Source organism: Rhinopithecus roxellana, chromosome 1, assembly GCF_007565055.1.
Source record: "Rhinopithecus roxellana isolate Shanxi Qingling chromosome 1, ASM756505v1, whole genome shotgun sequence".
In the NCBI taxonomy this organism is placed as follows: Eukaryota; Metazoa; Chordata; class Mammalia; order Primates; family Cercopithecidae; genus Rhinopithecus; species Rhinopithecus roxellana.
Genome location: NC_044549.1, coordinates 14,715,766 through 14,859,944, shown reverse-complemented (window position 1 = coordinate 14,859,944; position 144,179 = coordinate 14,715,766). Strand labels below are relative to the sequence as shown.

Sequence of the window (144,179 nt, the reverse complement as noted above, 5' to 3'; positions counted from 1 at the left end):
GTTGATATAATGGGTACATAAAATATAGGCCCCCAAAATCCTAAAAATTATGTAGTATACTATACAAAATATTTTACTATTATTATTTTGCTGTTTTGGCTCAAAACATGGTACCCCAAAATAGGGCAACTTAGCATGAATAGAAACATCACTCTGTGACCTTCCCCTGCATTTATTCCCTGAGGCCATGTGCTACGTCATTCTTGCCTTGCTATATAGACATCCACGGCCCTATGTGAGCACCCCAGTGTGTCCTGCTGAGGCAGAGACTGGGTAATTTATAAAGAACAGAGGTTTAATTGGCTCATGGTTCTGCAGGCTTTACAGGAAGCATGGTGCTGGCATTTGCTTGGCTTTTGATGAGACCTCAGGAAGCTTTCAATCATGGCAGAAGGCAAAGGGGAATTCAGCAGCAACTCACACGGTGAAAACAGGAGCAAGAAAGAGAGTGGGGGAGAGGGGTAACACACACTTTTAAACAGCCAGGTCTTGTGAGAACTCACTATCATGAGGACAGGACCAAACCATGAGAGATCCACCCCCATACCCAGATATCTCCCACCAGGCCCCACCTTCAACACTGGGAATTACAATTTAACAGGAGATTTGTCAGGCACACTAGAACATAAAAAGAAGGCTTCCCTTCTTCCCTAAAGATCCTCACATGACAGGGGTTGTGCCCTATACCAAGAGGAAAGATATAAACACAGAGGTACAGAAATGAATCTTAACAAACAGGCCTTGCTAAGTTCCCCCGGTTTATTACCATTAGATCATACCCTTTTTGTCCAATCGTACTGCTACATGACTGGCTATTCTTAACTGAACCTCAGCAGCAAAAGAGTTTTCACTGGGTCTTTGGCTCTTCATTTTTGAAGGCTCCCATGTCACACAAAACTTTGGGTAAAGAGATGTGCTACGCTTTTCTCTTGTTAATGTGTCTTTTCTTAGAGGGGTATCGGCCATAAACTTTGTCATGGTGAAGGAAAAGATACTGTTTTATCTTCCCTACACCAGCATATCAGCAAGAACTCTGGTCCCAAACCTACCAACATGCAGGTGTGTGTTCTTGAGGTTTGTCACATCATTTCTATAGCTGTCACTTCTCTGTGGACAGGTAGGAGCAGGGAGACTCCTTGATCCCATTCCAGAGTAAATTCTAAGTGCAAATGACTTTCTTAGAATCTTGTCCCAGCTTCTCAGGAAGCTGAGGTGGGAGGATTGCTTGAGCTTAGGAGGTTGAGGCTGCAGTGAGCTGTGTTCACATCACTGCACTCCAGCCTGGGTGACAGAGTAAGAGCAAGAGCAAGAGCCAAACCCTGTCTCAGAAAAAAAACAAAAAACAAACCAACCAAACAACAACCAAAAACAAACTTAAGACTAGGATGCAGCCTTTGGGGAGCTCATAAGATCACACCTCACCCATCCTAACACTCTACATTTATTAATTTATAAATTCATTAGTTTATAAAGACCATGAGAGAAAAAAATTCTAAAACCTCATCTTCAAGAGCATAGTTGAGGGTTTAAAAGCCTTCATGTAAGAACATTGTTGCTTAGAATTAAATTTACAATTTTTACCCTAATTTAAGTCTCATGCTCTCTTGTGCATACTTTGATAGCAAAAATTTGGTACAGTTTGCTCAATATTCACCCTTTACGTGTGTGTAGATATTTCCTAAAACAACCTTCTGAAATTGTGTCTGTAACTCACATTTCCCATGGCAATTGTTATTTCTATATTTTGAAAAAATCATATGAGATATCCACCTCACTGATGAAGACTTTCATGAATATAATAGAACTACTTAACTTCAAAATCTATGGATGTTAAGAAATCTATTTATAAGGAAAAGAGACTGAGTAACAAATTTACAAATCAAAACATGCTTTAAAGCTAAAATTATCATTTCTAAACTAAGTAGCTAGAAAAATAAGACTATTAGTTAAAATAGGTACATACATTATTCAAATGATACAGCTAACATTTTAAGCTTAATATAAATGAAAAGCAAATGCCTAATTGATAGTCATTTATTCTTGTCACTATACAACTAGAATAGGGCAAGCTAGTTTTGTATGTCATCATTCAAAGAAAGAGTGTTCCAACATCCTTTACAAAATTAAAATAATGAATAATATTAATTTTGTTTGTTTTCAGTTTCTAGGACATGTCTGACATATAATACTGGATATGTTCAGTCTCAATTTGTTATTTTTATTGTAAATCCTGATGAAGGGTGTTAGCATTGCATTCAACAAGATTCATCAAGTGATTAATTTTCTTGAAGCAATATGAAATTAACCCAGTAAAATGGAGTTACTTAAAAACACTAATTAGATGTCAGTGTTTGCTTTTCAACCATGATCCCTATGCACTATTTAACTGCGTAATCTACAGAACTGGTAATCTCCATTTGTCTCTATTGACAAACTTACCTTTATGAAGTCTGAACTGCAAGGAAAGCAGTTGAAGTTAAAAGTAAGAACAAAATGGGCCGTATAAAAAGAGTGCCTCTTTGGTAGCCATTAAAGGTCAATTTTCATATGAAAATACATTGTGGAGAATAAGAATGAGTTTTCTTACAGGTAGAGAAAGGAATTACAAACAATGAAAGAAAGTTAGAATAAAACCTGTGGTGGTGAACTGGAATCTGAGGTAACTATATCAGTTTTTAATATAAATATGAGTGGATATAAAAATAAATACAGATGGCTGGGCGTGGTGGCTGACACCTGTAATCCCAGGACTTTGGGGGTGGCTCACGAGGTCAGGAGATCAAGACCATCCTGGCTAACACGGTGAAACCCCGTCTCCACTAAAAATACAAAAAAATTAGCCGGGCGAGGTGGCGGCGCCTGTGGTCCCAGCTACTCGGGAGGCTGAGGCAGGAGAATGGCGGGAACCCGGGAGGCGGAGCTTGCAGTGAGCCGAGATCGCGCCACTCACTCCAGCCTGGGCGACAGAGCGAGACTCCGTTTCAAAAAAATAAATAAATAAAAATAAAATAAATAAATAAAATAAAATAAAAATAAATACAGATATGTATATATGCATAGGTTAGTTTACATACACATATTTCCTACCTGTGTCCACTGAGAGAGCCTAGGAGCAAAGCTATTTCCGCAGTAATGAGAATACCAGGGTCTTCATGTCTTAATATCGTCCTTCAGTAAAAGGAACCAGAGTTCTTGAAGGATGGTAGATTCCAGGTCTGAGGCAGGGAAGGTACAAGACCATCCTGGAATATCTTGTGGTTTTAGAAATAACGAAAATGCGGCCGGGCGCCGGTGGCTCACTCCTGTAATCCCAGCACTTTGGGAGGCCGAGGCGGGTGGATCACGAGGTCAGGAAATCGAGACCATCCTGGCTAACACGGTGAAACCCCATCTCCACTAAAAATACAAAAAATTAGCCGGGCGGAGTGGCGGGCGCCTGTAGCCCCAGCTACTCCGGAGGCTGAGGCAGGAGAATCGCGGGAACCCGGGAGGCGGAGCTTACGCTGAGCCGAGATGGCGCCACTCACTCCAGCCTGGGGGACAGAGCGAGACTCCCTCTCAAAAAAAAAAAAAGAAAGAAAGAAAGATAGAAAGAAAGAAAATGCTAAAAATTGATGGGAGCACATTGAAGAACAACTTAAAGAAACTCAGTGACCAAATCAGGGTTAATTTGAGAACCAAAATAAACAAGGACTTATTAGATTAAAACCCATAGTCCATAGTGATATAAATAATTGAATAAATTTAAAAATGAATGACAAGGATAAGATTTTGCTGGCATCAAATTCTAACTAATAAATGTAGGAATGATGACTGTAGAAAATCACCATTAGGACAAAAATAGTAACTATTACAGGTTAGAGTCACAGATGAATGCTAAAATTAGTATAAAGATAGGAGAAGAAGCAGAGTATTTGCATGGCTTTAAACTATCTCCTCTCCAGATACTTACTAATGACAAAAGAAAAAATAATAACTTCACAGTGGAGAAACCTAGCAGACACCACCTTAACCGAGGGATCAACATTAAAATTATGTAATAAGACATAATGTATTAATACATATCAACATCCTGTATGTCCTGATGCGATGCTCGGAGAAGGTCACAATATTACTACCATGGAATTCTTGCCAAAAATGCATAGCTTGAATTTAATCATGGGAAAACATCAGACAAACTCAAATTCAGTGACATTCTACAGAATAATGGTCCACGCTCTTCAAAATGTCAAAGTCATAAAAGACAAACAAAAACAGGAATTGTAATAGATTGGAGAAGACTAACAAATTATAACACTTAAGGCAAGATAGGATTATGGATTGCATCTTGGATTAGAAAAAGTGTATTGGTGGTACAACTGGCAAAATTCAAATAAAGTCTCTATATTAGTTAATAGTATTATTGTATCCATGGTCACTTCTTGATGTCATTAATTTTAGTGTGGTTATGCCAGATGTTAATATTAGGAGAAGTTAGGCGAATGGTATGTAAGAGTTTTCTGTGTTATATTTTAAAACTTTTGGTAAGTGTAAGAGGATTTCAAATTTAAAATATTTCATCTTCACCCTCATTTTCATGAATTTCAGCTGAAAACACTTAATCTTTGTGTTGAGGTTGTCTATTGCTATGAAATAAACCACTTCAGAGATAGTGGCTTAAAGCGACAGTCTGTTATTATTATGTGTCATGTTTCTAGGGGTTGAATTTGAAATCATAGGAACAGGACAAATTGCTTTTTTTTTTTTTTTTTTTTTTTGAGATAGAGTATTGGTCTGTCACCCAGGCTGGAGTGCAGTGGCATGATCTTGGCTCACTGCAACCTCTGCCTCCTGGATTCAAGCGATTCTCCTGCCTCAGCCTCCTGAGTAGCTGGGATTACAGGCACCCACTACCATACCTGGCTAATCTGTGTGTTTTTAGTAGAGGCAGGGTTTTTTCATGTTGGCCAGACTGGTCTTAAACACCTGGCCTCAAGGTGTTTAAACACGTTGGCATCCCAAAGTGCTGGAATTACAGGCCAGTTCCACAAATTTGATAACAGATGAAATGGACCAATTTCTTGCAGACACAACATGCCAAAACTCACACAAGAGGAAATGGACAATGTGAGTAGGCTTATATCTATAAAGGAAATTGAACCAATAGTTAATAATCTTCCAACACAGATAGCACCTGGCCCAGATGTGTTCACTGTTGAATTCTACCAACATTTAAGAAAGAAATGATACCAATTCTCTATAGACTTTCAGAAAATAGAAACAAAGGAAACACTTTCTAATTCATTCCATAAGGCCAGCATCATCATAATACCAAAACCAGACAAGACTTTACAAGAAAATAAAACTACAGAACAATATTTCTCATAATCACAGATGCAGATGTAATAAATAAAATATTATAAAATCAAACCAACAAAGTATAAAAGGAATTATATATCACAACCAAGTGAGATTTATCCAAGATTTGAAAGGCTGGTTTAACATTTGAAATATATCTATGTAATCCTTCACATCATCAGGCTAAAGAAGAAAACTCACATGATAAATCAATAGACACAGACACAAATTCATAAAAAAAAATCTAGGAATAGAGTTGAACTTCCTCAACTTGATCAAAAAACATCAACAAAAAACCAATTGCCAACACATTTTATAGTAAGAAACCTGAAGCTCTCTCACTAAGATCAGGAACAAGGCAAGGATGTCCACTCTCATTACTGCTTTTCAGCATCATACTGGAAGTCCTAATAAATGCAATAAGGTGAGAAAGAGAAATAAAAAGTACAAAGATGAGGAAGGAAGAAAAAAAAACTATCTGTTCACAGATGACACGACCATCTATGCAGAAAATCTGAAAGAATCAACAAAAAATTCCCAGAACTAACAAGGTTGCAGGATACAAGGTTAATGCACAAAAGTCAATCACTTTCCTAATACCAACAATAAACAAGTGGAATTTGAAATTAAAAGGACATTGTCATTTACATTAGCACCCCCAAAAGTGAAATACTTAGGTATAAATCTAACAAAATATGTTCAAGAACTATGAGGAAAACTACAAAACTAATGAAAGCTATCAAAAAAGAACTAAATAAATGGGAAGATATTCCATGTTTATGGATAGAAAGACTCAATGTTGTCATGATGTCATTTCTTCCCAACTTGGTCTATGGATCAACACAATCCCGGTCAAAATTCCAGCAAGTTATTTTGTGAGGGGAAAAAGCTGATTCTAAAGTTTAAAAGAGAGGTAAAAGGCTCAAAATAGCCAGCTCATTATTGAAGAAGAAAAAAAGTCTGAGTACTGATGCCACCTGACTTCAAGACTTACTATAAAGCTATAATAATCAAGACAGTGCGAACTGTCCAAAAAATAGAAAATAACTCTATGAAATAGAATAGAGGGCCTGGAAATAGACACACATAAATATAATTAATCGTTGACAATAATATTTGAAAATAAATATAATCTTTGACAAACGGAGCAAAGATGGTCTTTCCAACAAATGGTGCTCATACCACTGGACAACAATCATGCAATAAATAATGATAAATCTAGACACAAACCTCCCATCCTTCATTTAAATTAACTCAAAATGGATCATAGACCTAAATGTAAAACACAAAGCTATAAAACTCTTAGAAGATAACATAGAAAAATGACTTGAAGGCCTTGGCTATGGCAATGACTTTTTAGAAACAATACCAAATGTACAATTCACGAAAGGAGTTGATAAACTGGACTTCACTAAAATTAAAAATTTATTCTCTGCACGACATGGTGTCAAAAAAAATGAGAAGACAAGCCATAGACTGGGAGAAAGTATTTGCAAAAGATACAACTGATAAAAGATTATCTAAAATATAAAAAGAACTCTTAAAACTCAACAATAAGAAAATGAACAACTTTATTTAAAAAATGAGCAAAAGACCTGAACAGACACCTTCCCAAAGAAGACATACAGATAGTGAGCAAGCATATGAAAAGATGTTTAACATCATATATCTTGAAGATGTGACGCATCTATCACAACATCATATATCGTGAAGATGTGATGCAATAGATATGCTCATTCATTGCTGGTGAGAATGCGAAACGGTACATCTACTTTGTAAGACTGTTTGACAATTTCTCAGAAAAGTAAATATTCTCTAACCATATAGGCCGGCAATCACACTGCTTGATATCCTTTGTATTTATCCAAATGAATGGAAAACATATGTCCTCACAAAAACCTGCACATAGTTGTTTACAGAAACTTTTATCATGATGGTTAAAACTTGAAAGCAACCAAGCTTTCCTTCAGTAGATGAATGGATAAATTAACTGTGGTACATCCAGACAATGGAATATTATTCAGTGCTTAGAAGAAATGAATTATCAAGCCATGAAAAGACATGAAGGAATAGAAGCAACTTAAATGCATATTACCAAGTGAAAGAAGCCAACCTGGATAGGCTGCACACTGTCTGATTTCAACTATAGTATGTTATAGAAAAGACAAAATGATAGAGACAGTAAAAAGATAGTGGTTTCCAGGATTGAGGGAAGGGAGGCATGAAGAGAGGATTTTTAAGACAGCGAAATTATTCTATATAATACTACAATGGTGGCTACATGTCACTATGCATTTGTCAAAACCCATAGAATATACAACACCAAGAGTGAACCCTAATGTACACTTTGAACTTCGAACGAGAATGATGAGTCAAGCAGGTTCGTCAGTTGTAGCACATGTAGCACCATGGTACAGGATGTCAACATTAGGGGAAGTTGTGAGTTTCTGGAAAGTGATATATATATGGGAACTCTGTACTTTCTCCTCCATTTTGCTGTGAATCTAAAAAAATTAAGTTTGTTAATTTCTTAAAAACTTTTTTGTATCAAAATGATCAATTTGGCATTTGCTGGAAATACTTATTAAGCAAAACATAGTAAGTGCCAATCACAAAGGAAAAGATTGACAATTCCTAATGCATTAAAATTGGAAACTTCTGTCAATAAGAGATAACATAAAAAAGTTTTTAAAAAGCTACAGTCTGGGAAAAGACTCACAAATGTCCAGAACAACTCTAAAAAATTCAAACAAGCTACCAAAAAAGTAGTAAAGGAAATGAAGAGGCAATTCACAAAGGGGACCCTAAGTGACCCATAGAAATAAAACAAATGCATAACCTCAGTAGCAATCAGGAGAATTTAAATTTAAACCTAAGATATTATTTCACATCTATCAAGTCAGCAGACATTTTTAGAAGCCTGAAATTACTAATATTTGGTGTGGATGTGGAGAAATACAAAATTTTTACAAAGTGATAGGAGAATAAATCACTCTCTACCACTTTAGAGAGGAATTTAGCAATATCTTGTAAAGATAAAAATATTCAGCCCTAGAAAAACTTTATCCCACATGAACAAAAAGGCATATACATAAAATGTTTGCTACAACATTGTTTGTAACCTAAATGTCCGTCGGCAGGAACTGATTAAGTATGTTTTGATATATTTGTTCAATGAAGCACTACACAGCCATTAAAATAAGTGAACTAAAATTACATGTATTATCATGGACCAATTTCAAAACCATAGAGTGGTGTGAAAAAGTAAATAATCGAATGGTATGTGTAGTGCAATAGTATTTTTGTAAAGCTAGAAAAGATGCAGATCAGTTCCACGTGTTTTTTTATAGATACACACAGTTTTAGAGTGTAAAAACTTGCAAGGGAGTGATAAAAATGAACTTGGGCCTATCTCAGTTATTGTTTCAGAGGAAGGTATACAGAGTAGCTTCAACTTTTTGTAAAATTTCATTCTATTTTTAAAAATTGTAAAGCAAGTAGAACAAAACTGTTATATTTTATATAACATTCTCTTAAATTTTCTATGTGTTGGAAATATTTCTTATTTATAGATAAATATGATAAATTCAAACAATTTAAAAGTTCACTGTCTTATTAGTACTTATTCCTGGCTTTGGCAGGACAATCTTCCTGAATCTCATAGCTGTAATAGGAGAAATTCTTTAATAACCTAGTAACTTTGACTACAGGAAATGAAAACAGGAACTAAAATCAGGGCACGAATTTGTAAGACAAATCCATAGCCACAAATCCCCTAAATCATGAAAATGAAAGGACACTTCAAGGTATCACCTTTCACTGCTCAGTAAGAGATGAAAACTGACAGAAATTGAATATTCTGAACATGATATTTTGTTTGGTTCTCTTACTCCAACTAGTTATTAGACAAAATTTCACTCAGGAAACAAAAAGCCAAATCATGCAGAGATGCCATCTGAAAGTGTATGAGTCACTACAGCAAATGGAAGGCTAGTCTTTCATCCTGAATTGGGAAGTTAAAAAATCAAACCTAGGTGAGAGTCTGAATGAACATGCAATAATTTCGCATCTTGTGTTTGATTTTAGACGTTCTCTGCAGAAGTGGAAATGATAGGTCAAACAGTTTCGTCTCTAGACCATCGTTGCTTTGAAATGCCACCAAGGAAAAATCAGTTATACTCCAGAGAAATGCATTTTAAAAAAATTGGCAAATGCTTTGATTAGCTTCTCTATTTCTTCTATACCTATACTGTTTTTTGTTTCTCATAGATTGGTTTTTAGATATCCCAATGCTGAACAAGCTTCACGCATCTTTGTGCTGGAATGAAAAGGTGCAAAGGCAACAATGCCCTCAAATGCTGTCCTCTCAACATGCACAGCCCCACTCCCTAGAGAGTAAAGCCTAAGGAAGGACAAGGTTTTTTGCATTCCCAAAATTTTGCATAATTTTATCCAAATTATATTTGTCTTTACATTTCACGAAAGCACTAAAAAGTCAGCATCATTATCAACTTTCAATACTAGGCATAAAAGAAAAAAATATATAAACTACTAACCTCTTTACCCTTTAAAATTTGGCCCTTACTTATGGGGGCCTTTCGTTGCTGTATACTGATTCTCGGGTAGAATCTAGTGCAATCCCAGGCATCCAAATAAAAATGTAGTTTCATGAAAATCTAACAATTGCATTTTTCAATCATGGAAAATATTATATATTAGGGAGGTCTTCTAGATAAGTAATTTAATTTATTTTTAATTTCTATATCTGATGTTCTTTGACCTTCACCTAACATCAGATACCTTTTTGCAAGAGGAAAACGAATAACATGGCAGAGAGCAAGTTATTAACTACTCACGAGATTATGAGCAGTTAATTTTCCCAATGACTCATTTCTTGAGAATTCTATTATGATCTCAAAGCATAACAAAATTCATGAGAAAAAAATGAAAAGCCCTTATATTTGAAACAATGGAGCATCTACAGGGCATTATTTTATATTGTTGACTATTTTATGGATTTCATTAGAAGATGCGGTGAAAAGCCTGTGCATTGCTGATGCTTTGAGTACTTGAGTCCTTTCCCGTTCACTTGAGCCCCTCACAGCAACCCTCAGTGATGGACTAAAGAGATGCAATTCTTCTCCCCATACTCTCTACCTCATGCTGCCGTCTGTCTCAGTCACATTTCTTAAGGACAAATAACTTCTCATTGTATTCATCTTCTTTCCTATGCTCACCAGATTGTCTGGTATACAGTGGGGCTCAATAAATATGAAAGAAATAAATTCTTACATTTCACAGACATGGAAGCTGAGGCTCAGAGAGGTAGAGAGACTTGTCCAAGCTGGAAAGGCAAATCCCGAGCCCCGTGACTTTGGCAGTCCACTTGGCCTTGCCCATGTTAAGAGATGGAGGGTCACTAACTCCAGACTCTCTTGTTAGGCAGTTTACAATGAAAACTGCAGATTTCTCATGTTCTTCAAAAGGAAGGTGGCCCAAAGAGAGTGAAACCTAATTAAGAGGATATAATGTGATAAAGTATTCATTTACTGATAGTGATAACATCCTGCTCAAGTCAACTAGTGATGACATTTCTGACTGCTACCTTACTTCTCAAAGCTGCTAAAAAGGGTAATCTTCCGCTCCTACGTGATTTAAATCCCTTGAGATCCATTCATACTTAATGTAATCTAACAACGAAAATGAACGTTGTTTCCCACCATGTGTACCTTGAAGCATTTGCTCCTCAGCAGAATTGTATAACAGACACCTTTCAAGTGATTCCATGTCAATGAAGAGAAAGCAACTTTAGTTGTGATTGTGGATATTTAAACCAGGTGTGATTTCCTGCCTCTGTTTAGCCAAATCTCCCCAGGTCCCATTGCATATAGCAGCTCTTGGTTTGGTCTGGTCTAGGTAGATTGGGTGTACATTCCTGTTTATTGTGGCACAGCAAGTTTCCAATAGAATTTCACACAATGGCTGGGCAGGTGTGTTCTGCATAGGAGAAAAGGTTTTTCATCTTTGCCAGTGCAATGAGTTTTTCATTCTGAATTCATGTAAAGCTTCAAATGAGGTTACAATGGTAAACATCATAGGAGAAGAAGTTAACAATGACAGTCACGGTTCTCAAAATATTTTGGCTTTTTTCACCAAATTATTTATGGAGGAAACTTGTTATTCTGTGCTTTACTTCTGTGGCTTGTTGTCAGGAGAGTGAGTTAGAGTAGAAGAGTGTGATTATTTTTACTAATGAACTTTTTTAATCATTACTTTTTACTGTTTATAAATGAAATGCATGGAGGAAGTGGAATGAAGTCTCATTTCATATTTTATACATTTAATATTGTTTGAATTTTCAGTGTGGGCTATCTTAGTAATTTTACATATTAATGAAATTTTTAAATGATGGACATCTTCCCAAATATGCTCATTTTTACACAATGCTCATTTTTAAAAACTCTGACAATAACAAAATGTAGCAAATAGCAAGAAATATATAGATACATAAAGCAACCACATTACCCAATGAGAGATGTCAATTGAGAATATTCATATATACGTATTTCTTCAAATTAAATTAGAAAAATATGTTTAACATGGATAACATAGTTTTGTTATATATTTCCTTCTCTTAATAATATATAACAATTATTTTTTCACATAAATTTGAGTGTCTACAGCATTATTTTTAATGTCTTCAAAATATTCCATGATGAGCGTGTTTTAAATATTTGTTAACCAATCCCTAAATAACATATATTTAGTTTGCCTCCAAATATTATAATATTTCTCAATATTATAGATAATGCTATATAAGCATTTGTATGCTTCTCCAATTAACGAGTTAGGATAAGGATGCTGAAGATATGCAGATTTTAGGGCTCTTATTACCTAGCAGACTATCTTGCAAAAATTTTAACAAATAGGTATTCCTACCCACTGTATAGTAAAGATCCCACCAATTTATTATTGATAATGGGTATCTTAATTATCATAAAAACAAAATGAAAAATATTTTTAAAATTTTTATTAATGAAAACAAGCTAGAGAAGCAAGAACATTAATACCAGTAGCTTGTTCAAATTCCTTTCCTGGGGAGAAAGGAAGGAAGGAGCTACAATTTGTTGGGTACCTATCGTTGGCCTAAAAGGAAGAAGCTAAAGCTAAATTAATGCAAGCAGAGTTTATTTGGGCCAAGCTTGAGAACTGCAACCCGGAAGCAGACATTTAAGTTGCCCTGAATATACACTCTGATTAGCAGCAGTTACAAATGGATTCTTAAAGGCAAAATAAGGGAAACAGGGAATAGGCTGACACAAAGTTGTTATCAGTAATTCCCACTGGTTTACAGAAATAACATTGATTAGTGATTGGCTATACATTGTTAAACTATAGGGTGTGGGTTAGAGTGTCTGCTGTGGCATTATTAGGGTAATGTATAACTACTTGTGACAGTAGCAAGCAATTTTAAGAGATGAATACATAGCTCAAAGGGGGAAGCAGAAAATAATTGCTGTCTCATTCTACTGTCTCTCGGGGCCTGAGCATTAAAGAGACGTGAATTCTTCAGATAAAATTCTTTTATTTTCTCGCTATAATGGACCAGTCACCAAGAAAACTGCTTGATATGAGGCATTTCATTCAGTCTTCGATAACAACCCTGGGGAAGTAGACACATATTATTATTCTTATGTTACAGATAAGGCAGTCAAGGTTCAGAAAGGTTGAGTATCTTGAGCAAGGTTACCTAGATAACCTTGACATGTGAAGGCAGATTTGTCTGACATTATATTTAGGCTGGATGTTCACCAAATTTCCAACTATTTACGATGTTAGCAACACATGACCTTGCTGAGTTCCACATAATTCAAGGCACTCCTGGTCTTAGATCTGGAAGAAATATCTGAATATTTACATCTTTTATAGGGAAATATGTAAAGCAAATAGGGAGGAAATGAGAATACTAGTTTGAAACATTTTCACAAAACTTTCAATTCAGGGATTATTTATATTCTGTAAAACTCAATGTTTCAATGATAGAACTTTTAAAATGGGCTTAAGGAAAAGATATTTTCAGCTACACACTTTTGCCTTAAATTAAAATTAAAAAAAAAAAAACAAGTTTAACTTACTAATGAGTATGTACCTGAGAAATAAATGGCAGATAAAAAATGAAAAGGCAAAATGAGAACTAAGAAAGCAACGACGTACATCAGGGAATATGCACTTAAGAACAATAGTGACAACTTCTAATGCATAACTCACATCCCACACGCCCATATGAAAGGCACAATCTTGAGTAATAGATGTAGCTGTCACTTATAATATCTGTTCTCATACTTGGCGTTAATGAAAGTGGAGCTGCAGGAGGGAAATGCACATGTTTTTTGTTAGCAATACACGGGTAACTTCACCTGTTCCAACTTTTTACATTCCTTTTGTTGACTACATGTTTATAGAGTTTTTCATGTCGGAATTTAATCATAAAGCCATCATTTAAAAAGACAATTGCACCCTATTTTACTTAGTGTTGTATCATGTTAAACTGTATAGCTTTAGTTAAGTTTCCTATATAAATGATTACTCCTTAATAAGGCATTTTAAAGAAGTGGAGCAATACAAAAATTCTGAACATTTTTTCTAGACTTTCCCCCTACAGTAAGGCAGCACAAACTGACAAATCCCAAATTTTAAATCAGCTGATTATAAAATCTCATAGTTCTCTTTATTTTAATGTTATATTTCCCACTTTTCTTCCAACAATGCAACCTGCTTTTGAAATATGTGTAATGGCCCATATACACTGTGGAATATTATGCAGCCAAGAAAAAGGATGAGTTCCTGACCTTTGCAGGGATAGGGATGAAGCTGGAAACATCATTCTAAGCAAACTATCACAAGGACAGAAAACCAAACACTGCATGTTCTCACTCATAGGTGGGAGTTGAACAATGAGAACACTTGGACACAGGGTGGGGAACATCACACACCGGAGCCTGTCAGGGGGGCTGGGTGAAGGATAGCATTAGGAGAAATACCTAATGTAAATGACGAGTTAATGGGTGCAGCAAACCAACGTGGCACATGTATACCTATGTAACAAACCTGCATGTTGTGCACATGTACCCTAGAACTTAAAAGTATCTTAAAAAAAAAAAAAAAAAAAAAAAAGAGGGCCGGGCGCGGTGGCTCAGCCTGTAGTCCCAGCACTTCGGGAGGCAGAGGCGAGCGGATCACGAGGTCAGGAGATCGAGACCATCCTGGCTAACACCGTGAAACCCCATCTCTACTAAAAATATGAAAAATTAGCTAGGCATGGTGGCGGGCGCCTGTAGTCCCAGTTACTCAGGAGGTTGAGGCAGGAGAATGGCGTGAACCCGGGAGGAGGAGCTTACAGTGAGCCGAGGTCGCGCCACTGCACTCCAGCCTGGGCCACAGAGCGAGACTCCGTCTAAAAAAAAAAAAAAAAAAAGTGCAGTGCCCTGGTTCCTGTAGGAAATCGGATGCTAATCTTGTTTTTTATTTCACAACTTAAATTTACAAAATCACAAAACTAAAATCAGAAGACAAGGAAACTAGGAAAATCCTAGCTGACTTAAGCTTGGGAGAGAGAAAACTTTTCTTTCTTTTTCTGTTTGCAAATATACACCCAAAGAGAAAAATTTAGGAGTGGGAGTGATGCTGGCATTCCCATCTAATCTGATAGATATTTGAAAAACGAACCTTTACTCCAATTTATGCTGTGGGAAATCAGTTTTAACCATGTGTTGACAAAAGGCATCTCCCAGAATCCTGACATTGATGCACATAGGGTGGTTATCTTTAATCTGAGACTGGGCTAAAAAAGTCTTCCTTCCCCCACCCCAAACACACACACACTCACAAAGGGTACTGCCTTCCTAACAGAAAGATCTCCAAAATGCCCCCAAGGCATTCATCCTGTGTTAAGGCAGCGCTAATCTCAATCGAAGCACTTCTGATATAAAATCAATTGTTTCAATCCCCTAAAAGAAATCTCCCTAAATAAACAAACGCATGAATAGTATGGTATTGTTTTTACCAAGGAGTTTTACATTTGGCAATATTCCGACTTCCCTACAGATACAAGACACTGGCATTTGTCATGCACACTATTAAGAGAATAAATAAAAGTTTGATTAAACTATATCTAATTAATATCAAAAAGCCACAGACAAGTTTTGTTTCACGTTATTGGTATTGGCCAGAAAGCATCCTTCAATTCTCTTGGACATATTGGGAACATAGCCTCATTCGGCTCCCTTGCCCTGGCCTCTGCAGAAGTAATGTTTCAAAGAATAAGAATTCTGTCATTAGAAGAACAACACGTGAGAGACAAAGACGCCCAAGCTCTCATGGGCAGACAGCGTTCATTAGAACTGAGAGCTGAGGTATCTCACCAACTCAATTTAGACAACTTTTATTTACTCAACACTTAGAAAATCTGTAAAGAAAGAATAGATAGCCTTCAGGCTATTCCTAAATTACCTCAGGAGTAACACAACTCTTCTTTCCTGCTGGGTAGGGAATCCGCTGACTTCTCCACAGAGGGAGTCTACTTTCTACTTCACTTTTTCGACAGCAGCCTGGGTCTCCTCCTACTGAGAGTCAGGCCTAGGGGGCATTTTCAATTAGAGCAGAAGGAAGCTTCTTAGTCTTTTCACATCTTGATCCAAATGCCCTAATGCCCTGAGTGGGATAGCACGTAGACTGTAAACTGATGTTCCTACAAAATCCATATATGCATCCTTGCTGCATAACTAAAACATAAGACTGGTACATTGAAAATCACAGAGAAGGGACATTTAAAATCATTTAGTTGACTTCCAGACCATAAAACCTCTATCTGTGGGCCAGACCTGATATTAACCTTCAAAACTCATGTTAAGTGTTTTTAAAATTTTTTTTTTAAATTTTGTGATGGAGTTTTACTCTTGTTGCCCGGGCTGGAATGCAATGGCGCGATCTCAGCTCACTGCAATCTCTACCTCCCGAGTTCAAGCGATTCTCTTGCCTCAGTCTCCCGAGTAGCTGGGATTACAGGCAAGCGCCACCACACCCAGCTAATTTTGTATTTTTTTAATAGAGATGGTGTTTCTCCATGTTGGTCAGGTTGGTCTCGAACTCTCGACCTCAGATAATCTGCCTGTCTCGGCCTCCCCAAAGTGCTGGGATTACAGGCGTGAGCCATCACGCCCGGCGATGTTAAGTCTTAAAAAGGGAAAGGAACAGAGAGGAAGACTCAGGGGCTTGCAGATTGGGGAAGGGAAGGAGACCCAAAGTTTACACCACTGTGAATAGTTGTAACTTCTTGTTAGTAAGAAGTATTTGAGGTACTTTAAAGTTTACATTTAATGTTTTAGATGTTTTAGAGAAGATCATTTCGAAGTGTCTCCAGTTTATGTATGTTAATGAACAAATATGAAGAGCAAACACACAATGCTTACATAGTACCAGGCACTCGAAATGCTTAATGTCTATTAAACTTCCTTAATCCCCACAACAACCCTATAAAGAGGCACTATTGTTATCATCACTATTTACAGGTTAGGGAACTGAGAGGTTCATTAACTTTCCCAAGGTCACACAGCTAGTAAGTATTACGGCTGGGCACATATCAGGAATTCTGGCTCCAGAGTTCATGCTGTCAACTCCCACATGATAACAATCTCTTTCAGTTTGGGGAGATAATTAAATTTTATTTTTCTTTTAAACGTCATACAAAGGCATCAACTGGATTGACTCTCAGGCAATATACCTAATCCCTTCCTCCTCCTCCAAGTTCCCTGACTAGGTTTATTTTAAAGGTGTGTGCATTTAAGTTTTTATATTCTCAGAAATTATTTTGTAAATAGCATAAAATTCTTTGGAATTCCCAGATACATGCAGATAAAATTTGGAACTGATATTTGATGCTTTAGCAAGCTGTGCCAAAGTCATTTTTCACACTACAAAAGATAAGTTTCAATAGCCAAATGATTGGTTTATTTATTTATTCAATTATTCACAATATGTAGAGCATGAGATCTTTTGGGTTAATTTTACAGATGAAAAATTTCATAGAGAGTGGAGAAATGAACGGATGGCATAGTGCCAGGAAAAGCCAGGAAACTTAGTAGTTTTCTGCATAGTAATTTAAAGTAAAATTCACGTCAAAACCAAAGCATATGACTAGTTTAAGCAGGCAATCTGTTGTCTGGGTTAGAGTTTACAGAAAAAAGCATAAATATCACCAATAAGTGTATCATCTCTGACTCCAGAGACATTCCTACACCCTCTAATTGGTGCCATTCTGTACTAATCAATATATTACAAGCACCTAATAGGCACTTCTGCAAATCCTGGAGAAACAACTCACACCACCAAAATCACAGTAGCCCTGAATATTCATACCGAAGTGCAAATGTTAATTCATGCAGTGCTTGCGTTAAACTGGTCTAATTATCTACTGAAGGAATCTATTAAAGGCATGCTGTCAATCCTACAGATTGGGTTCAGCAAAGTGAAACTGAATTGCGTGCCTTTTCAGCTAATTGCAAAATTCTGCCTGACATGCTTTAAGAATGGTCAAAAAAAGTACACACAGCCAGCATACAGCTCCCAATGAACACTGCTGCTTCTCCTCTTGTCAATCAAGGAAATACAGGACACAATGACAGGAAGAGAGAAGCACAGCCTAGGAGAAGGGTGTCCTTTCATTACATCTCATATGCTCTCATGAGGAATGTGGCATGCTGCAAACCACCTAATTTTTTTTTTTTTTTTTTAAATCTCAAGCTGCATATACCCCGGTTTTCATTGCATAGTTAGAAACAAGAGCCAATAACTTTTAAACCTTAATGATGTTTCTCAATGGCTATATTTAGTATTCCTATTGATTTGGGGGGGGAGAAAAGTCTGTTTATAGAAGTCTTTTCCCCTTTGTCTCTAACATTAGAATAAAAAATAAAAGTAAGATCTTTCCCCTCCTGCCACCCTCACTTTCTCTAGCTTCGCTGCATCACAGGTTTCAACTAGCTTCTCCCATATTCAGATAATGCTGAGTAAACTCTGTTAGGAGGACAGAGGAACCACGTTACAACAGACCCTCTCTATTATTTTCCAAAATATTTTGTGGGATGTGGCTGCTGTGCTGTCCAATCAGATCATCTTTTCTTCTGTCTAGGAAATGTTCATTATCATATTTCCTTGGCCAGTCAGATTTCTCACACACTTTTAATATATTCATACCTATATTCAAAACAGACACAAAAACTCAAGTTCAAAATAGTAACCCTGAGCCATCAAATAGCTGATTTAGCGTTTGCATGCTCTTTTAGAAGACAAGCAGAATTTAATCAGATTTATAAAGATTACTCTCAATAATGAATAAGGGATTGACGATTAAGTTATTTGGGAAATTCACTATATAATGATTCACATCCTATTTCTCTTTGTCTCACATTATGTGTCCAAAATAGCACCCAGTCTAAGTAAGTTTACCTTCAAAATCTATCCAGATTCTATTCACTTGCTACCACCTCAACTGCTACAGCCTAGTCCAAGGTATTGTCATCTTTTGCCTGTAGCATTGCAATAACACAAAAATTTGGATCTCTGCTTTCATCTTTGCCCCTCCTTTAGTCTTATACCTCCTCCACACAGAAGCTATAGCATAAAGATGATATAATGAAGTAAAAAAAAACCAAAAATATCAAAGTGAAATAAGGCAGTCTCAAAAAGACAAATACCATATTATTCCACTTATATGAGTTATCTAAAATTGCCAAACTCATAGAAACAGAAAGTAAAATTATGGTTGCCAGGGCTGAGGGTAGGAGTGGGGAGACGTGGGGAGTGGTCCCATGAGTCTACAGTTTCAGTTTTGCAAGATGAGAAGTGCTAGAGAGCTGTAGCACAGCAATGTGCATATAGTTGACACTACTGAATTGTACACTTAAAAATGATTATGATGGTAAAAAGGGTTTTTTAAATGTCAGATCTTATCTTTTTTTCTGCTCAAAACCCTCTAATGATTTCACATATTACTCAGTAACATTCTGAACCTTTTCCTTGGCCCACAAGGCTAAGCATGAATGCCCCCAGTCTCCTCTATAGGGTCTGCACCAACCCCCACACCTACCTATGGAAACTCACCTCCTCTGTACTGGCTCTTCACTCATCTCTCTGGCCAAACTGGTTTTCCCTCCGCTTCCTGAAACACCAAGCACACGTCTTTCAAAGCACAATCCTTCAGAGTTCCAGCTCTCTAAAATTATACCTGATTTACTGCTCATCCTAGCATTCGTCAGCACCTGATCAATATTCTATTTATTTCTTTTCTGTCTCCCCCAATTAAAAATATAAACTCCAACAGATCAAAACTTTGGTTTTGTTCACTGCCTTATCCCCAATGCTTGGGATAGCGCCTGGGGACATTGTAGATGCTCAACATTTATTAACTAAATAAATAAACAAATGGCATGAATCAACGTGATTATGGATAGCTGAACAATAAAAGAAAATACATTGTATTACTTAGTCTTATTTTACTTATTTATTTTTTATTTTTTATTTTATCTTACTTTTTTGTTTTTTGTTTTTTGATTTTTTTTTTTGAGGGAGTCTCGCTCTGTCTTTCAGGCTGGACTGCAGTGGTGCAATCTTGGCTCACTGCAGCCTCTACCTCCTGGGATCAAGCGATTCTCCCCACCTCAGCCTCCTGAGCAGCTGGGATTACAGGTGTCCATCACCACGCCGGGCTAATTTTTGCTTTTTTTTAGTAGAGACGGGGTTTCACCATGTTGCCCAGGCTGGTCTCAAACTCCTAAACTCAAGTGATCCGCCTGCCTTGGCCTCCCAAAGTACTGGGATTACAGGCATGAGCCACTGTGCCTCATTACTTATTTTAGATCTTTACTCTAATTCTGGACACAATTTCCTAGGGCTGCTCAGCTTAACTCAAATTTATCTTACTAAAGTGGAAATATTATTTATAGGGTCTAAGAAATATATTAATGTATGAAGTATAAAAAGTAATGTTGTCAGCTGGGCGCGGTGGCTCACGCCTGTAATTACAGAACTTTGAGAAGCTGAGGCGGGCGGATCACGAGGTCAAGAGATTGAGACCACCCTGGCCAACATGGTGAAACCCCATCTCTACTAAAAACACAAAAACTAGCCGGGCGAGGTGGCAGCGCCTGTAGTCCCAGCTACTCGGGAGGCTGAGGCAGGAGAATGGCGGGAACCCGGGAGGCGGAGCTTGCAGTGAGATCGCGGCACTGCACTCCAGCCTGGGTGACAGAGCGAGACTCCGTCTCAGAAAAAGAAAAAAGTAATTTTGTCTAGTTTTTGATGTTGTATTTTTTTCATTCTTCTGAGGTCACAATGTACACAAAGGATCTCGTGTGATATGGGCAACACTGCTTAACAAAGCTGTCCCGTAGCAGAAATATTTAGTGTTGCATTTCTGCGGGTGGATAACACACTGTGAGGTAGTCATAAATTATAGGCTGATTAAACACACACACACACATTATGTGTGTGTTGTCTAAAGTTAAGCTTATTAACTTTAGCCTGCATTCCTGACTGCTGATACGAATTGGTGCCAAGAGGCCTGTAAGGATGGAGAAAAAAAGTAATAAGACAGTAAATGAAGAGAGAAACACAGTTAAGAAAACTGGAACAAAAGGTAGAAACGAAAGAACACAAAATCTGTAGCTGGGAGGTAAATTACAACACTTTTAAATTATAATAAAAAATGCAGAAATGCAGTATCAGAAGTTAAATAAGGTCATTCATAAGAGAATATCCATAGCATATTTCCAACCTACTGTGGAGTAAAATTCATGAATAATATTAAAGATATTTACATGATCCACTTTTCTCCTGAATAGTGTTTGCCTAATGTAATAAGATCTGGATTGCTTAAGCAAAATACAAATTTGGGGTTATAAGACCTAAACCTGGCTGCCCATGTTATTTTAAAAAGAAGAATAACTTTTATGAATACAATAGTTTACAACAATATTATCATTTTATTCCACTAATGTTATGGATTATTGTGATTGAATTCATACCCTGTAATAATTATGTTATTCGTGATAGAGATACTACTCTTCTTTTTCAGTATACATTGGTGTTGGTTTCATTTAAAACAAAGTCTTAAAATTCAAATTTAATTTAAATAATTTTAGTTTTCCTTTGTAACTAGCATATGAGAAAATACAGTATCTCCTAAAGAAATTAGAATATCTTTAATGAGCTAAAATCTAACTAAAAATTATTTCTCTCCAGTTTTTCTAAAGTCACTTTTTTTAAACATACATCTATGTCATTTCTTTCCAACTCTTAAAAGTTGACAGAAATACATTTGCAAATGTAAAAAGCAAACAACCCTTAGCTAAGAAGCTTTCCTCTTTCTTTTCCTTTTGTAAAAATATCATTCTCTCTGTGCATATATTTATATAAAACATCCTTGGAGAAAAATGAAAAAAAGCTCCTTTAATAATATCAGAGTTTTCCAGCAGTTAAGTGTCTCACAAATTTATTTATTTTACAGGGACCTTATCTCCAGATAGTTAGGCACTTCTGGAAGTAATTTACATGCTTCTGTGGAAAGGCTTATTTAACCCTTTATTCACATCATTATCTTGGCACAATTAAGGAAAATGTTTGATGAGTGACAGGTTTTGTGTTTCTGTAGCATAGACAGATCTCTGGCTCCTCTGCTTCCTTCCATGGTTGGTTTGTATTGTTTTGTGTTTTTTTTTTTTGCTTGTGGCCAGCATTTTAACTATCTGAAGAAATCAATCCTTATCTCTTTCCACGAAGCACCAGATGACTGTTAGCAAGCCACATAAATTTAATGTGTCTCAGATCTTTACCCCATCAAATAGGGAAGTATATTAGCTACCTAAATAATATTGGGGAAGTATGTTGAAAGAGTGTTTTCATGCTCTTCTTAAGCCAAACAGATGGGAAGGGACATTGAAACATGACACTCCATGTGCTTTTAATTGCAGGTTCATATAATTGGTTCAGTCAATATTTTGAGAGATTATTTGGAGCAATGCACTGTGTGCCATGGCAGATAAGGAGATGAATGAGGTATGTACTTTTTCTTCAAGGAACTTACAAAAATCTAAGAGTTTACATTTTAGTTTTATGTATCACAATAAGTTATGAAACACAAACAGAAGTCAGATAATTGTGTAAAATGACCGGCAAGCAAAATCTCTGTAGAAGCATTCTATCAGTTATTGAGGCTAAGAAGAAGGAACTTGTGGTAGATCGATTGCCAAAATGTCCCCCAATTCCTCACTTTCTATTCATGTCCTTTGCAATGTAACCAGCTCCTCCCTTTCCACTGGTAGAATCCATTATTTTCCCCTTAAATCCAGACTAGCGTGGTAACTTGCTTTGGTCAACAGAAAGCACCAGAGGAGTTAATTTGCCAGTTCTGAGTTTAGGTCTGAAGAGGCTTTGATCTCTTCTGTTCTTTCCCTTGGAATCCACCACCAGTATGTGAACAAGCCCAGACAGATGGTGGGATATGTCTGGTCCAATTATCTCTATCACCCCAACTAGTAACCAGCACGCAGGAAGAAATAAGCAACTTACTCTAGGCCAGGCAGCTTCTAGTTGATATGTCAGATTTCTACAGATGCATGAGTGAGTCCAGCTGAGATGAGCTAAGCATGGTCTGGATTAGTAAAACTGTCCAGCAGATTCATAGGCTCATATAAATAATATAAGCTTATTCATTTGAGCCACAGAGTTTTAAATGGTTTTACACAGTATAACCATCAGTTTGTAATACATAACTGACCTAGGAAAGTGGACATAGCATTTGCAATTGTATGACTTTGTCTACTAGCCATATATGATTGCGTCTATACAATTTGAGCTACTGTATATACATTTCAGTGTAACAAATAAATTCCATGAACAGAATTGTAATAAAAGAAATACCATTTGCAACAACATGGATAAATGGAGGATGTTATACTAAGTAAAATAAGCCAAACACAAAAAGACAAATACTATATGACCTCATTTACATGTGGAATCTAAAAAAGTAAAACTCACAGACACATAGAGGAGAATGGTGGTTGACAGGGGTTGGTAGTGGGGAAATAGGGACATTTTGATCAAAGGATACAAATGTTCAGTTATGAGATGAACAAGCTCTGGGGAACTAATATACAGCATGGGGGAAATGTATGTTTCATAAGAACATGGATTTTTTTTCTATATTGTTCGCTAGTATGGTCCAAGCACCAAGAAAAATGGCTGGCATAGAGTGGGTGCTCCAAAAAATGTGTTGAAAAATAAATGCATTTAACTAATTTTTTTTTTTTTTAATTTCTGAATGTTGAGTTAAAGCCTCAGAAAAGGCATTTGAGTGGACACTAAGGAAGTTTGTGGATGCCAAGGGGAAATTAGAAGGCTATAGTGATACTTGATATATGCTGTGATGAGATCTTAAACTGGGGCTGAGATAGCAAGAGAAGGAGGACAAGTCATTTTTGACCCCATTCAGTTGGCTAAGCTTGCCCCCCAAATGTGTATCATAACCCATTCTCTAGAATACCCTCATCTTTCCCTTTCAAAATATTAACAAAAATGTAATAGAGTTTCTAATTTCAAGCATTCACAGTCTAGTGATGGAAACATACTGGTAATTTCCTTTTTGTAGTAGCACCCAATGTGGCAGTGCTATGATGAGGGTAGAATACAGAAAGGAAAAAGGAATGAAGCAGAGAAGTTTTTCTGGAAAAAAAAGCTGATCCAGCACTGAAACCAAAAGAAATACTCAGATAAAGGATCAGGAGAAAGATGTGTCAAGGAGGAGAAGCAGTAACACGAAGACCCTGAGACGAGAGAGAGCATGGAAAGTCCTAAGAACTGCAAATAATTCAGTATGGCTAGAGCAAAGAGCTTCTGAGGAGACATGAGGCAAGAGAAGAAAGTGGGAATTTATCCATAAAGGAAATTGTATACCTTGATACATGGTTAGGTTCGTGGTTAAGCTATGAAGAACCACTGAGGAGTTTTAAGCAAGGCAGTGATATAATGAGGTTTAGCGTTTAGAAAGATTCTCCCAAATGTACCATGATCGCTGAATGAAGAGAAGCAAGAATGATGTCAAGGAGAACATTATCTAACCACTGACATGGTCCTAGTGAGAAATGGTGGATGTTTGAACCAATGTAGTGGCCCTCGGGATGCATATAAATAAACGTGGTATTTTGGAAAGAAAGTATAAAAAAGTGAGAAATGGATAAGTAACATGTGACTTTGGCAACTGGTGGTAAGAGGTGCCACACATAAACTAAAGGATGCAGCAGGGGTGGCAGGCTGGAGAAAACATATATTCACTCTTTGACAGGCTGTGTTTGAGATCATTTGAACACTGAGGTTAAGATGTGCAGATAAGCCTTCAATTTATGTAGCATTTTATCTAGTCCAGCATCCAACATGGTACCTGACCAACAGGAGGTACTCAATAATTCATTTGTGAATGAATGAACAAAAGAAGTTCAGAAAAGAGGATCTGAACGTCAATCTAGAAAAAGGAATTATTATCATATACCTGGGAGAATTCATGCTGTAGGAGTGAATTAGATCAGTTCTGCTCAAAGTATGGCCAGTAGGGAATGCTGGTCCTCAAACTGTCACCTGTCCTCAATGAGATAAGTACAGGTATTAAAAGTAAGTATTTGAAAACTTTCATAACAAGGACAGAGTAACTTTATGTCTGTTTTATCTGATATAAGGAAATCAGACTTACATTTTGTAAGCTCTTGATTTCTTTTTTATGTCATATTTCAGTAACTCCTTTTCGTGTTTTACTTTTGCAAAAGTTTGGGTTGGCGATAGATTGGATGTATTAAAAACAAACAATAACAACAGTGAAAATCCTGGTCCACGACCACAGGTTGTTTAAGCGCTGAGTTAGGCCATTTTAGGAAAATGTTGATGGCAGCTCCTCTTTGAGCCAGCCTCACCTCCTACTCTTCCTTCTTGTCTGTTTTTCCAAATTTAATGTTATTCTCTCCCTAGGATCCCAAGAGTAAACTAAAGCCCCTTTTGTGCATGTTTGTGTTTATTTAATTTAGCTCCAAAATCATTCCTATAGCATGAGTAAAAGGCACTTCTTTCCCTTGCCTGAGTCCTGTAGAAAGAACAACGTGGCTGGCAAAATTCTAAGATAGCCCTTGGGGATATGCCTGTATATCTCTTGAGAGTGGGCAGGACCTTTGACTTGCCTCCAGCCAATGGAATATGGCAAGGGTGATTGAATGTCACTTTCTTGATTCATATAGATGATAGATAGATAGATAGATAGATAGATAGATAGATAGATAGATAGACAGATAGATAGATAGATAGACAGATCGATAGATATAGATTTCCTAGAAGATTCAGTCTCACACTAGCCTTGAAGAAGGAAGCCACTATTAGTTCTAAAGCTAAAAAACAATCAAAAAATTATATGAACAACCTATGGTAGCTGAGAAGTGGATCCCTTCCCAGTGGAGCATTCAGATGAGACTTCACACACAGCCAACATCTTTGGTGCAGCCTTATGCAACCCCAAGCAGAGGATTCAGTTAAGCCATGCTTGGAATCCTGGCCGAGAAAAAAAAAAAATGAGATAACAGTTTTTTATTTTAAGCTGCTAAATTTGTGGTAATTTGTTATGCAACATAGAACACTAATATAATTGTCAAATTATATTATTGAATTAGATTGAATTTAGATGAAGAGGAATTTAGTGAAATGGAGCCCTGGTAGTGCTGTTTCTATAATACAAGACATGAGGAAAAGAGAAAACGTATGGGGAAAATAAAATTTTCTTGGGATACAGTGTATTTGGGGCATTGAAACTATTAGAACATTTTAATAACTTACAATTAAAACTTAGAAAAGACACAACTTTGTTGTGAAATCTTTGAGTCGCTTCTTATAAAATGCAATACCAAATAACAGAAGAACATAGAGATGTCGAAAAGAAAACCCACAAAAGAGCGGAGGAGTCATGAAAATGTCTTGGGAATGAGGGAAAAAGTTACGAAAAAGGAAAGTAACAAGCAAGTCAAGTGCTTAAGAGATGTCAAAAAGAGTAAGAACTATAAAAGATCATCATATCTCATTAGAAAATGAAAAACAGTCCCTGAGGCCTTTTGAGAGAGTAGCTTCAATAGACTATGAAGCATCAAAATCAATACTGTGAGAAGCTAAAGAAGAATGGATGTTGCAAATTTGTAGATTTTTGAATATGGACAAATACAACAATTTTTGGAAGATAAAGGAGAAATGTCTAATGGAAGCTGGGGGAAGCAGAGTGCAGAGTCAAGGAATGTATAGAAAAGAGACTAATGATGCTGGGAAGAGAGAAGTGATTAAGGCACGACATCTGGGGCTCAAGTGGAAGCATTAGCCCTAGAGAAAGATGCTTTTTACTCATCAATTGTTTAAAAAAAAAAAAAAGACAAAAGGACATATAGAGGAGAGTAGGTTAAGAAAAATAGCTTACAGTCTCCAACTTCATGATAAAGAAAGGAAACTATCCATTTCATAATGAGAGGGAAGGATGGGACCAGGAATTGGAAGTGAATGAAGGTTTGGAATAGCTCTTGTGCAGACTGTGTTAGAGGATCAACAAGAGATTAATGAAAGGATTAAGAAGCAATTAAAGTCAGGCAGCATGAATTGGTGGTAGGCCAAGTCTGCAGAGTTTTACTTGAAATCTGCTACTGATGCTAGGCAGCAGCTAGAAGAGAATCTGGATTGATGGCGATCAGCGGCACCTAGAAAGCACAGCACATATCACTGATCATGAGACCTGCACATACTACTTGATTCAAAACGGACGGCCAGGAGATGGAGATTTTAACAGCCGATGGCAAAAGTTCTTTTAGGCAGCTATGACGTTGGTAAATGTTAAAATTTAACCACTAGAAACCAGAAAGTACCTTAAAGTATTTTAATCATGATCTCTCTTAACATTGTTCCTTAGACAAGTCCTTTGTATTCCCTAGTTCCTCATATTGGATTTTAAAACACTTACAAGGAATTGTCATTTTCTTAAGACAGTTTAAGCAGAAGCGGCATGATCTGCTAGGAATTTGTATGTAGAGCTTAATGCCCTGGTTCTGGAATTTACCAGTTGTATTTAGAAAGTTCTTTTAGCTCTCTTTGCCTTCGGTTCCTCGTTCTAAGTGAGATAATATTCTCCAACTCCCAGTGTAGATGTGATAATTCAATAAGATAATTTATGTGATGATGTTGGTATCAATGGCATCTATACTAGATATTTAAATAATGTTATTTTTTTTCAGAGAAACAATGTAATTCCATATATTATTATGTTGTTTCCTAGAACAAGCCTGTAAAAAATACTAAGAACAATTGGAAATACAGAAAAGTAGAAAAGGAAAAAATAAAGTGATCAAGAATCTATCATTCATTAAAAACCTTTAATATATTGTTATATTATACAATTATGTAGCTAGAGAGAGGATTTTACAGCCATAAATTCAACCCCTGCATTTTACAAAGGAGAAAACTGAAACCCAGAGAATACAGCTGGCTTTGCTAAGAGCACCTAGCCTATTAGCTGTAGAAGTCAGGGCTGAAATGAGGTCTTCTATCTTCAATATTTTTCTCCCACTGTGATGAGAGAGGTAAAAACACTGCACTGCCAACACCAGCATTGATTAGATCCATACACATACAGGGCAGTCACTGCTCTGGTTGCATAGTCATTATTTGTTATAATTTCACACCTATTAAGAAACCAGTCAAAAGTATACATGTAGAACAGCAAAAAGATAACCTCTCTAAATAAAATGGGAAAAAAATACCTTACATGCACGGCTGTAGCACAAACTGTATAAAATTCATTTCCTCCAGTATCATCTTTTGCAAAAGTGTATTTTTGCAAGAGAAAAACATCAATTTTTTTAACTCTCCTTGGTATCAAGGAAAGCATGATTGCTGTAAGTCATCTGCTTAGTAAGCTCTAAAACTCAGTCCCTAGGGCTCTTGTGCTTTACCAACAGGTCTAAAGAGTGTATATCCATCCTTTGAAAATTTAAAAAAATATATTTTTGCAGATTGTTAAAGCTCTCAAGACTAGTCTGCCAACTCCACACTTAGTCTGCAGTGTGGGAAGGCTCTGACTAGCTTTTCGATGTGACTGAGAAAAAACAAACAGGAGATATAGAGCGACCTCAAATGATATTCCCTGGAGGTCAATTTTGAATTCAATTTTCAGATGGTAATTTAGCAAAAAAACAACTGCTGCATATTCTTTTGGAATGACTTCAGACACTAGCCCCCGCCCCCCCGATTCTATTTGCACAATTAACAAAAAGAATTTGTAAAAAGAATACCTTGCCTGATTCCTTTAAAACAAGAAGTTGAAGACTAATTGGACAGTGCAACAAGTATTGTCTAGGTCACCAACCTAGGGATATCCCTCCAGGTCAAAGTATATTTATGAAGCGTGTTAAATGTTCACAGTGAAGACAGAGAAAATTCTGGTCAGTGTAAGATAATTTTCATTATTGGTTTAATAAACCCTTATTATCTCCCTAATGTGTGCGAGTTACTTTAGGTACTTGAGAATTCCAAACTAAGTAAGTCCTGGGCCTTGCCATTGAGAATTCTTTAGTCATCTGAGAGAAGAAGATACAGAAGCAGATAATTTCAACATGTTACCATTAGAAAGATAATGAGGGTTCTGGTTTTAGCACAGAAGAAAGGGAGAGTGGGCAGCACTCAGCCTCATCTCCTGTTCATGAATTCTGAAGACGACGACTGATATACTGGAGAGGATGACTAAAGTGCTAGCGAGGTAGTGAAAGACGAGAAAGGCATGCAAGCATCAACAAAGACGAAGGCATTAACCAATATGGTGTGTTCTGAGAACTAGAAGCTGTTAGGTATTGCTAAATAATAACATGCAAAGTGGTGTAGGAAGAGATAAGGGTTAAAAAGTACTTAAGGCCAGTTATTGGAGAGACTCATGTACTATGCAGAAAAGGTAATGAACTTAAGCTTGATTCTGTGGATCATGAACTACTGATCAAAGTAAGAGTGTGTGGTAGAAAGTTCACTCTGGACAGTGTGTGGGGTGGACTTAAAAGGTACAAGGCTAGAAGGAAGGGACTAGCTGGAAGGGTCCAGATTAACTATGGTAAGGATCTGACACAGGGCAGTGACTGTGAACATGAAGGAGTTAATACATGAGAGAACGGCTAAAGAGATAAGCTTGGAGGGAATGGTCTTATGTTAGAGAGGAGAGAAAAGAGTCAAGTCCAGGACGATGCCATGGTTTCTGGCATGCATGTCTTCATGTCACTACCTATGGATAGGAAGATAAGAGAGATCAGGAAAAGGGGAAAGAAAATGAGTTCAGTTTGGAACATATTGAATGTAAGGTGTGTGCAAAACATCCAAGCTAAATGGTCGGGCAGATAGAGGTCATACGGGACTGAGGTTCTGGGGTTTCTCCTCATCACCATCTGCCTTCTGCTCCGGTAGCATATGGCAACACCTCTTGGCTGGTTGCCTGCCCCAGAAAGAACTAACCCAGCAAATGTGGGCAGAAGCATACTCCCTTTGCACTTGGGATATGTTATCTTGTGGGAAGTTTCTTCCACCCTGGACAGAAAGCTCAGCTCTAGACAGGGACCAAGAGAATCCAACAGGTCTGTGTTGCGGGTATAAAAATGGTGGTGCCTCACAGAAGCACCACTCAGCCAGGTACTTTTCTCTCTCCCTCTTCCTACTGATCATGTGGGACAACCTCAGGCATCAAGTTACTGGTGCGGCTGATGATGCTCCCATGCCCTCAATCCAAGAACATCTTTCAGCCTCTGCCATTTTTCTGTCTCCTGTCTCATAGCAGAGCCCCTTCCAATGAATTTGAATTACTCAAGACCACATTCGTATTCCATGTGCGTCTCCCAAAAACCCATCTTCCTTTCCCTTTGCCTCATGCCAGACACTTCCCCTTCCCACCTTTATGGCACTCACTGTGCCAGATCGGTCTGCTGGTTTGGTCTCTTGTTTCACATACAGCTTAAAGGATTCTAGAAAAAGGTTTTATTTAGTAACAGATTTTATCGTTCTCCTGTCTTCCTGACTTTGCAGCCCACTTTCTATACTCAAAGATGTTTTATTTGTGGTAGTGTGACAGAGTGAACCTGGATTTCAATTCCATTCCTATCACTTAAATGGGCAAGTCATATAAACTGAGACTTAGTTTCTTAATCTATAAAAAAGATTAAAATATTTTCTTTTCAGGATTGTTATGAAAAGTAAATAAGGAAGCATGTTAAAGTGCCTGGCCAGGGATAGGCAGCCAATAAATATTATTTTCCTTTTTGCCCACTCTTCTTAATTCTCTCTCTCATGTCTTTCTACTAGTTTATTTCGTTCTTGTTCTTCAGCTTCCCTATTTTCTAGTGTTTTACTTCCCATATCCAGTGTTCTAGCTTCCCTTCCCTCCCCTTAGTAACTCCTCCTTGATTTCATAATCCTACTCAGAGACGGGATAGAACCATGGAGAGAAAAGCAGATTGTAAAACATGTGCAATTATAATATCATGGTTTTCTTCTCATATCTCAAGTTCCTTTTAAAAATAAAGTCTCTGTGATCAGGGCATGTCTTTTCTTGATTTATTTCTATAAGCAAAGTATCCATTGAGTAGGTACTTAGTACGCTGTTCTAAATCATTGATGATGTGTATCTCAGTTAAATCAAGTAAGGCTTCCTTTTCTCAATTTTCTGTGTTGCTCCTCTTTTTCTCATACTATTGAAACAGAGGTCTTCTGCTTATTGGTACCTGCGTCTCTCACCCTGGTGTCCAAAGATGGCTTCTGTATAACAAAAGGTTGCAGGTTCCTTTTTGCATTCATTAATATCAAGCCTGTGGCTGTGCAGTTCACCCCAGAAATTAAATTACGTAGATTCATAAGATCTCCAGTCTCAGAAGTTGTTTGTTGTTTCTTTAACCATGCTTGAAATGAAAGGGGCTCTATTTTATGCCATTTAATTAAAGTGTTAAGGAAGTGGCAGTCTCTCCCACAGGCAAAACTTTTTCTGCAAACTCCGAGGACTGTGTTGCATCACCGTTTAAGACACTTTCAGCTTCAATTAACAGAAACTTGACTAAAAGTGGCTTAAAAATTTTATTTCACATTATATAAAATCCAAAGGGAGTGCTCATCTGTGGTTAATTCAGCAGGTCAGCCAAGTCATTAAGGACCCAGGTGCTAATGTACCATCTCCAGCATGTCAGCAATCCATTCCTCATGGTTGCAAATGGTTTCACAGGGATAGGCATCATTTGCAAACAGGAGTATGCTTAGCTAAAAACAGGAACTTCCCTCCTGTGTGTTCCCTTTGATTAGTGAGGACACCTTTCCCAGGAGCACCCTAGCAGAATTCCTCTATCACCCACTCATCAGGATTGGATCACATGACCATGGGAACCAATCGCTGGCAAGGAGGTGAGGCACCATGCTTGACTCAGACTTACTCTGACTCAGAATAAACATGACTCACCCTGCTAGGGCAAGGCAGGAACTCGTTAGTGAACACATAGCTCTGTGGAGGCACCTGAACAAAACCCAGGCTGTATCAGTAAGAAAAAAAGAAGAGAAATGGCTGTTGGGATTGCAACCAACAATGTCTTGCTAGAGTCCTAGCAAATATTGGTAAGTACAATGCCCTGCATAGTAGTGGGACCAGCAGTAAGATTATGGCAGCTGAGGCACAAAGCGTTACCTTCTCTTTGCTATGCATTTTCCCACAGTCAAATGCCTCTAAAGAGGGAATTTACTATACTATCACGTTCCTTCCTCATAACAGAAGAGATACATTTTAGAATTAAGCTGCTAGGTTATTTGGACACAATATCTGTGTAAGGTTTGTGACGCTTGAGGCAACTTTTCTGGGCTCTCAGTCAGGGAATTTAAGTAATACTGAGAGATGCTGGGCAAAGTTTGGGAAGGAATTTTGTATTTAAGGAAACTGCCTTCAGAGCACAATGATATCTCCATAAACTTGGGAGGCAGTATCACTGGAAAGACATGGATCAGGAGAATAAAGAGAGTGGTATTGTAAGCAGTTAGTCTTTGCTGCAGAACAAACCATCACACAACATAAAGGCTTAAAACAACAGACATTTACTGTTACTCTGGAGCCTGAGCAACAGTTGGGAGGCTCACTGATTTGATGCAGGTTCAGCTGACGTCTGTTGGGCTCAATTATTGTGTGGCTTGGCCAGTAGCTGCATGGTTTAGGATGGTCTCATGGTAACAGGCTATATGCCTCCTATCATCCAACAGGCAAACTTTTACTTGCCCATGTGAGGTTCCCCAGGTTTCCAGAAGAACAGGGAAGCAAAACCCAAAATGCAAGGGCTTTGTAAGGCCCTGCTTGTGTCATGTTTGTTCATGTCCTATTGGCCAAAGCAAATCACATAGCCAATAAAGAATCAATGTGTATGAGCAGGGGTGGGGGGGTGGGCACTAATAGTGCATAAATAGGTGTGTGTGTGTGTGCGCGTGTGTGTGCGCATGTGTGTGCATACATATTTATGGTCACTTTTGCCATGTAACACAGGAAGGGGGCTCTTGTTTGGGAGCAACTGTTAGGTACCTACAGAAGGATTCCAGAAACTGTTGGGAGGCTTGCTATAGATGTGGATGAACCAAAGGGAAATTGTTATGGAAAGAAAAAAATTGTGTCACTCAGAGTAGCTGCTTCCGAAAAAGAATAGAACAAAAGCTATCACAGCAGAAAATACTGGCAGTGTCCATCCAAATACTGCCTAGTGAAGAGGACACCTGGAAAATCAAAGCAGATCTTGTGTCTAGTTGTCTCCACCTGTGGAGATAAAGGAATTTGCTTATTTGAAGCATGTAAGCAACCACCTTTGCTTACTTTCTTGTAAAGAACTCCCCATGCTCTAGCTTCACATGTATTTGATCTGCAGAAAAAACCATGCAGTAAAGATAATATGAAGATGACTTGTGTTTGATATTTATATTTCTCATTGAGAATTAATGCGTTAGGATCCTGGTTTATATACTTCACTATTGTATGAGAATTTCACAGTACCTGAGACTTTTTTACAAAACAAATCACAAATAGTGTCATATCACATTGTGACATAATACATTATTTACAAAATATTTATATTTATCACTATTTCCCTAGATTCTATTACTTACAGGGTTAATAAAGAAACATATATTACCATAGCACAAATTGTTTATAGCTTTCTAATTGTATTTTAACTTAATAAACAATCACTAGCAAGTGCATTTTATGCCTTTAAAAAATTATCCTGAGAAGAGATTTTCAGACTTCTTAAGACTATGAAGGGGAAAATGACTTCAAAAAAGTTACAATTTTGAGTCACAATGAGTCAACCTTACCTAACAAAAGCAATGATAAGCATTAATGGACTCACAAAGTTAAGAAACAGATCCTAAACAGAGCGAAATCACCGAAGATATGCCATTCTTTCCACTGGACTATCGCATACATGTTCTACCATAAGTAGTGAACCAAAAGTGCTGGTGATGATTATTATAGTAAGGATATTTGACCGGGAAACCTCTAAAGGCCATTTCAACCTAACATTCTACAATTTTGTAAATCTCCATCCTAACCTCAAGTCCTGGACATAGTTATCCCATAACTAAATGGAGAAATATATATTCAGCTTTCTAGAGAAAGATCTCAAACTACCACCCACAGGTCCACTGACTGTTTTTGTCCTGCTCATGAGCTAAGAATGTTTTTTACTTTTTTTTTTCTTTTTTCTTTTTTTTTTTTTTGAGACGGAGTCTCACTGTCACCCAGGCTGGAGTGCATCAGTGGCATGATCCCGGCTCACTGCAACCTCCACCTACCATGTTCAAGTGATTCTCGTGCCTCAGCATCCTGAGTAGCTGGGATTACAGATGTGTGCCAGTATGCTCGGCTACTTTTTGTATTTTTAGTAGAGATAGTTTGTCACCATGTTGGCCAGGCTGGTCTCGAACTCCTGACTTTAGATGATCCACCCTGCCTCGGCCTGCCAAAGTGCTGGGATTACAGGCATGAGCCATCACACCCGGCCTGTTTTCTACATTTTTAAGTAGTTGAAAAAGTTAGATGAAGACAAGGGTTTGTGACGCATCCACACTATATGAAACTCAATATAAATCCTCATAAATTGCATTCTGTTGCAGCATAGCCACACCCATTCAGTTACCTATGTCTACAGCTGCTTTCCTGTCAGAGCTGAGTAGAGGCAACAGAGACCACTGAGCCTGCAAAGCCTAAAATATTAGCTATCTGGTACTTTACAGAAAAAGGTTGCCAGCCCTGCTCTGTAGGAAGAAAATTGAGTATCTGATCCACTGCTTCTCCATTCCTTTTAACGTCTGATTCTCCTACTAAATGTTCCTTCCCAGATTAACGAGAACTAAAATAACTTACTCTCCTCCCCACCTCTACTGGAGAGATTTTACTGTGTGTTCCACTTCACAAGTTGCATGTCAGGCAAATCATGCATATAATTCACACTTTAAATGAGTTAATTATTTAAGTGTTCAATCTTTTAGTCGGTCTATCAGCCAGCATTACAAGGAAGAAATGAATAAACATGAGGGCGTTTCATACTCCTCCCCCCATCATTCATTAGAAACGTTTCAGAGCCTCATTAGTCAGGAGCTTAAGCAGCCTTTATAGTAGGTTGATAAGATGCCAGACATTACTTTCCAAACTACATGAGTCTCACCTAAATGGAGGGAGTGAAATTTCTATCAACTCAGTAGAAATTAACTGTGACTCAGCCTCTCATTGCCTTTCTCTAGCTCTTCAGGAAAATCTAATTCCATCTCTGTGATTTATTTAAATTGCTGGAAAAAAAACAGTTAAGCGAATAAAGCACTTAGATGCATAAAATGATGTGTCAGTTGCATGCCACGGAGTGCTTTCTGTTTTATCACCAGGAAAAAAAGGAATAAGGAAAAATGGGCAGTCTTTAAAAGGATTTTGCATCAGACACTGCACACTCCAACCCTCTCCTGGTTCCTAAAAGCCTGGGGTGTTGTACTTTTTTTCTTTTTATGGCATTAAGATAGCAAACATATTCTCCTGCTTTGAATCCACTTTCCAAAACATGCTGTTGCTTTTGCACCAGCCGCACCTCTTGAATGACTCATGTTGCAAGGCACACAATATCCACAAGTCTTATCCGCCTATGGGTTTCCCTCCATTCTCACAATGCATGTGTTGTGAGAGTGTGGTGGGCAGTGACTTTAAAAAAAGTCCCCTGGGTCCTGAAGCTTTGGATGGCATTTATCATAATGCATTTTTATGGTGCCTCTTGCAGTTTTTCTGGTCACATCTGGTTGTTGTGCTCATTTAGGACTTACTGAAAAGAGCATTGTGCTCGGAAAAAGGAAAAATCACTTGAGAAGGGTAATGAGAAAGGGTTTTGTGCTTCCATTTTTTTTTCATAAAATGCCAAGATCTGTCAGTTAAATAAAATGAGTGTCTTTTGAATGCTTGTAGTTTTTGCACTTACTCTTAATGTTGTAAATCCCAAGAGTTCGGATGAAGTGCCCAGCGCCAGCGTGGCATCTGTTAGTGGAGGCGGAACAGATTAATTTGTAGCCTCCTGATAGCTGCTTTGAGTTCCAAGGGTTGAGAGTGTATGTATGCCTATTGGGGAGAAATGTTTATTCTGGCAGCAGGGGGAAAGGGCAGAGAATTTGGGCCAATATGAACAGAAAAACATAATGGAGCCCTGTGCTGCTGCTGAAATTAAAGTCTGCCCACCTCCTATGAAATGGTAGTGCTTGGCAATGAAGTACTGCCAATGGAAAATAATGAGCTCCCTCATTAAAAAGTAATAGTTTGTAAAGTAAAATTTCAAAGCATAATTAAGGAGCCTGTGAAAAGTGCTGGGAAAACGGTAGCCTAAATGTCAGTTTTGGGAGTTAGACAAGTTTATATATGGCTAGCAATATTTGCTGGCAAGGTTTGAAGGCTCACCTAAAATTTCCAACTATTTTTTCTTTATAATTCTGTTTTCCTACTTTCTTTATCACCTATTGTTGATCATGTTCCTCTTGAATTTATGCACTAGTACATCTTAATTAAAAATTTAAGAAATATGTAGATTAAGTCATGTAAAAACTATAAAAATATGCTTATGTGAAAGCCAATCACTGCAAGCCTTAGGACAGAGTGATTTCATTTCTAACACAAAATTTTGATTACGTGGTCACTCAGTGGGATAGCATATTTGAAATCAGGATTGCTCCAGAAAATCTAGGGTGGTTGGCTACCATAATGAAAAGTTAAATATAATATTGTATATGCCTTTATTCTCAGATAGTATAGTACGCCACAGTAGCTACTGTTTGTATGCTAATATGCAAGCATCCTTTTCTCCTTTTCTGTTGACAAATACTGCCTAATCCCCCATCCTCTGCCAAAAGAATGACCAAGGTTTAGTCATGGGAACACACCATCCCATTTTGGCTTCTATGATTGGTTGACTGGTGGGTAAGTGATCAACCAGGGCCCAACAGAGCACTTTCCTTGGATTGCAATACGAACATTGAAAGGAAAGGACTGGCTCCCTTTTCTTTGGAGATGCTAAGCTAGTATCCTGCAGGATGGGGTGGTTACCAGCTGTCTTGCCTGCTAGTAGAAGAAAGCTCAAAAGCAATAGGGGGGATTGAGGTTAACACAAAATCAGAGGAAGTGCTGAGCAGTGGAGAGAAAGCAATCTGAAGACACCATATGTGTCCTGGATCTGGTCATACCTGGTGCCATTTACTCTTCTTTTCTACAAGGTGGTGGATCAACAGAGGCTAGTGTTTTTCTTAGGCTAGTCTGAGCCAAGTTTCTGTCCCATGTAACTTAAAAAGAGCTGACCAGCTATCTTGCCTGCTAGTACAAGAAAGCTCAAAAGCAATAGGGGGGATTGAGGCTAACACAAAATGAGAGGAATAGCTGAGCAGTGGAGAGAAAGCAGTGGAGAGAAATCCGAAGATACCATTTGTGTCCTGGATCTGGTCATACCTGGTGCCATTTACTCTTCTTTTCTACAAGGTGGTGGATCAATAGAGGCTAATGTTTTTCTTAGGCTAGTTCAAGTCAAGTTTCTGTCTCATATAACTTAAAAAGATCTGACAATCTGTCAACAGGCAAGACAGTTTCTCATAAAAACTGCAAGGTCTACCTACAATGAGAAAGTTATTGAAACTGTATTTAATCAATTCTATAGCAACTGTATACCAAGGGATAATATAATTTTCTTTTTCCTAGTTAAAATAAAGAGGATATTGAGCAGGAAGAAAGGTATGATTAATGATATCTATCTTCAGAATAGAAACACCATAGAATAATGTTAGGTGTACAGACCACCCCAGAGAGTCTACAGAATTCATATAAAATAAGGAGTTTAGAACTATAAGCCAGACAATAGCTAGCATATTTAGCTGGGTTTTTGGAATTTAGGGCTTTTGTGATTTCCCAATATTTACTATTTCAGCACCCCATATACATTTCTTCCCATTGATTTTTTAAAAATCCTTTAACATTTTCCAGTCAGCATCATATATGTAAAAACTGAGGATACATATGTAAAAGCAAAGCAGCATCTAGGGCTGGGTAACTAAAATTCAGAGAAGGAAAACTTTTTAAATAATGATTTTAAGGTTGTTGTTCAATCTTAAAACTTGGTGTATATATACGTGCTGACAGCACAGGCACTTCCTCAGCAGCATAGACCATAACTGAGCCTAGTTAGCAAGACAAATTAGTCAAAAAAAGGAAGCTGCCAGATGGTGTACATTGTCAATAACGCCCATCTGTGAATTATGAAGCTGATTTGCGGGTGCATTTGGTGCTTCTTTTCTTGGACAGCAAAGTAGCTGGTAACATCTTTGTAGAGGTGCCTGGGTATGCTAGTGACTTCATAGGTAACTTTAATTTCTTCCCAGCCTGAGATTTTGAAGAAAAGTTACTTCTTCTGGCCCAAAAGGATCTTGTACTGCAGTAAAGGAGCAAAATGTGGCATCATTTCTTGGGCGTTATAGAGAATTGCTCTCCTCTTTCAAAAACCAGGAAAATCATAAAATAATAAGGACTTTAGAGCATTCAACTGCAACCTGGACAAGGAGATTGATATGCTGAGTCACCCAAAGGGACCAATCTTCTAGAGAAAAAAGAAGTTTGGGTCCAGCCAGAAAGCAAAGAGAAAGGAGAGGCACAGGGCTCTCAGCTTTGGCAGAGCCCAGCTTTGGCAGTGTGCAAAAAAGAGGGAGCCTTCCACCCTTAACAGATTTCAAGCATTCTTAGTTCCACCAGTAAGGTTATGCCTAAGGTGGAAATGGCATGTGGAGGTTATAGGCAACAGATTTTGAATCTCCAGGTAGGTATGTAGATGTTTCAGGCTACCTTATTCTGACACCTTTAGGTAGCTTGATTGTGCTGATGCCTCTTACTCTGATTCCAAACTCAACAAGCATACTTTTGACTCCAAAGCTGGTCAATCCATACTGTAGAATTTTCTAATGATTTGAATGTCATGTATTTTTACATACATGATAGTAATTTCAAAATTAACCAATAAAGTACACAGGAATTATTACTGTCTTTTCATGTATTAAGTTAAACCTTACGAATTGATAATATTTAACTATTTTTTTAATCTACAAAACAGTACGTTCATTGCTTGGCTGGCTTAAGAAAATGAATAAATAACACAGGCTTCAAGGATTTTTGTCCATATGTCACTCAGTTTTTGTTGCAAGCTAATAAACTGGTATTCCACTGTCTACCTCAGAATCACTTGCCTTTTAGTTAGAATAATATGATAAAACTTCCACAGAATTAGGGAAAGTCAGAGATAGAAGAAACCAGATAGCAAATGTCCAGTTCTCTAGTTTCACAAAAGAGTAAACTGAAGGCTAGGCTAGTTAAGCAGCTCATTGAAAGATGCAGAGTTTGTTGGAGTCAGAAGGAGGACTGGGGAACTTTGCTCTGGAAGAGCGGTCTTGCCACTGTATTGATCAAATACACTATGTATCCAGAAACAGCTAAGAGGAGGGGTGGGAGGCAGGGGACAAAAAAAGACTGTAAGGGAAACTAAGTCCTGTTCCAGCTCTCCCTTCAAGTTTTAACAGTTTATACTTCTGTTATTATAAGCACTATAAAAGGCACTGTACTATTAAAAATATATATGATAGTAGTTACAATGTTAAATATATTTACTGTTAAAAATTTTCAAAATGTGGCTGGGCACAGTGGCTCACACCTGTAATCCCAGCACTTTGAGAGGCTGAAGTGGGTGGATCACTTGAGGTCAGGAGTTCAAGACCAGCCTGGCAACATGGTGAAACCCAGTCTCTACTAAACATACAAAAATCAGCCGGGCATGGTGGAGGGAGCCTGTAATCCCAGCTACTCAGGAGGCTGAGGCAGGAGAATCACTTGAACCCAGGAGGCAGAGTATGCAGTGATCCGAGATCACACCACTGCACTCCAGCCTGGGGGACAGAGGGAGATTCCATGTCAAAAAAAAAAAAAAAAAAAAAAAAAAAATTGCAAAATGCACAAATGTATGCAAAACAGTGAATATTATCTCTATAATTCATTCAAAAAATCAATATTGATATTTGACAAATTTCTTTTCAGAATTTTTTTTTTTTTTTTTTGAGACAGTGTCTCACTCTGTCATCAGGCTGGAGTGTAGTGGGGCTATCCCAGCTCACTGCAACCTCTGCCTCCCAGGTCCAAGTGATTCTCCTGCCTCAGCCTCCCAAGTAGCTTGGATTACAGGTGTGCACCACCACACCCAGCTAATTTTTGTATTTTTAGTACAGACGGGGGTTTCACCATGTTGGCCAGGATGGTCTTGATCTTTTGACCTTGTGATCCACTCGCCTCGGCCTCCCAAAATGCTGGGATGACAGGTGTGAGCCACCGTTTCTAGGCATACATTTGTGATTTTTCTCTCCCCAGTAGCTTAACAATGTTCTTCAAAGAGGAGACAGAATCCAGGGGGGTGAAAAGCACAGAAGAAAGCCATTCTCTGCTTTTACTAATCATGTGACCTTGGACCATTAATTAACATCTCTTCCACTCACGAGGTCAAAATAGAGTCTACTTCTTCACAAAGTCAGTGAGGATTTAATGGCATTAATATTTAAAAATGCTTAGAATAGTGCCTGGAATATAAGTGCTACATAAATGTTTATAAAATAAATAGGTGCTCAATAAATATGTATGGAGTAAATGAATATATATGTATGTATATAATTATAAACTATAATAATTTATATAGACTTTAGATTCTGCTTGGTTCATTGAATAATACATTGTTAGCATTTTCCTATGTTAATCAGATAAATCAGGCCAGCCACAGCAGCTCACATCTGTAATCCCAGCACTTTGGGAGGCTGAGGTGGGAGGATTGCCTAGAGTTTGAGACAAGCCTGGTCAACATAGCAAAGCCCTGTCTCTACTAAGAAATTAAAAAATTAGCTAGATATGGTGGTACATACCTGTAGTCCTAGTTACTCTATCACCTGAGCCCAGGAATTTGAGGCTGTCGTGAGCTATGACCATGCTACTGTACTCCAGCCTCAAGGGCAGAATTAGATCCTGCCTCAAAAAAAAAAAAAAAAAAAAAAAAAAAAAGGACTCCTATTTCATCAATTGTTCATTTTCTACTGAATGATTCCTACCAATGTCCATACTGCTAATATCTGCATGGCTAACGTCCTAAGTCTTTGATCATGTTACCTCCTCAATGAGCCCTACCCTAGCCCTCTGCAGCCGACAACCCTAATCCTTATTACTTTGCTCTGTTTTTTTATTTTCTTCCATAGCACTTATCACCTTCTAATATAATGCATTGCATCATTATTTGTGATATTTATATTTACATTCATCCTTCCTGCTAGACTGTAATCTCTGTAAGAGCAAGAAAATTATTTTTTTATTGATGTACCCAAGCCTCCTAGAAGATTACCTGTTACAGAGTAGATGCTCAGAAAATATTTGCTAAAGGGAAAAGGTTTCCTCCTCTTATTTTTCACTATTATAAATAATTCTGTGATGACTATTTCTGTAAGTAAAGTTCTCTTACAGCACCTATTTATTTCTTTTATACCTCTTGAAGTGAAATTGTTGGGTCAAATGATGTGAACATCCTTAAATATCCTACTATTTATTGCCGAATAGTTTTCCAGTTCTCCCTTATCCAATCCGATTCACAAATTGTGGGGAGGAGAGACGATGTAGCAACCAGCCTTCTCTGTGTTTCCGCCGCCCTGGCCAACATTGAGACAACTCCTTCCCCCAGGAATAAGAACTTGCCAATTTGATTGATCCAAGTCCTGGACATTGATAGGGCAAAACATATTAGTGAATGAGGTGAATGTGCGTTAAAGCATGATGCATCCATGTGCATTCCCTCTCAAGTAGTTTTCTATATTTGAAAACAACCCATAACTGCAAACGCACACCTCTTGAAGCAGCTAATTATCTCCTTATTTTTCCCTTTGATTCAACCTATTTTTTTCCTATGCATAGGTTCTAGGTCTATATTCTGAAAATGTAATTAAAAATGTGAACCTGAATGCACAGAGCTCATTAAATATTTGAATACGCTTCTCGTGTGACATAGATTTTAAATACTCTGTTATCTTAAATTCTGTTATCTGAATATAGCTTCATTTGTTTCTATTCCTTTAAAATTTTGCATTTAGAATTATAATGCAATATTCTAGCAAATGTCTGAGCAGAGTATGGCTATCACCCTCCTCTAGATAGCATTCTTGTGTTAATGCCCATTAACTTTATTGGCTGCCACAACACCCTGTTGGTATATTAAATTTCCTGCTGAATACATCTCCCATTTGGCTATTTGTGCTGACACCTAATCTTTGGTTCTCTATACTGGTGTCCTTCTTTTTTGAATTTAGGTTCAAGGTCTTATATAATGCCAGTGACCATGGAAAAGAGTCTATTATATACCCCATAACAACCATTTGTTCATCTCTAGATAGTTTTGCTACCTCAATTGTAATTTCATGTTTATAAGAAGAATTGTTCAGAAAGAAAATGAGATATGGTATATTTTATGTGAGGTACGTGCCATACACAATCAGCAAGGGATTTTTCAGCATTTTCTGTAGCAAAATTCTAAGCCAATTCTAAAGGATGCTGACTGTGGAAAACTGACACAGGAAATAAGTCAGCAAAAGAATTTAAAACACAAAGGACAATGGGAGTATTGAGCACAAAAATGGCAAATAAGGTGGCTTATAAATTTGGGGAAATTAAGCTGTCATCTTCAGCACGCATCGGTTAGATTTTAATTTTGCACCTGTTTTGCAGACAGAAGTTTTGTGTCTAATTCTCATGTAAACATTTTAAGCAATCAGGATATATATCTACATTGCTTTCATGGGGTACTGCTGGGAGAATTACTTTAATTACATTTAATCCTATTTAGGACTTAATGAGAGGTATTCTAACACAATAGGAGAGTGGAAGTGGATAAAGTTCAGGTCAGGAATTTACTAAGTTTTAATGGATTTCTTAGGTTCTGTCCTCCATTATGTGATATAACCATTTTATAGATAAAATACTAACGTAGCAAACCCAAGAAAATAGGAGAAAGACACTATTAGTCACCTACTCTTGAAGAAATGTGCCTTCTTTGAAGGCTAGACTTGGTGAAGAAGTTGTGAAATGACAAAGATTTTTTTTTTAACTTTTTTTTTTCTTTTTCTTTTTTAGAGACAGGATCTCTCTCTCTCTCTCTCTCTCTCTGTTGCCCAGGCTGGAGTGCAGTGGCCCAAATATGGCTCACTGAAGTCTCAACCTCCTGGGCTCAAGTGATCCTGGCACCCCAGCCTCCCAAGCAGCTGGGACGACAAGCACATGCCACACATACAACTAATTTTTTTATTTTTTGTAGAGAGGGGATTTTGCTATATTGCTTAGGCTGGTCTCAAACTTCTAGGCTCAAGTGATCCTCCCATCTCAGCCTCCAAAAGCCATGAGATTACGAGTGTGAGCCACCATGCCTAGTGGTTTCTCTCTTTTCTTGCAATGCCATCACATTAGGAACCAGCTATCTTACAAGCTAGCTATTTAAAAACTTAGCATGAACCATGGATTTTCATTATAGAATACCTGTGCATTTATCTTATGGGACTTGGAGAAGCTTTTGATAATTCCTGAAACTCAAAGTACCTATGTGTTCGCATGTTGTACCTGAAAAGGGACATTATTGAAAGTGATTTGTGGTTGCCAAGTTTCTCAGGTACCATGGAAAGATTCTGCCAGAAGTAGCCTTATACTCCAAAGATTACTCTACTCACAATAGCATAGTCATTAAAAATGAAATCTGTGATCACATTCTCTCTCTTCCACTCCCTGGAAGTGTAAACTAACACCTTTGACCCTCCACTTTCTCATCTGTATAATGAGGATATAACTACTGCTGTGGTTTGAATGTGCCCCCTAAAGTTCATGTGTTCTAACTTAATCCTCAATGCCACAGTATTGAGAAATGAACTTTTAAGAGGTGATTAGTCCATAAGGGCTCTGCAATAATAAATGGATTAATGCCATTATAATGGGAGTGGGTTAGTTATCTTGGGAGTGGGCTCATGATAAAAGGATAAGTTCGGCCCCTTTCCTCTCTGTCTTGCATGCTCACTTGCTCTTTCACCTTCTGCTATGGAATGATGCAGCACAAAGACCCTTTCCAGATGCCAGCACCATGCTTTTGGACTTCCCAGTCTTCAGAAACATGAGACAAATAAATTCGTGTTCATTATAAATTATGTAGTTTCAGCTATTCTATTATGGCAGCACAAAATGGGCTAAGACAACTACCAATAATAGACGTTTGCTTTAAGAATGAAATCATATACTTGCTTGTACATGAAGGCACTCAAGAAGTGCAGTGATGATTACGTGCGTTATCTACTGCTATGTAACAGTTACATCAAAACTTAATAGCTTCAAACAACAATAATCTTTTATTAGCTTGCAATTCCTATGTGTCAGGAGCTTGGGAGCAGTTTAGCTGGATGGTTCTGGCTCACAGTTTCTCACAAGACTATAAACAAAATGTTGGCCAGGGTTTCGGTCATCTAAGTCATGACTAGGGCTAGAAAATCCACTTCCAAAATGGCTCATTCATAGGACTTTTGGCAGAAGGCCTTAGTTCCCTGATCCTCGGACCTATCCAGAGGACTGTTTTATTGTCCTCATGGCATGACGCCTGTTTTCCCTAAAGGAAATAATCTAAGAGAAAGGCTGTAGCTGTAATATTTTTTATGACCTAGCCTTAGAAATTACACATAATCATCTCTTATTGGTTACACACATCATCCCTATTCAATATGGGAGAGGACTACATGCTTATGTAAAGACCACTGGCAAAGACCATTGGAAACCATCTAGCAGACTAGCTAACATGATGATGATAACTGTGATGATGAGGAGGAGGAAGAGGATGAAGGCACAGACCACAGGAGATCAACAGCTTACCTGGAGTTCAGAGAAAATATGTGATGTTACCTTTGCATTAGTGTACAGAAGAAAGAAGCTGGATACGCAATGTGAAACTTTAATAATTCTAAAGAACACCAAGAAAGTTTCTGAATGAACTGTTCTCTGGAAGAGCAATATAGCTTAGCAGTTCCCATGTTCCTAAAACATAATATATTCTAAACTCATTCAACAAATATTTGATATGTGTTGTGAATTACTGTATTTGCTTGGGATGCATCAGTGAATAAATATCCCTGTCCCAACGGAGCTTGCATTATAGTGGAGCAAGAGGCAATAAAAAAGAATAAGTTGCATGGTATGCTAATGATACATTAAAAAAATAGAAGATGCACAGTGTAAAGAGGATCTAGAAATGTTGGCGTGGCATATGGGGTTGGTTAAAGGACTAAATATTTGTTGAATGGATGAATGAACAAATTATAGGCCTGCCTTTGGAGTCTCTGGGAGACAGAACTTCAAAAGTTATATGTTCACCAACAACAACAAAAAAAAAAACAGCTTAAAACATGAATTGAAAACAGTAGCTTAGAAAGCCTAGAACACATTGGCTCAAAGAGGTTCTGGGCCTCAGAACACCAGTGAGAGTAGCTGTTAGACTGGACACATTAGGAGCCACACACAAAAACCACAGTACTGGACACTGCATGTGAATAGTGACTAGGATTATCCAGGACAACAGGATTACTGTGAATAATGCTCAGCCAAAGGAAAATGTGGTAGACTCAGATTCGGAAGAGTCTGCCTCCCTGAACGCCTGTGATTTCTAGACCATACAGTAAGCCTCCATGACAGTATTACCATCTCCATTCCATAGAAGAGTAAACAAGTATTCAGAAGCCAAATGATTTACTAAGCATCTGACTCGTTACAAAGACATTGTTCTTTCCATATGGCATATCTCTTCCTCCAAGATCTTCTTGAACATGTGATGGGAGAAAAATAGCATTGGTAAAATATCTAAATGTACAAAGGCATGATTTGTGATTTTTACATGTGGGACTCAAGAAGGGGCCACAAACTTAAATTTTGTAAGTGTTGTATGGTATGTAGTGTTTGTGCAGATCTCCTCTTCACATCTTGAAACAAGATTTCTTATGCTTCACAAGGTACAATGCGAAATATGACTCAGAACCGTTGTTCTCTCCTGAGGGGTCTGTATATATAATGAAAATGACAAGAAGCAACAGAACACAGAGATTACACTGTAGACACGGAACTTCAATATTTTCCTTCCTGTATTAGTGGGAAGGTGGGGATTATACTCTTCAGGACACCCTGCACTCAACATGGCAGCGGACTTATTTTTGACACACAAATAGCTTGACTGCTAAAATAACATGCCAGTGAGAAAGAGAGAGGGAGAAACCAAATATACGTTTCCAAAGAAAGCTAGTGGTAGTTAGACCAATTTTTCTACTTGCAAAAGTTATAGACCTCTCTTTGTAACAATAGAAAAGAGAAAGAAACAGATAAAACAGCTAAAGAAATCATGCTCAAAATGAATGGCTTAGAATATCTGTCACAACACAAAGAGACAGCTCTCATTTCCTAGAATAGTTTGGAGACTTCCTGCGTGGTCCAGTAGAGGAGTGCCTAGCCTAGTTTTGAACATGAACACATATGTCCTTGCTACCCGATATTAAGTAAGTGCATATGACATACTAAATGTATAGGAATGGCTTAAAAGTAGAAGAAGCCAGTTTTGGCTTGCCAAATAAACACAATTTCAACCTCATCTTGCTCTTTGTCAAAAAACGATGTATTCCTATACATAAATCATAAGCCCACTAAGCACAGCCTCATAATTTGACACCAATCTTTTCTCTTGAGAGTCATTACTCAGGTTATCATCTTTGAAAGAGAATGGTGACATTTTTGCTTAAAAAAGAACTCATTTTAATTTTAATTTCTACGCACCGTGCATTTTAAATAAGGCAATGCAAGCTGTGGAATGCTTACATCTGCCCCTAGCAAGCCCAGGAAGCCAGTCCAGGGAAAGGAAGGGGGAAGAAGGGAAACACCTGTCAAGGCCCTGAGAGCCCAAGGGGGCACAAGGTAGGCAGAGAGGCCTCCGCTGATCAACACTTTTTGACAGATGTCACATCACTGTTGCCATCTCTCTTTTGCCAAGTTTTAGCTCTTATCATATTCAAGAATTTAATTCTCAACTTTGAGAGGAAAAAAAGAACAGAGTCAATGTTTATTCCCCATCCTCTTAGCTCTGGTTTGCCAAGCTGATTTCTGAATATGTAAATACTTTTCTCATGGAGACGCAAAAGACCGTCTTCTTGGTCTCGTTAAAGAGAGAAATTAAGCCAGAATGTTCTCAGGGTAGGCTGGCAGGGAAGCCAGGGAGGTATATTTCCACTCATGTAGCTGTTTAAGTTAATTTAGACAGAAATCCTGATAAAATCACTAGGTGTACTTTGTGATTGCTGCTCTAGAAATACGGCTATACCTAGTTGGGGGAGAGGAGTGAATAAAGGGCTTTAAGGAAAAAACTGACTGTTCCACTGATGACAACATTTCTGTCTCAAGGTAACTCACCAGCGAGGCAGCCTGCCAGCATAATACGTGACTCCTGAGCAGCATGGAAATTGTTTAGCCATACCGAGATGATGATGGTAAGACACTCAGGAGTCATTAGGCCTTTGAGGCATTCTAATCTGGCAGTGCTGGAAATTTGTGACATTAGATGCTAAATAGTTGAGAGCACATCACACTCGGGAAAGAGAAAAATACATTATTATAATACAGGGTAAAATACATGATTACTGCTTTGCAAATTTCCTGAAATAAGGCATACTTGTGTAGGACATGTGGAAAAGCGCTAAGGATGGATGAGCCGCTTTCTACAGAGCCCTTCCAAATAAGGCTGGAATTTCTGGTACATCTTTTTGCCCTCTAGGCTGCATTTCAAACAAAATAAAAAGCCCCAAAAGAAACTGACTGAGCAGCAAAGAAACATATAATCAGAATATTAGAGGGCCAGGGTCAACATTCCCCTACCACCTCCGTGACCTCTTTCCGAAGTCCCAATTCTTTAGTAAGGGTCACTGGCACCCAAATAAGTAAAACCTGTTAGCAATAACTGAGAGATAATCCAAGTGTTTTCCCTTTGATTGAGGGATACTATTGTGCTTGCAAATATGCTGAGGGCTACTTCTGTTGGAGATGAGTGGGAAAAGCAAGCACAAGCTAACTAGGTCAGGGGATTGAGCCAAATACCTTATCTTACCACTGTTCCTCAAGGAGGTTTACTGAACATTCCACTAATTCATTCATTCACCTATTTGTTCATTCAACAAGCATTTATTGAACATATACTATGTTGTTGACATCATTTTAGGGTGCCAGACATCCGAAGATAAGATAAAATCCCTGCCTCTAAGGAGTTTACTATCCTGTGGAGATCTGCTTGAGCTGTTAAGACTCTGCAAGTTATACAGATCAAGACTAAGAGAGGCCAGGCACAGTGGTTCACACCTGTAATCCCAGCACTTTGGGAGAACGAGGCGGGCGGATCACCTGAGGTCTGGAGTTCTAGACCAGTCTGACCAACATGGAGAAACCCCATCTCTATGAAAAATACAAAATTAGCCGGGTGTGGAGGTGCTTGCCTGTAATCCCAGCTACTCAGGAGGCTGAGGCAGGAGGATTGCTTGAACCCAGGAGGCAGAGGTTGTGGTGAGCCGAGATTGTGCCATTGCAATCCAGCCTGGGCAACAAGAGCAAAACTCCATCTCAAAAAAAAAAGACTAAGAGAAATTAAACTACTGAAAGGGTCCGGGCGCGGTGGCTCACGCCTGTAATCCCAGTACTTTGGAAGGCCGAGGCGGGTGGATCACAAGGTCAGGAGATCGAGACTATCCTGGCTAACATGGTGAAACCCCGTCTTCGCTAAAAATACAAAAAAATAGCCGGGCGTGGTGGTGGGCACCTGTAGTCCCAGCTACTCGGGAGGCTGAGGCAGGAGAATGGAGTGAACCTGGGAGGCAGAGCTTGCAGTGAGCCGAGATCAGGCCACTGCACTCCAACCTGGGTGGCAAAGCGAGACTCCGTCTAATAAATAAATAAATAAACAAACTACTGAAAGAGTTTCTGGACAGAATCATGGATATTGATACAAAGGAACATTTTATTGGGTTTACTGAAAGTTATAATATATGGATGTGTAAAGTTTTCAATTCCTTATAAAATATTTATGTTGTAAAGGGCAAATTCATGTAAAGAAAAGGCTTTTTAATAAGCCTTTTATTCTTGAACGGGTGGAGGAGTATTTTGCTTCTGTACTAAGGGAGTGCTGCAGTAATACCTAAAGGTGTCATTCAAACAGAACCCTTAGATGAGTGCACTGCTTTGATGCCTAGTACAGAGAAGAAACAGCACGTAATTGGGAATGTCAGTATTCATGTTCTAGTCTTAACTCTGCCATGAACTCATTATGTGACTATTACCAGAATCTTAACCACTTTGGAGGCATCAGCCGTCTTAACTACAAACAGGAGGGATAGAATATATGATTAGATTTAGCTATAAGTTCTGTGATTCTCTGACTCTTGTGTTCTCGAATCAACCAGGAATGAGAATACTCAAGAAGTAATGAAATCCAGTTAGGCTGCTATGGTTCTCTGCTTAAGTCCTCTGTTCTTACCTCTCTGAGAGCATCTCATTACCATTGAGCCTCCAAAATTAACAAATCCAATCTGTTTGCTGCTATGATTGTTCTCCTTTTCTCTGACCTCTCTGTAGCCCTTGGTTCTAGTAATCGACTGCTCCTTCTTAAAGTTAGTTCTTTCCTTGGCAAGTATGGCACTCTCCTGCTTCTTTTCCATCTCAACCTATTCTTACAGACTCAGCTTCAACCGTACTAAACATCAGCGTTGTGAGCGCTTAGCCAGGGCTTTTCGTTACATGGGGTGCATACATATACCTTGTTTCAATAATCCCCTTACAGCTTTCTTCCCATTGCCTTCCCGTTGTCTTTCTAGATTTCATTCCTACTCACGACTTGAAATTTCACTTCTGTGTGTATCCCGCTTGTTTGCTTGAAAATCCAATCAGGTATCGCCAATTGCCTAGAAAATAGTTTCACTTCTGTGCTCTCGTAACCTCAAACTCAACATACCTCTCATCAACTATTCGTCTCCTCAAAGTAGTTCTATTTTCCTTTTTCAATCAACAGTAATACGGTCCACCACCTTTTTTTTTTTTGACAGAGTCTCGCCCAGGCTGGAGTGCAGTGGCACGATCTGGGCTCACTGCAAGCTCCGTCTCCCGGGTTTACGCCATTCTCCTGCCTCAGCCTCCCGAGTAGAGTAGCTGGGACTACAGGCGCCGCCACCGCGCCCGGCTTTTTTGTGTTTTTAGTAGAGACGGGGTTTCACCGTGTTAGCCAGGATGGTCTCCACCTCCTGACCTCGTGATCTACCCGCTTCGACCTCCCAAAGTGCTGGGATTACAGGCGTGAACCACCGCACCCGGCCCCCACCTTTTATCCAAAACTCTCAAGCTGGATGTAATTTGAAATTAGATGTTTTCAAATATTAGAAGAGTAACATGTTATATATACCATATGTTTTTAACACTCCCAAGAGAATCTCAGTCTGCATCCAAATTTGTCCCTTTGATTGAGTTACTGTCATACTGACAAATATAATATGCCAAGGAGTTGAGACACAGAAATAGGCAAATATAGGTCAGAAGGTTGAACCAAATATCTTTTCATAAATATGTTAATATTTGGAGAGAAAAACATATGGTTATTTACACAGTAAATATTCTCAGTCAGTTTGAGTAAGATTTTGCTACCAAAAGACTTCAGGTCAGATCACTGCATGTGTTATCCAAAAAAACAAACAAACAAAACAAACAAACAAACAAACAAAAGACTTTCAGAATTGTTTGGATCTAAGGATTGTGAATTAATACTAATGATAAAAATAACAATATTAAAATAACAATTATTTATTGGAATTTAATAATCATTCAAGTACCATGTTAGACATTTTATGCAATAACAATAATAATAGAGACATGCTTACTATGAAAGACTGTTATTTTCCTCATTTTGAATACAGGAAAACTGTAAATTGCTACCATTATTTATAAATTATCCAGGCTGGAAATGCAGAGTCATTTTTGGTTCCTCTCTCTTTCTGTCCTCCATATCTAATTAGTCTTCAAATCCTGTTAATTCTTCCTTTCTATCAATCTCTCCTTTTGGAGTCCCACTGCTATCATGTGACCTAACTCAGCTCCTATGACCCTCTCTCAGACTCTTAATACTGTACAGCCAAAACCAGTAGCCTACCTCCTCCTATTCAAACTTACCCAAACTATTACTCTTCTTAAAGTAGTATATTTATTATGTATTAATTCATCTTTTCACAAATACTCAATATCTACTCTATGTGGCATTCCTCTTTTGAAAAAGCTTCAATGGGTTATTATTGCCTTTTGGATTAAGCCCACACTCCTTGGATTCATATTTGAGGCTCCAAATAATATCTACACTTTCAAGTTTATCTCTTCCTGTTCACTTAGTTGAACTCTGGACTCTAGCCACTGCACCATTCATACATTATGTTGCATGTGCTTCGGTGTTTCTGCTGAAACCACTCCACCCTCCTATTATATCCTCTTCCCTTCTCTTCATTTGGTGATACCTTGCCCATTTCTGTGGATTTAGCTATGCTCTCCTACTTCCTTTTGCCATCTTTGACCTCTCCTCTCCAGTTTATAATTATGACTCCATCCTTTCTGACTCCATTCATTATTAATTTGTCTTATAATTATATACTGCCTTCTAGTGCTATTTAACTTTTCACATTTGTGAAATGTGAAAACATGTCTTACCTTTGCAAGTGAATTGAAGATTCATTGAAGATAGAGATAATTTTATATTTCTCTGTACTCCTCTCATAGCTGAATATAACTCATAAAACTGAAAGTTGTAACATATTTTATGTTTCAACCACTTGTGACAGGAGGAATGAGAGAGAACCAATGTCTTCCTAACTCTATATCTATTTAAACATTTTTCCCTCTTTGTCAGTGTCCTAGATCATGATAATAATAGGAAAACAATATAGTAGAGTTATCTCTAGAAACAATATAGAGGGCAAACAGTGCGTTGATATAGTTTGGATGTTTGTCCCCTCCAAGTCTCATGTAGAAATGTGATTGTCACTATTGGAGGGGGCCTAGTGGGTGACATTTAGGTCATGAGAACACATCCCTCATGAATGATTTGGTGCCCTTTCTACAGTAATGGGTAAATTCTTGCTCTGTATTTACAATTCCAATGGTTAAAAGGAGCCTGGCACCTCCTCTCTCTCTTACTTCCTTTCTCATCATGTGACACCTGCTCCTGTTTGCCTTCTCTTATGACTGAAAGCTTCCTGAGGCCTCACCAGAAGCAGATGCTGGTGCCATACTTCTTGTACAGCCTGCAGAACCATGAGCCAAATAAACCTCTTTTGTTTGTAAATTATCCAGCCTCGGGTATTCCTTTATAGCAACATGAAATGGAATAACACACATACAACCAAATTACCTTTGAAAACCTCTTAGGAAAGTGTTATAGTAGAGACCACCAGCTGTCAATAAGTCCAACACACCTAGTTTCTCCTCTAATCTTAGAAAAAAATGTTTTTCCAACTTAGCACCTGATTATATAGTTAAGAGCCATACTATATAAATAATATGTGTATGTAAATGATAGAATCATAGAGCGGCGGGATGCTCACAGTAACAAAGATGTACAGTGAGGGAACATCAGCTAAAAATCTCTCATCTGTTACTCAAAGAAAGATTGTTCTTGGCATAGCTGATTCAGATGAGCACTTAAAAGGACTGGCGGTCTTCCCTGAAGGAAGAAATTAAGAGATTCAGAGCGAGAGGCTTATGCATGAGGCCATGTGATAAGGACTTGCGAGTGGCCATGTGACAAGGACTTGCGAGTGGCCATGTGACAAGGACTTGCGAGTGGCCTCTAGTTGTCGAGAGAGGTTCCTAGTATGAACACTGAACCTGTCATGTACCTGCAAAGAAATTAATTTTGCCAAAAGTTTGAGCGAGCTTGAAAAGAGATCTTTTTCCAGGAAAGCTTCTAGATAGGGGCATACCCAATTTGCACCTTGATTTTAGCCTTCTGAGATCCTGAGCAGAGAACCCAACTAAAATATTCTGAACTGTTGACTCATGGGAACTGTAAGATAATAAATTTGTGTTCTTTTAAGTTGATAAGTTTTATAATTTGTGATGCAGCAATAGAAAATCTAATACATCATCTGCTTTCTATACATCAGGTGTATACTAAACACTTTATATCTATGATCTTTTTAAAATTGTTTAAATTGACATATAATAATTGTATGTATTTATGGGGTCCATAGGAATGTTTCAACATGTACAATATATAGTGATGAGATCAGAGTAATTAGCATAGCCATCATCTCAAACATTTATCATTTCTTTATGTTGGGAATATTCAATATTCTCTCTTCTAGCTATTTAAAAATATATATTATTGTTAACTATAGTCATCCCATGGTGCTATGAAACACTAGAACTTGGGCCTTCAGGATCTTTTAATTATCCTTATTGTAGAGCTGAGAGACATGAAGTTTCAAGAGGTTACACGATTTGCCCACATTTGCATAACTAGGAAGTAACAGAGACAAAAGTGTATACCCAGACTTACTAACAAAGTCCATTTTCTTAACCACCTCTGATGGGGAAGTTGACCATTCTACTCTAGCCTTACTGCCTCAGTTAATGTTCTGAATATCAAACTCTTTGTGCTTTCATCAACCTCTGTTTGAATTTTTACTCCTTTCTGCTGAGAACTTTCTTCCTTTGTTGATATTCAAAAGAACCTGTTAAATTAATGTATTTCATTAAACATTTATGAAACATGCACTATAGGAAAGCAGGGAATGAAGAGCTAGGGGAACTCAAAGATTCATAAAACAGCTTCTGACCCTCAAAGTTCTTACATACTGTTGGGAAAACAAGCTCATACACAAATATCACAAATGAGTAAGTATGGCCTGAAGATTCCGAAAGAAAACATTCTGTGAATTCACCTGACAAAGGGGCTTCTGTAGAGAAGATGCAAAGACAAATTTATACAACTATTTTCGATGAGACTATATTAATGGGAGTTTCCGAGTTCCACAAGATTAAAAACTAAAGAAACCCTCAATAAAAAATAAATAAAAAGAATAAAAAGAAAAAAAAAGGAGAAACAGAAACCCTCAACTAATTGTAATGTCTACTTCTAAAATTGATGATGAAACTAGCAATAGCTTCATTTATTGTCTGCTTACTATGGCTAAGCAATGTGCTAAGTAACTAAAGGTATTACCTCTTTTAGATCTCACAAAATGCCTGTGATATAAGTATCATCATTGTTCTTTTCATTGCTGTTATTCTAATTTTACTGATGAGGAAACTAAGATATAAAGAGGTTAAGTAACTTGCCTAACATCACACAGCTAGAAAGTGGCATAGAACTCAAACTCAGGCAGATTGACTCTGGCACATATACCGTTAACCAGTATATCTTCTACAACATGATCATTTTATTAAAGAGGAAGGATAATGAGAGAATAAAAGCCACATGAAGAATGGGGTAGGTGAAGGGAGATACACAGAGATAACTGCTGCAGTTGATCACAGAATTTAGCTGTGTTTCTCAGCACACAAGGCAAAATGGAAAATAATATAATTAATATAGGCCAAGTAATCTGAAAACATTCACTGAAAGCTAACAGAAATTAATAATCACAAGCCTACACGGGGTAGGGTTGGAGGGGAAGGCAGAAGGGAGGCTTTGAATGACATGGCATACAACACCTTATATAGGATATTTTTAATGTGCTAAAATCAACTCTTACTTAAACCAAGAATAAACTAGTAAAATGAATTTTTGTAAAGACACGTGGAAATGAATTTACATTGTCCATTTATGTACCTTTTTTACTTAACTGAATGCAAAAGGGAGGGGCTAGTTAGCAGTGGTTTTCAAATTGCAGATTCCAAATCATTAATGGGTCATGAAATCAATTAAGTGGGGGTCAAGGTCAGTTAAGTGGAATAGTCTTCAAAAAAATTATACATATATATGTACATGTATATGTGTGTGTGTGTGTGTAATACATAACAAGTTTAAGGATAAATATTGTGTAATAAAACTTTCTGTATGTCTATGGGCTTACATTGGTATGTCATCTTGTAAACATGATTCAAATTCCCTAAAAAGTCTGAAAGCCACTGCCTTAGCTTTGACTATTCATCTTGCCCATCACTTATCTCAGCTGGGCTCTTGTCAAAAGCTACATTAAGAATAATATCAGATTGAAGTCATTAGAGAGTGCTTGTAATGTATTTTGATTTGTTGATTAAAAGGAGACCTTCATGCTTTAGATTTCAGGCAGAGTGGAAAGGAAGTTGTTTTGTAATTAAGGAGGGTTTTATTTGCACAGAAAGGGGAAGTATCTCATTTCTGCAAAAGGGAATCGCAAGAAAGTGTGCAGGATGAAAAAAAAAAAGCATTTCCGTCTCTCTCTCTCTCTCTCTCTCTTTTTTTCCTTGAGACTTGGCCTCATGCTTCGTTGCCTACCAGGCTAGTCTCAAAACTCCCGAGTTCAAGCGATCCTCCTGCCTCAATCCAAGTAGCTCAGATTAAAGGCATGAGCTCATGTCTGGCTTCAAAAACATTTATCATGAAGCGTGAGATCTATTTGATCTCTTCAAATGCATGAGTGCCTCCCTCACTCTTCTCTTAGGGTGTCCTGGTCACATAGTTGTCCTGGTGTAATTATTAATAGCTTGCTTTTCTACTCTCAAAAATGTCTTAGTTGGATGATAAATTACATGGTCCCCTTTTCATAGCAAGGAGCAAATGTCCCTGCCCTGGAAAGATATATTTGTAGGGAACGGCTATACCAAAAATATTCTGTCCTTTTATTTAAATTATAACTTCCCTGTGCTTTTCTTTCTCCTGGCAAATCTTCTAAGATATACTTGTCAGAGGAGATTCCTTGTTTTCTCACTTAGCAGTATCAATAAAGACCATAGCACCATTTCTCAAACTGAAGCTCAAGGACTTGGGGATTCTCAGATGACTCTCTGCTAACTGAGCTCCCAGTGAGAACGTGAGTAATTGTATGTTTCATATTGAAGCTATTCTGAATTTTTAAAGATATAATATAGGTATATTCTGTATCATCTGGAGGGTCACTATGAGATTCTAGTGCTTAAGAAGGTGTTTATGTTATTATCAAGTTAACCCCAAGCAGTACTATTTTAATATTTGTGAAATAATTTGAAAACACCAAAGCTGTTTTTAATATATAAATTCTGTATTTATGGAAAGTTGGAGAGAAAACAGCCTCATAAGACACTACCAAAAAATCAAGGTTTTTTGGTAATTCAAACAGAGAAACTTGGTGGAAGAATTGAAAAATCATGTGATATACAATAGCTAAGACACACTGAACACTAAAATCCTACAGCTTAATAGTAAGTACAGTGCTTTGATTTAATGAGGCAATATAGTTTGAACAGAACAGCATCATCTGAGGTATTAAATTAATGCTCTTTATTTTAATTTTAGTTTCCAATTGTTAACAATGTTTTAGAGCTTTGTGGATTTTTAAATTGTATAAAACTATACGTATATTTTTTACACTGTTACATTTGTTCGTTTAAAATAAATATTTTAATAAAACACTGGGGTCTTAGAGAATGTTTTCGCTCCTTTATTATACATGGTACTTACATTACCAAACTTTGAGATGCAGAAGAGTGAAAAACACCATGCTTGGAAACAGACTGGTCTGCTGTGAAAGAGAAACAGAAACAACCACGCTTTCTGTCATGTTGGCTTAATAGAAATGCCAGTTTAGCAAAATGAACGTATTGCCAAGAATGTGAACATAGCTAGTGGTATTCTTCAACAAGGTTCTTTCACCTGTTTCTCCCTTGTAATTCCCATCACCTTCTCATGCTTTATTTACTCCTGTATTTATCACTCCTCTTAGATCTATTTTGGTTTTCCGCTATTTTTTTTCTTTCTCCCTTGACTTTTGTGTACAGTTTTAATCCTTTGCCTCAGCTGCAGTTACAGGTCAGAGGACTTTTACAAAGAGAAGAGACACGAGAAATAAAACACCAGTCATGTAAATGCCTGGAATATAGTAATGGCTCAAAATATATTCACTTTTCTTAGAGATAACCTATTTTTACTTTAAAAATTAGACAGCCAAAGTTTAGAAAGTTTTAGGCCTATTTAATGTCACAAATTCAGTTAAAGGCAGAAGTAGTTCCAGAACACACTAATTTTTCACATTAAAAAAATACTCTGGAGTAACTGATAAGATTATGAAGATTAAGATTTTTCTATCGTTTCTGTGCTACCTCAACAATCTATTTTTTGACTGTCCTTGATGTGAAGTACAACTTCTTTTTCTATTTTACGATATTCTCATTTGCTGTTCTGCCCTTGGATATTCCTCGTAGGTTTGAAGCATCCTCCAGAAGACAATTATGGATTTATCCATTGACATTCCAACCTTATTATTGAGCCTATTTCATTTTGAAATTTTCCCACACTGTATGCATGCTTCAGCATGTTCGTAATGTAGTGGATTCTCTATTTAATTTACATCTCTCAGTTCAATGCATAAGGTTTTGAAAGTGGTTTGACTATTTCTTCAATTCACTGTGGAAAAACTAAGCATTGCAGCCTACAATACAGATACATTGTTACCAGATAGAAGTATGAGAACAAAAAGATAGTATTTTCAAATTTCTCGTTCACTGCAAAAATACCACCAGGTGCCCTAGTAGAATTAGCAAATTACTTAAAGGGTATCCTAAGCAATGAGCTGGAGTTGAGACACTTTAACCATTGTGATAATTAGGTTTCCTCAATAGGATTACTCAAATTTCTATGAAAAAAGTAAAAGAGAATGTAACTTGTGTGTGTGAAAGAGAGAGAGAGAGAGAGAGAGAGAGAGAGAGAGATCCAGCTTTCAAAGAAGACAGCTTAGTATAACATAAGGGCTCAGACTTCATCATGTAGTTAAGTGGGAGTCACTGACATATTTTAATCACAATAATGACATGATGGAATTTTGTTGTAAGAAGAGCACTTTGGCAGCAATAGAGAGTGTAGATTGTGAGGTATGAGGCAGTAGGTAAGAAGATGAGTTTGGAAGAAAATTCAATAGCTCAGTGATCTTAACTAAGGCAATGTCAATGGTATTAAGAGAAAAATAATAAGAAAGACAGGTCTTGGTTATTATCTAGAGGTGAGAATGAGGAAAGGCAAAGAGAAAAATGGAACATTACTTCCAAGTTTCTAACTTAGAAGGCCGGCTGGCTGGTGGTGTTTCTAAATAAACTGAGGAGAAGAGGAGTGTGAGTCAAGAAAGTTAGAGTCAAGGACATTCACTGTGATAGCCACAATTTTCTCAAGCAACGAGGAGGCAGGGGCATCTTCTAAAGAAAACAGGAGAGGGTTTATGTGGGAGAGACGTAGAAAATAGTCAAAGTTTCGAAAAGTCACTAATGAAAACAGAAAAGAAAGCCGGCCAAGGAATAGTCAAAGTTTTTGAGCAGTGTAAAAATCTTAGGTGAGCATGAATTTGTGGTAAAATAAATCTGCACAGTTGTGTAAATTTGTAGTGACATCAATCTGCACTGTCTACTGTATGATTTTCTTTTTTTCCAAACAATGCTCAGCGATGTAGGATCTATCAGTAGAGGTATGGACTACGGACTGACACAGAATTGCAAGTTTCAATATCAAGTGCAATGGGAATGTAAGACAATGACGGAGATGAGAGCTCTGTGTTGTAAGTTGTAAGGCATTAACCTTAGGGTCCAGGATGAATAAAGAAAGAAAACCAGAAGGGAAAAGGATAGTCTTCAAGGGAATTAAGTTTTAAAAACTACAGGTATCAAGAAAACTGAATTGCAGTTTAATAAAAATGAGAGAATAATAAAGCTGGAAGAACAGGAGGTACTGAGATTAAATACTCTTAGGTGGAGAAATTTTAGATCTGTGTTGTTCAATATGGTAGCCAAGAGCCACACGTGACTATTTACATTTACATTAATTAAAATTTAAAAATTCTTCTTCAGGGCTGGGCACCGTGGCTCATGCCTGTAATCCCAGCACTTTGGGAGGCCAAGGTGGGTGGATCACTTGAGGTCAGGAGTTCAAGACCAGCCTGGCCAACATGGTGAAATCCAGTCTCTACTAAAAATACAAAAATTAGCCGGGCTTGGTGGCAGGCGCCTGTAATCTCAGTTTCTTGGGAGGCTGAGGCAGAAGAATCTCTTGAACCTGGGAGGCAGAGGTTGCAGTGAGCTGAGATCTCATGACTGCACTCCAGACTGGGCAACAGAGTGAGACTCTGTCTCAAACAAATAAACAAAAAAATTGTTCCTCAGTCACGCTGGATTGCAGTGGCACATTCTCAGCTCACTGCAACCTCCACCTCCCGGGTTCAGGCAATCCTCCCAATTCAGCCTCCCAAGTAGCTGGGACTAGGGGCACGTGCCACCACTCCCAGCTAATTTTCTCTCTCTCTCTATATATATATATAAAATATAATATATATTATATTATATATAATCTATAATCTATATTATATATTATATATCTCTCTATATAAAAATCTATATTATATATTATATATATTCTATAATATATATAAAATAATATATTATATATATTTCATATATATATATTATATATATATATACATATATATATATATTTAAAGATATGGGGTTTTGCCATGTTGCCCAGGCTGATCCCGAACTCCTGGGCTCAAATGATCTGCCCACCTCAGCCTCCCAAAGTGTTGGGATTACAGGTGTGAGCCACTACACCCAACCACACTAGGCATATTTTAAGTGATGAATAGACACATATGGCTGGTACTGTCCACATGTGTTAGAGCAGATAAAACAATGCAGAAAGATTCATTGGAGAGTGTGACTCTAGACAATGCCAGCCTCTAGAAAATGCTCAGGAGTGTCAGTTACTGAATGAAGAACATGGAGACAAAAGCTGTTGGAGAAGAGGCAATCAAGGAGCCAGGAAGGTAGGATATTGGATAGGTTTTCCACAGACACGATGAATTCACCCAGGATGGTGGCAAAAGTTCTGATGGGGAAGACATGAACTAGATACTGTAGTCCTCAGTGGATGTATTAATAGAAGATGCGACCAGATAGATGAACACCTACACTTTGTTGGGAGTAGTAATATGCTTCCTGGTGGTGCATCCTAAACCCTTCATGCCTTACCACACTGTCCCTTGCTCTTGAAACATGCCTGACTGACTCAATCTAGGCTCTGACACAGATATCACTTAAACTTCTCGTGGTTCAAAAATCACCTTTTCTAAAATTGTATCAAATTGCTTCTGCCAACCCAATACTGTTGGGTGTAAGAAGAATCTATTGAATTCTATATGGCCAAGTTGACTAGGTAGCTGAAAATAATGCATTAATGAGCAGAGGTACAGCTTCATATAGAAGATTTACAGAGATTATCTTTACTATCACAAAGCAGTCTTTTAAGGAAGAAACAACATAGGTAGTTTGATTTGTGTTATGTCTGCTGTAAACAATAGAGTAAAGAAGACGTTTTAAAATTGACCTATAATTCAGTGCTAAGCTTTTTAAAAAATGGGTTATACTAAATCTAAGGAAGAAGAAAGTGTGGTAGAGCTTGTATCTCTTTAAAATTTAATTTGCTAACTCAAAGATTAACTTTGTGTTTATAAACACATTTATTACAATATAGGACTTAACCTGAAGCTTTTATGATCAATATAAGATAAATGATTACCAGGTGAAAATGTGGTATAACTAGTTATCTTGGCTATTCACGACTAAAAATACCACACAAAACAATTTCCAGTGGCATCAGAGCTAGTTGTCACTATCATAACCTCCCTTCCCTTTTGAGAGTTGGCAGCTATAAGCTATGAGCCCACAGTAATCCTTCCCTAGTAACATTAATTCACAAGTCAACACAAGTTCTCCAGTTCTCTCCCCACTGCCCCTCACCCTAGCAATTACTGTAAATACCTTGACGAAAAAAGGTTTACCATTTTGAAAAGGTTGTTAACACTTTGTGTGGATAAATAGGTGGAGAATCTTTCTCTCTGTAACTTAAAAATTGTAAGCTGGTATAAGCTCTGTCCCTCTCCTTTCCTTTCACCATTGCCAATCTCTCTGAACTTTGTCCATTCTTGTCAATAATTGCAATTCTATTTCCACTGGCTTTTAAGAAATAGAAGGAGCTGGATGCTATGCGTTAGTGTTTTATTTTTCAATGAACTATATACATTTTTAGTCTGTTGGTTCTGTTAGGTTTTATAGTTATTTGTGTGTAATAGGCTATTCCATAGCAATATGCAGTGGAAAATTCCTTTTCACAAGCCATAGCAAGCTTAATTGAGCCATGATGTATACCATTAAATAGCTTCCAGTGGGGCAAACATCCTCTTTCCTAAGGTAGCATATGCTTTCCCTGGGTTTCAACATGACAATATGTCCTCACGTGACTAAGGAAATTACTTTTTTCATTTGGGAAAAGTTTCAGAAAGGTATGTAGTTAATCTTTGAGTTAAATTAAATTTTAAAGAGATATAAGCTCTACCACACTTTCTTCCTCCTTAGATTTAGTATAACCCATTTTTTAAAAAGTTTAGCACTGAATTACAGGTCAATTTTAAAATGTCTTCTTTCCTCTATTGTTTAATCATTCCCTAATGAGAATCCCCTATCAATTCTTTTAAAATTTTTGTTTTATTTTAAATATCACACAATAATATTAATAGAAACTCTTCTGTCAAGATAATATTTCTGGTTCTCTCCTGTTGACTTTGCCTGAAGCCACTCCAAATTCTGACATTACTCTTCATGTTTTCAGGACAGATGCTGTTAGAGCTTTCAGCAAAAGTAGTAGATTATCAGCATACATTAGTTAACTTGTGAACCTCCATCTGAATATTCTTCAGCTACCAATGGGATCTGTGTGATTTTCTAGCTTCAACGTCAGTCTGAAGAGTAACATCAGAAATGGGCATCAGCCTTACTTCCCTCCCCAGTGCAGCAATGAGGCAGGGAAAGGGAGATTGTAAACCGTTGATTCAAACCATATTAATGGATTGAAAATAAATTGTGCTATCTGCTCTATTTATCCCCAAAGCCAAATTTACCTAACACATAATACAAGTAGTCTCATTCAATTGCATCAAATGACTTTTTGGCATCTAATAAAATTATTGCTATTGGTTCTAATTTTCTCTTTGTATTCCAGATGAGTTGAATTCATCTATGCAGATTATCTCCCAGGCATAAAGGCTTCTTGGATACGGGTCTATTTGATTTGTGATTATTTGGTCACATAGCCAGGTGTGCAGGTAGCTATTATTTTCTACCTACCCACATTGTATGAAAGAATATTTTTCACAGTACTGCTAAGGGTGTAATATGCAATCTAAGTATAAGGTTATAGGAATATACATAATAAGGTAAAGAACTGCAGGACACCTCGATTTCCAACCACAGATAATATCTGATGCTTAAAAAAATTCAGTACAAACCATTTCAATGTATACTCACAGTCTATTTCTGAAACTAGTGGCTGTTGAGCGTGCGGATGGCAGGGAGAAGTTAATGCGTTGTTAAGCAACCTAAATTTTTATAAAGCTATTTTGAAAGTAACTCAGTGTCACAGAAACGAATATCAATTACTCTTTGCTTTACAACCGACACTGTAAGTCTGCTCCAAATTTCCATTCTTCAGCTCAGCATCTGCAAAGAAAAGGCAGGCAGAGAATACCTTCCACTGGAGATTTCCGGGTATCAAAATCACAAGACACACTTCTTTAGACTATGGCCTGAAACAGTTCAAAGGTTGTTTTTTCCCCAAGTATTGATTAATCCTTTCATTCCCTGGGAATAGGGTATTACACAAAAGGAGGAAACTGAACAATGGAAAATAGGGGTAAAGTCAGTTAGTAATCTTAGAGGGTTCAAATAACCTACACTCTGTGAGACAGCATAGTGTTGGGAAAAGGGCCTGAGTGTTGGAACCGGTTTTGATCATGGTTCTACCCTTTAACTATGACATATGAAGTTTAATGATTTATAATTAGCCAAAGAGAAGAGAAGGTGAGGGAAAACATGCATCCTTTTTTACCAATAATAATGCATGAGGTCAAGCACAATGGCTCACACATGTAATCCCACTACTTTGGGAGGCTGAAGTAGGAGGATTGCTTGAGGCCAGGGGTTTGAAACCAGCCTGGTGAGGTCATATCTCTACAATAATAATAATAAAATTAGCCAGGCATGATAGTGTGGACCTGTAGTCCAGGCTACTTAGGAGACTAAGGCAAAAAGGTAACTTGAGCCCAGGAAGTTGAGGCTGCGGCGAGCCATGATGACAGCACCGCACTCTAGCTGGGTTGGGAGCAGTGGGAGGAACTAAATTCCATTTGATTCAAAGTGAAAAAAAAAGGGTTTAAATGAAAATGAAACTCTTCTAGCTTTGCAGGACTGGCCTAGCACCTGACCAGGAAAGGTTAAAAAAGGTCAAACCAGCCTCCCACTGCATGGCCAGGAAGTGGTTTGTGGAGAAATGGGTTTGGAAGATTTATCTGGTAAGTTCTCAATCATTCAGCTGTGGCCAAACTGAAAGACTGTGAGCTGTACCCCTGACACCCAGAGTGCGGACGCCCCAGAGGGTGACATCCCCCAGAAAATTCATGTTCTCCCCTGGGATGGGGGTGAGGAGGCCATGTAGAAAGATGTTCTGAGAAACCAGTGCTCTAAGAAAGTAACATGTTACTAGACCATGTTTTTTCTAGTTTTAGAACATTTTATATAACTCAGAAAACAGTGTTTGTATAAAAATTCACACAAAGTTCCTAGAGAGCATACAATTTCCAAAAATGTCCTGGGTTTTTGTTACATTCAGTTTTCTAAGGATGCATTCCAATCAATGGAAAAATGCAGACATTATGCAAGATTTCATTAACTTTGGTAAAACTATTCTAATCATTTTGTCTCTTCACAGTATTAACTCTGACAACCACTTTGTGCAGGGTCTGCTATTACTAGGATGTCAGAAAAATGTTAAAGCTGGATCTACGAGAGGCAAGTATTTCCAAACAGCAGTAATAGCTCCTTGGCCCCCACCCCCACTTCATATATCTATACAGTCTATCTTCATATATCTATACAGTCTATCTTCATATATCTATACAGTCTATTGGCTGTACCCTTTACTTACCAGTGTAGACTTGGCAAACTGCAAACAGAGCTGAGCTTTGGTTTTCTCATTCACAAAAAGGGGTTATAGTATTTATTCCTGAGTTTGTTTTAAACATCAATAAAGACAACATATACAGAGGGCGTAGTGGCTCACACTGTAATCTCAGCACTTTGGGAGGCCAAGGTAGGTGGATCACAAGGTCAGGAGTTCAAGACCAACCTGGCCAACATGGTGAAACCCCATCTCTACTAAAAATACAAAAAAAATTAGCCAGGCGTGGTGGTGGGTGCCTGCAATCTCAGCTACTTGGGAGACTGAGGCAGAAAATTGCTTGAACCTGGGAGGCAGAGGTTGCAGTGAGCTGAGATCACGCCACTGCCCTCCATCCAGCCTGTGTGACAGAGTGAGACTCTGCCTCAAAAAAAAAAAAAAAAAAAAAAGACAACATATATAAACAATTTATAGAATATTCAATGCTCAATAAATGTTATCTATTTCATTATAATTATTATGGTTTTTTATCTTCTCATTTAAAAAAATAATTTCAACTTTTTAGATTCAGGGGATACATGAACAGGTGTGTTACATGGGTATACTGGATGATGCTGAGGTTTGGGGTACAGATGATCCTGTCACCCAGGTAGGGAGTGCAGTACCCAATAGGTAGTTTTTCAGCCCACACCTCCCTCCTTCCCTCCCCACTCTAGTATCACCAGTGTCTACTGTTCCCTTCTTTATGTCCATGTATACTCGATGTTTAGCTCCCATTTATAAGTGAGAACATGTATTAATATTTAGTTTTCTGTTCCTGAATTTGCTTAGGATAAAAGCATCCAGCTGCATCCATGTTGTTGCAGAAGACATGATTTCATTCTTTTTTATCACTGTGTAATATTACACGGGGTATATGTACCACATTTCCTGTATTCATTTCACTGTTGATGGGCAGTTAGGGTGATTCCATATCTTTGCTATTGTGAATATTACTGTGATGAACACACAAGCGTATATGTCTTTTTTTGGTAGGACAATTTATTTTCCTGTGGGTATACACCCACTAATGGGATTGCTCGGTCAAATGTCAATTCTGTTTTAAGTTCTTCGAGAAATCTCCAAACTGCTTTCCATGGAGGCTGAAGTAATTTACATTTCCACCAACAGTGTATAAGCAGGTTCTTTTCTCCACAGTCTCACCAGCATCTGTTTTTTTTTATTTTATTGACTTTTTAATAATAGCCATTCTGACTGGTGTAAAATATCATCTCAGTGTGTTCTGATTTGCATTTCTCTGATGATTAGTGATGAAGAGCACTTTTTCAAATGTTTGTTGGCCATTTGGATGTCTTCTTTTGAGAAATGTCTGTTCATGTCCTTTGCTCAGTTTTTAATAAGGTTATTTGTTTTTTGCTTGCTGATTTAAGTTCCTTATAGATTCTGGATATTAGACCTTTGGCAGATGCACAATTTGCAAATATTTCTCCCATCCTGTAAGTTGTCTGTTACTCTGTTGATAGTTTCTTTTGCTGTATAGAAGCTCTTTAGTTTAATTAGATCCCACTTGTCAATTTTTGGTTTTGGTGCAATTGCTTTAAGTAACAAAATTATATATATACACACACAAACATAGACGCATGCATTTTTCAGTAATCACAGGAAAGTATAATTCAGTAGCACACCAAGTATTCAGATTAAGCTTCATCGCATTATACTGGGTATACTGGGAAAATAATGACATCCAACAAAGTACAGTATGCAGATTTACTCTGTGATTAACCTACACAAAAGAAACCTATTTTTAAAACCTATCGTGTCTGAAGATAAAAAAACAAATAATGACAACTTAAAAAAGAAAACATCATTTCCACCATCATTGCCCTTCTGTATTTCCCCAATATGCTTGATTTGGTTCAAGAGTTCTAGCTTTACTTTATTTCTATTTAATTATTATTATTATTATTTGCTACAGAGTTTCACTCTTGTCGCCCAGGCTGGAGTGCAATGGTGAGATCTTGGCTCACTGCAACCTCTGCCTCCTGGGTTCAAGTGATTCTCCTGCCTTGGCTTCCTAAGTAGCTGAGATTACAGGTGCCCGCCTGTAATTAGCCACCACTCCTGGCTAATTTTTTTGTATTTTTAGTAGAGTCGGGGTTTTACCATGTTGGGCAGGCTAGTCTCGAACTTCTGACCTCAGGAGATCCCCCTGCCTCGGCCTGACAAAGTGCTCAGATTACAGGTGTACGCAACCGCGCCTGGCCTTTAGCTTTACTTTAAACATATCAGTTGGATAAAGAAAAACAAATGATTAACACATTTAAGGTACAGAAAAAAAAATTCTTCCTGAGACTTTCTGATGATATGAACTCGGTTACATATGCTTGCAAAACAAAAAATATTAATAAGCAAATAGTCTCTAGTTTAAATGCACAGAATGTAATGAACAATTCAAAAGTATTCAGCTCTAGCAGAATTTTGTATTTCTATAATCAGATGAAGTTTTTTTTTTTTTTTTTTTTTTAAAAAAAGGCCAGTTTCCAAAGAGATGCTATCTTTTGAGATGTGCTGCATAATTTTTCTTAATAGTTGGAAAAATATGTTTGGACTCTAAGTGAAGTAATTTCTGGAGAAAACGTGTGATTCTAACCAAAGCTAAAACCCTAAGTACATAGAAAGAAATGTATACAGTATTCCCAGGATTTATGTAAACATAGAGAGCCACTCAGTAAATGGCATTGGGTTCTGGTAATCACATAATCCACTCTCATTAGGCATCTCCCTCTTATGCATTAGTATGTGACATCATATTCTCATAGAACATTTTATAACAAAGTGAAATAAAAAGCCCTTCCAGATTGTGAATGTAAGATAATCAGATTCTGTAGTGCTCATTATGACTGCAATTATGTAACAAAAGCCTTCAAATATAGCTCAGTTATTGCAGTTATTAATCATTCTGGTTTTGTCTCAAGCACTTGCTTTATAGCCTGCTGGATAGACTCCATAATTCTATAAGCTGAATGTCGAAAGTCAAACATGTGCATGTGAATCTGCTGTTTTAAAGGCCTTTCAACGTAATTTACCCTTTCAATTTGTATTTGTGAATGCAAAAAAAGTGGGGGAAATAAAGCTGGTGTCAATAGAGTCACTGACCTTTGCAGTAAACATAAGATAGTCTTTAACAGAAAACAACTTTGCAAATAAAAAACCTATTTTGCTAGAATTAGAAATAGTGCTGCTTAAAAAGTTAGTCTCAGAATACCAATCAGTTCTGAGACAATCAGTTACAAAAGTTGGGGGGGGAACCTTGAACAAATCTGTACATTTGATATGGGGGAAAATGGTCAGAGCGCTGGCAACTGTGCATTTTTGAAGGTTCAAAGCACTATCGTACAGAGACTACAGATCTAAACATGTTATGCATAAAACCACATATTCTGATTAATTTAACTATAAAATGCCAAGCAAAGACAGATTTATTATATAGAACAAACACCATCTGCACCACCTTAAATCATTGCTGCAGATATATTTCTAGGAAAAAAATACACCTGAACGATTCTCAAGCCTAGATTCTAAGATGCTAAAGTATTAACTAAAAAGGATTCCAAACAGACCCAGAGAAAGTTATTGCATAATTATTTAAATATTTATTTAAATGTACTGAGTTCAGAAAAATAAATATAATAACACATAAACATGGTTTACAAATTCATGTCACCATTTTCCTGTGCTCCATGATTTCTTCAATTTGGCTACATACATTGGGCCCCAGGCTTTGCCCTTATCTGGAATCACTAAGAGCCCACATTCCTGGCCAGTGGGAGCAAATGTGAAGTCGTGGGAGCAAGTCCTTGCTATTCCTTTAATGTCCATAGGCATGATGTTACTGTGGGAGTTTAAAATTTCACTGATCACATCTTGATTTTCTGCCTTGGAAAGTGTGCATGTGGAGTATACAAGTATCCCTCCAGGACGTAAGGCCTTAATTGCAGACCTGTGTACAATCCGAAAAATGTGAAAGATCAGTTAAGTGTATTAGAAAGAAACCTGGGGGTCTGAGAGAAAAGATTACATAGTTAAAACTAAGTAACTTTACTCTGACTTACACTGCAATTACTTTGGATGTTTTCTAGTCTTTTTTCTAGTCTTTTGTTTTTTTTTGAGACAGAGTCGAACTTTGTCACTCAGGCTGGAGTGCAATGGCACGATCTTGGCTCATTGTAATGACCGCCTCCCAGGTTCAAGAGATTCTTCTGCCTCAGCCTCCCAAGTAGCTGGGATTACAGGTGGCCGCCACCATGCCCAGCTAATTTTTGTATTTTTTGTAGAGACAGGGTTTCACCATGTTGGTCAGGCTGGTCTTGAACTCCTGATCTAAAGTGATCGCCCGCTTTGGTTTCCCAAAGTGTTGGGATTACAGGCGTGAGTCACTGTGCCCAACCTCTGATCTTACACCTATTTCCTTCTAACTTATCGCTGAATGACTTGGAAAATGATAATCAGACCAATCAACATGGAAAAGATAGAGTAGGTTAGACTGGTTGTTTTGTTATTCAAAAGGTAGGAAAATGAGGGTAGAGAACAGAATAATGAGTTTGTCTTTAAATCGATGGGAGTAAAAGTAAAAACAAAGCATACATACAAAAGCATACATAAGAAGTCATTGATTCCATACTTCCATATATTGCAATTTGGGCAACCAGGTAAAATGTTGGAAGGTTTTTATCTAAGAAAACTGAATAAACTATTTGGGAAGACTTCTAAGGCAGCCACTGTGAGTTTTAGAACCCAAATCAGGCCGGGGGCGGTGGCTCAAGCCTGTAATCCCAGCACTTCGGGAGGCCGAGGCGGGCGGATCACGAGGTCAGGAGATCAAGGCCATCCTAGCTAACACGGTGAAACCCCGTCTCTACTAAAAAAAATACAAAAAACTAGCCGGGCGAGGTGGCGGCGCCTGTAGTCCCAGCTACTCGGGAGGCTGAGGCAGGAGAATGGCGTAAACCCTGGAGGCGGAGCTTGCAGTGAGCTGAGATCCGGCCACTGCACTCCAGTCCGGGCGACAGAGCGAGACTCCGCCTCAAAAAAAAAACAAACAAACAAAAAAAAAAGAGAACCCAAATCAAAGATCTCTGCATTCTACCATGAAGAGAGCCTACAGAGTAACAGTCAGCTCTTCAGAAGTTATGTCACCAGAAAATAGGTCTCATCCTTAAAATACACTTCTAGGACTTTTATTGTCTCATTATTAAACAAAAATGCATAACCAAGGATTGCTAGATAATTAAGGATCAGAAATGCTTAAGCAATATGTAAGAGAAAGAACAAAATAAACAATAATGACACAGGAAGAAACAAAAAATTCAGGGAACAAAAGAGAAATATGATCTATTAAACGCAGATAGATCAGCAAAGATACAATATCCATAAAACAATAACAGAATGCCATGAAAAAGAATCAAGAAGAGAGCTCTCAGAAACTAAATATATGGTTACCAAAATAAAGAATATTCTGTAGAAGTATTTGGAAGTTAAGATTGAAGAAATCTCTCCACCAAAAGTAGAACAGTAACAGACTGACTGAAAATGAGACAAGGTGGATCAATTACATAGGTTCAAAATCCAACTAATAGGATTACTAGAAAGACAATATATTCATTATTATTTATTGACCATCTATTATATGCTGAGCATTGTTCTAGGTAGTAAGTATATCTCAATACACAGAACAACAGTAAAAAATCTTTCACATCATGAAACTTACATTCTAGCTGGGGGAGATAGAGTATAAAAAATTAAATATGTTTTGAATTAAACTGTGTCTCGGCAAAATTCCTTTGTCGAAATCCTAACCCCTAGTGCCTTAGAAGGTGACTGTATTTACAGACAGGGTCTATAAAGAAGTAATTAAGTTCATTAAAGTGGGCCCTAATGGAATATGACTGGGATCCTTCAAGAAGAGGACATTTGGTCACAGAATGACAGGGAGGGACCATATAAAGAAGACAGAGGCAGAAGACAGCCATCTACCAGCCATAAAGAAAATCTCAGACTAAACAAATCTTGCTGACGTCTTCATCTCAAACTTCTGGCGTCCAAAACTGTGATAAAATAAACTTCTAGGCCAGGTGCAGTGGCTCACGCCTGTAATCCTAGCACTTTGGGAGGCCGAGGCAGGTGGATCACCTGAGGTCAGGAGTTCGAGACCAGCCTGGACAACATGGCGAAACCAGCCAGGTGTGGTAGTGGATGACTGTAATCCCACCTACTTGGGAGGATGAGATAGGAGAATCACTTGAACTCAGGAGGCAGAGGTTACAGTGAGCCGAGATCGTAACACTTCACTCCAGCCTGGGTGAAAGAGTGAGACTCCATCTCAAAAAAAAAAAAAAAAGAAAAGAAAAAAATAAATAAAATACAAAATAAACTTCTACTGTTTAAGCCACACAGTCTGTGGTATTTTGCTATGGCAACTCTAGCAAACTAATATAAATATATGCATACATACATAAACATACACATATACAAAGATAAATATATACACATATACATACATACACACATATATGTACGGTTTTACACATATTTTTTACTTAGTATGCGATTTAGTGATAGATAACTATGAAGAAAATAAAAGCAGGATAAAAGAATTAGGGGTGCTTGGATGAGAGGAATTACAATTTTAAATGGGACGGTTAGAACAGGTTGCCATTTTAGAAAGTGACATTTGAACAAAGTTCTGAGGAGGTAAGGGAGTGAGCCAAGCAGATATCTGAGAGAAGAGCTTTCCATATCAAAGGAATAGCCAGTGAAAAGACCTTCAGGCATGTTCAAGGAAAGAGGACGTCAGGCCGAGACGGGCGGATCATGAGGTCAGGAGATCGAGACCATCCTGGCTAACACGGTGAAACCCCATCTCCACTAAAAAAAAAAAAAAAAAAATACAAACAAAAACTAGCCGGGCGAGGTGGCGGGCGCCTGTAGTCCCAGCTACTCGGGAGGCTGAGGCAGGAGAATGGCGTGAACCCGGGAGGCGGAGCTTGCAGTGAGCTGAGATCCGGCCACTGCACTCCAGCCTGGGCGACAGAGCGAGACTCCGTCTCGAAAAAAAAAAAAGAGGACGTCAGTGTGGCTGGGGCATGGTGAGCCAGGGGTGGTAATCTGAGATGAGATTACAGAGTTAAGAGGAGGGGATGGAGAGGGTCTTGATGAAAACTGTCAAAACTTCACCTTTATAATGAATAAAAAAACCCACACTCAGATCCATCATTGTTAAATTTTTGAATTTCAAGAACAAAGAGAAGGTGTTTAATGCCTCCAAAGAGAAAAACAGGCCACCTATTAAGAGCCCAGGAATCAGACTGGCATCAGTGGAGAAACACATTCCAAATCCTAGGAAAAAGCAATTTAAAGTGAATCCTATTTGCAGCCAACTCATAAAATAAATATGTAGCAACAATACAGAAACTTGCAGATATCTGATGACTTGGAAATTTTAATTCTAGCAAAATGAGGAGATAAAGCAAGAAAGAGGAGAAATGTAATTCAGAAAAGAGTGGATGCAACACAGAAGAGCAGTGAAGGGAGTGGAGCCTCGGAGTAAGAGCTGTGTGGGAGTCTGGAAAAACAGGGAGCTCTCCAGAAGGAAGGGAGAATGGAGAGAAGAAAAAGATGAAATTACTGAAAACTGAGAAAAACTTGAAGATTTAGTATATATAATTGGGAGGGAAAGGGAGAGATCAATTTTCTCATCTATTTGATTCTAGAAAAATGTTTCAGTAGTATTCTGCTCATGAGATCGAACCAAGAGAGAAGGAATTTTAATTCTAACATATTATTCCATTATGCAGTATATAATATTTACAGAATTAAACAATATACACCATATATGGGTCTTTTCAATGTTCAGAATTACTGCAAAGATCAATCTTAGTAATGTTACAGAATAGATTTTAAGGTCTCAGAAGGAATATGATCAACCTTGACAATATGAAAGCACAGCTGTAAGATACTGAGAAGTAGAAGGGAGGGAGAAATGGAAGGCAGGGTAGGTGTGTAAGTGTTCTTATTTTATAAAAAGAAAAGCCAAAAGATATTTGCCTCTAATTATTATTTTTTAAAGAATAAAGATAAAGAAAAAAAGATAATGAAGGTGTGATGTGTATTTAAGAGAACTTTCCCCCACTAATAGAATAAGAAATGTAGGTCTAAGTGTACCGTACTAAGTTTCAGAGCCAACAGGGAGAAACTGAGTATAGCGTGAGATTGCAGGGTGCAGGGTAGTGTGAGGAGGGAAGGGTGGTATAAGTGACATAAATCCTTGCAATAGGGCAGTAGTTAATGTCTAATTTTTTGATAATTTTAGAAAATGAATAAACATATTATTTAGAGATTTGGGGGTGACCTGAAAAATGAATTAGGAACAGAAATCATCAGAAGTAATTGCCTCTGAAGAGTAAGACTGGAGGAAGAGAGGAAGGAGTTGTAGGGGAACATTCCTTTTCACTAGGAGCCCATTTGTAGTTTAATTTTTTACCCATCTGATTTATTTCTGTAATACAAATTAAAGTAGAGATTTGACAAAAGAATAAATATCAGAACTTTTGCCATGGAGGTCACTTATATGTTTTTTTGTTTTTGTTTTTTGAGATGGAGTCTCGCTCTTGTTGCCAAGGCTGGAGTGCAGTGGTGTGATCTTGGCTCACTGCAACCTCCTCCTCTCCAGTTCAAGCGATTCTCCTGCCTCAGTCTCCTGAGTAGCTGGGATTACAGGCACCCGCCACCACGCCCGGCTAATTTTTGTACTTTTAGTAGAGATGGGGTTTCACCATGTTGGCCAGGCTGGTCTCGAACTTCTGACCTCAGGTGATCCGCCTGCCTTGGCCTCCCAAAGTGCTGGGACTACAGGCATGAGCCATCACACCTGGCCAGTTATATGTATTTTTAAAAATTTTGACTGTTAAGGGATAACTTCTCTAGAAAAGGTATTCCCTGAGGTTCCAGATAACTAAAATTTTATGGTATCCAGGATTTCTATACCTCTCATGTATTCATTTATTGATTAAAGAGATATTTTGGGGGTTCCTACCACTGAGGGTCTTCTCACACTTTGGTGCTTGTTATTAGTCTCTAAAAAAACTTTTTCTATGTTTCTTCTCCTTATGATTCACTGCCCCCTAAATACTCCCCATGGAAACAAAAAAGGCCCCTATCTAGATGCTGGAGATGTGAACTGCTAAAGGGATAATAAATATCCTGTGGTAGGAAGAATGATAACCCCTCAAAGATATCCACATCCTAATCCCCAGAACCTGTAAGCAAGCCATTTTACATGGCAAAACGCTATGTGCAGATATGACTAAATTAAGGATCCCGAAATGAGGAGAATATCCTGGATTATCCGAGTAGGCCCGATGTAATCACAAAGGTCCTTATCATTGAAAGAGGGAGGCAGAGCGTTGGTGAAGATGTGACTACCGAAGTCCAGGTTGAACTGACAGGATTGCTGGCCTAGGGCAAAGAGCCCAGGTATGTGGGCTGCTTCTGAAGGCTGGAAAAGGTAAGCACCTCCAGGAGGAACACATCTCTGCCAGCACCTTGATATTAGTCCCACATGGCTCATTTTGGACTTCTGACCTCCAGAAGCACAAAGGTAACAAATCTGTGCTATTTTAAGCCACTGTATGTGTGGTAAATTGTTACAGCAGCAATAGGAAACAAGTAACACACATCTAATGATGGCGTTGTTTTCTTTTTTTTGTTTTTACAGCAACACACTAAGGCAAAGGCCAATTTGCTAAGTAAAGTTGTAACTACACTCATTTTGGATCATTTTCTACTAACTATAGCAATACGTATAAGACTTTCTTTAAAAATGTTAGATTATTAAAAGGGTATAACCACTATGGAAAACAATATGATGGCTCCTCAAAAACTTGAAAATAAAGTTATTATGTGCTCCAGCAATTCCACTTCTGGGTATATTCCCAAAACAAATGAAAGCAGGGTCTTAAAGAGATATTTACACCCATGTTCAAAGCAGCATTATTCACAATGGCCAAATAGAAGCAACCCAAGTGTCCGTCAGTGGATGAACCGCCAAGCAAAATGTGTAGACAGATACACAGATATGATGAAATATTACTCAGCACTAAGAAGGCAGAGAACTCTGACAGAAGCTATAACATGGGTTAACCCTGAGAACACTATGCTAAGTGAAATAAGCCAGTCACAATAAATAAATATCACATGATTCCACTTACATGAGGTATCTACAATAGTCAAATTCATAGAGACAGAAAGTAGAACGGTGGTTGCCAGGGGCTAAGAAGTGAAGGGAATGAAGAGTTAGTGCTTAATGGATATCGACTTTCAGTTTTGAAAGATGAAAACAGTTCTGGAGATTGGTAGTGCGACAGTGTGAATGCACTTAACACTATTGAACTGTACACTCACAAACGGTTAAGACAGCACATTTTATGTTATGTATTTTACAACAATTAAAAATAAAGAAATATGCAATAAAAATGTTAGATTATTGTGGATATAGGCATTATTTGAATTCAGATATTTCCAACCTCCCATTAAAATGACTATTTTGGTCTTAGTTCCACAATTAGCAAAGCCAATGCTTAATCAAGTAAGTATGATTCTTTCTCATTAAAGCTATACAAAAGTACATAGAAGCCTCATAATTTACAAACAATATGTTCCTGGCTTAACGCAAATTTAAATTAATTTCTATAATGTTGCCAATGTTGACTGATTCTTCTGCTTAGCTTTCTTTTCGACATTCATAATTTATCTTTCTAAAATTAGGTTGGTGTAACTTAACTGCCTGCATTAATTTCTAAGTGAGAAAATTGTATGTGGTAACACAAAGGCTTTTTAAAACAAATTGGGTTAATCTCAAAGCCATAAGGAAAATGTTAGGGATTCCTGTCAAATGGTCTTACTGTTTCGGTCTTACTGTTTTGCTACTGCTGCTCGTTGTTTAAATATTATTTTAATCCTTTTGCTTTTAGTAGTCATGTATCTTAAAACTATCAGAAATTTGTATTCAAAGATAAAGGAAGGCAGGCAATCTGTAAGAACTCACTCCCAGGGTTTATAGCTAAGAGTTTTCTACTCTGAGAATTATCTTGTATTATAGATCGGGGTCCCCAATCCCTGCGCCTACAGACAATTCCCAGTCTGTGACCTACTAGGAACCCAGCTACACAGCAGGAGGTGAGTGGTGGATGAGCGGGAATTACCGCCTGAGCACTGGAATCTAACTAAGGCCTGATGATCTGAGGTGGAACAGTTTAATCCTGAAACCATCTCCCTGTTTTTCTGCCCCAGAGACATATATGCCATTTTTCTCATGAACTGAACCAGACCATGTTGTGGCCTCCCACTGCTTTTGCAGAAAGTATAAAACTATCTCTATAATTACAATTTATCATTACACACTATAGTTTCTGTTAAGGCAAGAATATACAACAACTTTATAATCAGACAAATTCAATGATTTAAAAAGCAATATTTCTGGTCTTTGTTTTCCAATCAAAATTAAACGATGTATTTTACAATATACTAAGCAAAACTTAACACGCTCCTAAAATGTAAGTACCTTAAATATACAGGGCCCTGTCCATTAAAATAATGTCTGGGATAAATCATCTGCTTCCATAACAATTTACACACATTTTGAAGTAGTGTACAAGAAACAAGTAATTATTATCACAGGTTTCATCCAAATCATAAACAGAAGACTGTATGTGTATTTTTACAACAGTTAGATGGTAGGATGTGAGAAGGGCTGTTTGGGGGAGAAAAATGATTCACTCAAAACAAAAGAAAGATATTGCTTAATAGGTCTTAACAAGCCCACTAACAAATTTTAAATTCTGGAGGTGGCAAAACATTTAGAAACCAGAAAGACTTGAATAATACTAACAAACTTTGGCAAAGCTGTGGTACTGACCACATAAAAAGACAAGTAAGGATTACAGAATAAAGAAGAAAAAAAAAGACAGGTTGGGTTTGGGATCTGGTAAAAGGCAAAAGCGTTCTCTATGCTTGTGTAAATGTCTTTAGCATGCAAGTTATTATTATTATTATTTTTTAAATAAGAAGAAGGAAAACTAAACAGCCAGCCAAGCAACATCCATTTTTGCATAATGGTATAGTATCCTCTATTAACCTCTCTAAATGAGCCACGGCCCCTCAGCTCCTCAGTGATCCTGTATCATGGTTTAACAAGATCTTGAGTAATGTCATATTATTCACTCATGCTAACCACTAACTATAATGCATGAAATTATTACAAACTCAGGTGTATTAAGACTTATATTATTCATCATTTAATTCTAATGATAACAGTAAACTTTCTAATCATACTTAAGCAGAAGTCAGAAAAATGTCATGACTAACAACAGTAGAAGCAAAAGCATTATTTGATCAGATTAAGTAGAATGCTAACCTAATACTCTAAAATGGAAACTAGTAAACATTATCTTGGGTTTTCCATATTCTTTAATATAAAATGCCCAATTATAATGCAGAGCTGGGGAAGTACTTTTTAAAAAATTGACATATCATAATTGTAGATAATCTGAAGGTATATGTGTTATTTTCATACATGTTTACAATGTAGAATGATCAAATCAGGGTAATTAGGAAATCCACCACCACAAACATTTATCTTTTCTTTATCTTGGGAGCATTACAATTCTTCTCTTCTAGCTACTTTGAAATATATAATAAATTATTGTTAACTACAATTTCCTTACTGTACTATCAAATCCTAGAATTTATACCTTCTATCTAACTGTATTTTTGTACCCATTAACCAACTTCTCTTTATTGGAGGAAGTACTTCTAAAGGAAGCAGAACTGTGATATAATATCATCCCTCTATCATTTATCTGAAACACACATATTCCCTTCAGAAGTCTCCTACAAAAGTGCTGATCAGGTTTAAACTCTACTTGAAATATGAGGTAAGATTCTCTCTCACAACACTGTTGTAGGAAACAAAGTTGATCTTGATTAATTTTATAGCATATAATACAATGGCCTGCTGCACAATGAAGGTAAGAAAAAAAGAAAAAAAGATATAGTAGAAAATGATTTTACCCTAAGTACTACTAAAAGAGAAAGAAAGATGGCCTTCTTGCCATGGAATGTATACCAGATAACCCGTTACTATATGGCAGATATCACGTATACAACTTTCCCCAAATCTTTGCTTGTCTTTCAGTGTATCGTGGAGCAGGCTGAAATGCACTTTGTGTTTGAACCACCTAGTTAATAATGCTGCTAAAAACAAAACAATACACAGTTTTTAAAAAGAAACCATTAAATAGAATATAATGTTACACTTCCCTCATTTGTGAACAGAAACTCCTCAATAGATTTTTGACAATTCACAGAATACACTCAAGTGGCACTTCAGGTCTATCTCTTATACTCTGTTGTGAAATCCAAAAAGCTCTGCAACCTACAGGTTTTTAAAAATTAAGTTGTGAGGCCGGGTGTGGTGACTCACGCCTGTAATCCCAGCACTTTGGGAGGTCAAAGGGGGCAGAGCACTTGAGGTCAGGAGTTCAAGACCAGCCTGGCCAACATGGTGAAACCTCGTCTCTACCAAAAATATGAGAAATTAGCTGAGTGTGGTGGCGTGTGCCTGTAACCGCAGCTACTCGGGAGGCTGAGGCAGGAGAATCACTTGAACCTAGGAGGCGGAGGTTGCAGTGAGCCGAGATCGTGCCACTGCACTCCAGCCTAGGTGATAGAGACTCTGTCTCAAAAAAAAAAAAAAAAAAAAAAAAAAGTTGTGGCAGATTCATTTGGGTTAAAAATCTGACTTAAACCCATGTAAGGCTATTTATGGCCAAGACTTATCTCATGTGGCATAACTATTCATATATCTTGCTGAAAAAATATTAATATGTTTGATTATGGAGTATTGTTCCAGACCCTCCTGTGGAAAGGAGGTTAGACCATGTACTAAGTATGTACTATATTACTTCTTTAAAATCCAAACAAATTCTGAATTCTGAAACACATCTGCCATTAAATAAGATTTTCAGTTTGTATTTTAGATCCAAATGAATTATACTGTAAAACTATATACAATATCTTCTGTAAATATGCATGTATGAAAAAACTAGTTAGTATGGTAAAACTAGTTGACCACAAAGTTATCCAATAAAAGCTTAATTTAATTACTTGTTGCAAGTAAATCATTTAAACGTTAACTTTTAAAAGCATCAGATAGGCAAATCTACTAATAAGTAGTCTATATGCAGGAGTCCACCACAGTTTTCTAAGGAAAACTGGATTGTTTTGTGTTCCAATACACCAAAGATTCCTTCTTTCATTCCCTCAAAAAGTGTTCTGATCTGCGTGTATTTTAAAGAAACTCTGTAAAATCAATAATAAACTCATTTTTTTAAGGCATTCATTTTGTCTTTCCCAAAGTTTAATGATTTGCCTTTCACTAAAGTTCTCCATCCTTGAAAGGTCTGCTTAGAGGAAAACAGAGAATCATGCCTCAAGAGCCTTTTAAGAAACTGGCTTAAAACCAGGTGAGAATGTGTTGCTTCTCTAGCACAAGACAGACGACCTTTACATTCCCAGACTAATCTACATAGGCTTCTAACTAAAGGATAGTAAGAAAGGAAGATAAAAGAAAAATTATTACTTGACTGAAATACCTTAAAGAAAAACATGTATTATCTTAATTAGAGCGTAAGTTCAATGACCTTGAAAAACTAAAACATAGCCGGGCGAGGTGGCGGGCGCCTGTAGTCCCAGCTACTCGGGAGGCTGAGGCAGGAGAATGGCATAAACCCGGGAGGCAGAGCTTGCAGTGAGCTGAGATCTGGCCACTGCACTCCAGCCTGGGTGACAGAGCGAGACTCCGTCTCAAAAAAAAAAAAAAAAAAAAAAAAAGAAAAACTAAAACAAAACAAAACAAAACCCAAAATGTCTTGAAACACACTTATCAAAGTCCCAAAGGAGAGTGTTTCAAAACGTAACCAAAACTGAAACCACGATGCAGGATGTCCTATTTTTTCCTTTGGCAAATATCTGAGTTTCAAACTGAGAATGTTATTTTTATAAATAGCTATTAAAACATCCTAACACATTTTAAAAAATATAAATTCCCTTTCTAGGATCTATTATTTTGGTGCTTGATTAGAAAATTTGGCATTCTGATGGGAGGGTCAGTGTTAATTAGATCACTGTATTCAACTGTTTTCTGAATTTAAAAAGGGCTGAGCCAAAAATGCAGAAAAGAACAATCAGCACAGCAACAGTGCCATCTTTTGACCAAAACAAGAGTGATTTTCCCTCTTTCATTAATTCCTCATGACTTATCACCAGGAGATAAACAAATTCTTTTTATGTCATTGCTGTAACAAGTTTGAAGTCATAATCACTGTCTTGCCTACAGTTTCTGGTACAGAATGGTATGGTAAAAGAATCATACATGTCTGTGCTCCTGAAAAATTAAGATTACAGCCCCCAAATACCATGATTAATATATTTATTCCTCATCTTTATTCATGTCCCTTCCTTCGCCATTAGAGTATCAAGGCAATAGTACCATTCCATTGGAAGCAAATATAAGTAAAGGATGCCACAATATTAGCAAGCTTTGCCTTCTCAGAAACTCTAGCATTATACATTTTTTAAAACCAAGTAAGATTGTAAGACTTTAAAAAATTTAAAATAAGCATAGGAACATAAATCCTGCAATTGGTCCATCGTAACCATTTAATATTCAATTAATATTTAAGAAAGCCAATATGAGACTACCTTATAAAGCTATTTACAACATATGTAGAAAAGAAAAACAGTTATATAATTAATAAAGTGGAAAATGTATGAAAACTACAGTCTTTTTATTTCACTGCCCAAATGACAGTTTAAGTCCAAAACTGAAAAGGTGAGATGCTTCCAGAGAACACTGGACACATAGTACACATTCCTCTGTGAGGAAATTCTTACATTTTCTTTAAACTAGAATAGAGCAATAAGGGAAAAAAAAAAAAAAAAAAGAAAAAAAAAAAAGAAATCATGTCTTTTGCAGCAACATGGATGCAGCTGGAAACCACTATCCTAAATGAATTAATGTAGGGACAGAAAACCAAGTATCGCATGTTCTCACTTATAAATGGGAGTTAAATATTGTGTACTCAAAGGCATAAAAATGGCAGTAATAGACACTGGCAACTACTAGAAAAGAGAGGACAGAAGGGGGGTAAGGGTGGAAAAACTATTTGATGCTATGCTCCCTACCTGGATGATGGGATCAATCAAATCCCAAACCTCAGCATCACGCAACACATCCGTGTAACAAACCTGCATATGTACCCCCTGAATCTAAAATACAAGAAATTGGCCGGGCGCGATGGCTCAAGCCTGTAATCCCAGCACTTTGGGAGGCCAAGACGGGCGGATCACGAGGTCAGGAGATCGAGACTATCCTGGCTAACACGGTGAAACCCCGTCTCTACTAAAAAAAAAGAAAAAAAAAAAAAAAAAAAAAACTAGCCGGGCGAGGTGGCGGGCACCTGTAGTCCCAGCTACTGGGAGGCTGAGGCAGGAGAATGGCGTAAACCCGGGAGGCGGAGCTTGCAGTGAGCCGAGATCCGGCCACTGCGCTCTAGCCTGGGCGACAGAGCGAGACTTCGTCTCAAAAAAAAAAAAAAAAGAAAAAGAAAAAAGAAAAAGATAAAATACAAGAAATTATTTAAAAAAAATAAGTCAACAAAATAGAAAGAATCTTCCTGAATAAAAGAGAACAGAATATGGATTTGGTCCAGAAATCAAACAACATGCTGACTCCTATGTTAACTGAGTGTAGGACACATGATCTGCTTAATTAATAATAATACCTTATGTTTACCTGGTGCTCTAGTTAAAGAGCACTTCACAGACAGAGTTTTAATAAAACCTTATGAGGTGAGATGTACAAGGTATATAGTCTGACCAGATTCATCAAATCGAGGGTCACAAAGACTGATTTGCCTGAAGTGACACAGCTAATAAATGCAGCACGAAGACGGCCACTCAAGTCTAGGACCGCAAGCTTCATCACTGCTATGTGCCCTGAAGCAAATATCACGACTGCTAAAATAAGTTTGGAATTTGGGGCAATAAGACATAGGACACCACATGCATTCATTGTATCGTCCCAATTGTCTCAAACACCCATTGAAGGTAAAAAATAACTATATACCTCCAGGCACTTTTAACATAAAGAAAGTAGAATTAATAGGTCTTAAGCAATGACCTGAGAATCTGAGCTACCAGTCCTTTTATAGAGCATACAACCTCCACCTATTAAAGTGCTGCTGTACAGCATTATGATGAGGTGACTGAAAGCACACACTTCACACTGAGACATAATTTGAAACTTTTCGTCACAGATTGGCATTTAAATGATAGTTGTGTACAATTTTAACATATTAGACTCAATGTAGAAACTCAAAAGTAGTTAGGCCTTCATTAAAATTCCAAATAATTTGGAATATCTTAGTAGTTATACCAAATAACTTGGTAATTCATTTAACAATACTTTGTTTGTACAACTCTAAAAGGTAGATAAAAATACTGTTTTCCTCAGAAGCTTGACTCAGCAAGAAAATAAGTAGACAAACAGCCTGTATTAAAAAGCCTATTTTCAGCCTTCATTTACCTGATTCTGCCATTAATCCTCAACTTCATGAAACTTTCTTCTGATCTGGCTTCCTGGATGCTATTTTTCCTTTGTTCATCTTCTGTTTCTCTGAAGTCCCCCTTTAGCCTCCGCTTCGCCATCTGCCTTTCCTCTTTCTCCTGTCCCTTAAATATGAGTCTGCCCTAGAACTTTATCCTTCATTTCCTTTTTTTACCTGACGTTAAGTGTTTTATATGTTATCTTATTCAGTCTTTCAATTAAGGTCTGAGGCATTCATTATTATTCTTACTTTGCAAATGAGAAAACTAAGGCAAGACAGTTATTTGTATAAAATTTCTCAGGAAATGTCCAAACTAGGATTAAAATCCAGGCAATATAGTTCTATAACTCATACTTTTAATGGCAGTCATCCCTCCCATTCATTATGTAAGGGATTTGTCAACTACTTGATTATTGTAAAATCTTTCAAACTGACTTCCTTGCTTAAGGGTTTGGTTATTCTCGGGCCAAGCGCGGTGGCTCATGCCTGTAATCCCAGCCCAGGTGGGCAGATCACGGGGCCAGGAGTTCAAGACCATCCTGGCTAACACGGTGAAACCCCGTCTCTACTAAAAATACAAAAAATTAGCTGGGCATTGTGGCAGTGCCTGTAGCCCCTGCTACTTGGGAGGCTGAGGCAGGAGAGTGGCATGAACCCGGGGTGCGGAGCTTGCAGTGAGCCGAGATCGCGCCACTGCTCTCCAGCCTGGGTGACAGAGCGAGACTCAGTCTCAAAAAAAAAAAAAAAAAGAGTTTGGTTATTCTCTTTGCATCTATTCTCTTCGCATCTTCCAGCATTACCTGATGAAGGAATTTCCAACTTGTAGCAGACACCTCTAGTTATTCTTCAGTATCTGTTCTCATTTCCTTCTGTAGTAATGGGATTTTTAATTGGGCACAGCCAAGACTAATTTCCTAAACTGCCTTGTAATAACCACAATCATATGACTAAGTCTGATCCATGAGACGTGAGTGGAAGTAATGTTGAATCATGCTTTTACTCCTTCGCACTAGTTGCCATGCAGATTAAACAGCAAGAACTGGGATAGTCACCCTGGATTGTGAGGGTGAAGATTGGGCCTGGATCCCTGAGGATTCTGGAGTATGGCCATCTACTGATTACCTAGACAACCCTGGGAAGCCTCCTCAGACTCTTATTTATTTAAGTCCCTATTATTTTGAGTATCTTTCTCTCTCTGCTATATTAGAAGAAAAACTGTCTTAACTAATACTGAATTTGCTACCACGTGGAGTTGTAGCAGAATCTAAGTATAGAACTGCCTCAATAAACAGGCAATAGAGGACAAGGTCACGAAAACTATAGGTTAGAAAGCCAGTATGATGGCTAGATTAATTGGGGTTCAACTTGGCTGAACCATGATATTCAGATATTTGGTCAAGTATTATTCTGGGTGTGTATGTGAGGGTGTTTTTAGATGAGAGTAGTATTTGAATTGCTAGACTGAGTGAAGCAGATGGCCCTCCATAATGTGGGTGGGCTTCATACAGTCAGTTGAAGAACTGAAGAGAACAAAAGACTGACCTCCCTGGAACAAGATGGACTTCTGAAGCAGATGGCCTGTGCACTTGACCTGCAATGCTGACTCTTCCCTAGGTCTCCAGGCTTTAGCACATCCAGCACATTTGGGACTTAGCCTTCATAGCTGTATAAGCCAATTCCTTAAATCTCCCTCTCTCTGTCTCTCTCTGTCTCTCTCTGTCTCTCTCTCTCTCTCTCTCTCTCTCTCTCTCTCTCTCTCTCTCTCGATAGACAGACAGACAGACAGTGGTCCCATGAGATTACAATGGAGCTGAAAAACCCCTATCATCTAGTATTTACTATACTTTTTGTCATTATTTAAGCTGGTCCTCCTTCTTAGAAAAGAAAAAGGTAACTGTAAAATAGCTTCAGGCAGATCCTACAGGAGGTTTCCAGAAGAAGGTATTGTTATCAATAGGAGATGACAGTTCCACACATGCCACTTCCCCTGAAGACCTTCCAGTGGGATAAGACATGGAGGTGGAAGACAGTGATGTTGATAATCCTGACCCTGTGCAGGCCTAGGCTAAAGTATGTGTTTGCATCTTCGTTTTTAACAAAAAAGTTTAACAACAACAAAAAAGTTCAATTTAAAAATAGAAAAAAACTTATAGAATAAGGATATAAACTATTTTTGTACAGCTGTACAATGTGTTTGTTTTAAGCTAAGTATTACAAATGTCAAAAAGTTATTAAAACTTTAAAAATTTATAAAGTAAAAAAGTTACAGTAGGCTAAGGTTAATTTATTATGGAAGAAAAAAAATACTATTTTATGAATTTAGTGTAGCCTTAGTGTACAGAGTTTATAAACACTACAGTAGTGTACAGGAATATCCTAGGCTTTCACATTCACTCACCACTTACTGACTCACCCAGAGCAACTTCCAATCCTGCAAGCTCCCTTCATGGCAAGCTCCTTATACAGGTGTACAATTTTTCAATCTTTTATAGCATATTTTTACTATACCTTTTCCATTTTGGTATGTTTAGGTACACAAATACCACGGTGTTACAACTGCCTACAGTATTCAGTACAGTAACTTGTTGTACAGGTTTATAGCCTAGGAGCAATAGGCTAGACCTTATAGCCTAGGTGTGCAGTAGTAGGCTCTACCATCTAGGTCTGTGTAAGTACTCTCCATGTTTGTACCATGATGGCTTCCCAAGGTTGTCCAGGTAATTAGAAGATGGCCAGACTCCAGAATCATCAGGGATCCAGGCCCAATCTTCAACCTCACAATCCAGGGTGGCTATCCCAGTTCTTGCTGTTTAATCTGCATTGCAACTACTAGGAAAGAGTCAAAGCAGAAACATATATATATAGTGTGTATATATACATGTATGCATATGTATGTATATCTCCATTCTTTTTCTCTGGAGAACTCTAATATAGACAGTGATTCTTACTGTGCCATGCCAAAACATTTAATAAAATCATTGTTTATGATATCTTGCAAGAGAGACTGTATACTAATCCCATTTACATAACTCTAGGATAACTAGAAGAAAACTGTAACATGTTAGTGTATGTTAATGAAAGAAAGCTCAGGAAAGATCTGAGGGATCTGGATGCTGAAATGGAAGGAACACAGTTCTGCTCAGCAATGCTCTCTGTGTGTGGAAATTCAAGTCTACTGAGAATTTAGCAATTTGGGTCTCACAGGGTTGGAAAGATTCTGTAACCCCAAAGTTATCACTGAAAACTTTCTATCACTGAAAGTTATCTCTAAGGAGGCAGCTCTTCCAGGAATAATACAGTGGCCTCAAGCCTTATTCATGCACTTCTAAGTAAATATTCTTGTCCAGACAATGGGAGTCAAGCCAAAAGCAAAAATATTACTTTTACACCTGACCCAATAAAAAGGAGCAAACTTTTGAGACACACATTATGAATAAACTTCAAAAATACTATGCTGAGAGAAAAATTCCAGATAAAAGAGTACATGCTCTTTCATTACATTTTTAAGTTTAAGAACAGGCAAAACTAATCTATGATAAACAGAAATCAGAATAATAACTGCTTTTGGTGAAGGGAACAATGAATTCTGAAGGTGTACTCAGAATCTTTCTGGGGTAATAAAATGTCATATATCTTGGTAACTTTGCTATGTAATCGTCAAAACTCCTTGAGCTTAGTGTACACATATACTGTTACACATCCAGTGGCTCAACACGTAGGTAAGGGCAGCAGCTGTGCCCACAGCTCCTCCAGGAATCACAGGACCTTCCTTCAGCTCTTCCAAATTCTGGACCAGGTTCCTATGCAGGTCCATGATGGAATCCACCAGCTTTTCTGCAGCTCACTCACATCATCAAACTGGATGTGCAGAGACGAGACGTGTTTCATCTTTTGTCTTCGTGGATTCTAGTGTGTCTTTACTCCCCGCTAACCTCACGTGCTAACTGCCAGCCCTGCTTACCTAAAGCCTACCAGCAGAAGTAGTGATGCAATAAAACAGACTACTTAAACAGTTCCCTTAATTAAATAATATCTAATTCCAATAATAAATCTCTTATATCATTTGTGGAGATTTTACTCTGACCAAACTCTGATACATAGCTGGCAATACTTCTGTCCTTGCAAAGCAAGATAGACACGCTTGTGTAATTAACTACCAAAACAAGGAATTAAAATTAATTATTTGCCTCTTCTTTCTGGATGCTTAGAAAGTTCTAATGTTTACACAAATTGCCACAAAAATCACAAAATTTCCTTTTTTTTTTTTTTTTTTGAGACGGAGTCTTGCTCTGTCGCCCGGGCTGGAGTGCAGTGGCCAGATCTCAGCTCACTGCAAGCTCCGCCTCCCGGGTTTACGCCATTCTCCTGCCTCAGCCTCCCCAGTAGCTGGGACTACAGGCGCCCGCCACCTCGCCGGCTAGTTTTTTTCTATTTTTAGTAGAGACGGGGTTTCACCGTGTTAGCCAGGATGGTCTCGATCTCCTGACCTCGTGATCCACCCGTCTCAGCCTCCCAAAGTGCTGGGATTACAGGCTTGAGCCACTGCGCCCGGCTACAAAATTTCCATTTAACTAGGTGAATGAGCTTGTATTCACTCAGAAAAAAAGTGAATAAAAATGGTCTCTTCACCTAGACCCAGTTCAGAGCTCAGTCTTTGAAACTTTTTCATTGATTCTCCATGGAATATCTCCCTATTCTGCTTTTCCCAAGCAATAAATTTTTAGCTGCTTGAAAACAGGGTTTGTGTTGCATTCACTCTGTATTTTTTACATGCAGCACAACTGGAAACTATATTCTTAAAATATATTCTTAAAATATTAAATAAATTAATGGGCTGGGTGTAGTGGCTCACGCCAGTAATCCCAGCACTTTGGGAGGCCGAGTTGGGTGGATCACCTGAGGTCAGGAGTTCGAGACTAGTCTGACCAACATGGTGAAACCCCGTCTCTACTAAATACAAAAAATTAGCCAGGCATTGTGGTGGGCACCTATAATCTCAGCTACTTCGGAGGCTGAGGCAGGATAATCTCTAGAAACGAGAAGTCCTCCGCCTCAGTAAGCAGTAAGTTGAGACTGTGCCACTGCACTCCAGCCTGGGCAACAGAGTAAGACTCTGTCTCAAAAACATAAAATAAAATAAAAAGGCCAGGTGCGGGGACTCACACCTGTAATCCCAGCACTTTGGGAGGCCAAGGTGGATGGATCACGAGGTCAAGAGATCAAGACCATCCTGGCTAAAACAGTGAAAACCCGTCTCTACTAAAAGTAAAAAAATCAGCTGGGCATGGTGGCGTGTGCCTGTAGTCCCAGCTACTCAGTAGGCTGAGGCAGAAGAATCGCTTGTACCCGAAAGGTGGAGGTTGCACTGAGACAAGATTGCGCTACTGCACTCCAGCCTGGCAACAGAGCAAGACTCTGCCTCAAAATAATATAAAACAAGACAAAAAAACCAGATAAATAAATAAATGCTACCTTAATTAAGAGGCAGGTCAGGAAGAGAATTTTCAGTGTAAAACAAAGAAATATATTTAACTGAAACTAACAAAAAAATTCTGAATAGAGTTCTGCACATGTATCACAGTATAATAATAAAAAAAAGTAAATGTGGTAAAATGTAAAACAGTTGATGAATCTCCATAAAGAGCACACAGGAGCTCCTTGTACTATTTATTCTTACAATTTTTTCTAAGTTTAAAATTATATCAAAATAAAAATTTTACCAAAAAAAATTCTGAGTAGAGAATAGTTGAAGCAACTTCTAACTTTTATGTTATAGAACAAATGGAAATGATAGAGGCCAGAGGCTTTATCTAAAAAAAAAACACAAAAAAGCGGGGGCGGGGGGGAAGCTTTTGCTAACAAGTAATTTATAAAAATGAGAAAGGTTTTTCTTCTTGCCAACTGGGTCTTAAATAATAAATTCCTACAGTAAGTAAAACAGCCTGTTAATGAAGGCAGCTACTTAGCAATTTTGGTCTCATTTATGATTGAGTAGAACAGTTTGGTAACCTTTTTAAAGTAAACTTGACCTTATGGAACATGGCCACTGTTTTAAATTGAGATATGTTGTCCCAAAAATGCCATTAAGACATTTAAAAATGTCAGTTGTCCCTTACACTGCCTTTCTAGTAACAAAAGGGAAACCTAACGGAGTTTGGGAGAGTGAGGCAGGATACAGCAGATAGTCTGATTTAAAGAAAATAAATCTAGTTTAAAAAAAAAATTAGCCAGGCATGGTAGCTCACACCTATAATTCCAGCCCTTTCAGAGGCCAAGGCAAGAGGATTACTTGAGTACAGGAGCTTGAGACCAGCCTGGGCAACAGAGAGAGACCCCTGTTTCTACAAAAAATAAAAAATTAACCAGGTGTGGTGGCGCATGCTGTGGTCCCAGCTACTCAGAAGGCTGAGATAGGAGGATCACTTGGGTCCAGGAGGTCAAGGCTGCATGATCACCCCACTGCACTCCAGCCTGGACAACAGAGTGAGACTCCATCTCAAAACAAACAACAACAAAAACAAAACAACAACAAAACATATATATGCCTAATTTGATATAGCAATAGAAATATTTTAATTAGGCCAGGCACAGTGACTCATGCCTGTAATCCCAGAACTTTGGGAGGCCAAGGCAGGTGAATCGCTTGAGCCCAGGAGTTTGAGACCAGCCTGAGCAACATGGCAAAACCTTATTTCTACAAAAAAATACAATTAGCTGGTGTATACCTTTTGTTCAGGCTACTCGGGAGGCTGAGGTGGGAGTACTGCTTGAGCGTGGGAGGTGGAGGTTGCAGTGAGCTGAGATTGTGCCACTGCACTGCCACCTGGGTGACAGGGTAAGATCCTGTCTCAAGAAAAAAAAAAAAAAGAAATTTTTTATTTGCTACAAGATAATTTAACAAATGGTAAAACCACATCTTTAATCATTTCTTTTCTTCCCTGAAGTATTTTGGGAATTTTTTCTTCATTTACTTTTCCATTTCTTTTTTTTTATACTACATTGTTGACTTCTAGTATTCCTTTCCAATATTTCTGCTTTTGTTCCTTTTCAGCAGTTTCCATTTATTTCATTTTTCCACTGCCTGTTTCTCATCATTTCACCCTGTTTCTATCAGTTTACTATTTCTGCTGGCAAACAGCAGTCTGGGCAAGAAAGCAAATTAAAAAAACAAAACAAAACAAAACAAAAAAACCCTGACCACTGTTATACACTACGACCAAAGAAAACATTAAGGTGAAAAGTTGAAGTTCATGTACAATCTATCAAATAGATGCAGATTTAAAATTAAGTTTCATGGCACCATAAGAATCTAAAACACAGACATTTCTAGGTTGATAGTTACCTAATGCCATCATCAGTTTTGAAAGTATTATTTTATAAGCCTTGAGGGTAGCCTTCACTGTGCTCACAGTAAGTAATCAAATTTCTAGATATCACACTGTTTATTATCAAAAGAGCTCTGTGAATTCAAGATAAAGAAACATGACCAAGCTTGCTGTTTTCAGAGATACCATACCCAGCGGCTATTCTTTTGTCAGCCTAAGAAACAAAAACAATGCTGATAATTATCTTCTTTCCACTGACAGTAAGCTTTTACCTTGAAGAAGCAATGTTTCTTATAAAGTACTAGTACAACAGAGTAATGACATTAGACACTTTTGAAATAGATTATAAATGACACATTTTAACATACTTATTATTGGTTTCCACTTGGAGACTTCACGTTTAGTACCTCTTCTTAACAGTTCATTACCTCATTAATATGAGTATGGAACGGTAGGGATTAAAACTGCTCCACTAAATTAAATATAAGGATCTCATTTTGTGTTGCTTAGGTGAGCCAAGAGTGACAACAAACCCACAGTAGGCCTGCCTAACTTCAAGGTAGGGTCTCTGTCCTATTAACCATTGCCTCTTAACTCACACAAATGAAAAAAAAGAAAAGCCTTCAAGAAAACCACCAGAATTGACCTGATTTTGTCCCATGGCAAATGTGCTTATGAATGGAGATTGCTTACAGTTGATTTTAATGATTTAAAAGGGTTTATTCAAACCGTGTAGGTGTGTGTGTGTGTTAAGAAGAAACTCTCTTCAAGTGAAATTCTGCATGCTTAACCAGCAAAAAGATACCCTGCCTCTAGTTGGATTTGGTGTGCCAGACTAAGGGGCTCCCCTGTTCATCCCTATCTATTCCTTCAAGACAGCTCCCGAAGTGATTCTACAGAAACCCTACGTCTTTAGAGTGCTGAGTTTGAATGCCAATGTCCTAAATAAATCTTTGGAGGAAAAAATGACCATCATTTCCTAAAGAAAGAAGTCACTTGACTCCTGCAGTAGCCAGACTAAAAAAGAAATAAAAGCCTACAAAGTTTACTAAAGGCATTTTAGTGACTCCATTTAGGTTAATGGCATGGTAAGTTCAAATTCCTGTAGTGAGTGGCAGAATGAGGCCAAATGCCAGGAAAACCTTGCTGATAGAAGAAGAAAGAGTCACAGGGACTCTTAATGGATAGGCTGGATCGTGGTTTTTCAGCCCAAGGTCCAATCCTTTGGATCATAAAAGTCGTTGTTCCCACAGAAAGAAGATTCGGGGGAGGCAAAAAGAACACAGAGCAGCAAGAGATAAGTAAGAATGCTCAAGCAACAAAACAGCCTTTTCCCAAAAGAGCCAGGTCATCCTCTGCTGCACCCAATGGTCACTCTTTAGAAATCTTGAAAAGTCAGTTCAAATTTTTTAAACTAGAAGAATTTATGTGCTCCCATGTTTCAAATACTTTAATATACTTATTATACTTATTTGCTCAGTTTTGTTTTGTTAAATACCCATTAAAAGTTTTTCAAATTATTAAGAAAAAAGACGTGAAACTCTTAACATCAGTCATATTTTACAAATTGAATAAACTATGGTGAGTTAATGAAATGTTTAAAGTATCATCTTATTTTGAAGACTGCTTTCTTCTAACATTAATCCACTGATAATCAGTGCTCACCTGAAAAAATTCCATAACTTCCCAATTATTTATTCCCAATAGCTTTCTTCTCTCTCTGTTTGCTCTCTTGTGTCTACCCTCTATGTGTAATAATCTTTCTAAAATAAATGTAATTATGTAATTTCATTATTAGAAATACTTCAGTAGCTCTCCACTGTATATATAACAGTTGTGGTAAATTATGGAATAAGTTATCCCTTCATCCTCTTAATCATGTTTCCATGCCAAGCATGTAAGGGGCAAGGCTCTTACTTTTTGTCTAATAGCTGCTGGGAAGAGTTGATTGAGTCCCCAGATTTAGATGTGGGACTGGACTAAAAAGCTTGCAACTGGGACTCAGGTCCAAATCATGCCCCTCAATTCAGCTTCATCACAGAGGCCTGGTTGGGGTTCAGGAGTGAGCTAACATAAAAGATCAAATTGTCAAATCTGATTCACACAGACCAGAGACCTTACCCACTATCAAGCTTTACTATTTAATAATAATTTTAAGTATACAGGCTATCAAGTGGCACAAGAGAAGCAGAGAAAGGTCTGGGACAGCTGATATAGCTCCCCAGGTCTTGCTTTCAGTATTGGGTATGGGCTTTTTAATTCAGAATAGATGAATTCTCTAAATCATGTTCACAGATCGCTTCACACAATGGGGAGCATTTAGGTTATGTCACAAAATACCTTATGCAGTTGATACATGGTATCTCCAGGAAGGAAGCCATGCCTCATAAATCTATATAGATGCTAGTTTGTGTTTACCATAGGCAATCCTAACCAGAAACATGCTGCTCAAAGCATGCCATAAATAAGAACTATCCTCTTAGCAAAACTCATTAGTCTGTTTACCAAGGAAGCCAATTATCTACATGTTTATGAGAAGATTTAACTGAGTCACCTGCCTTCTTTCTTTCCTTAGGAGTGTCCCCCTGGAAATCAAAACAGAAATGGATCACAGGCCAGCTGCTATAACTCCTTCCCAAAGAGTTATCAAGCTCTTGCCTGGAACTTTAAAAAGTTGATCTTTTAATCTCCATTAGGATACAGTTTTGTACTATTTCTTTCATTAATCAGATTGTGTAAGGAAAGAAGAGTTTTAGGTATTCCTAACTACCTGAATAAATGAATACATAAATGAAGGAATGGCATGTTTTCAAAGACTATTGAATAACTGAAATGTTCACGATAAATTAAGCGGAAAAAGATATCAACTGTATATCACTATGATTCCTATTACTCTACATACTATATGCAGCCAAAGGTAACAAATAAATCAATAAATATATATATATATATATCTTAGCTCCAGTATATTATACTCTATTGTATATTATTATACTATAGTATAATAATATTGTATATTAGACAAATCTCTTTAAATATTTACCTGCTGCTTATTTTGTACTCCATCCTTAACAAGAACAAAGTTAGGCATCCTTCTCTCTATTTCCTTAGCACCCTAACTGTTCTATTATTATAGGTCTTAACCACATTTTCTGATAATTGGCCTGAGGACCTTGAGAACAAGAATCATTTCCATATTCTAAAATCTGCAATGCTTAGCTAAGTTCTCAGTATAAAGTAGATAATGTTAGGCTGGGCATGGTGGGTCATGCCTGTAATCCCAGCACTTTGGGAGGCTGAGACAGGTGGATGGGAGTTTGAGACCAGCCAGGCCAATATGGTGAAACCCCGTCTCTGCTAAAAATACAAAAAGTAGCCAGGTATGGTATCACATGCCTGTAATCTCAGCTACTCAAGAGGCTGAGGCATAAGAATTGCCTGAACCCAGGAGGCGGAGGTTGCAGTGAGCTGAGATCAATGCACTGCACTCCAGCCTGGGTAACAGAATGAGACTCTCTCTCAAAAATAAATAAATACATAAATATTAAAAAGTAGATAATGTTAAATAAATTAATAAATGCTGATAACATCTTATTTTCAAGGTTGTATTCATATTGTCAATATATATTTGACACATATTTTTTATGAAAGAAAATATAGTAGTTACAAATTATAGCTTTGGATGGCTCCTCAGGCTTTTACCATTTCGTTGAATGTGTAATATTTTGATCAGTAAACTCTTGTTAAAAAGAAGTATGTTCTTTCCCCAAACAAACTGCGCATTTTAAATTTCATAACCTCTGACTACTGCCACCTAAACTTAAAGAAAAAAGAAATAAGATGAAGAATACAGAGGAGGTAGAACAGAAAGAGGAAGAGAATAATTATTAGTAGTAGTTGTAGTAGTTGTTAATAGTAGTTTGCTTTTGTTTTCTGGATTCCAAACATATGACTAAGCATATGATGATAGTATGCAACATGAACTGAATTATTCAAACTTTAAAAAGGAAACATATACATAGCTGAAGCAGTGGTGGGAATTTTCCATTCTGATAGCCCCATATATTCAAATACTATTTTTGCAATATAAACATATGAATTTTTTGGCCACTGTGCTGATGAATGATGAAGGCCATGCTGCACAGTCACTAGATATTCTTTATCTTAGCTGCAGTGCATCAGAGAAGAGATGTTAGTGTTTCTGTTTTCTGTTTTTCTTAAAATGTTTCTTTCAAAACACAATTCTTGCTGTCAGAGTACCACTTTTTAAGGATTGTTATCTGGATGATTTATACAAATTTTCAAAATGTGACCGAATAATCTAAGCTTCCTTTTTCAATGAGCTCACAAATTGGATTTTACTTGTCAAGTAGTGAGAAAAGAAAACCAGAAGGGGTCAGTATTTTAAATGTGATTGATTTTCTCCTAGGAAACAACTGACATGATACATTACTGCAATAAGTTACCTACATCTTTGTTATAAATCATATTCTTCAGTCAGTGCTTTCTCACCCAAAAATCATGTAAACTTCTCTTATACAAATATCATAGTCACTTTTTAAAAAGACTACATATATTTCATTTTCAGTATATTTTCCCACTTTATTTTTCTTGATATAAAGAATTTGATTAAAGAGTATGAACATACATAGCATGTAACAGGAATAAGCGGCTCAAAAATTATTTTGAGAAATGATAATAAAGGTATACTTTTAAGTGGCATTCCATTAACAGAACTGGCTTATGTTTAATTATTCCTTGTATCCTTGCCCCTCATTCTCATCTCCTGAAAATAGCTTTGGGACAGATGTGTGAGGAAATCTGATACAACTTTTATCTTTATGTTCTGTAAATTCAATAGAAAATTCTAATTTTTCTACCTCTATATGGATAAATCAAAGAGTCTTTAAGTACACAAAGAACTCATATTGTTTTGAGATCTTTCTCCTGTCATCACTGTGCCTTCCAATACGTTTTTCATGTTAAAAAACAAAAAACAAGTTAGATTACTATTTTTATCATTATACGTACTTCTATATGTATATTAATTAAAAAAAATTTAAGGAGCATTACATATCTACTAACAGTTTTTTTTTAAACAATTAACATCAGTGCTGGGCACAGTGGCTCGTGCTTATGGCCTCAGCACTTGGGAGGCCAAAGAGTCAGGATCACTTGGGGTCAGGAGCTTGAGACCAGCCTGGGGAATATAGTGAGACCCTATCTCTAGAAAAAAATTTAAAAATTAGCCAAGTGTGGTAGCATGCCTCTGCAGTATCAGCTATTCAGGAGGCTTAGGTGGGAGGATCACTTGAGCCCAGGAGATTGAGGCTGCAGTGAGTTATGATCGTACCACTGCTGCACTTTAGTCTGGGAGACAGAGCAAGATCCTCTCTCTAAAATATTTTTTTAAATAAAAATAAAAAATAAAGAAATTAACATTAAAAAACTTCTATCAAATAAGACATTAATTTTCATTTATTTTTCATAAAAATGTACCAAATGTACCAGATTAATATCGAGTTGTAGAGTATATGATTATAGGACACTGTCTTTCTAAAAGCTGAAATTCTGAACATTGTGCAGACTGCTTATGTAAGAGAAATATAAATAATTTCTGGTAAAGTGACAGCATGCCTTCACACAGTCGTAAAGGGCATAAATACCTTTTATAAAATTGAAAAATAGTAATTGTGAATATTTATGGGGTATAATGTGATATCTTGGTCTATGTACACATTGTAGAAAGATTCAATCTAGTTAATTAGCATATCTATCACCTCACCAACTTATCATTCTTTTGTGATAAAAACATTATAGATCTATTCTTTTAGCTATTTTGAAATATACATCATTAACTGTGGTCACCACGCAGCATGATAGATCATTATAACTTATTCCTTCTAACTCTCAGACTTTGATCAACGTCTTACCTTTCCCCATCCTTCTCACCCTCAGCCTCCAGTAACCACCTTTATATGCTATTTCTGTGAGATCAACTCTTAAGATTCCACATGGAAGTGAGATCATATGGTATCTATCTTTCTGTTCCTGGTTTACTTCACTTAGCATAATGTCCTACTGTCCCACTATGTTGTAGTAAACGACCGAATGTCCTTGTTTTTAAAGGCTGTATAAGTTCTCATGTGTATAAAGTACCTTTGAGCACCGTATCTGTCAACAGGCAATGTACATACAAGTCTAGCCTTTGGCAAAACAATACAATCAGAAAGTCTCCCTTATTTACCTCTTGCCTATCTTTTCCACTCCTTTTCTCACTTCTGAGTGCCATCTTCTGTCCACAGTATGAGGCCAGACAATATTTGTTTACCTGCATTCCAATTGCTCTTTGCAAATGAAAATAAGGATCTGTAATCAATCCTTCATATGAATGAAACTTATACACATCAATGTATTTACTCTCTTGCATGCATGCATTTTAAAACCTTTTATCTCATACTGTGGAATAAAAGGGTTGCCTTTTGTTAACAAAAGGTAATGCAATAACTAGCTGAGGAAAGATTGGAAGACAGGCAGGAGGAAATTCTAGGTAAGTGATATAGTGATAAAACAGAGCTATTCCTGATGATAAAATTGCTATCATCTTTTTTTTTTTTTTTCATTTTTTGAAGTCAAGGGCAGGAGATAAAAGAGAGATTACGTCTGGTATTATCATTTTTTTTTTTCTTTATCTTTTTAACCCCAAGACTTGTAGATGTCAGGAATCCGATCATTTTCTCTGCATATAGCTTGGATATCTTGCTCTCTCCCCTTTGTTATCATAATCACACAGCCAAGGGACTCAGAATTCTGGCTGCTTCAAGTTATTGCAAAACCTCTCAGGCAGACCAGGAAGCAGAGGCAGGGAATGTAGAGCAGCTGCTGAAGGAAAAGAATGGGCGATGGCTGGTGCGGTAGCCTTTCTCAGTCTCATATGATTACATGAAAACCTACATTGAATGGGATCTCAGTTTTGTGCCCTGCCAATTTGCTACTAAAGTGATGTGCTACTAAAATCATTCCTTTAGGGAAGTAAGATGATGGAAGAGAGGAGTGGCCACTACAGAAGAGCCTTCGTTGCTGGGACATAAGAAGGTGCCCATCTGGGGTTTATGCATGTGAATGATTTTTTGCAATGATGATTGAAATGCTAAATGATATTAAGAAAAACTTATTAAACGATAAAAAAATTAAATTACATCTGTAGCCATGTTTTGGCTATGTAAAAGCAATACTAATCAAAATAAATTATGGGAATTGCTTTACATTTACGCCTAATCACCATGCAGCACAATAATGATTACATCATTATTTTTGTCAGATTAACTGTGCTATCAATTTAATTACACCTATAAACTCTAAATACTCAACCCATGTAATATACTGTTTTTAAACAATTACTTAGTCTCTTCTACATGCCAGGCACCAAATTATATGGTAGGAATAAAAATAATAAAACAATCCCTGCTTCCATGGGGCTTACAGTCTTGTCAAAAAGAGACGCACATACTAGATAATTGTGTAGCAGAGGAACTGACAATAAATCTTTCTTTAAGTGAAGGTAAGGACATGAGGACAACATCCACACCACTCCCTGGAAGTCAGGCAAGGCGTCAGTAAGGAGACATCAGAGCTGATTCCTGAAGAATCAGTAGAGTTTGCCAGGAGAAAGGGGAGCATAAATTAGAAGAACTCTCAACGAAAAGGAACAGGAAATGCACTGGCCTTGGAAATGAGACACTGTGTGGACTTTTTAGAAACTGCATGGTTGTAACAAAATGAGTAAGAGTTCTGAAACAATGAGGTTGCTGAAGTAAGAAGGGCCAGGTCAAAAGAGGACTTGAGTAGTATATTAACAGTATGAAGTATTGCAGCTCTTTTAGAATTTGTCTAGCAAATTCTGGTTTTCACTGGAAAATCCCCCAATTAAAAATAAAAGAGGGTGAAATGTTGCTGGTAATGGGGAACCACTGTAGGATTTCCAGAAGGATAATTGACACGAGATTTTCATTTCGGATGTGTCACTCTGGCTTCACTGTGGAGAATCAAGCAGTACGGCTCACAACTGGAGACATGTAGGACAGTTAGGGGCCAGTTAAAATCATTTAGGTGACAATACTGGTGGCTTAGGTTAGGCTATTTAGGATGGAGAGAATTGGGTAAACTTGAGACACATGTAATAAGTACATGTAATAGGTAATAGGTACATGTGTCTCAGTGATTGAGACATCTTAGTGATTGATTCAATAAACGAGAAAGAGGGAAGTTGGAGATCGATGTCTGACTTAGGCAAATATATGGTGGTGTGGCATTTACTAAAATCGAGAAGAGGGGGAAGAGGCAGGTTGGTGGAATTTCTATTCTGATTTTTTATTTTGTTGATTTGGTGGAGATTCTCTCTCCTAAGATAATTAGAAATTATGATTTTTATCTTAATTATTTGAGCTTTTAGTTTCTGGAGATCTCGGATAGGTAACTGAATATATAGGTCTGAGGCTAAGGAGAAAGATCTGAGCTTAGACTCGTATTTGGGAGATAGTTTAAGCTCATGTATTGGGAGATATCAGTTGAAGCCATCAGATAGAGAAAAGGATTAACATCAGTAGGCTAAAGAAACACAAAATTTGTGGGATAAGCTGATAAGCAGCAAGTTGAATAATATACAAAGAAGGCATAACTGAGAAGTAGGGAGAACCAGGAAAGCCTATGATCACAAATGTCAAGGGAAGAGAATATATTAAGAGGGAGCAAGCAGTAAACAAAGTCCAGTGCAGCAAGGAGTATAAACTGGTATAGCCTTTTTGGAGAACAATTCAACACAGCTATTAAAATATTTCATCCTCAATTCTACTTCTCAATATTTATTTAATCTAGAAAAATGCTAGTAGACCTGTCTGATGAGACAAATTAAAGAAAGGTTTATAAAAGTAAACAAACAAACAAACACAAGAAACAATGTAAATATCCAGAAACAGAGGATTAAAGGATTAAAAAGGAATACAATAGATCCTCTTGAATATTTCACATAAGTTAAAGAGAACAAAGTAGACTTACATGGAAAAGACTAAGAAATATTTGGTGAAAAAAAAAAAGACCATGTAACAGAAGAATATGCATATCATGATAAATATGATATGCATGATAATGTATGCATATCATACATTTTGAAATGTATTTCACTACATACAGCTACTAATCCAACAGTTAACTCTAAGAAGAAAGCTGATATTTGGTTGGGCATGTGGCCAACAGGGCCTTTTGCTTCATTTGTATTATTTTTTTACAATGAAAATGGTTTCATGTATTACCTGTATAATTAGAAATATATTTTAAAAATTCTAAAAATTTTAAAAGTTAATAGTTCCTTAATAAGAATAGGTTTGGAAGAGTAAAGGAAACAGAAGATAAAATATAATTAATTGAGACAAAATGGGAGGAAAAACAGTAGACAGAATATATCACAGAAAACCTGGTAATAAACAGAAAGAAAAGGAAGTCAGGGGCAGATTTGTCAGGAGACAGAGAAGAAAAATAATATTCTCAGGAAGCCCATTTGTTTGCTTACTGCTTAAAAAAAATGTAGATCACAATGCTAATAAGCCATCACAAGATTTAGCATCTGTTGCAGGTGTAAGGAATAACAATGGCAAGGCTGATGTAGCAGGAACAATTAAGAAACTGAGGCTGGGGGATGCTGCCTCATGCCTGTAATACCAGCACTTTGGGAGGCCAAAGCAGGCAGATCACTTGAAGTCAGGAGTTCGACACCAGTCTGGTCAACATGGTGAAACCCCCGTCTCTACTAAAAATACACAAATTAGCCAGGCATGGTTGCGGGCACCTATAATCCCAGCCACTTGGGAGGCTGAGGCATGAGAATCGCTGGAACCCAGGAGGCAGATGTTGGAGTCAGCCAGGATCACACCACTGCACTACAGTATGGGTGACAGAGCAAGACTCTACCTCAAAAAACAAACAAACAAACAAACAAAAAATGAAGAAGTCAAATCAATAAAGCTTAGGTGAGAAAAGATTTACAGAAGGATCTAGGTCATCTCAAAGCTAATAACCCAAAGGGTAAAAGGGTAAGGTGGTATAAAGTTTTCAAAATATCTTAGTGTTACATGAAAGGTGGACATCAGAAGTATACAAACAAATGGTCTAACTGCTGGATGAGAAATGTTCAGAAAAGCCTTCTGATAAATACTACCAAGAATCATCATAATGAACTGAGACGTAATCTGATACAAGGCTATGTATTAGTATTGGTTATAATATTTAGGAAATGGTATATGTTCATTGCTGTGTATCGGTCAGAAGTTGGAAATGTATACTGTCACTCACTGTCTTTCTATGTGCAAGAGGTAATGAATGATTAAGGCACCATTTAATTGTATTTTACATATTATAGATAATTTTGGTTTAGCGGCTGGGTGTGGTGGCTCACACCTGTAAACCCAGCACTTTGTGAGGCCGAGGCGGGCAGATTATGAGGTCAGGAGTTCAAGACCAGCCTGACCAACACAGTGAAATCCTATCTCTACTAAAAATACAAAAAAAAAAAAAAAAAAAAAAAAAAAACTGGGCTTGGTGGCTCACACCTGTAATCCTAACTACTCAGGAGGCTGAGGCAGGAGAATAGCTTGAACCTGGGAGGTAGAGGTTGCAGTGAGCCGAGACTGCACCACTGCACTCCAGCCTGGGCGACAGAGTGAGACTGTCTCAAAAACAGACAAACAAAAATATTTGATTTAGCATTAAACAAGAAGAATTACATGGGAGTAGGGCATACGTCAAAATCGCTGTTGGAACCCGGACAATGTTTCAAAATGGCTCTGTTCTTAATGAAACCAAATGTTCAGTGGCCAGGTCCTTCTGGAAAATTCTCAGAGGGGAGACAAGCACTAACAACGAGCTACAACTTGCTAGGGGCTGATTCATCCAGAACATTAACAAAACATGCATCCTGATTCAAAGCTATTCTTAAGGAGCTGCTCAGATTCTGGTAAAAGACACAGGGCTATGAACCCCCGGGCTTGGGTCCCAGTGAGCAAACAACTTTGAACTACAGTAAAATTGTCTATGCCCTTTAAGAGACAATGCACAGCAAGACTACACATCACTGGGGGTGGGGGGAGGGGCGGTGAGCATTATAGCATGAGCGATAAAGAGGAAGAAGTTGGGAATTTTTTGAGTGCAGCCTTTGGAGGAATAATCACTGACACCTACACAGCAAGCCCTCCACTGGGGGCCTGACATGTTCTATCACACCTGTTTAAATTACATCAGACACCAAAATACACTTTTGTATTAACAGTCCCTACCTTAAGAGCTCTATCTGTAGAAGAGGCAAATTCCTCCTTTGACTTATCCTACAGGATGCCTTCTGAGAGTCAGAAGAAAACAACCAGCTTCGATCATTTGAACACGGAGCATCCACTAACACCTAGAGAAAAAAAGGACAAGTGATGCAAATATGCACTGACAATCTATTCTCAGGCACGAAATAGAGAAATTCTCTAGAACATGGTAAACAAATAGCAAATAAATAAAAACATTTCTTTTTTAACTGAAAATACACCACAGGAAGTTTTTCCTTATGGCATTTCCTCACTAACACTTTTCAGAAAAGCTTACCATGTACTTTCAGTGTTTGTTTTTGGGGGCTTAGGATGGGAGAAATAAAGTTTACTCTGTCTACTAATGCTATTTGATATATTTGACAACCACAGCAAAAACTTTTATGAAAGTTACGCATTGTAATTAGACATTAATATATTTCTGAATTTTCAGCACTTATTTCTAAGAATGAATATTTCAATTTCAGCTCACTGAAATGACCTCTTTTTCTTCAACTGTCATACTCTGATATGAAATGTTACTGAATTAAAGCAATACAGTACTGACCCAAATAATATCCGATCTTTTCCTGAGTATCTTTGAGTTACCTGCCAATATAAAACATTCTATAATCCCCAATCCCAATGTTACTGCTTCCTTTGAACCATGCTGACCATCAAATGAAAACTGCTTCCACATTCACTTTATCAAAATTTCCCAGGGTATTGAGAAACTGTATCAGGCTATGTCTGAGAACAGATGGAAAATAACAACCACAAAGCAACATAATAGTGGTATCACTGGGCATCCATCAGTTTTTCACAATGTAATAAAAGTACCTTGTCAAACATTTCAGGCTGGGCGTCTCCCATTTTTCTGCCATCCAATTCAGACACTTTAATTACATTTATCAAAGGCTGTGGGATGAAAGATTCTAACGTCTGCCTCAGCCACTTCAATCTCAGACTATCATATTCATTACAATGAAGATAACCTAAATAAAAAAGATTAAAAAGTTTCAAATGAAGGCAATGGAACTGTTAAATTTCTACTTTTCAGCAAATAAATTTCAGGAAGAAGTTAACTCATCAAAATTATGCAGAAATACGGCTCAGAGGTAAACATTATAATTTTCTTATGCTTTAAAAACAGAAATAAGGTGTACGTGTATGTATATATGGATACACATACCTACTACATAAAACATTTACAATAGTCACGCCTACACAGTCTCTCAGAAGCTCTCAGCATTTGCTCCACCAAGTTTAATTTTATTAGAGGTAAAACCTATAAAAAATTATAGATTCCTAAAGATATGTTATACAACCAATACCTCAGACACGGTTCTCGCTCTAAAGAACTAACGCTTAAGAGTAAACACAGGTGGTAATTCAGGTGCAAGAAGATGAGACTCACATTGGGGCAGATGCAGGAACTGTCCTGGCTTAAAAGTCTCCTGTCCCACAGGAACCATCTTTTCTTTTAACAACTCCACAGGCTTTCAGTGTCTCCACAGGGACATGCCCAGTTATAAGAATCACTGTACTCAGAAGACCCAAAGCATGGCATCTCTACCAGGTCTTTAGGGGTTATTTATTCTTTCTCCCAGCCCACATGCAGTTCACCAATCAGGCTGATTTTTATCATAAGCAATCTCGCCTAGAAACATAGTGACAATCTCTGTCAGGTTACCAAGGAAACAATACTAGAGAACTAACTGAACATTAAATTTTAACATAGAAGGGAAAAAAAAATTGTAAAGCCTTTGCTCAAATACATATTTACATATATATATATTTACACACACATATATATATGTTAGGTTTTTTTTTTCTGATTGTCATTCCACTGTTAAAAAGTAAAAAAGAAAAAAAAATTAATGACTTCTCATCATCCACTGAATAAAGTTCAAATGCAGAGTCCTTAAATCAAGGTCCATAATAGCCAGATCTCAGGACAATCTTTCCATTTTAATCTCCCACTATTTCCCCAGTATACCCTGTGCTCTACCAAACTTGATGGACTATTCCAATTCCCAAACATACTCTGTACTGCTCTTATTTATCTCATATGAGAGGTGTTTCTGTGTATGGCTTACCGTCTCTACCACCAGGGTTCCATATATTTTTTTTTTTTTTGAGATGCAGTCTCGCTCTGTTGCCCAGGCTGAAGTTCAGTGGCATGATCTCGGCTCACTGCAACCTCCGACTCTCAGGTTTAAGCGATTCTCCTGCCTCAGCCTCCCAAGTAGCTGGGATTACAGGTGCACATCACCATGTCTGGTTAATTTTTGTATTTTTAGTAGAGATGGGGTTTTGCCATGTCGGTCAGGCTGGTCTGGAACTCCTGACCTCAGGTGACCTACCCGCCTCGGCCTCCCAAAGTGCTGGGATTATAGGCGTGAGCCACTGTGCCCAGCCCAGGGCTTCATATTTCTATGTTTCTATAGGGAAGGAGCCCAGGAGGTGGCATCAATTTTGTTGAGAAGAAGAGTAGAAAATCATCTTAAAGCACATCTGTACAGCTAGTTCTCATTTTTGTTTTGGGTATCTTTTGGAGGACTTGCTAATGGAACTTAAATAGGTGTCTAAGAGCCCTTGTCTTAGCTGAAATCACTAGAAAACAATTTAAGACAGAAGTTCATGGTATGGACAGGTTGCAATTCTAAGGAAGCAAAAGTGAGAGAAAAAAGGAAGTAAATCACGGAAGGAGCAGGATAGATACAGGAGGATTTGAAATCAAGCTGTCTACAGCTTTGGTCAGTCTCTCAGGGCAACTCTACAGTTCGAAATTACAGAGGCTTGTTACGAACTGGAGGTTAGTGGAGCAAGGAGGAAGAACAATCTGCTGGCTGCTTTTTGTCTCTTTCTCTCATTGGTTAAAGTCCACACCAAGAGCTGATGACTTCTACCTACTTTGGGGTTGTGTACCTGACCCCTTCAGGCAACTGCTTAAGAAACCAGGCAGTACCCAAGGCCAGGTATTGCAAGCACACAGGTGAGGTGATCTCTGCTTGTCAGCTGGCACTCATCGGGAGGCTCTTCAATCTGTGGCAGCGGTAGCATTAGCAGCAGACAACTGCATGAATGGCATGAGCCTTTGCTAGGGTTTCTCCAGTCTCTGGAAACAATTCAAGTGGCTCCAGCCACGAGGTGAGGGATGGGAGTAAAGATGAAGCCAACTATATCTGTAGTGATGCATAAGCTGGGTCCACAAGATAACCCCCAAAGTCACTCTTGCCATTGTTCACCACTGCCTATCAAATACTAAGGGCCTCAGAGGAAAGAGGTCTTACTCATCTTTCATTCAATTTTCCTCTTTTTCTAGTTTAAATGTTTCATATTCTATTTCAACTTTTTTAGTGGTAACCCAAAAGACCTTTAATATGCACATGTTAAGAAAATTCTAAGCTAAGTCAATTTTCACCAACTTTCCTAAAAGATACAAGAATCTTGTAACACTCTTGCTTTAGATGCTACTGTTATTGTATATCTGGGTTTTCTTTGGACTTACATTTTTTGATCCCACAAAACATTATCATGGTCTTCTATAGCCAAGGATGGTTAGACTTTCCCCACATAATATCCCATCTTTGCTCTTCATTTTTTTCTAACTCCTATCTTCCATCTTGGATGACTTTCATTTTTCCTGAAGCACATCCTTCAGAACTGTTGGTGACAAACTCTTAATCTCTCTCTCTATTTCACTTTTGCTCTTCAGAGCATTATTGACTGGATATATTTCTGGATTGACAGTCATCTTTTACATTCCTTTGAATGCTGGTTTCTCTTATTACTCTCAAGTGTCAACCCTCTGTCCACTGTTCCTTTGAAACTAAGCTCTCCATTCTTTCTGGTTGCTATTAAGTTCTTCTCTTCATTTTCAGTGTTCTGCAACTTCACTATAATGATTTCAGAGGGTATTTTTTCTCCTCCCCCAGCATCAAAGCTGAAGACAGGCAATTTTCCTTGCAGTCATTTGGAGAGGACAATTTCTTCCTGGTTTACCTTATATGGAGGGTATAGCACTCCGAATCCCAGCTTGATGTAAATGAATCTTCTATTAGATGCTCTGCTTGGGTAGGCTCTGGCTTTGTTTTATATTCCTTCACTCTCATGAAGCAATAAAAAACATGTAAGTTTTTCACGTTAAGCAAATGTTCCCAAGTCAAAAGCCAGCTTCAGTACACAATTTACCTTCAAGGTTCCCACTCTCTCTTAGATTTTGGCCACTGAGTATTTAAAGATAATGTATGCATTAAAAAATGTGTCTAATATTATATCCTACATTTTTAGTTATTTTCTTAAGGGGGGTTGGTTAGGGCACCCAGTCTGTCACACCACAGGAAACAGAAGTCTTCATCATTTCTATATCCCTTACCTCTATACACATACCATCCAATGCCATGCATTTAGTATGTGCACACTAAATGTAGATGACTTGATTGAAGCATGGTATTATAATAATGAATATTTAAATTATTACAACTGAAAATCAGGGCAGCTTTTCACTAAATTGTATATAGTCTGAGTCAAGATTCTCAAGTCAGCATTTTAAAATAGCTTCCAGCAGAATTATTGCTTAGATGTAGATTTTATTTGAAATGGTCTTAGGTTGGTTAAACTTTTTAAAAATAAGAAATATAAAGTGTCACAATACAAGTTTCACTTATATACTAACACTACATTGGGGCAATTTTGTGCTTGTCAAAAACAAACCAAATCTTAATATTTTTTTCATCTAAACAGGAAAAGGGGCAAATTTAACAAATTTCTGAGGTTTTAGCATCTGTACATGGCAATCTTTGGTCCAAGGAAAGAAACTGAAATTGGTAGTTTCATTCATTCATTCATTTTAATAGACCTAACTTAAAAACAATAATCTTGCCTTCCTTCCAGTTTTTCCAATTATTCTTTGGAGCCATAAGCTATAATTTATGATCATTTTCTATGTTCCCCTCGTATTATAACTGGAATAATCATACTGTCCTATGTACTAAAAGTGCCAGTGGGCAGCAAATCCATATGGGTCTGCAGCAATTTCAGTTCTTGCCTCCTCAGAAGAAAGAATTAGACTGAGGGGCATAAGGCAGAAAAAGAGACCAAGCCAAGTTTAAGATCAGGAGTGGAAGTTTACTCAAGAGCTTTAGAGCAAGAAGGAAAGGACAGTTCACTTGGAAGAGACCCAAGTGAGTACTTTGGAGGTCAAGTGCCCCATTTAACCTTATTCCTAGGACTTTATATGCTGGCCCACTTCCAGCGTCTTGCACCCCTCTTCCTTTATTCTTCCTTAAGGGTGAGCTCCCCACATGCGCAGTGCCTTCCTTACACTTGGGAGGTGAGCACGCACAGTGTGTTTAGAAACTCTGCATGCTCACCCGAGGCTTTCTTCCCTTTTCAGTGGAATGGCCCCGGAAGGTCACACTCTGCCATTTTGTCTCTTGATGCACATGCTTGAGCTCACTTGCCTAATTCCTGAGATTTTACTGGAAGCTGATGACCAATTTCAAATGTTTTTATCTGTTTGGGAAATTGCCTCTCTCTGGTGCCTGCGGTGAATTATCACTTTAGTGTGACAACTGTGCAGCATCAGGAAATTGCCTCTCCCGGGCACTGGCTGCCGATGGTCATTTTTAGAGAGCCAGTGTGATAACTGCTAAATCATTGCCTGATGGTTGCCTGACATTCCTGGTAGGTGGGGGTTACCCTCTCCTGCCCTACTCATGCCTGATTACCTGTAAAAAAAAGTGCTGCAAAGGATAATGGTAAGTTTCTTTAAACTAACCTGGAAACAATGTTACAAATTCACAAAAGAACAAAATGGTGATGATGAATTTGTTAAAATGTGGTTGACATTAGATTAAAATGCACTTGAGTGTACAACCACTTTGAGGTTCTGGTTTATTAAGGACTTGTTATGGACTAGGCCAGTGGTATCTGCTGCAGACACAAAGATAAATAAGAATCTGGGCCAGACTTGGTGGCTCACGCCTGTAATCCCAGCACTTTGGGAGGCCAAGGCAGGTGGATCAGTTGAGGTCAGGAGTTCAAGACCAGCCTGGCCAACATGGTGAAACCCCATTTCTACTAAAAATACAAAAATTAGGTGTGGTGGCATGCACCTATAATCCCAGCTACTCGGGAGGCTGAGGCATGAGAATCGCTTGAACTGAGGAGGCAGAGATTGCAGTGAGCTGAGATCACAGCATTGCACCCCAGCCTGGGCGACAGAACAAGACTCTACATCAAAAAAAAAAAAAAAAAAAAAAAAAAAAAAGGATCTGTCCCTATGCTCCAGGAGACTCACAGAGGCTGCTACAGAAGTCAGCATTTGTAGTACTGGGAGACCCTGGAATAGTCAATAGCACAACTACAACAATGAAAACCTGAGTTCAGATCCCAGCTCTGCCACTTACCTTAGGCAATTTGGTACTTCGCCTTGTCTCAGATAATTCTTTAAAATGGGAATAATAATACCCAACTCACAGAGTCGGAGAGTTAAATAATGGTCACCAGTGATAGTCACAGTTCCTCGGAGCTCTAGGACTTTAGGAAGACTTATATATGGGGGTATAACAAAAGATGTTGGGAGAAGGTGAGAGGAAGAAAAAATAAATAAAAAACAAGATGTTGGAAGCAGAGACTACTAAAAAAATGTTTGAAAAGCAGAGATTTAAGCAATGTGAGTAACACAGTCCTTGGCACATACGAAGTGTTACAAAATGGTTATTATTTTCATTACCACAAAGAAGATGCACCTAATGCAGGGAGTTCAGAGAAGGCATTCCAGGAAAGTTAAATCCTGAAGTATAATCTGAAGAATGAAAAGGAGCAGGGGAAGAGAAAGGAGAATGTGACACTTGTAGAAGGTGCAAAAAGGACTAAAGATGAAGAAGCGGGAAGGACAGCAAAAGCAATTAAACAAAGAAAGGAGTCTTTTCAGTCTTCTATACTAACCAGAGATCAAAAAGTTATCACTATTAGGTGTCGTGGCTCATGTCTGTAATCCCAGCACTTTGGGAGGTCAAGGCAGGCCGACTGCTTGAGCCCAGGAGTTCGAGGCCAGCCTGGGCAACACAGTGAAACCCCATCTCCACAAAAAATACAAAAATTAGGCAGGTGTGGTGGCATATGGCCTATAGTCCCAGCTACTTGGGAGACTGAGGAGGGAGGATGGCTTGAACCTGGGAATTCAAGGCTGCAGTGAGCTAAGATCGCACCACTGCACTCCAGCCTGAGCAACAGAGCAAGACTTTGTCTCAAAAAACCAAAAAAGTTATCACTGACATCAAAGAGATTTTCATGCCTAGAAGGACATAGACTTCAGCCAGAAAGCTGACTAAGACACTCCACCAAGCTGGGTCATCCTTAGTTGATATGCTGATGTTTTCCCATTTAGAATCCATATTGTTTGCTCTTTTTCTGCCAAGACCAGGACATTAAAAAGGCTATGCTGACAAAACCATGGTCAGTCCATCAATGTGGTAACAGGTGAGAGCAGCTGGACCAACAGAAAGTAGACTCTTTTTTTAAAATCATCCTGAAACATAAGCTTTGTAATCATTCAAAGCCATAAGCCTCTTGGCCCAGAATAAAGGCCAGTACTGATCTAAAGAAATTTGGTGTACAAATGCACATTTAGTGCAGCCATCATTTTACATTTTGCTTATAAAAGCTTTGATTAGCATTGCTTCTACATTCCAAATTCAAGCACTGTAGCTAACCTAATTTGGGCTTTAAGCATCAGCACGAAGACATCTGTACTTCTTAGTAAATCATTATCATTAGTCCTACTTAGATGAAAAGCTACTTTACTTGGAACACTGCCTGTAGTTCATTGCCCTTGATATAAGAACAGGAAGATTCTTCTCAACTTCAAACTCCTAGAATATATCAGTTTGCCTTTGGATTCCTAATCAAATCAACTTTGCTACCATAAATGTGTAAAATATTTATAGCCTACTAATGAGGATAATTTAGGATTAAAATGCCCTCTCTTCAAAATGGTAACCACATTTGACATTTTCCTTCCATCCTTTATAATACTAAAATTCTATATCCAGAATTAATTAGTATAAGCCTTTTAACTTACACTTAGAAGAAAAAATAAGTGCTCCTTATAACATACAACTCCACAAAACTTCAGCCTAAATTATAAAAATAATGAGGTAAACTTGTAAAATAGTATTTTTGTTGTGATTTCTTATTCTAAAATACAGCAAGCTTCAATAGCTGAGTTTTAACCAGAACTCTAAAACATTAGGCATATTTCTTCCTAAATATACAGTTAACTGATATATTTGTACCAAGGCCTAGTACAACTGGATTCACATTTCTCATAAAAGAATTTTAAATCTATTTCAACAGGGAATGCTCTCATATAAAAGTATAAAAGCAGTCTTCAAACTGGAACATACATGCCTTGGGGATACATACCAATGTTCTAAGGGACAGGAAGGCTTGGACAGTTTCAGAAGAAGCCATTTTCAGATCATCAACTTCCTAAAGGAGGAGAACACCTCCAGTGGGGCATCTCCTTTCACACGGCCCTTCACCGACTTTACAAATGACAAGCAAGCTTCCTACACATCTAGAATCCTATTATGGCACAACGTGCCAGGGTGTAGAAATCTCCAGAACATCAAACAAAGGCAGTTCAACACATCAGTGTCTTGGCTGAGAAAGTGAAGTCAGCCAGGCACAGTGGCTCACGCCTGTAATCCCAGCACTTAGGGAGGCTGAGGTGGGCAGATCGCTTGAGGTCAGGAGTTTGAGACCAGCCTGACCAACATGGTGAAACCCCATCTCTATTAAAAATATAAAAATTAGCCAGGCATGGTGGCACATGCCTGTAATCCTAGCTACTCAGGAGGGTGAGGCAGGAGAATCGCTTGAACCTGGGAGGCAGAGGTCACAGAGAGCTGATATCGCACTACTACACTCCAGCCTAGGAGACAGAGTGAGATTCCATCTCAAAAAAAAAAAAAAAAAAAGGCCAATTGAGATGGTTTCACGTCGTTTGCTTTCAACAAAATTAAAAATGGACTTAAATGGTGCTTACCTAATAGATTATTAGAATAGTGCTTGATGAAAGATCTGTATGTGATCTGGGGCTATAAATCAGGAGTTTGAAGAATCAGTAAAACAACCGTAACACAATTCTCTTTGGGACAGGATCTCACTGTTTCCCAGGCTGATGGAGTGTTGCAGTCTCAGCTCACTGTAATCTCCACCTCCCAGGCTCAAGCAATCCTCCTACCTCAGGCTCCTGAGTAGCTGGGACTACAGACATGCACCACCATGCCCAGCTAACTTTTTGAATTTTTTTTGTAGAGACAGGGTTTTCCCATGTTGCCCAGGCCGGTCTAGCACTCCTGAGCTCAAGTGATCGCCTGCCTTGGCTTCCCAAAGTGCTGGGATTACAGGCATGAGCCACCACACCCAGTTCATCTTCTTATCTGTATGAACAACACTGGCATCTATAAAAACAGAATCATCACACAAAAACCAGACAGAATTGATGCTCAACTCTGCCTCATCCAGTGGTAAGTAATATTTATTCAGGGAAACATGTATTCGTTTTAAAAGAAAAACAACTAGTTTTTTTTGTTTGTTTATTTTGCTTTTTTGAGACGGAGACTCTCGCTCTGCCGCCCAGGCTGGAGTGCAGTGGCGTGATCTCAGCTCACTACAACCTCCACCTCCCTGGTTCAAGCAATTCTCTGCCTCAGCCTCCTGAGTAGCTGGGATTCTGGGATTACAGGTGCCCAGCACCATGCTTGGCTAATTTTTTTGTATTTTTTAGTAGAGATGGGGTTTCACCGTCTTGGTCAGGCTGGTCTTCAACTACTGACCTCGTAATCCACCCACTTCAGCCTCCCAAAGTGCTGGGATTACAGGCATGAGCCACCACGCCCGGCCAAAAAACAATTAGTTTTAAAAGAAAAATCATTAAGAAAAAAATTTATATTACATGTTGACTTGCTACTTTTAACAAACATTTATAAAACTGTGTATTGCTTTGGTTCTAATAATAATGGTAATGAAAAAGTGACCTGAAAAGACTTGTTGGATTGTCTAATACTATACTCTCTTCTCACATGTGACTATGAACACTCGAAATGTGGCTAGTCTCAACTGAAATGTGATGTAACTGTAAAGTAACCAATTTTAAAGACCTGTAAAAAAATGAGAATGTAAAATATCTCATAATTTCTATTTTGATTACATATTGAAACAATATTTTGAATGTATCAGGTTTAATGTATTATTCAAATTAATTTCACCTCTTTCTTTCTACCTTTTAAATGTAAGTACTTAAATATTTAAGGGTATATATGTACTTCATAGTATATTTCTACCAGAAAGAATTGCCTTGGAACCTTATATTCTATTGACATCAAAAAATTACTTTAAATGTACATGTTTTTGTTGCAGAGAAGTATGACAAGGATATATATATAAGACTGAAGCATAAAGGTAAACAAAAAAAAAAAAACCTATCCAGCTTATGAGCATTCATATCATCTGACAGATCTGTACTTGCAAAATGTTGAAGTTTTGTTTCCAATCACCTGCTAGAATTAAGTTGCTGAAAAAAATGTTATTTATACTGAATTCCTCAGCAAAAATTTCCATTACTCTCCATATTGTCCTAGTTTTCAGGCTTCCCGAGTTTGCAACCTCAATCTTATGTTTCTCCTCATATATACTTTCAAACTTCTCTGTAACATACGGATATTAAAAAGTTGTCAAATACTGAACGAAAAGCACACTACCTGGACAAGCACACTGCAGCAGAGCTATTGATTTGCCTCCAGGAGCAGCACACAGATCCAGAACCTTCTCCCCATCCCTTAATTCCAGAGCCAACACTGGGAGAAGGGAAGCAGCATTTAAGAGATAATATTTTTTCAGGTTTCCAATTTGGTGTCTTTCTGAAGGGATTCGGCCTGGAGTTCTGCTAAGGTAGCACTTCATTGATTTAGGATAGTTGGGTAACGATCCTTGAAAGAGTGTGTGATAACCCTTCAAATGTAAATCCTTTTCCAGTTCAAAAGGATAATTGAATCGGTTAAGCAGGACAGCATATTGCCAGCATGATGGAGATGTCAGTATTTCCCTAGAAATAGAATAAGAGAAAATAAGAGAATATTAATATTACACATACCAATACAATTTTATATTATGAATCAGGTGAATATGGTCCTAGTTTTATACTTCACTTACCTGTGATTTTAAGAGACAGGATCAGTATTCCTGACTCTTCCTTTTGCCTCATGAGGCTCTGATAGGACTGAATCCAGCATTGTTATGATCCTCTCTTTATTTTAAAAATTGGTATTTCGTTCATTGTGGCTTTTCAAAAACTAATTGTGATCACTGAAATATTATATTATTGAGGCAAGAGAATAGAGTCTGGAGACAGAGAACCTCAGGTCATTTCATGCTGAATTCCTAGAACTAAATTGAAAGGAAAACCCTAACTTTCCATGCCTAAGTAACAAAAGAACCAGGGGCTACTCCCTTTGCAAACCCTCACATTTTCTGCATGGCAAATGGGAAATTGAAAGTACCTCTATTTGTTGCTTTTTGCAACCAATCACATGCTTGAATAGAAGTGCAACTTCGTAATTTCACTTCAGTCTCTGACTGGTTGCTGTCCACAACCAATCAGATATTTGCACAGGAGCGTAACCTTTGTAACCTCACTGCAGCCTGTTTGGCTGCTTTCCGCAACCAATCAGACTGATTGTGGGCCACTACATTACTTACTTGAGGTGAGCACCACGTGGCCAATGGAAAACCTCTAGTGGGTATTCAGACCCAAGAATATTTTGTATCTGTGGCCCTTGTGGCACTCCTGTGGCCATTCTCACACTGCGGAGTGTACTTTCACTTTCAATAAATCTCTTTGTTGCAGCATTCTTTCCTTGCTTGGCTGGGTGTTTTGTCCGATTCTTTGTTCAAAACTCCAAGAATCTGGACAACTTGCAGTCAAGACCCTATACTGGTAACATTATGATTACTGAGTTTTTTGAGGTTTAAATTCTGCACCAGAGAGGTATGCCTCAGCTTACACTCAGCTTAGTCCCTCCCTGTAGAACATCCTGAAAAACAAAAAGGCGGCCTGCCTTTAAATACCTCTAAATCTGGCCGGGCGCGGTGGCTCAAGCCTGTAATCCCAGCACTTTGGGAGGCCGAGACGGGTGGATCACGAGGTCAGGAGTTCGAAGACCATCCTGGCTAACACGGTGAAACCCCGTCTCTACTAAAAAATACAAAAAACTAACCGAGCGAGGTGGCGGGCGCCTGTAGTCCCAGCTACTCGGGAGGCTGAGGCAGGAGAACGGCGTAAATCCGGGAGGCGGAGCTTGCAGCGAGCTGAGATCCGGCCACTGCACTCCAGCCCGGGCCACAGAGCGAGACTCCGTCTCAAAAAAAAAAAAAAAAACCTCTAAATCTGTCCAAATGAATCTTTGTCCATCACTCTGCACAAGGAAGTGTTTTTCTTAGTGACAATATTTAATTTCTTAGAGACTATTAATATTAAAGGGAAAAGTACTATCATAAAAAGGTATTAGAGGGAATGAGTGTTTTCCTCTGATGAAGATAAAAGGTATGGGAAACTAACTACAGTGAACTCTATACTAATAGAGTTAATGAGGCGATGAGTGGCTCAGATGATAAAAAACCAAGGATGATTTAAAAACCACTTATGGATTGATGGTGCAGGCTTTCCCCCAGCAGCTTTACCATGCTAAATTTGTATTCGTTCCAAGAGTTCCATCTCTTGACAATCACAAACTCATATCAACTGACAGATGATCCAGCAGGAAATATTTAATTTATTTACTAGCTGACCTTTCTAGTTATTTGGGAGCCTCATTAACTATGGTCAATTAAATAAATTCCAGCTGCTTCACACCCTGGAGCTGCCTATGTGAGGAATGACTGGATTGAAATGTAACACCTGCGACTGGAAGCGTGCCACATGAATTTCAATTTAGGGCTAATACGTGAAACTGCTTTCTCCTTTCACTGCCTCTTACTATGGATGGTGTGTCATGGGAGCCTGGCATACCTGTTTCAGCTGTTTTGGAGGATGACAACCTCTTTCTTAAGAAAGAGGTTCGCAAACTTCAGTGTGCATCAGGGGTCTGTAAAACTGACTGCAGGGACCTAGCCAGAGTTTCTGATTCAGTAGGTCTGAAAGAGAGCCTGAAATTTGTATCTCTAGCAAGTTTTCAGGTGATGCTCATGTTGCTGATCCCCAGGACTACACTTTGGGGAAGATTGCTTTAAGACTGACCCCAAAGGGAAATCTGCAAATGCCACTATTGTAAGTCCTATGGCAGTTCATCCTAATCTTACCCTGCAAACAGGCTGAAAAATCTATCCAGTGTTGAGTCACGTGTACCAAAAAAATGATCAGGAACACAGTGATACAGACAGGAGTGGCTTGACTTGCATCATGTGTCTACCCCTTAGCTAAAAAGGAGTAGCACACTTCCAATTAGTTAACATCAGACAGGACAAATCTTTATTCATTCTTTTTTTCTTCAGAATTTTCGAAGCTATCTTGAATGCCTATTCTTTCAGATGAACTTTGGAATAAAAGTTCAGTTAAAAATAATTTATAAAATATTTGTGTATGTAGACAGGTAGAGATGTAGTAACCTTGCCTAGGATTATATTACATTATATTAAATTATATTAAACTTGGAGATATTTCACATCTTTATTGAAGTCAATTTTTCCAATCCTGATCACATGTTTCTCCATTTATTCACATTTTCTTTCCTATCTCTTAGAGAGGTTATTAATCCTGCATATTTCCTTTTAAGCTTATTATTTAAGAGGATTATTAATTTAGGAACAACATTAGCTTTTGTATATTATCCAATATGTTAAATCTTGAAGGATGAGAAGAAATTATCTGTAGGAAGAAATGAGAAAGCAAGTTTCAGGATAAAGCTAATACCACATGTACAAGCACACAGGTATGAGAAAGAACAGTGCATTTTAAAAAACAGTAGTCTGGTATGGATCATGGCAGAAGATTGCCAAGTATAATGTGATAAGGTTTTAGAATTTTATCTTCTAAGTGATGAGAAGCCATTAAAAATTTAAGGAGGAGAGAGCCCCAATCAGATTTAAAGACAGGTACTGAGGATTGCTGACAAGATGGCCCATTAGGAACAACTCCGGTCTGCAGCTCCCAGCAAGATCAACGCAGAAGGTGGGTGATTTCTGTATTTCCAACTGAGGTACCTGGTTCATCTCACTGGGACTGGTTGGACAGTGGGTGCAACCCACAAAGGGTGAGATGAAGCAGGGTGGAGCATCACCTCCCCAGGGAAGGGAAAGGGGTTGGGGAATTTTCTCCCCTACCCAAGGGAAGCCGTGAGGGACTAAGCCTGAGGAACCATGCACTCTGGTCCAGATACCATGCTTTTCCCATGGTCTATGCAACCTGCAGGCCAGGAGATTCCCTTCAGCGCCTACCCCACCAGGGCCCTGGGTTTCAAGCACAAAATTGGGCAGCTGTTTGGGCAGACACCGAACTAGCTGCAGGAGTTTTCTTTTCCATACCCCAGTGGTACCTGGAACGCCAGCAAGACAGAACCATTCACTCCCCTGGAAAGGGGTGCTGAACCCAGGAAGCCAAGAGGTCTGGTTCGGTGGGTCCTGCCCTCATAGAGCCCAGCAAACTAAGATCCACTGGCTTGAAATTCTCACTGCCAGCACAGCAGCAGTCAGATCAACCTGGGATGCCGGAGCTTGGTAGAGGGAGGGGCGTCTGCCATTACTAAGGCTTGAGTAGGTGGTTTTACCCTCACAGTGTAAACAAAGCCACTAGGAAGTTCAAACTGGGCAGAGCCCACTGCAGCTCACCAAGGCTGCGGTGGCCAGACTGCCAGATTATTGCTTTCTGGGCAGGGCGTCTCTGAAAAGAAGGCAGCAACCTCAGTAAGGGACTGATAGATAAAATCCCCTCTCCCTGGGACAGAGCACCTGCTGGGAGGGGCAGCTGTGGGCGCAGCTTCAGCGACTTAAACATCCCCGCCTGACGGCTCTGAAGACTGCAGCAGATGTCCCAGCACAACATTCAAGCTCTGCTAAGGGTCAGACGGCCTCCTCAATGGGTTCCCTGACCCCCGTGTATCCTGACTGGGAGACACCTCCCAGTAGGGGCTGACAGACACCTCACACAGGAGAGCTCGGGCTGACATCTGGCAAGCCCCTCTGGGACAAAACTTTCAGAGGACAGAACAGGCAACAATCTTTGCTGTTCTGCAGCCTCCACTGGGACACCCAGGCAAACAGGGTCTGGAGTGCACCTCCAGCAAACTCCAGCAGACCTGCAGTAGAGGGGCCCGACTGTTAGAAGGAAAACGAACAAACAGAAAGGAATATAGCATGTCCACTCAAAGACCCCAGCTGAAGGTCACCAACATCAAAGACCAAAGGTAGATAAATCCACAAAGATGGGGAGAAACCAGTGTAAAAAGGCTGAAAATTCCAAAAACCAGAATGCCTCTTCTCCTCCAAAGGATCACAACTCCTCACAGGCAGGGAAACAAAACTGGAGAATGAGTTTGACGAACTGACAGAAGTAGGCTTCAGAAGGTGGGTAATAACAAACTCCTCTGACCTAAAGGAGCATACTCTAACCCAATGCAAGGAAGCTAAGAACCTCGAAAAAAGGTTAGATGAATTGCTAAGTAGAATAACAAGTTTAGAGAAGAACATAAATGACCTGATGAGCTGAAAAACACAGCACAACAACTTCGTGAAGCATACACAAGTATCAATAGCTGAAGTGATCAAGCAGGAGAAAAGATACAAGAGACTGAAGATCAACTTAATGAAATAAAGCGAGGAGACAAGTTTAGAGAAAAAAGGATAAAAAGGAAGGAACAGAGCCTCCAAGAAATATGGGACTATGTGAAAAGACCAAATCTACATTTGATTGGTATACCTGAAAGTGATGGGGAGAATGGAACCAAGTTGGAAAACATCCTTCAGGATATTATCCAGGAGAACTTCCCCAATCTAGCAAGGCAGGCCAACATGCAAATTCAGGAAATACAGAGAACACCACAAAGATACTCCTTGAGAAGAGCAACCCCAAGACACATAATCATCAGATTCACCAAGGTTGAAATAAAGGAAAAAATGCTAAGGGCAGCCAGAGAGAAAGGTCAGGTTACCCACAAAGGGTAGCCATCAGGCTAAGAGCATCTCTCGGCAGAAACTACAAGCCAGAAGACAGTGGGGGCTAATGTTCAACATTCTTAAAGAATTTTCAACCCAGAATTTCATATCCAGCCAAACTAAGCTTCACAAGTGAAGGAGAAATAAAATCCTTTACAGGCAAGTAAATGCTGAGAGATTTTGTTACCACCAGGCCTGCCTTACAAGAGCTCCTCAAAGAAGCACTAAACATGGAGAGGAACAACCAGTATCAGCCACTGGAAAAACATACCAAATTGTAAAGAGCATCGACATTACGAAGAAACTGCATGGATTAACGGACAAAATAACCAGCTAGCATCATAGTGACAGGATCAAATTGACACATAACAATATTTTTTTTTTTTTAATTTTTATTTTTTTTTATTATACTTTAAGTTCTAGGGTACATGTGCATAACGTGCAGGTTTGTTACATATGTATACTTATGCCATGTTGGTGTGCTGCACCCATCAACTCGTCAGCACCCATCAATTCATCATTTATATCATGTATAACTCCCCAATGCAATCCCTCCCTCCTCCCCCCTCCCCCCTCCCCATGATAGGCCCCAGTGCATGATGTTCCCCTTCCCGAGTCCAAGTGATCTCATTGTTCAGTTCCCACCTATGAGTGAGAACATGCGGTGTTTGGTTTTCTGTTCTTGTGATAGTTTGCTAAGAATGATGGTTTCCAGCTGCATCCATGTCCCTACAAAGGACGCAAACTCATCCTTTTTTATGGCTGCATAGTATTCCATGGTGTATATGTGCCACATTTTCTTAATCCAGTCTGTCACAGATGGACATTTGGGTTGATTCCAAGTCTTTGCTATTGTGAATAGTGCCGCAATAAACATACGTGTGCATGTGTCTTTGTAGTAGAATAATTTATAATCCTTTGGGTATATAGCCAGTAGTGGGATGGCTGGGTCATATGGTACATCTAGTTCTAGATCCTTGAGGAATTGCCATACTGTTTTCCATAATGGTTGAACTAGTTTACAATCCCACCAACAGTGTAAAAGTGTTCCTATTTCTCCACATCCTCTCCAACACCTGTTGTTTCCTGACTTCTTAATGATTGCCATTCTAACTGGTGTGAGATGGTATCTCATTGTGGTTTTGATTTGCATTTCTCTGATGGCGAGTGACGATGAGCATTTTTTCATGTGTCTGTTGGCTGTATGAATATCTTCTTTTGAGAAATGTCTGTTCATATCCTTTCCCCACTTTTTGATGGGGTTGTTTGTTTTTTTCTCGTATATTTGTTTGAGTTCTTTGTAGATTCTGGATATTAGCCCTTTGTCAGATGAGTAGGTTGCAAAAATTTTCTCCCATTCTGTAGGTTGCCTGTTCACTCTGATGGTAGTTTCTTTTGCTGTGCAAAAGCTCTTTAGTTTAATGAGATCCCATTTGTCAATTTTTGCTTTTGCTGCCGTTGCTTTTGGTGTTTTAGACATGAAGTCCTTGCCCATGCCTATGTCCTGAATGGTACTACCTAGATTTTCTTCTAGGGTTTTTATGGTATTAGGTCTAACATTTAAGTCTCTAATCCATCTTGAATTAATCTTCGTATAAGGGGTAAGGAAAGGATCCAGTTTCAGCTTTCTACTTATGGTTAGCCAATTTTCCCAGCACCATTTTTTAAATAGGGAATCCTTTCCCCATTTCTTGTTTCTCTCAGGTTTGTCAAAGATCAGATGGCTGTAGATGTGCGGTATTATTTCTGAGGACTCTGTTCTGTTCCATTGGTCTATAGCTCTGTTTTGGTACCAGTACCATGCTGTTTTGGTTACTGTAGCCTTGTAGTATAGTTTGAAGTCAGGTAGCGTGACGCCTCCAGCTTTGTCCTTTTGACTTAGGATTGTCTTGGCAATGCGGGCTCTTTTTTGGTTCCATATGAACTTTAAAGCAGTTTTTTCCAATTCTGTGAAGAAACTCATTGGTAGCTTGATGGGGATGGCATTGAATCTATAAATAACCTTGGGCAGTATGGCCATTTTCACGATATTGATTCTTCCTATCCATGAGCATGGTATATTCTTCCATTTGTTTGTGTGCTCTTTGATTTCACTGAGCAGTGGTTTGTAGTTCTCCTTGAAGAGGTCCTTTACATCCCTTGTAAGCTGGATTCCTAGGTATTTTATTCTCTTTGAAGCAATTGTGAATGGAAGTTCATTCCTGATTTGGTTCTCTGCTTGTCTGTTACTGGTGTATAAGAATGCTTGTGATTTTTGCACATTAATTTTGTATCCTGAGACTTTGCTGAAGTTGCTTATCAGCTTAAGGAGATTTTGGGCTGAGACGATGGGGTTTTCTAAATATACAATCATGTCATCTGCAAACAGGGACAATTTGACTTCTTCTTTTCCTAACTGGATACCCTTGATTTCTTTCTCTTGCCTGATTGCCCTAGCCAGAACTTCCAACACCATGTTGAATAGGAGTGCTGAGAGAGGGCATCCCTGTCTTGTGCCAGTTTTCAAAGGGAATTTTTCCAGTTTTTGCCCATTCAGTATGATATTAGCTGTGGGTTTGTCATAAATGGCTCTTATTATTTTGAGATACGTTCCATCAATACCGAATTTATTGAGCGTTTTTAGCATGAAGGGCTGTTGAATTTTGTCAAAAGCCTTTTCTGCATCTATTGAGACAATCATGTGGTTCTTGTCTTTGGTTCTGTTTATATGCTGGATTACGTTTATTGATTTGCGAATGTTGAACCAGCCTTGCATCCCAGGGATGAAGCCCACTTGATCATGGTGGATAAGCTTTTTGATGTGCTGCTGAATCCGGTTTGCCAGTATTTTATTGAGAATTTTTGCATCAATGTTCATCAGGGATATTGGTCTAAAATTCTCTTTTTTTGTTGTGTCTCTGCCAGGCTTTGGTATCAGGATGATGTTGGCCTCATAAAATGAGTTAGGGAGGATTCCCTCTTTTTCTATTGATTGGAATAGTTTCAGAAGGAATGGTACCAGCTCCTCCTTATACCTCTGGTAGAATTCAGCTGTGAATCCATCTGGTCCTGGACTTTTTTTGGTGGGTAGGCTATTAATTGTTGCCTCAATTTCAGAGCCTGCTATTGGTCTATTCAGGGATTCAACTTCTTCCTGGTTTAGCCTTGGGAGAGTGTAAGTGTCCAGGAAATTATCCATTTCTTCTAGATTTTCTAGTTGATTTGCATAGAGGCGTTTATAGTATTCTCTGATGGTAGTTTGTATTTCTGTGGGGTCAGTGGTGATATCCCCTTTATCATTTTTTATTGCATCTATTTGATTCCTCTCTCTTTTCTTCTTTATTAGCCTTGCTAGTGGTCTGTCAATTTTGTTGATCTTTTCAAAAAACCAACTCCTGGATTCATTGATTTTTTGGAGGGTTTTTTGTGTCTCTATCTCCTTCAGTTCGGCTCTGATCTTAGTTATTTCTTGCCTCCTGCTAGCTTTTGAATGTGTTTGCTCTTGCCTCTCTAGTTCTTTTAATTGTGATGTTAGAGTGTCAATTTTAGATCTTTCCTGCTTTCTCTTGTGGGCATTTAGTGCTATAAATTTCCCTCTACACACTGCTTTAAATGTGTCCCAGAGATTCTGGTATGTTGTATCTTTGTTCTCATTGGTTTCAAAGAACATCTTTATTTCCGCTTTCATTTCGTTATGTACCCAGTAGTCATTCAGGAGCAGGTTGTTCAGTTTCCATGTAGTTGAGCGGTTTTGATTGAGTTTCTTAGTCCTGAGTTCTAGTTTGATTGCACTGTGGTCTGAGAGACAGTTTGTTATAATTTCTGTTCTTTTACATTTGCTGAGGAGTGCTTTACTTCCAATTATGTGGTCAATTTTGGAATAAGTGCGATGTGGTGCTGAGAAGAATGTATATTCTGTTGATTTGGGGTGGAGAGTTCTATAGATGTCTATTAGGTCCACTTGGTGCAGAGATGAGTTCAATTCCTGGATATCCTTGTTAACTTTCTGTCTCGTTGATCTGTCTAATGTTGACAGCGGAGTGTTGAAGTCTCCCATTATTATTGTATGGGAGTCTAAGTCTCTTTGTAAGTCCCTAAGGACTTGCTTTATGAATCTGGGTGCTCCAGTATTGGGTGCATATATATTTAGGAGAGTTAGCTCTTCCTGTTGAATTGATCCCTTTACCATTATGTAATGGCCTTCTTTGTCTCTTTTGATCTTTGATGGTTTAAAGTCTGTTTTATCAGAGACAAGGATTGCAACCCCTGCTTTTTTTTGTTCTCCATTTGCTTGGTAGATCTTCCTCCATCCCTTTATTTTGAGCCTATGTATGTCTCTGCATGTGAGATGGGTCCCCTGAATACAGCAGACTGATGGGTCTTGACTCTTTATCCAGTTTGCCAGTCTGTGTCTTTTAATTGGAGCATTTAGTCCATTAACATTTAAGGTTAATATTGTTATGTGTGAACTTGATCCTGCCATTAGATATTAACTGGTTATTTTGCTCGTTAGTTGATGCAGTTTCTTCCTAGCCTCGATGGTCTTTACATTTTGGCATGTTTTTGCGATGGCTGGTACCGGTTGTTCCTTTCCATGTTTAGGGCTTCCTTCAGGGTCTCTTGTAAGGCAGGCCTGGTGGTGACAAAATCTCTAAGCATTTGCTTATCTGTAAAGGATTTTATTTCTCCTTCACTTATGAAACTTAGTTTGGCTGGATATGAAATTCTGGGTTTAAAATTCTTTTCTTTAAGAATGTTGAATATTGGCCCCCACTCTCTTCTGGCTTGTAGAGTTTCTGCCGAGAGATCTGCTGTTAGTCTGATGGGCTTCCCTTTGTGGGTAACCCGACCTTTCTCTCTGGCTGCCCTTAAGATTTTTTCCTTCATTTCAACTTTGGTGAATCTGGCAATTATGTGTCTTGGAGTTGCTCTTCTGGAGGAGTATCTTTGTGGCGTTCTCTGTATTTCCTGAATTTGAATGTTGGCCTGCTCTACTAGGTTGGGGAAGTTCTCCTGGATGATTTCCTGAAGAGTGTTTTCCAACTTGGTTCCATTTTCCCCCTCACTTTCAGGCACCCCAATCAGGCGTAGATTTGGTCTTTTTACGTAATCCCATACTTCTTGCAGGCTTTGCTCATTTCTTTTTCTTCTTTTTTCTTTTGGTTTCTCTTCTCGCTTCATTTCATTCATTTGATCTTCAATCGCTGATACTCTTTCTTCCAGTTGATCGAGTCGGTTACTGAAGCTTGTGCATTTGTCACGTATTTCTCGTGTCATGGTTTTCATCTCTGTCATTTCGTTTATGATCTTCTCTGCATTAATTAGTCTAGCTGTCAATTCTTCCACTCTTTTTTCAAGATTTTTAGTTTCTTTGCGCTGGGTACGTAATTCCTCCTTTAGCTCTGAGAAGTTTGATGGACTGAAGCCTTCTTCTCTCCTCTCGTCCAAGTCATTCTCTGACCAGCTTTGATCCGTTGCTGGCGATGGGCTGCGCTCCTTTGCAGGGGGAGATGCGCTCTTATTTTTTGAATTTCCAGCTTTTCTGCCCTGCTTCTTCCCCATCTTTGTGGTTTTATCTGTCTCTGGTCTTTGATGGTGGTGACGTACTGATGCGGTTTTGGTATAGGTGTCCTTCCTGTTTGATAGTTTTCCTTCTGACAGTCAGAAGGACTGTCTGTTGGTCTGTTGGAGATTGCTTGAGGTCCACTCCAGACCCTGTTTGCCTGGGTATCAGCAGCAGAGGTTGCCGAAGATAGAATATTGCTCAACAGCGAGTGTACCTGTCTGATTCTTCCTTTGGAAGTTTCCTCTCAGGGGTGTACTCCACCCTGTGAGGTGTGGGGTGTCAGACTGCCCCTAGTGGGGGATTTCTCCCAGCTAGGCTACTCAGGGGTCAGGGACACACCTGAGCAGGCAGTCTGTCCGTTCTCAGATCTCAACCTCCGCGTTGGGAGATCCACGGCTCTCCCCAAAGCTGTCAGACAGAGTTGTTCGCGTCTGCACCGGCTCCTGCTACTTCCCCTGTTGGTCTTCAGCTGTGCGCTGTCCCCAGAGGTGGAGACTACAGAGACAGGCAGGCTTCCTTGAGCTGCTGTGAGCTCCACCCAGTTCGAGCTTCCCAGCGGCTTTGTTTACCTACTTAAGCCTCAGCAATGGCGGGCGCCCCTCCCCCAGCCTCGCTGCTGCCTTGCGGATAGATCGCGGCAGACTGCTGTGTTAGCAGTGAGGGAGGCTTCGTGGGCGTGGGACCCTCCCGGCCAGGTGTGGGATATATTCTGGTGTGCCTGTATGCTTACAGCGCAGTATTGGGGTGGGAGTTACCCGATTTTCCAGGTGTTGTGTGTCTCAGTTCCCCTGGCTAGGAAAACGGATCCCCTTCCCCCTTGCGCTTCCAGGTGAGGCGATGCCTCGCCCTGCTTCAGCTCTCGCTGGTCAGGCTGCAGCAGCTGACCAGCACCGATTGTCCGGCACTCCCTAGTGAGATGACCCCAGTACCTCAGTTGAAAATGCAGAAATCACCGGTCTTCTGTGTCGCTCGTGCTGGGAGTTGGAGACTGGAGCTGTTCCTATTCGGCCATCTTGCTCCGCCCCCCGACACATAACAATATTAACCTTAAATGTAAATAGGCTAAATGCACCAATTGAAAGACACAGACTGGCAAACTAGATAAAGAGTCAAGACCCACCAGTGTGCTATATTCAGGAGACCCATCTCATGTGCAAAGACACACATAGGCTCAAAATAAAGGGATGGAGGAATATTTACCAAGCAAATGGAAAACAAAAATAAGCAGGAGTTCCAATCCTAATTTCTGATAAAACAGACTGTAAACCCACAAAGATCAAAAGAGACAAAGAAGGCCATTACATAATGGTAAAGGGATCAATGCAACAAGAAGAGCTAACTATCCTAAATATATACGCACCCAACACAGGCGCACCCAGATTCATAAAGCAAGTTCTTAGAGACCTACAAAGAGACTTAGATTCCAACACAATAATAGTGGGAGACTTTAACATCCCGCTGTCAATATTAGACAGATCAGTGAGACAGAAAATTAACAAGGATATTCAGGACTTGAACTCAGTTCTGGACCAAGCCGACCTAATAGACATCTACAGAACTCTCTACCCTAAATCAACAGAATATAGATTCTTCTCAGCACCTCATCACACTTATTCTAAAATTGACCACATAGTAGGAAGTAAAACACTCCTTAGCAAATGCAAAAGAATGGAAATCATAAGAAACAGTCTTTCAGAACACAGTGCAATCAAATTAGAACTCAGGATTAAGAAACTCATTCAAAACCGCTCAACTACATGGAAACTGAACAACCCGCTCCTGAATGACTACTGGGTAAATAACGAAATGAAGGCAGAAATAAAGATGTTCCTTGAAACCAATGAGAACAAAGACACAATGTACCAGAATCTCTGGGACACATTTAAAGCAGTGTGTAGGAGATTTATAGCACTAAATGCCCACAAGAGAAAGCAGGAAAGATCTAAAATTGACAACCTAACATCAAAATTAAAAGAACCAGAGAAGCAAGAGCAAACAAATTCAAAAGCTAGCAGAAGGCAAGAAATAACTAAGATCAGAGCAGAGCTGAAGGTGATTGAGACCAGAAAATCCCTTCAAAAAAATCAGTGAATCTAGGAGCTGGTTTTTTGAAAAGATTAACAAAATAGATAGACCACTAACCAGACTAATAAAGAAGAAAAGAGAGAAGAATTAAATAGACGTAATAAAAAATGATATGGGGATATCACCACTGATCCCACAGAAATACAAACTACCATCAGAGAATACTATAAACACCTCTATACAAATAAAATAGAAAATCTAGAAGAAATGGATAAATTCCTGGAGACATACACCTTCCCAAGTCAAAACCAGGAAGAAGTCGAATCCCTGAATAGACCAATGACAAGTTCTGAAATTGAGGCAGTAATTAATAGCCTACCAGCCAAAAAATGTCCAAGACCAGACGAATTCACAGCCAAATTCTACCAGATGTACAAAGAGGAGCTAGTACCATTCCTTCTGAAATTATTCCAAACAATAGAAAAAGAGGGAATCTTCCCTAACTCATTTTATGAGTATCATCTTGATACCAAAACCTGGCAGAGACACAACAAAAAAATAAAATTTCAGGCCAATATCCCTGATGAACATCAACGTGAAAATCCTCAATAAAATACTGGTAAACCAAATCCAGCAGCACATCAAAAAGCTTATCCACCACGAAGTCGGCTTCATACCTGGAATGCAAGACTGGTTCAACATACGCAAATCAATCCAGCCTGCAGCCTCCCTGCGCCTCCCACAATGCTTGACTCCAGGATTCCCCTGGCTCGCCTGCTCTCCATGGCAGACAAGGAAGCAGCCTTCGACGATGCAGTGGAAGAACGAGTGATCCACAAGGAGTACAAAATATGGAAAAAGAACACCCCTTTTCTTTATGATTTGGTGATGACGCAGGCTTTGGAGTGGCCCAGCCTAACTGCCCAGTGGCTTCCAGGTGTAACCAGACCAGAAGGGAAAGATTTCAGCATTCATCGACTTGTCCTGGGGATGCTCACATTGGATGTACAAAACCATCTTGTGTGCAACTCCGTAATGATGATGCTCAGTGTGATGCATCATACTATGACAGTGAGAAAGGAGAATTTGGAGGTTTTCATTCAGTTAGTGGAAAAATTGAAAAAGAAATTAAGATCAAACATGAAGGAGAAGTAAACAGGGCCCATTATATGCCCCAGAATCCTTGTATCATCACAACAGACTCCTTCCAGTGATGTTCTTGTCTTTGACTATACAAAACATCCTTCTAAACCAGATCTTTCTGGAGAGTGCAACCCAGACTTGCGTCTCTGTGGACATCAGAAGGAAGGCTATGGGCTTTCTTGGAACCCAAATCTCAGTGGGCACTTACTTGGTGCTTCTGATGATCACACCACCTGCCTGTGGGACATCAGTGCCATTCCAAAGGAGGGAAAAGTGGTGGATGTGAAGACCATCTTTACAGGGCATACAGCAGTAGTAGAAGATGTTTCCTGAAATCTGCTCCATGAGTCTCTGTTTGTGTCAGTTGCTGATGATCAGAAACTTATGATTTGGGATACTCGTTCAAACAATACTTCCAAACCAAGACACTCAGTTGACGCTCACACTGCTGAAGTGAACTGCCTTTCAATCCTTACACTGAATTCATTCTTGCCACAGGATCAGATGATAAGACTGTTGCCTTGTGGGATCTGAAAAATCTGAAACTTATGTCACATTCCTTTGAGTCACATAAGGATGAAATATTCCAGGTTCAGTGGTCACCTCACAATGAGGCTATTTTGGCTTCCAGTGGTACTAATCACAGAATGAATGTCTGGGATTTAAGTAAAATTGGAGAGGAACAACCCCCAGAAGATGCAGAAGATGGGCCGCCAGCATTGTTGTTTATTCATGGTGGTCACACTGCCAAGATATCTGATTTCTCCTGGAATCCTAATGAATCTTGGGTGATTTGTTCTGTATCAGAAGATAATATCCTGCAAGTATGGCAAATGGCAGAGAACATTTAAAATGACGAAGACCCTGAAGGAAATGTGGATCCAGAAGGACAAGAGTCCTAGATATGTCTTTACTTCTTGTGACTTTAGACTCCCCTTTTTTTTCTTTTCAACCTGAGAGTGATTTAATGCTGGTTTTGAGACAGACTTTGTTCAGGTATCCCTCTATATAATAGGTACCACCAATAATGCTATTAGCCCAAACAGTGGGTGTTTTCTAAATATTAATGGGGGGGGGGGGGCTTGGTTCAGCAAGGCCACAGACTTAATGTTGAAATTTTCTTCAGGAATTTTCTAGTAACAAACCCTGATCTAAACTAGCTACAGAAATGAAAATATTATGTGTGATTATTTTTCTCCTTATGCTATATCGCCGAATTTTTCAGACTCATTTAAGTAGAGGCTAGAGTGAGTAAGAAACAGAGCCAAATGAGGTAGGTGCCTGAGCCACGAAGTATAAATACTGAAAGAGGTCACTTTTATTCAGGAAATACGGGAGATTCAAGACATATAGATTCCTACCCGAAAATCTTGACACCTGCCTTTCCAGGATGGACATTTACATACGTAGACCAGTTTCTTCTTGGTTTCTTCAGTTAAGTCAAAACTACATGTTCCTCTTTCCCCATATATTTTTGATCATTAGTGTATTTCTTGAGCTATTTTCATGTTGTTTCTTTTCTGTGAAATGGTGTATTTATTTGTTTGTTTGTTTTTAACTTGGGACCACAGTGTTGTAAAGATGTATGTTTTTACCTGACAATTATACCACAGGCAGACTGTCAAGTTGAGAAGAGTGAATCAATACTTGTATTTGTTTTAAAAATTAAATTAATCCTTGAAAAAAAACAAATGTAACCCATCATATAAACAGACCCAATGACAAAAACCACGATTATCTCAATACATGCAGAAAAGGCCTTTGCAACACCCCTTCATGCTAAAAACTCTCAATAAACTAGTATCGATGGAACATATCTGAAAACAATAAGAGCTATTTATGACAAACCCACAGCCAATATCATACTCAATGGGCAAAAAATGGCAGCATTCCCTCTGAAAACCAGTGTAAGACAAGAATGCCCTCTCTTACCACTCCTATTCAACGTAGTATTGGAAGTTCTTGCCAGAACAATCAGGCAAGAGAAAGAAATAAAGGGTATTCAAATAGGAAGACAGGAAGTCAAATTGTCCCTGTTTGCAGATGACATGATTGTATATTTAGAAAACCCCATCGTCTCAGCCCAAAATCTCCTTAAGCTGATAAGCAACTTTAGCAAAGTCTCAGGATACAAAATCAATGTGCAAAAATCACAAGCTTTCCTATATACCAATAACAGACAAACAGATAACCAAATCATGAGTGAGCTCCCATTCACAGTTGCTACTAAGAGAATAAAATATCTGGGAATACAACTTACAAAGGATGTGAAAGACCTCTTCAAATAGAACTACAAACCACTGCTCAAGGAAATAAGAGAGGACACAAACAAATGGAAAATAATTCCATGCTCATGGATAGGAAGAATCAATATCGTGAAAATGGCCATACTGCCCAAAGTAATTTATAGATTCAATGCCATCCCCATTAAGCTACCATTGACTTTCTTCACAGAATTGGAAAAAAATACTTTAAACTTCATATGGAACCAGAAAAGAACCCATATAGCCAAGATAATCCTAAGGAAAAAGAACAAAGCTGGAGGCATCATGCTATCTGACTTCAAACTATTCTACAAGGCTACAGTAACCAAAACAGCATGATACTGATACCAAAACAGATACACAGACCAATGGAACAGAAAAGAGGCCTCAAAAAGAACACCACACATCTACAACCATCTGATCTTTGACAAACCTGGCACAAACAAGCAATGGGGAAAAGATTCCTTGTTTAATCAATGGTGTTGGGAAAACTGGCTAGCCATATGCAGAAAACTGAAACTGAACCCCTTCCTTACACCTTATACAAAAATCAACTCAAGATGGATTAAAGGCTTAAACATAAGACCTAAAACCACAAAAATCCTAGAAGAAAACCTAGGTAATACCATTCAGGACACAGGCATGGGCAAAGACTTCATGTCTAAAACACCAAAAGCAATGGTAACAAAAGCCAAAATTGACCAATAGGATCTAACTAAACTAAAGAGCTTCTGCACAGCAAAAGAAACTATCATCAGAGTGAACAGGCAATCTACAAAATGGGAGAAAATTTTTGCAATCTATCCATCTGACGAAGGGCTAATATCTAGAATCTACAAAGAACTTAAACAAATTTACAAGAAAAAAACAGCCTCATCGAAAAGTGAGCAAAGGATATGAAGAGACACTTCTCAAAAGAAGATTTGTATGCAGCCAACAAACATATGTAAAAATGCTCATCATCACTGATCATTAGAGAAATACAAAGCAAAACCACAGTGAGATACCATCTTACGCCAGTTAGAATCATGATCATTAAAAAGTCAGGAAACAACAGATGCTGTAGCGGATGTGGAGAAACAGGAACACTTTTGCACTGTTAGTGGGAGTGTAAATTAGTTCAACCATTATGGAAGACAGTGTGGCAATTCTGCAAGGATCTAGAACTAGAAATACCATTTGACCCAGCAATCCCATTACTGGGTATATATCCAAAAGATTATAAATCCTTCTACTATAAGGACACATGCACATATATGTTTATTGCAGCACTATTCACAATAGCAAAGACTTGGAACCAACCCAAATGTCCATCAATGATAGACTGGATAAAGAAAATGTGGCACATATAAACCATGAAATGCTATGCAGCCATATAAAAGGATGAGTTCATGTCCTTTGTAGGGACATGGATGAAGCTGGAAACCATCATTCTCAGCAAACTATCACAGGAACAGAAAACCAAACACTACATCTTCTCACTCATCAGTGGGAACTGAACAATGAGAACACATGGACACAGGGAGGGGAACATCACACACCACTGGGGCCTATCAGGAGGTGGGAGGCTGGGGGAGGGACAGCATTAGGAGAAATACCTAATGTAGGTGATGGGTTGATGGTTGCAGCAAACCACCATGGCATGGGTATACCTATGTAACAAAACTGCACATTCTGCACATGTACCTCAGAACTTAAAATATAATAATAATAAAGACATGTACTTATTGCAGACTGAAGCAGAACTCTTCAGAAATTATTCTATCTCATTCTTTAATGACTAGACAGAATAAGGCCTAAATAGAACAAGCAAAATTTCTGATCTTTCATGATCTACACCCAACCCTACTGAACTATATAGATTTCCTGTAACAAGTTTCTTTAACATTTACTGGTCTCCATATAAACTATGCCCCGCCCCCCAACCTCCCTGAATAACCTTTCCTCTCTCTTATCCATTCTCAACTCCGGGAGTTTTCTCTCTCCAAGCAAGCCTTTCCACTTACCACCCAGTTCACATCCTCCACCATACTCTGATATCATTATTAATAAATGTTACTGATTGGATGTGTACAATGTTCATTTTGCATGCTTATATCATAGAACCATCACAACAAGCTTGAGAGAGGCAGCTCTTACTCCTATATTAGAGGTTAACTGAGGCTTTTAGAGATTTGGCAACTTACCTGAGGTCACATTGCTAGTAGGCAGAAGTATCTGATTCAAAATCAGACTGACTTTCAAGCCTCACAGGAGTGATTCCCAAAGTGTGAGACCCTGGTACTATATCACAGAGTGACAAAAGGGGGCGGGAAAGAGAATTTTACCCCAACCGTCACTTAGTGCAAGTGGCCCTGACCTCCCTGAAACCCTCTTGTCTCTAACAATGATACCAGCTAGACACATCCTGCCTATAGAAGCAGCTGCAACAGACCAACTCTTGAAGAGACTCCTAAGGCTGCTCAGGCTGGTGCTTCCTAGCCCTGAGAAAGCAAAGCTGTGTATTAATATGATTCTTGCAGCTCCCCTTGCACACACCTGCCACTGAACTCCATTCTCCTCCTCACAACACACACACACACACACACACACCCACTCCTGTGCCTGCACTGGGTGGGCTGCTACCCTGGGGCTGGAGGGAAGTGGCTTCCGAATCCAAAGCTTTGACGGATGGGCAAGTAGCTTAGCAGTCAGTAGAGGGAATGTATGTTAGATGACTCTACAAAACAGAGGCCAGGCGCCACACTCCAGGCCTTCTCCCAAGATTCACAGTTAGTCTGAAGCTGCTCCATTTACTGGTCTTCCAGGTAAGAAGAAGTGCAAGTACCTCAGCAGCCAGCAGAACTGGAGACACACAAGGTCAGTGACCTGCAAATTTGCTAGTGCATCACTGATATCATTTTGAAAAAAAAACACATTTTAAGTTGACATTAAAATCTCACCATATGTTTAAAGGATGCAATTTCCAGCATACTGTAAAAACTGACATTTTAAAATACAAATTATACTGCTTTTAATATATGCCCAGTGGAATCTAAATATCAGAATGATTTTGATACCCATCGTCACCCATTTAAAAATTCACAGACTGACTCATCTTTAACAGGTGGAAATGTTACACGGCTCGTTTCCTCTTTTATTTACATTCTACTTCATATAACTTCATCTTAATACATTTTCATGCTTGAAATCTTTATATCACCCTATCACACTTCTCTAGCCCCCACATATACACATGTGTATATACTAAATTTGTTTTTCCCGTGATCTTAAATCTCTAAGTGTTAAAATGGTAACTTCTGGATTCAGGGATCAATAATATTATTAATACAAAACCCATCAGAACAACTTATAAACATAAAAGTAAAAATTGATAAGAAATGGATATCTTAATGAAATAAGCTTTTGTTTCCATATATTCATAAATGAATATTACTTCTTACTATAATAAAATCAGTCAGGATTTAACATCATTTTTAAGCCTATTTTGTGTTTTTATAAGAGCTGAGAAAAACCTTCAGTTAAATAAGTGGATGAGAATTAAATATATTTTGTTATAGCAATGTTTCTTACTTTGAATTCTTTTGGAGTTATATTCCCAAATCACTTAGCGAGCTATCATCAAAAATGTCTTAAATGAATTGTTAGCTGACATCTCAATCAAGGCTCCTTTACTTTTGTTGAAAGCAAAACTTGGAAACCATCTGACTTGTCAGAGAATCTGTTAGTCATTTGCTTTCTCACACTGACACTCCAATCGTTTCTGGCACATGGAGGTTTTGAATACCTGCAGGAACGTGGCATAGAAGCCAGAATGGTGCAAGTGTGCCTTTTTTTTTGTGAAAAGGGTGAAGGAAAATTGGGGAAAGGCAGGTTGGGAAAGGAGAATATGTACCGCCTTACGTACAGAGGGGCAGAGTAATTTTCTGAAAGAGAATACATGAAACTTGAGGATCTGAAAACTGACTGCTGTCACTTGCCTGAGCCTACATACCCCCTTGGAAAGTCTTTCTATTTCTTACTCATTGTTGCTCTTCCCTCCAATATGCTAAGTCTGTTTTGTCTTCTTTTTTTTAGAGACGAGGTCTCACTCTGTCACCCAGGCTGCAATACTGCTGTGCGATCATGGCTCACTGAAGCCTCGAGCTCCTGGACTCAAGCGATCCTCCTACCTCACTCTCCCAAGTAGTTGGGCCTACAGGCATGCACTACCAAAACCAGCTGATTTTTTATTTTTTCTAGAGATGAGGTCTTGCTATATTGCCCATGCTGGTCTTGAACTCCTGTCCTCAAGCAATCCTCCCGCCCTCAAGCAATTCTCCTGCCTTGGCCTGCCAAAGTGCTGGAATTACAGGTGTAAACCATCGTATATTATCTTCTTGTCAACATTCATTCATTCTCTAAAAATACACCGTCTGTCGACTATATGCTAGGCACATCTATTTACTGATAATGATATAAAATTAGCTTATATTTAAATTCCTAAGAAACAAAAGAAAAATATTAAAACTGACCAAAAAAATAAATATTAAGTAAAACTGGACAGATGGTACACAGGAATAACTGAAGTTTGAGAAACAGTTAATAAAGCTAAACTAACATATCACACTGTGTGTCACCCTGCCTGCTTACCCATTTCCCTAATTCGTTTATATGGGAACCTTGACTTATTTTTCTCTGTCTCCTTGGCTAAGTGCCTGGGGCCTAAATCCCACAGTAAATTGATAAAATTAGAGTTTTGATTCAAGGCTCTCTGAACTACTTACTATTTTAACAAAGTTAAAGCATTAAAAAATTAAAAGATAGTTAAGTTAAAATCTTGCAACACTGTATAATGTATCATTTGGATAATGATACTACTGGATAATTATACTATCAAATTATTATTTGATAGTATAATTTTCATTCAACTTTTCTGTGACTTTATTCTTTTTTCCTACTATTCTACTCTCCACGCTACCTTCCTTCCTAGTGATGAAGATGAAAAATATCATTTAATCTAGAGATTGTTAAACGCAACTAATGTAACCCTGTAGATTACAGAACCTATTTAAATTTCCATAGCTAAAAAAGAGAAATCCCTTGATTTAGTGCTATTATTATCCACTAGAGGGTGCTCATTCAACTATTTTAAAAGTTGTTTGGAAATGAAAAATAAATCAATTTATGGAAATGCACCAAAGTATGTTTCTGAGTCACTTTATTTTTATTCTTCAGAGATGCTAATGAGGAGCTGATGGCTTCCTATTCTATTCTGGCAAAGGCTCTTCCTTGTATCTCATAGAAGCGCAATTTATGTCCAGATTTGGTATTCACTGCACCTCAGATAGGAAATCCTTTGCGTTTCTGGTGGAGCATCAACAGGCTAAAAATCCTGAATAAGGAGTCCTTCATACTACGGGATCCGAGCATACATTTGGAAGGATGCAACTCCAGATCCTTCACAGCAGCACAGAAAGTATAGGAAAAGGTGTGGACTTTTAAATCACAGGACTGAATTTGCCATAACTACAAGATACCTATCAATTGTTCTAACCTCTGACTTTAAAGGGTCTAAAGGTTACTTCTTTACAGAGATTTGCACAGATTAAGGCTGAAAACGTGTGTAAAGCCAACATATAGGACAATATAGAAATCTAGATACTAGTTCATTTCTCTCTTCCCTAACCACCTGGGACTACACCCCTCACAGATTATGGTAATATTATCTGATTGTGTGTGTGTGTATTTTTTTTTCCTCTCTGTAATGTGAACTCTGGGTCAGTGAGGAGAGTGTCCAAAAAAAAAAAGATGTTGCAGACAGTTCAGACTTATACAGTCTGTTTCTTTTGCTTTCTATAAAGTACATGTATAATTTCCAAAGTTAATCAAGATTTCTAATTAACTCTTATATTAATCACACATTTATTAAGTATCCATTAATTATCCAAGTAATCATACATGTATTTGAGGGCAGGATATATACAGTCCATTTTTGTATTCTCATTGCTTAGCACAATGCCTAGTACACAAACACTGCCAAAACAGGGAATAAGCAGAAGACTTGCCCAAGTCTTAAGGTATTGATTCTTCAAAACCCTCCCTTGTCAGGAAAAAGATAAGCACGTTAGTAAATTATAACAATAAGACCTTGAAAGAATTACAATAGCTCTAGCCACAAAATGCAATGGATACAAGAAGGGCAAAACTAATTTATACAAAGGACATACAGAAGGCTTGATGAAGTGGTTAATCATGGTAACAAAAATAATGCTAATGCATATGAAGGCCTTACTATACGTCAAACAACATTCCATTCACATCGTATATACATAAATTCCTTTTCTCTTCCAAAATGATTATATGAAATAGATACTATTTTTTCCCATTTTACAGACGAGGACAGTGGAACACAGAGATATTAACTCACCTAGGTCATATGCTACAAGATGCAGAGGTGGGATCTGAACACACACTACTGTACAGAGGGAGAAGGGAAAAAGGCATTCCTAGCAGAACAGCATAGCCAGTCCCAAAAGCATGAAGGAGCCTGCCCAGAAACATAAGATGTTTCGTCCAAACATAGTACTGCAGACTGCTGGGGAGCAAAGGAGGTTTGTACTCAAGGTGTGGCACAATGGAATTTGGTAGCCCTGAGAAACAGCATGACAGAGTGGGTAAAACAAACTCTCAAGGCTCTTCAAAGTGTGAGATGTGTATACTTGGGCAAGTTAAAGTGTGAGATGTGTATACCTGGGCAAGTTACTTAACCTCTGTGTGCCTCAGCTTGCCTATCTATAAATGGAAATAGTAACTATTTCAGAGGGTTGTACATAGGATTGTTATTATTCACAAAGTGATTACAACATTGACTGGTACACATTGTTTTACCTCTCTGTATGTGAACTCTGGGTCAGTGAGAAGAGTGTCCACAAAAAAAAAGATGTTGCAGACAGTTCAGACTTATACGTTCTGCTTGTTTTGCTTTCTGTAAAGTACATGTATAATTTCCAAAGTTAATCAAGATTTCTAATTAACTCTTACATTAATCACACATTTATTAAGTATCCATTAATTATCCAAGTAACCATACATGTATTTGAGGGCAGGTTATATACAGTCCATTTTTGTATTCTCATTGCTTAGCACAATGCCTAATACACAAACACTGGAAAAACTGGGAATAAGCAGAAGTGGTTGCTAAAATAAGCAAACAGGTAAGTACTAAAGATGGCTGTTGCAATATGCCAGATAAGAGATTGTGATGGTCTAAGTGAATGGCAGCAGTACAGCATTTTTAAAAAAAGATCCAAATTAAGAAGGGGCAGGATAGTTTAGTCTCTAAGACAACTCTCACTTCTGACACCAACTACAAGTTCAGGGATTCCCAGGATGATTCTCAGGTTTGATTATTCACTGGGACACAACCGAACTCACTGAAAGCTGTTATAATCACAGTTATAGTCACAGTTTATTACAACAAAAGCATACAGATTAAAAACAATCACAGGAAGAGACTCACAGTGCAGAATGCACAACAACTCAAAGCATGAAGCTTCCAGTTGTCCTCTCCAATGGAATCACCAACGAGGTTAACGTTTGCTGGCAGTAATGTATGACAGTATGCACAAGAGTACTGCCAACCAGGGACACTCACCAAAGCCTTGGTATCCACTTTTTACTGGGGCTTGGTCACGTACATATGATTGACTGTCCATACAGCTTTTAGTCACAAGCCCTTCTGGATGTTGAGTTGACACCTGTGAACCCCAGGCCGCAACATAAATCACATCATTAGATTATCAGGTGTAACCTCAACACCCAGGTAAACAAAGACACACTTACCAGGAAGGATATTCCAAGGGCTTAGAGATTGCCACCCAGGAGCTGAGGGCAGTCGCCAGACCTATTTTTATATAAGGTTCATTTTTTACTACAAAGGCAGTGAAGGTATAGAGAAGAAAGGAGGAAACCAGACTGATGGTGATACACTTAATTCAGATAAAATATGCAGGTAGTAAAGGCAACATAGGTTTGGAATGGAAAAATAATAATACACTTTTGAGTTTGCCAAGTAACTGAAGTTGCTAAAAAAACAGAAGTATGGGACTGAATCTTGGGAAGAACCTCACAGCTTGAGATGACAGCATAGTGATAAAAGTCATGCCACGAATGGGCTTACCTGAGGAGAACATGAAGGCAACAAATAGAGCAAACATTGAACCAAGGTAAACTTCAATTTTAAAGGACTGCTCAGAGGATGACTAGACAAGAAAAGTTATTAAAAAAGAGCAAAACTAAATACTAAATACTCCTCACTACTACAGGAAACTAAAAATATTGAATAAAATACTTTCTAAATAGGCCAAAAAAAAAAAAAAAAGCACTTGACTTTCCCTGGAAGTAGACTCTACAAGTACATTATGTCTTGCAAATAAGCAGTTAAAAAACAAAATATGTCATTCTGTTCTTATTTCCCCATACCATCTTCCACGCTCAGACTACTTCCTAAGCTGAGAAACCTTTATTTTTGCCTATGGCAAATTTAGTGCGTGTTTATGCAAAACTTAAATTACCATGAAAACTCAACAATAGGGTAGATGAAGCAGAAGGCACAGCTAATTAAATGGATTTCAGGTTCATTGCTCATTTTGTTTAGAGTCAAATAAAAGTATATGACTTTCTGCGCACACTAAGTAGAAAAATAAGTCATTATAGAATATGAGTAGCCAGACTGCTACAAAGTCTACAGAAAAAAAAAAAAATACCTCTTGAAATCTTGTCTTTTTTTTTTTTTTTTTAGTCACATCCCAGATATGAGACAGTATAGAACAAGGATGAGCTGTGGGAGTTCTTGAGTCAGACAACCTAGGCACAAGCCTCAGTTCTGCCATTTATTAGCTGAGTGAACTTGGGCAAGTTACTTAAACTCTTAACGGGTTTGTTTTGAGGATGATGTAAGTCAGCATTGTCTGGCATACAGTAAGCATGCAATAAGTGTTTGGTTATTTGGATACTCTACTTGAGTACCTTTGTATACTGAAAACCTCATGAATTTATTACATACTTTATTATCCAGTTTTTCATCACTGTGACAGAAAATACCCGTTTGAAGATTTTCAATACTTTTGAAATAAAACCCACAAATATAAACGGTTTGCATATCACAGCATTTACCACTTTCTATAACAGCTTAATTGTCCTAAAATTATCTCGGAATCACCTCAGACTTTGTGATCTTTATTAGCCAAAACTTAGTTTTAGAAAAATGTTTAGAACTGCCCTTTGGAAAGGAGAAATGCTTAAAAGTTGATCCAAGAAAAAAACGGACAAGCCAATCATCTGAAAAATTAGTCTGGACCAAGTTCCAGATACTATCTGTAGCCATGAAACTTTCTTCCTCACGCAACATGTAGGGGACTTTTGCCCTTACTTCATGAACAGTGCACCTTCTTCCCTCAACCTAGAAGGTCTAGTTCTTCTTGTTAAGTAAATCCTATAAGTCGCCAAGACCCAGCTACCCTTCAGGCCTTTGCTGGTATCCTCAGGCTTTGTTAGATACTTGGATCACAGTATTCACAAATTAGTTTATAGAGTTGTAACCACAGCCATCTCCTCACTTCTCCCATAAAGACTAACTAGACGGCATGTAAACTGGACATGTAGACGGTCTTGCTCTGTATTCCAGAAAGTGTTATATAGTGTATCAGGCACTCAATGTCAAGAACCCATACAGTAACCCACACATTAACAGCAGCTTACCAAACAGACACATCACATTTCTCTCACTTCCATGCATTAAACATTCCTTGTTTTTATATTTAAATAATTTTGGGTGTATATGCACGTGTTCAAAATATACCCAGCCATCGACATAGGAAAGAAATATGATTACCGAATAAAGTGTACCTTTGGCTAAGATAAAACAGTGCTGGCCTTAAAGATTTGTTGTATTATCTTCTAAATTTCAGAAACCCGTCAATTATTCCAAGTTTTATGGTTTTTCTTTTACAGTATAATTAATTTTGTCAAACAAGTGGGCATTCCTATTTCAAGGATAAAAGCAATTGCTCAAAGCAAAGGCATAACAATTTGTGCTTACCATCCCTACAAAGTTTTCTTTCCCCTTTCCCTCATGCTATGATTCAATCTATTTCTTCTTAGTTGTTCCTTTCTATAGCTTCAGTAGGAAAGGGCAACCAGATTTAGATTCCTTTGGCTTTTATACTTATAGCATCCCTCCCACAAAAAGGAGGACTACATATTGTACTTTGTCTGTTTCATCACAAAGCATTGAGATGAATTATACTAACCTTACTGTATTCCAGGCATCTCCGAGTTCTTTGGAATACTGTTTTTCAAAATGATCCAACACAACTTTGCAAATCTGTTTTGCAAGCTTCCCCTCTGATTTTGCTTTCAGCTATGACGATAAGAAAAAGTTGCTGACATACAGTGATATTATTACAAATTTATTGAAAGTCAACATTAGCAAGGTCTTTTTTTTTTTTTTCAAGACAAGAACACTTTTTTTGGATAATTACTAGTTCTTGAAATGGAAGCAATACCTTACATGTACCAAAACTGTACTACATTACCTACTTATGAAAAAGCAAGGTTTTTCCAATAATTATTTTCCAAATGTGAAGCAAAGGTTAAAACAAAATCTACTGGGGCTGAGTAAACTGTCAAAAGGAACAAAATTAATTTTAAAAAGTCACTGTAGGGGCTGGGTGGGTGGCTTACCCCTGTAATCCCAGCACTGTGGGAGGGGGAGGCGGGAGGATCACATGAGGTCAGGAGTTCAAGACCACGTTGGCCAATATGGGAAACCCCGTCTCTACTAAAAATACAAAAATTAGCCAGGAGTGGTGGTGGGCGCCTGTAACCCCAGCTACTCAGGAGGCTGAGGTGGGAGAATCGTTTGAACTCTGGAGGTGGAGGCTGCAATGAGCCGCGATCACGCCACTGTACTCCAGCTGGCTTATGCTTTGCATGGAAGAGGCGAGAGGATCATTTCTCAGTTCAAGACCAGACTGGCAAACATATCAAGGACCTGTCTCTACAGAAAGTAAAAAAAAAAAAAATTAGCCAGGCGTGGTGGCCCGCTCCTGTAGTCCCAGCTACTAGGGAGGCTGAGGCTGGAGGATCGCTTGAGCCCAGTAGTTCAAGGTTGCAATGAGCTATGATGGAGCAGCTGCATTCCAGCTTGGGTGACAGAGCAAGACCTTGTCTCTAAATGAAACTAACAAGTCACCGTGGATGTTGACATCAAGAAAACTTGGTGAAAGGCATTTGAGAACTCTGTACTAACTTTGCAACTCTTCATTATTTTAAAGTGAAAAGTTAATTTAGAGGGAAAAAAGTCACTCCAATTCCTCGTGAAACTTCCTTGCAATTGTTTCATTTATTCATCCAAGAAAAGTGTATTCAATGCCTACTATGTAACAGACACTGTTCTAAGCTCCCGGGATACCGCTAAGACACAGAAAACAAATCTCAGCCCCCCAAGAGCTGGAGGCAGTGGGTACTAGAAGTCTGCGAGCTGTACGGAAGGGACTCAGCATTACTGCACTCAGCATTATTTCAGGGCTTGACAGTAAAGCCAAAGAAACGCTGATCTCGCGAGTGGACGAACAAAGGTGATGTTCCCCCAGTCCAGCACCCTCCCTCGCCACCTCGGCCGCGTCCAGAAGCGTCTAATTCAGATAGAGGTACCCAGCCAGGCCCCAGGCCTCACCCGGGTCAGCATTGTCCCGCTGAGAGCTTTCAAACAAGAGGTATACGCGAATCGGCATCAAAAAGCCTCCACTGACCTGAAAGAACAGTCTGACTTCCGGGATAAGCGGGCACCCACTTTCATTCTCACTGTTCCTCTTCAAGTTCTCGCGAGATACTGATTTGTCAGCGCTATAGAAATCTCGTCGAAGAGGCGTAAGTCCCGCGGGAGATTTCGCGCGCAGTTACTTCCGGTAGCTGGTAAACGCTGATACTTCCCAGGACGCGGAGGAAGCGGGACAGGGTCAAAGCGACTTTCGCTACTTGGATTGCTCGGCGCAGCTCTGGGCGGCTGGACCTTAGAAAGTCACACATCCGCGCGCCTGTGGCCCCAGCTTCTGCAGATGCTGAGGTGGGAGGATCGCTTGAGCAGGAGTTTGAGTTTGCAGTGACCGGTGATCGTGCCACTGCACTGCAGCGTGGGCGACAGAGCGAGGCCTTGTCTCTAAAAATAAAGAAATAAAAAGATAGTCGCATTTTGTGCTAAACACTCTGTGTATTGCTGGGGCTCAATAAAAGAATGAATTTTGGGGTTATGTTGTATGATGACTGCTTTAAAATATTCTCAAAGCGAAGCTAGTTACTGACTTAATCTACCAAATCTAATGACCCTTGTTAGCCTAGACATTCAGTACCCAAGGATACAAGGATGGAATGTAATGAAAAAGAAATTAAGTCATGCTTTTCCCCAGAACTGGCCCATGGGGATAATCTCTCCTTTTAATGGGGAGTGTTAAATGATTAAACTGAAGTACGCATGTAAAGCGGTTACAACAGTGATTACGAAACAGTAAATGCCCAAATGTTAGCTGCTGCTATTATTTTCACTATTGTTATCATTGTGATTTTTATCGCGTTGATACCAAATGTATGAAGACCAAAAGGCTCCTCCACTGTAGCCTCCCTTATTCACCTTTACAAGGAGCGAAGTTTAATGGTTCTTCAAGGAAGTTGTTTATTACGCCTATTTTGATAGGAAGAGTTTATTTGCTCTTTTGGTGTCATGCTTCAGTAACTATCATTTGTAGCAACAATCAGCAATTAGAAAAAATCAGCTTGATATGGTCCCTGATATTTAATAATCATCATTTTGAGTTGTCCCTTGATGCTCATATCAGTATAGGTACATGCTATATGTACAAGTCTTATATTCATGTAAAAACATGTCTTTCCCACTAATCTGATTTGAAGCTTAATATATTTATTTATTTAAACAAGTTTCCAAGTCACCTAAAAAAAGCATCTTACTAGAATTTAGATTTGGTACAAAAGACAATGTTATTCAGGAATGAAATGATGCCATCTCTTGGATGCCAATCTGTTTAATGTTTGTGGAAAAGTCGGTCTAAACTTTCAGCCTCTATTTTTTATTTTATAAATTTACATTTTATAAATATATTTTATATATTTACATGTTTTATACAATTTATTTTTCTATGCTTATTCCAGAATGTTGCAATTAATTAATACAGTGGTATTGTATTTGCAATGTGGACACGTAAAATAATTTGAAGGGAATTTCGCGGCAGTCTTGGCCTGGCTTCCTGGTGTAGCCAGCAAGGTCGGAGGTGCTAACCGCTGCTGTCATGGTTCGTTTGCTAAACTGCATCGTCGCTGTGTCCCAAAACATGGGCATTGGCAAGAATGGGGACCTGCCCTGGCCTCCGCTCAGGAATGAATTCAGGTATTTCCAGAGAAGGACCACACCTTCTTCAGTAGAAGGTAAACAGAATCTGGTGATTATGGGTAGGTAGACCTGGTTCTCCATTCCTGAGAAGAATCGACCTTTCAAGGATAGAATTAATTTAGTTCTCAGCAGAGAACTCAAGGAACCTCCACAAGGAGCTCATTTTCTTGCCAGAAGTCTGGATGATGCCTTAAAACTTACTGAACAACCAGAATTAGCAAACAGAGTAGACATGATTTGGATAGTTGGTGGCAGTTCTGTTTATAAGGAAGCCATGAATCACCCAGGCCATCTTAAACTATTTGTGACAATGATCATGCAGGACTTTGAAAGTGACACTTTTTTTCAGAAATTGATTGGGAGAAATATAAACTTCTGCCAGAATACCCAGGTGTTCTCTCTGATGTCCAGGAGGAGAAAGGCATTAAGTACAAATTTGAAGTATATGAGAAGAGTGATTAATATGAAGGTGTTTTTTGGTTTAAGTTGTTCTCCCTCCCTCTGAAAAAAGTATGCACTTTTACATTAGAAAAGAGACTTGTTGACTTCAGATCTATGGATAATTATTTCTAAGCAACGTGTTTTTATTCCCTACTAATCTTGACTATATCAGATACCATTTATGAAACATTCTTGCTATAACTAAGTGTCTCTCCAAGACCCCGACTGAGTCCCCAGCACCAGCTACAGTGAGCTGCATTCCACACCCATCACATGTGGCACTTGCCAGTGCTTGACATTGTCGGACTTTTCTAATGTTGGTATTATTTATTAAAGATGAAGATGCACATACCCTTCAACTGAGCAGTTTCACTGGTGGGAAATACCGAAAGCTTCCTACGTGTATATCCAGAGGTTTGTAGACAAAATGTTGCAGCCTTGTTTGTAACAGTGAAAAACCGAAAACAACCTGAAGTCCAGTGATGGGAAAATGAATATATTTCTGTCTTAGATTGGGGAACCCAAAGCAGATTCAAAGACTGAAATTTCAGTGAAAGCAGTTTATTTGCTAGGTCATACCAGAAGTCATCAAAGTGTGGAGAAATGGAACTGAGAAGGTAAAAACCAGTTCAAAGTCAGTGAGGTTCTCATTGGTAACAAGCTCCATACTGCTGAGATGCAGGGAAACGGAGGGGAGAAAGCTGGAGTATTTAATCCCCCACTCCTTGGCTGTCAGCTCCCTGTCCTGTGTGTGGGCAGAACGTACTCCAGCTACTCTATAAGGAGTCCCAGGTGTTTGCTGTAAGAAGCTGCTGGAATGTACAGGAACAGTGAATGCCAAGCACTTAAAGCAATGCCATGTTTAAGTATGTAAGCTCTTCGTACTTTTTTTTTTTTTTTTTTTCTTTTTAAGACAGAATTTCACTCTTGTTGCACAGGCGGAGTGCAATGGTGCAACCCTGGCTAACGGCAACTTCCGCCTTCCCAGGTTCAAGCGATTCTCCTGCCTCAGGCTTCTGGGTGGCTGAGACTACAGGTGCGTGCCACCATGCCAGACTAATTTTGTATTTTTGGTGGGGACATTCCATGTTGGTCAGACTGGTCTTGAACTCGACTTCAGGTGATCCTCCTGCCTTGGCCTCCAGGGGTGCTGGGATTACAGGCGTCAGCCACTGCACTTGGCAGATCTTCATTCTTTTAGTAAAATGTATAAAGCCACACATGGTTTATTTGAAATATTTTATAATTTAAAAAAGTACAGAAGCAGGAAAACCAATTCTAAGTTCAAGTGAGGGATGATGGTAGTTTGAACCAAAGGATTGCATGTAGTAAGCAATTGTGATTTAAGATATATTTTAAAGTTGGAAGTAGCAGGATATTCTGATGGAGTTTGACTTTGGTTTTGGGCCCACTGAGTTTGAGATGCCTTTGAGAAATGAAAGAAGTAGAGAATTAAAAACTGGCCAGGCGTGGTGGCTCATGCCTGTGGTCCCAGCACTTTGGTGGGGCTAAGGCGAGTGGAATACTTGAGACCAGCTTGGGCAACATGGTGGAGCCCTGTCTCTACAAAAGATAACAAAAATTGGCTGGGCATTGTGGCACACAACTGTAGTCCCGTGTACTCAGAGGGCTGAGACAGAGGGATCAATTGAGCCGGCGAGTTCAAGGCTGCAGTGAGTCGTGATTATGCCACTGCACTCCAGCCTGGGTGACAGAAGAGACCCTGTCTCAAAAAAGAATCTGAAAACAATGGAACCATGCCTTCAGAATTCTAGAAAGTTATTTTCAACTGATAAATCTATATTCAGCCAAATAATCAAGGGTGAAGGTAAAATAATACATGTTTAGATAAGCAAAGACTCAGGGGTTACATGTACCCTTTCTTGGGAAGCTATTGGAGAAAATACTCCAGCAAAATTAAGGAGTACACAAACCAGAGAATGACACGGATCCAGCAAATAGGATCTAACACAGACAATATTCCAGCTATGGAGCTAGCTTTACAAAGAAACAGTAAAAATATTAATAGGTTTGCTGGGTGGAATGGCCCATGCCTGTAGTCCCAGCTACTCAGGAGGCTAAGCAAAAGGATGGCTTGAACCCAAGAGTTCCAGACCAGCCTGGCCACCACAGTGAGATCCCTTCTCTTAAAAATAATAGGTTATTGCCAGATTGGGGCATTTGGAAAGAAGTACATTGAAGATAAAGCAAAAGTAAAAAAAAAAAAAAAAAAAAAAAAAAAAACACACAAGGGGGAAGGGTTGGTTAGGCAATCATTAATTCTAGGGCAGGAAGAAGTACAGGATAGGAAGTAAAAGCATGATACGCTGTTTTTCTCAACAATGAGCAATATGTACATAGTCATAATGATGTGGTGACTGCTTAGCCCCTAAATCTGGTAACTACTTTGGGAC

General features: G+C 38.4%; 2 protein-coding genes and 1 non-coding gene across 6 annotated transcripts; 2 read left to right on the top strand and 1 right to left on the bottom strand.

Annotated features, from left to right (window-relative positions):
- Positions 1 to 67,717: 67,717 nt before the first annotated feature.
- On the bottom strand, positions 67,718 to 139,816 carry NSUN3 (NOP2/Sun RNA methyltransferase 3). Of its 4 annotated transcripts, none has more exons than XM_030939862.1 (8): positions 139,676 to 139,764; positions 138,173 to 138,282; positions 135,517 to 135,619; positions 134,751 to 134,847; positions 111,461 to 111,804; positions 101,523 to 101,677; positions 100,668 to 100,789; positions 67,743 to 68,295 (listed from the first exon to the last, which is right to left on the bottom strand). In XM_030939862.1, the coding sequence occupies exons 3-8, from the start codon at positions 135,575 to 135,577 to the stop codon at positions 68,016 to 68,018; spliced, it is 1,059 nt and encodes a 352-aa protein (XP_030795722.1). In that variant the 5' UTR covers positions 135,578 to 135,619; positions 138,173 to 138,282; positions 139,676 to 139,764; the 3' UTR covers positions 67,743 to 68,015. The 4 variants fall into 4 exon arrangements, with proteins under 4 accessions (XP_010355616.1, XP_030795722.1, XP_030795730.1 ...); XM_030939870.1 differs by lacking the exon at positions 139,676 to 139,764 and adding an exon at positions 139,600 to 139,618; XM_030939876.1 differs by lacking the exons at positions 134,751 to 134,847; positions 135,517 to 135,619 and adding an exon at positions 125,825 to 126,434.
- On the top strand, positions 97,207 to 97,266 carry LOC115892147. The gene has a single exon (XR_004052035.1). It is a non-coding gene; the product is annotated as a U7 small nuclear RNA (small nuclear RNA).
- Positions 139,817 to 141,223: 1,407 nt separating the features above from the next.
- DHFR2 (dihydrofolate reductase 2) lies at positions 141,224 to 141,786 on the top strand. The gene is given in 2 exon segments (XM_010357313.1): positions 141,224 to 141,668; positions 141,671 to 141,786. Coding segments are annotated over 2 exon segments (561 nt in total).
- Positions 141,787 to 144,179: the final 2,393 nt, after the last annotated feature.

What these genes read in the sequence shown, in the direction of transcription:
- NSUN3 (XM_030939862.1), bottom strand. Translation starts at nt 135,577, where the DNA reads ATGGACAGTCAATCATATGTACGTGACCAAGCCCCAGTAAAAAGTGGA. An exon ending in AGCCTGAAATGTTTGACAAG is followed by an intron (nt 100,790 to 101,522) that starts GTACTTTTATTA and finishes TTTTTTCTCTAG; the next exon opens with GTGTTAGTGGATGCTCCGTG. An exon ending in CTACAGATAGAGCTCTTAAG is followed by an intron (nt 68,296 to 100,667) that starts GTAGGGACTGTT and finishes GATTGTACACAG; the next exon opens with GTCTGCAATTAAGGCCTTAC.